Raw genomic sequence first — 132,719 nt, 5'->3', positions numbered from 1 at the left:
GAGATTGTCTCCATGTTTGTGTCACTACCTCTAAAATACACGTATGTGTTAAATACATACATATACTATACATATAGATATAGATAGACAGTCGTTGGATATACTATAGATACAGCCTAGCAGTTAAGACACTGATTAAGGTGCTCATGCAATTGGAGTGCGCCAGTTCAATATGCAGGTCCAGCTCCCAACTCCAGCCTCCTGTTAGTGCAGACCCTGAGAAGCAGCTGATGGCTCAAGTAATTGGCTTCCTGCCACCCTTTTGGTGCAACGAATATCGGAGTGCCTCACCATATGTGGTGCACTGTGCTGAACAAGACACAAAGCCTTTCCTTAACATTTCTTCATGTTTCAAAACTCAGAGCTCCTCTCCTCTAATTCTTCATAAAATAAAAATGTATTATTGTGAATTATACTCACCCCCAGTGTGCTGTGAAAAACTGGAACTCATTTCTTCTACTATGTTTTGGTACCTATTATACAATATCTCTATATCTACCTCCCACTCCGCTCTTAGCCCCTAGTAATAACTATTCTACCTTGTGATAGACTTCATTTACCTTCCACATATGAGGATGTGGTATGGGTCTTTCTGTATCTGGCTTATTTCATTTAATGTAATTTCTACCAGTTCCATCCATCTTGCTGCAAATGACAGGACTCCATGCTTTTTAAAAATGTTTTAGTCTGGCCGGCGCCATGGCTCACTAGGCTAATCCTCCACCTTGCGGCGCTGGCACACCGGGTTCTAATCCCAGTCAGGGCGCCGGGTACTAGTCCTGGTTGCCCCTCTTCCAGGCCAGCTCTCTGCTGTGGCCCGGGAAGGCAGTGGAGGATGACCCAAGTGCTTGGGCCCTGCACCCCATGGAAGACCAGGAGAAGCACCCGGCTCCTGCCTTCGGATCAGCGCGGTGCGCCGGCCGCAGTGCGTCGGCTGCAGCGACCATTGGAGGGTGAACCAACGGCAAAAAGGAAGACCTTTCTCTCTGTCTCTCTCTCTCTCACTGTCCACTCTGCCCGTCAAAAAAAAATGTTTTAGTGTGTATATATACATTTCTTTATCCATTCATCTGTTGATGGACATCTTGGTTGATTTCATTTCTTGACTACTAGAATAGTGCTTCAATAAATATGGGAGTACAGGTATCTCAGGTATAATAATTTCATATCCTTTGGATATATATACAGTAGTGGGATGCTGGATCATATGTCAGATCTTTTTTTTTTAATGAATCTGTACTGTTTTCTATACAATCCTACCAACAGAGTATAGGTTTCCTTTTCTCTGCATCCTCACTAGCATTTGTTACTTTTTGTCTTTTTTTTATTTTATTTTAGTTTCATCTCATTTGAAAGAGACATACACATAGAGATACATTTTATCTGCTCATTCACTCCCAAGATGCCCACAACAGCCAGGGCTGGGCCAGGAGTCAGGAACTCCATCCAGGTTTCCCACAAGGGTGGCAGAGATCCAGGTACTTGAGCCATCACCTGATTCTATTTGTATGGCTTCTTCTGAGAAATGCCTGTACAGATCATTTGCTCATTCTTAAATTTAGATTGTGTTTTTTTTTGGCTATTGATTTTTTAGGTCCTTATATATTCTGAATATTAATCCCTTGTTGGGTGAATGATGTGTATTCTCTCCCATTCTACTTACTGCCTCCTCACTCTGTTGGCTGTTTCTTCTGCTTCCAAGAATCTTCTTATTCCCATTTGTCTGTTTTTACTTTTGTTGTGTTATCCAAAAAGCTTTGCCTACAATAATGTACTGTATTTCCTTTGTTTTCTTCTATTCATAGCTTTAGGTTGTACATTTAGGTCTTGGATACATTTTGAGTTTATTTTTGTGTATAGTGAGAGGTAATGATCAAACTTCACAATCCAGTTTTGCCAGTACCATTTACTTAAGAGATTATCCTTTCTATAATGTAGTCTCATCACCTTTGTCAAAAATCAGTTGAATGTCTGTCCACGAATGAATTTCTGTATTCTCTATTCTGTTATGTTGGTCTGTGTGTTGGTTTTTATACCAATATCGTACTTTTTGGATACTGTAGCTTTTAATATGTATATTAATATATATATATTTAAGGATTCATTTATTTATTTGAGAGGTGGAGTTACAGAGAGAAAGGTTTTCCACCTGCTGGCTGCAGAGCCATGAGCCAGGAGTTTCTTTCGGGTCTCCCATGCAGCTGCGGGAGCCTAAGCACTTCGGCCATTCTTCTACTGCTTTCCCAGGCCGTAGTAGAGAGCTGGGTCAGAAGTGGAACAGCCAAGACTGGAACCAGTATCCATATAGGATTCCAGCACCACAGGTGGAGGATTAACCTACTACAACATAGCGCCGAACCTTGTAATGTATTTTTAAGTCAGGTATTGTGATGCCTCCAGCTTTTTTGTTTTTAAAGAATTATTATCTTTTATTTGAAAGACATAGTGACAGAGAGGGAAGTGGGAGAGACATAAAGAAAGAGATCTTCTGTCTGCTGGTTCAGTCCCCCAATGGCCACGACAGTCAGTCAGCCAAAGCCAGAAGTCAGAAACAAAGAATTCCATCCAGGTCCCCAACATGGGTGGCAGGGGTGCATGCATTAGCAAGGAGCTGGATCAGAAGTAAAGCAGCTGAAATTCTAACCAGAGTTCAGATATGGGATGCTGGCTGGTCTTCAGTTTTTTGTTTTTGTTTTTGTTTTTTTTTAACTTAGGGTCACTTTGGCTATTTGGGGTCTTTTGTGGTTTCTAAGTGTTTTCTTAAATGCTAGTTCAGTGGTAAAGCAGTGGGTAAAGCCGCTGCCTGCAGAGCCGGCATCCCACATAGGCACCAGTTCAAGTCCCGGCTGCTCCACTTCTAACCCAGCTTTCTGCTATTGCCTGGGAAAGCTGTAGAAGATGGCTCAAGTCCTTGGGCCCTTGTACCCCTATGGGAGACCCAGAAGAAGCTCCAGGCTCCTGGCTTTGGATTGGCCCAGCTCTGGCCATTGCGGCCATCTGGGGAGTATCATCAGATGGAAGACTTCTCTCTCTCTCTCTCTCTCTCTCTCTCTCTCTCTCTGCCTCTTCTCTCTCTGTGTAACTCTGATCCAGCTCCTTGCTAATGCATGCACCCCTGCCACCCATGTTGGGGACCTGGATGGAATTCTTTGTTTCTGACTTCTGGCTTTGGCTGACTGACTGTCGTGGCCATTGGGGGACTGAACCAGCAGACAGAAGATCTCTTTCTTTATGTCTCTCCCACTTCCCTCTCTGTCACTATGTCTTTCAAATAAAAGATAATAATTCTTTAAAAACAAAAAATAAATCTTTTAAAAAATAATTTGGAGAGATCAAGTTAAAGAAGAACTGTTAAATGTCTCCTGTTTAGCTACAAAACAGTAACTGGAGATATTAGTTAGAACAGTTTCAATTGGGTAGTAGGAAATGAAATAACCTTGTAATGCTTAAGAACTAAATAAAGATAGTGGGTGTAGGCCAGCGGTTCTTCATTGGGGTGATTATGCTCTCAAGGAGTATTTGGCAATGTCTGGGGATATTTTGGCAACAGGCATTTTATGGGAAAAGGCTGGGAGTGCAGCTAAACATTCTACAATGGACAGGAAAGTTCCCCATCCCTGTCCCCTTATGACAAAGAATTGCTGTGGCTCACTTGGCTAATCCTCCGCCTGCAGCATCAGCACCCCGGGTTCTAGTCCGGGTTGGGGTGTCAGATTCTGTCCCGGTTGCTCCTCTTCCAGTCCAGCTCTCTGCTGTGGCCCAGGAAGGCAGCGGAGGATGGCCCAAGTGCTTGGGCCCTGCACCCGCATGGGAGACCAGGAGGAGGCACCTGGCTCCTGGCTTTGGATCAGTGCAGCGTGCCAGCCATAGCGGCCATTTGGGGGTGAACCAACGGAAAAGGAAGACCTTTCTCTCTGTCTCTCTCTAACTCTGCCTGTCAAAAAAAAAAAAAAAAGAATTATTTAGCCCCACTGTCAATGATGCCAAGGTTGAGAAACCCTGGGTTAGCCTAATGAAATGTATATGTTTTTGAAGATCATCATTATAATACAATCCCGTGGTATATTTTAGAGGCAGACAGAAGGGCTGAACAAGACATAGAGAATGAGAAGCTCAAGAGCTCAAGAAGCTATTTTACCATTCTTATCTATGTTGTCTTTTACATAGTCCTTCATATATTTTTCTCAGCTCCATTTCTCCATGTACAATCACCATGTATCGCTGAGGCATTTTTAATCCTTCATTGAACATTGATTCCTTCTAGGAACTGTGACAGGAAATACACTCTTAACTCCTGTTAGATTTTTCCTTACAGACAAAAGCAGAATTCAAAAACACTTTTATAACTACTTACAGAAATTGTAGTTCTTATAAATTCACTGTTTCTGTATAGCTTTTCTACATACATGAGACGTTCAGGTCAATACACTATAATATTCAATCATTTGAAAAATAAATTGAGTATTAGGGGATATAAAATAGAGAAAACAGGAATACAATAAAAGAGATGAAGCTGAAGAAAAACAAAACATATAAAGATTTGTCTTCAAAAATTTAGGAAAATGTGGCCGGCGCTGTGGTGTAGTGGGTTAAGCTGCCGCCTGCAGTGCTGGCATCCCATATGGGCGCCGGTTTGAGTCCCGGCTGCCCCACTTCAATCCAGCTCTCTGCTATTGCCTGGGAAAGCAGTAGAAGATGGCCCAAGTTCTTGGGCCCCTGCACCTGTGTGGGAGATCCGGAAGAAGCCCCTGGCTCTTGGCTTTGGATCAGCGCAGCTCCAGCTATTGCAGCCAATTGGGGCGTGAACCAGCGAGTAGAAGACCTCTCTCTCTCTCTCTCTCTCTCTCTCTCTCTCTCTCTGCCTCTCCTTTTCTCTCTAATTCTAGCTTTCAAATAAATAAATAAATCTTTTAAAAAAGTTTATGGAGGCCGGCGCCGTGGCTCAATAGGCTAATCCCCCACCTGCGGCGCCGGCACCCCGGGTTCTAGTCCCAGTCGGGGCGCCGGCTTCTGTCCCAGTTGCTCCTCTTCTAGTCCAGCTCTCTGCTGTGGCCCGGGGAGGGCAGTGGAGGATGGCCCAAGTGCTTGGGCCCTGCGCCCACATGGGAGACCAGGAGGAGGCACCTGGCTCCTGGCTTTGGATTGGTGCAGCGCGCCGGCTGCAGCAGCCATTGGGGGGTGAACCAACAGAAAAGGAAGACATTTCTAGTCCCCAACCAGGACTAGAACCAGGGATGCTGGCACCACAGGCAGAGGATTAGCCAAGTGAGGAGCCATGGCGCCGGCCTAGAATCCAGTATCCTATCAGTTGTATACCCTCTCCAGAGCAGCACTGGTGCCCACAGCTATTTGTCCACTCCAATCTCATCTCCCTCTGGTTCTTTGAAGAAGCCACTGTTTTCCCACCTGAAGCAATATTTTTAACTCAAACTGACAAAAACTGGGCTGCAATTGTAAGGACTGACCATAAGGGGGAAGCAGCAGCTCAATCAGATGTCTCTTAAGAGTAGAACCACCAGGAGTTATTCTTTGAAGTTGTAGGAAACAAAAATATTCCAAGAGACACAGGGGATGAAAGAGGGAGGAAGGGACAGTTTGCAAGGGCCTTAAGGTGACAGATGTTAACTAGAAATCTTCCAAAGAACTTTAGATACTCTTCTCAAAGATGGAATTTTAGACTTGTATTCAGATTCTCAGATCTTAGCAGTTTCTACTAAATATATACTCTCAAGAATTAAAAAGGGATAGTAAGAAGCCAAAAAACATTTTATTTATTTATATATATGTGTTTTATATTTGCATTTATAAACTGTAGTTTGAAATAACCAGAACATGAAGCCTATCTAGTTGTATCAGATAGAAATATATACTCCACAGAATTGGCAATAGAATTGTATACTAGGAATTTATGAATTGTTTTAAAAGGTTCATTTCAGAATGACAATAGCTACAGACTGACTCAGGTCAGTACGTAGAATGCAGTATGTTCACTTTCAAAAACTAAATGTGGGGCTGGTGCTACAGTGTAGTGGGTAAAGCCACTGCCTGCAGTGCCAGCATCCCATATGGGTGCCAGTTTGAGTCCTGGCTCCTTCTCTTCCAATCCAGCTCTCTGCTATGGCCTGGGAAAGCAGTGGAAGATGGCTCAAGTCCTTGGGTCCCTGCATCCATGTAAGAGACCTGGAAGAAGCTCCTGGCTTCGGATCGCCCAGCTCTGGCTGTTGGGGCCATTTGGGGAGTAAACAAGTGATAGAAGACCTGTCTATTTCTGCCTCTGCTTCTGCCTCTCTGTTTCTCTGCCTTTCAAATAAATAAATCTTTAAACAAAAAAAAAAAACCCTAGATATAAGTAGTTATATGGAACTAGAAATTCTAAAGTGCTTTATCCACTTAAACTGAACGACTATATTGTTTTAGCATCTTGAGAATTAAATAGGTTGTAGAGAATGGAAAACCTCTTAACAGAGAAATTACTTTGCCCTGGTGAAATAATTTGGTTGAGAGCTCTTATTAAGAGATCTGTGATGTTGTAATCAGAGAGCTTTGGAAAAGTTGTGGTCTAATGGGAAATTTATGAGTACAGGTATGCTGAAGATTAAAGCATTTTTAATATAATTTATTTAAGTGTTTTCTCTTATTGAGTACTCATTTGTACTTGGTAAATGGCTCAACTAAACTCTTATCCATTCTTTTACACCATTTTAAGGACCTTCTATAGCATATATATAATTACCCATTTATTTATCAGTATTAAAGCTGTAAGCTTGACAGAGAGATCTGTCTTGCTCACCATTATTGCACATGTGCAGAATAATGACAAGGAATGGTAGATGCAAAACAAATAACCAAAATTTCCAAATACAAGCCCTCTTTTGCCTTCTTTTTCAGTAATTTTTTTTGTCTTTGCACAAATTCCCAATTCCTTGACTGTCCAGGTGTGGCCCCTCTGAGTCCATCAGACTGCCCACTTTCAGTCAGTCTCCACCCTCCTGCTTTTAGTTCTCTCAAACACTCTTCCACCATCAGGTTTAGACTCTATATTGAACACCTAAACTCTCCTACATGCAGCCTTGATTTTTTTTAAAAAAAGATTTATTTATTTATTTGAAAGGAAGAGTTACAGAGAGGCAGACGCAGATACAGAGAAGTCTTCCATCTGCTGGTTCATGCCCCAGATGGCCACAATGGCCAGAGCTGTGCTGATCCAAAGCCAGGAGCCAAGAGCTTCTTCCTGGTCTTCCACGTGGGTGTAGAGGCCCAAGGAGTTGGGCCATCTTCTACTGTTTTCCCAGGCCACAGCAGAGAGCTAGATCAGAAGTGGAGGAGCAGGGACTCGAACTGGCACCCATATAGGATGACGGAGCTGCAGGTGGCGGCTTTACCTGCTATGCCACAGTGCTGGCCCCACAGTGTTTATGATTTTTTAGTGTCTGTGAGTCTGTAGTTCTCTACTTTTATTTCTGTTATTGGATATTATATTACTTTTTTTCTTGGTCAGTCTGGCTAGATTTATCAGTTTTACACACACACACACAGAGACACACACACACACACACACACATATACGGTACTTAATCCACACATGCCACTGTCCTTTATACTTACTGACAAGCTCTTATGATTCTATAATGAACCTGTGTAGTACATTCTTCAGCATTTTGGTCTCCCAGAATATTAATACCTGTTTACATTTATGTGGAAAGGACAAAAAACAGATATAGACTGTTTTAATATTATACATAAGTCCCATACACTTCTCATAAATCCTGAAGATCGCTCTTGACAATCTTTCTGAAATTCCCTTAATATAGTTTAGTATGTAGGTGATTGGCTTCTTTCTTCCACATTTCTGGAGAACTCCCAACAGGATACCTTGTATCTATTACAATAGCTAGCTAATAATGGGCACAAAGTATCTAAGGAAAAATTTCAATTCTGTCAGGAAAAGGTAAACCCATGGCATGTTATAATTACTCAGACTCTTAATTGATCCAGACAGGATAAAAGGAATCCTAGTGTTTGCTGTTCCCAACACTAAAGAACAAGAGGATATTCAGGCCTGGCAGGATACTTCCAAAACCGGATTCTACAATTTTCCTCTTTAGCCCAGTCATTATATGAGCTATTACAATAAAATCATCCAGAACACTTAAACTAGAAATCTGAACATACTGAGAATATGGATAATTTTAAGAAGTTTTAACTAGAGCTCTTCCTTTAGGCCATCCAAATTATAACTTGACTTTTCCCTTGTTCATACATGCAAACAAAGGAACAGATTCAGTAGCACAGGGATGATCATAGGCCTATTGGCTACAATAGCAAACAACTAAATGCAGTACATTGCCCTCCTGTTTAAAAGTGGTAACAGCGGGCCGGAGCCATGGCTCACTTGGTTAACCCTCTGCCTGCGGCACTGGCATCCCATGTGGGCGCCAAGTTCTAGTCCCGGTTGCACCTCTCCCAGTCCAGCTCACTGCTGTGGCCTGGGGAGGCAGTGGAGGATGGCCCAAGTGCTTGGGTCCCTGCATCCGCATGGGAGACCAGGAAGAAGCACCTGGCTCCTGGCTTCGGATCGGCGCAGTGCCAGCCATAGCAGCCATTTGGGGAGTGAACCAATGGAAGGAAGACCTTTCTCTCTTTCTCTCAAAGTGGTAACAGCTACTGCTCTCTTTTGCAAAGCCACAAGGATTTTGTAATGAAAAAAAAAACTGTTTGTGTATACTTCACACTCAGTAGAAGGAAGCCCTGCTTAATTCATAGCATACACAGCATTATTTAACTAACCAGCTGACTTCATAGAAAGTCACCATGTTGGCGCCCATCATTACCTCACTCAGATACAATAGGTTGAACTCTGCTACCTTGTTTCCAGAGGAAATTGAGGAAGTGGATTATAATCTCATAACACTTTACCGGTCACATCTGATTTTTCGTAATGATCAATAGATTGCACTTGATAATGCTGATCTTGCTTACATATGGATCCTACCTACAGGAACTAGAAGGGAAATACTGTGCTGTGTTTTCTCTGGTAGAAGTTCTAGAAAGCACTCCTTCAACCAAAACTAAAGTCAGTTCAACAGGCTGAGCATATTGCTCTGAGTCAAAAAGTAAAGATGGCCAACATGTATACTAATATTCAGTGTGCTTTTCAAGTAGCCCATGATTTGAGGATGCTCTGGAAATACTGAGATGTCCTGAACTCCACCTGGCAACTCACTGAGAATGGAAAAACAATGATCACCTTAGTGGAGGCAATATCACTTCCAAAACAATTGATGATAACTAAAGTTCAAGGGCACTCTAGAACTGATATCACAGAAGCCAAAAGAAATCAGTTGGTTGATCAGGCTACTACAAAAGCAGCCCTGCAACCAAGCTAAATACCACTAACCACTCACCTTCTTTATCCTGTTCACTTAACAGAAATTTTTGTTTCAGAAATAAGCAAAAAGAAATAAAATGTAGATTTAAAAAGGAGGAGGATTGGCCGGCGCCGCGGCTCACTAGGCTAATCCTCCACCTGTGGTGCCGGCATCCCATATGGGCCCCAGGTTCTAGTCCTGGTTGCTCCTCTCCCAGTCCAGCTCTCTGCTGTGGCCTGGAAGGGCAGTGGAGGATGGCCCAAGTGCTTGGGCCCCTGCACCCGCATGAGTGCAGGGAGACCAGGAAGAGGTACCTGGCTCCTGGCTTTGGATCGAAGTAGCTCCAGTTGTAGCAGCCATTTGGGGGGTGAACCAATGGAAGGAAGACCTTTCTCTCTGTCTCTCTCTCACTCACTGTCTAACTCTATCTTTCAAAAGAAAAAAAAAAGACCAAATTGGCAAACTTTTCAGATGCTTTTTCTCTACTGTGGCCAAATGCCCTTTCACTGGTATTATGAAAGCTAAAATCTACCCCACTTGGTGGTAAACATCAACTACCTCCTTTTGAGAGCATTACTGAAGGACCTATAAACATGTATGAGAGAATATATGAAGCTTTTTGCTCAAAGGAGACATACTACATTATTACAGACAATTGGCCAAAATACTGAAAGAACAAAGTATTAGTTAGAAACCTATCAGACCAATCTATCAGTAGATTAAGATGTACAGATTTATTACCTCCAACTCGGACTATGTTTGTTAGAAAAGCATTAAATTTAATACTCCTGGGGCCGGCGCTGTGGCATAGCAGGTTAAGCCACCAATTGCAACGCTGGCATCCCATATGGGTACCATTTCGATTCTTGGCTACTCACTTCTAATCCAGTTCTTTGTTAATGTGCCTGGGAAAGCATCAGAGGACAGTTCAAGTGCATGGGCCACTGCACCCACATGGGAGACCCAGAAAAAGCCCATGGCTCCTTTCTTCAGCTTGGCTAGCCCTGGCCATTGCAGCCATTTGGGGAGGAACCAGCAGATGAAAGATGTCTCTTTGTCTCTCTTCCTCTCTCCCTGTTATACTGCCTTTCAAAAAACTAAATTAATTAATCGTTAAAAACAACAACAACAAAAAGCCTTCCTATGGCCTAAATGGAAAGGATCATACCAGGTGCTTATAACCACTGTGTGCAGCTAAACTCAAAGGAATTGACTCTGGGAGTCAGCTTTCTCATTTACAAAGGGTTCAAAACACAAGTAGCCTTCAGAGTAGGAAACTGTTCCTTTGTAGTGTTACAAGGGAATACTACGGGGAGAAAAGCTGTCCATAACAGACTGATCAGTACCAGTGATGTTGTGTGTCCACTGAAATCAGTGATGGTCCTCTAATGAAAAACCCTAGGGATAAGAATAATCCTCTATGGCCCAAGTCCTTGGGCCCTGCACCCGCATGGACAGACCAAGAGAAGCACCTGGCCCCTGGCTTCAGATCAGCGCGGTGCGCCAGCCGCAGCAGCCAGTACGGGGGTGAACCAACGGCAAAGGAAGACCTTTCTCTCTGTCTCTGTCTCTCTCACTGTCCAATCTGCCTGTCAAAAAAAAAAAAAAAAAAAAAAAAAAAGAAGAAGAAGAAGAAGAATCCTCTACTTAAACCATAGGTTTCTTGTCACAGGCAGCCATCTACCTCTAATAGACCACGTCTATCTAAAAATTCAGTTGGAGTGAAATACTGGTCTTCTATAGAGAATAATTCCCCCCAAATTTGTGAGCATTCACTTTGGGAAACCCTCTGATTAAAGCAACTATTTTATATTTGGAGGTTACCAAAACACACTTAAATTTAACCTGCAGCACCCAACGTTTTTGGGTGAACACCTTGTATCCAAATCGAAGTCAAATAATTGTATCACAATGGAACTAATATAGCTGGTGGGTCACCCAAAAGTGGGTAAATAGAGGGAAACAGCATTTTGGGAGGAATTGAGGCTTGGTTAGGAACACCAAGACAAGCATAAGCAGCTTTCAATGATCTCACAGAATTAAGAAAATTAGATGGTTTCTTGTTCGAAGAAGAAGAGAAAGGTTCGAGGCTGCCTGGAAGAAGCTCCTGGCTCTGGCTTCAGTCTGCCCCAGCCCTGGCCGTTGCATCCATTTAGGGAGTAAACCAGTGGATGGACCTCCTTTCTCTCTGTCTCTCCTGCTCTCTCTGCATCTCCATCTTTCAAAAAAATAAATCTTTAAAAAATTTTTGAGTACTGATTTGCACATGAGTAAGACTGATCTTGGAACTAGAGGATATAAAGGAGTAAACAGAAAAATTACCAGCATTCATAAAGGGAATAGTTTGTGATCCCACCATTCAAAATGCACATAACTCATAATACACAAGGCACTGAGTACAATCCTTAGAGGAGTCAGGCTTTGGTAGTGAGGACAAATAACCTAGAGCAAAGTCTTCTCTAGACTTTCCATAGCAAGTGTAATAGTAAGCTTCAAATGGACCAGGCTGATACTCACATCACAATTCTTATTTCTCAAAATTTTTATGACTCTTCTGTTGAATTTAAGGTTCTACACAAATTTTATGGTGATTTTCATCCAATTCCAAAATAAACATAATTAGGATGACAGCTAATTAAAATATTACTTTTGGGGAAGTTCCCATTTTTGCCATTAAGTTTTCCCAACCAATGTGTGCCTTCATATTTCTTAGATCTAATACCCTGGGGCTGGCACTGTGGCGCAGCAAGTAAAGCCACTGCCTACAGTGCCAGCATCCCATATGGGCACTGGTTCAAGTCCTGGCCGCTCCACTTCTGACCCAGCTCTCTGATACGGCCTGGGAAAGCAGTAGAAGATGATCCAGGTCCTTGGGCCCCTGCACCCGCATGGGAGACCTGGAAGAAGCTCCTGGCTCCGGATTGGCGCAGCTTTGGCTGTTGCAGTCATCTGGGGAGTGAACCAGCAGATGAAGACCTCCCTCTCTCTAACTCTTTCAAATAAATAAATCTTTAAAAAAATCTAATTTCCTTATATTATGATTTCCAATAACACTTTAAAAGTTTATTTTCATAGTTTTGACAAATTTTTTGTAAAAATGTAATGATTTTTCCATTATTATGAATGGATTTTTAATTTTTTTATTTCTAGGTTCTTGTTCCCAGAAAACTCTAAAACCTTTGGAATTTAGAATACTGATTTGATAAATTGCTCTAAAAAAAATTACCTGTTCCCTAAAAGTTGTGAATTCATCTGGTACCAGAGCTTTCTCCAAATGGTAGGTTTTTTTTTTTTAAAGATTTATTTTATTTATTTGAAAGACAGAGTTACAGAGAAAGAGAGACAGAGAGAGAAATCTTCCATCCGCTGGTTCACTCCCCAGATGGCTGCAACGGCAAGAGCTGTGCTGATCTGAAGCCAGGAGCCAGGAGTTTGTTTTTAAGCTCAGCTTACTAATTGTCTACGAAGGTTGCCACAACAAAGTATTTCAGACTGAGTGACAACAATTTCTCACAGTTCAGGAGGCTAAGAAGTCTAGGATCAAAACCCTGGGCATTTTGGTTGTTGGTGAGGAACTTTTTCCTGGCTTGCAGATGGTGGCTTCCTCACTGTATCCTCATATAGGGCAGACAGTGAGCTCCGGTGGCTCTTCTCTTATATATCTGCCCTATTGTGAGAAGGTGGGTAGCAAGAGGAAAAGCTGAGGTCTGATAGCTCCTTGCTGACTTTCATGACAGCATGGGTTGATGACTGACATACCTCTAGACAGATAACACCGGGACAACCCTATGCATACCTGTGAGATTGCACCTGTTGGTGACTGACAGCTCTAGCCAAACTCCTGTGACAGTTCCTTGCAGACCTGCATGGGTCAATGATTGACAGCTCCAAGTGATTCACATTTTGACAGCCATGACATCGGACAGATGCAGCCAGTCCACAGGATAGCCTAGCCCTGCCAGCGTGACAAGTCCATCTGTGTACCATCCAAACTCCCTGTCTGTGAACAACCCAAACCTCCCTTTCTGTACCTTGTGCAGGCCCATTCCCATGCACCAGCAAGATGCACCTCTTTCCAAGTAGCAGAAAACTCAAGTTCCACAATATTGAGAACTTGCAATAAGGACTAGCTAGAAATATCCAACATTAAGGTTATTACAAGGCCATTTTAATAAAATTACTGGAGGACGGGGCATGCCCACTCCCATCATTGCACCTGAAGCCTTCTGACTTTCTAAAAAGTTCATGGAAATAGGTGGAGTTTGAGCCCCACCCCAAACTCCTCCCCATTTTCAATATTCAGTTGGGCTCTACCCCATGCCTCTGGAGTACGTAAAAGGAAGGCCTACCTTTTTTGAAGGGGCTTTTGCAGTACTGAATTTTTCCCATGGAGACAGTTCGTTTTCTGTGTTTGGAGCCTTTCTGCATTCTTTGCTGTTTTTTCATGTACTATCTGGGGCTTGAGTTGGCACTTTTGTTTTGCTCTGAGTAAACCCTACTTTCCTTTGGGTCTTTATTCTTTCATGCAGTAACCCTAGCAAGGAGCTATGCAGCCCACAGCACTGAGACTAGAGTGCAGCCTTTACAACTTCATTTAACCTTAATTACTGCCCTTATAGGCCCTATCTCCAAATACAGTCATATTGGGAGTTAGGTTTTCCATGTAAGAATTTCAGGGAGGGGCCAGTGCTGTGGCATTGTGGGTAAAGCTGCTGGTGCCTGCAGTGCTGGAATCCCATGCGGGCCCTGGTTCGAATCCCGGATGCTCCTCTTCTGATCCAGCTCTCTCTTAAGGCCTGGGAAAGCAGTGGAAGATGCCCCCAGTCCTTGGACCCCTGCACCCACGTGGGAGACCCAGAAGAAGCTCCTGGTTCCTGGCTTTGGATCAGCCCAGCTCCACCTGTTGTGGCCACTGGGGGAGCAAACCAGCAGATGGAAGACCTCCCCCCACCCCCCCCCCCTCTCTTCCTCTGCCTCTCTATAATTCTGCCTTTCAAATAAATAAATAAATAAATCTTTTAAAAGAAGAATTTTGGGGAGATACAATTCAGTCCATAGCATTATCCTCCTAACCCTCAATCATTTCTTTTTTCAATGCAGAACACATTCATTCCCCTAACCCCAAAGGTCTTAACTCACTCCAGCATGAATTCTAAAGTGCAAAAACTTATCCAAATACCATCTCAATCAGATATGAGTGAGACTTAAGGTATGATTCATCCTGAGACCAAATTCCTCTCCAGCTATGAACCAACCTGAGAAACCAGACAAGTTATGCACTTGCAAAAATGCAATAGTGGGACAGGCATAGTACAGATGCCCATTCCAGAAGACAGAAACTAGAAAACAAGGATGACTGGTCTCAGAGACGTCCATAACTTAGAAAATCCTACTGGACTTTGTCTTGAGAAAAATCTTTTGTTTGATGCCCTACCTTCCAGATTCATTGGAGCAGCAGTCTCATCTTTCTGACTCAGTAGGGTGGTAGTGTCATCTCATCCTCTGTAGGGATAACTAAATCCTCACCTCTTCCAAGGCCCTGTCCTCACAGTTTCTACCAGGGTTTCTCTCACATGTCTTTCTGTGAGGTCCCCACACTCTGAAATGCAAGAAGAAACACTCTTGCCTCCTGATGTGGCAGGATACCCTGAATACTGCTGGAACACTTTTGGGTTCTTCTGCCCCTTCCTTGAAGAATAGCACGTGCTCACAGTAGAACAGGTCCGTGCGCTTGTCCTATAGAATTCAAGAAGTTTGGGCTGGTGCCATGGCTCACTAGGCTAATTCTCCGCCTGCAGCTCCAGCACCCCAGGTTCTAGTCCCGGTCGGGGCGCCAGATTCTGTCCCGGTTGCTCCTCTTCCAGTCCAGCTCTCTACTGTGGCCCGGGAGTGCAGTGGAGGATGGCTCAAGTGCTTGGGCCCTGCACCTGCATGGGAGACCAGGAAGAGGTACCTGGCTCCTGGCTTCAGATCAGTGCAGCGCCAGCCGTAGCGGCCATTTGGGGGGTGAACCAATGGAAGGAAGACCTTTCTCTCTGTCTCTCTCTCTCACTAAATCATGTCTAAAGACATGCTTTAGCATGTCTGTCTGTCAAAAAAAATTTTTGGCAGCCTTCTTTCATTTTATTCCATCCTTATTCTGTCTAATTTTTTAAAAATGGCAGTATTACTGCTTGTGGAATACCAAAAATGATTTATAAAGTGATAATCCAGCCACACCTTTGGTGCTCTTTTTATAACACACTAGTTGTTTTTTTTTTTTTTTTTTTTTTTTTGCAATACTGACAGGCTTAGAATTTTTCAGATCTTTGTTTTCATTCCTTTATGCTTAAAAATTCCTTCATCAATTCATCTTTCTCCTCCTGCATGTACTTTGAGCATTTAGGAGGAACCAAACCACTCTTTCAACCTGTTGCTTGGAAAGTTCGTCAACTAAACATTCTAATCTCATTGCTGGCAAGTTTTACCTTCCACCAAATACTAAAACAGATCAACCAAGTCCTCTGCCACTTTGAAACAAGGATTGACCATCCTCCAGTTTCCAATATATGCACTTCATTTCCATCTGAGACCTCTCCAGAATGGTCTTTAATGTCCACATTTCTATCAACATTCTGTTCTCTAAGAAGATGAAATTTTCTCTTCCTCTCTCCTCTTTTCTTACAGAGCCTTCACCAGAATCATCTTTAATATCCATATTTTTATGGTAAAGGAGGTTCACGAGTAAGAAATCACAAAGGAGAACTCCCACTGTGTATAGGATAGAAGAGGTCATCACCGTGCCAACCACTAGGCACAGAGGTCTGAACACTTCTTCCCCTCTAGGTTGGGCTGCAGTTTTACCAATTGCCTGAATCTGGTGGGACAGAATACATTCACATGCAATCAGGCATATGAAATGGGTTTGTGACTTGTAGACAGGCAGCAAGGGACAAAGAAGCCTAAGATTTGTTCTTTTTTAAATTTATTTTTATTTTTATTTTTTGATTGATAGAGCAGACAGTGAGAGAGAGAGAGACAGAAAGAAAGGTCTTCCTTTTGCCGTTGGTTCACCTTCCAATGACCGCTGCGGCTGGCGTGCTGCGGCCGGCGCACCGCGCTGATCTGAAGGCAGGAGCCAGGCGCTTCTCCTGGTCTCCCATGTGGGTGCAGGGCCCAAGCACTTGCGCCATCCCCCACTGCACTCCCGGGCCATAGCAGAGAACTGGCCTGGAAGAGGGGCGACTGGGACAGAATCTGGCACCCGACCGAGACTAGAACCCGGTGTGCCAGCGCCGCAAGGTGGAGGATTAGCCTAGTAAGCCACGGCGCCAGCTGGATTTGTTCTTTTATAAATGCTTGCACAATTGTCCACTGGCAGGACAAGACTGGGTCATTCTTGTTGGTGACAAAACAGGGTCTGGTATAGTAAACCCAACACTGTCACATTTCCCATAGTGGCCACAGTTAGGAAAAAAAATAACAAAGGTGTTAGGTTTCCAGGTCTTTGTTGCCATGAGCTTGGAGAAAGAACAGATGGACAGATTATTGTTTCCTTTACCCTCTTTTGGGGTCTTGGATGCTATCTACCTCTCAGACAGGAGTTGGGCCAAATTTGTGTAATGACCAGCTTTGTCTTTGGCCAAAGATTATTACCTGTGCAGGTGCCCACTGGCATTGTTGCTTGACTCAATAGCTCTATTGCTCTACGGATGACAGGATGCATGGAAAGTCCAGCATATTTCCTGGGGGGTGCTCACTGTCATATTATTGGAGCAGGGAAGGATGCTCTTTGGTCAGAATAAAGTCCTAGTGGGTATCCTGTCGCTCCCCATCTTCGTGGAGGAACGACACAGGACCCTGCGTTGTTCTTTCGTCTGCTCGGACCTCCCCGGGTTTGCTGCTGGTTTTTCCCGGGTTGGCTACCGACCCTTCCACCTCCGTGGAAGGGCGGTTCCCCCTGGCCACTTTCCCCACTTCCGCAGGGGAGCGGCACACCGCCGGCCGGCTCTCTCGGGGGCTGCACAGGTGTTCCCCTTAGATGTTCCCTGGTGCATGGTCTCTCTCTCCTCCTTTATAGTCCTCTTCCACCAATCCCAACTCTGCTACCCACACACCGAGTACGCTGCTCTCCTCCAATCAGGAGCAGGTCCTACAGTTTATTGGTTGAACTGGAGGCAGCTGTGTAGAAGCTGTTTCTCCCTTCTCAGCGCCATATTGTGGGAGAGCAGATGCATAGAATAAGTCTTAATTCCAGTAACTTAGTCTAGTCCGGGTTGCTCCCCACAGTATCCAAAAACATGGCATCAGTTACTCTCAAAAGCGGTTATGTGTCCTGTTGTCCACAAGAGCAACGTGTACTTGTCCCTTCCAGGTATCAAGCTGCTGCCATAGTCCTTGTCCCAACACAGCAGATCATTTAGTAGTCCACTTAGTTGCCATTCTCCTGACCAGATGCCTATGGTGTTGTGAGTAGTCCATGACCCAGTAAAAATGTGGCAAGATATGGTGGTTGGGAAGGCCTGCATAGCCATCACCACTGCATGTAATTTGGCCTATTAAATAGAATGTCTGTGTTCAGTCTGTCAAAAGATGGCCATATATTGACCAGATGGCAGCCATGGCCCAGTGGATGCCATCTGCTTGTTGTTTTGCAGTTATTAACAAATGATGAAACCATGTTATGCTTTCAGTGGGCCTATCTCTGAATGGTTCTGGCTGGCTATACAAGGAGATAAAGCATCCCTTATGAGTTGGTCCCTTCTGGTAAGCTAACCATTTGTACATGAAGCCAAGTAGTCCACTGGGTTTCTAGCGGGTACATCTTGAATGTACCATTTCCATTTGATAATTGAGATCTAAGCCTGTACAATTTTATTGGTGGGGTTTGTGAGTGCCCAAGTGAGAATGGGTACTTTAAGGTTACAGTGTCACATGTGGCACCCTGGGCATAGATGCTATCTTTTTCAGGGCCAAATAATAAGCAGAGTTACATTCAACAGAGAACTATTTGGCATCTGCCTTATGTGTCTGCAATCTGAGGGCCTGGCATATCCCATTGGCAGTTTTCTATTCCAAAAGACTGCAGTAAATATTCATGAGGTTGCAAACACCTGTAATTTCATCATGTTAGCAGGTTGTAAAGGATTTAAAAGGCCAAAGCTTGTTGAGAAGTTTCAAAACCTGCTGCTGCAAAGGGTCCCATTCAAAGTTGGCAGCTTTGTTGCTCATCTGGCGGCTTTGCTGATTTAAGAAATGTAAAAGAACACCTTGCTGGGCTAAGTGCTATTTCTAGTACTCAAAGAAGCTCAAGTTGTTGGGGTCTCCTTTTTTTCAATATTTACTTATTTAGTTGAAAGGCAGAGTGTCAGAGCAAAAGCGAGAGCAAGAGAGAGACAGATTTCTGATCCTCTGGTTTACTCTGCAAATGTCTGCAATAGCTAGAGCTGGCTCTGAACTGGCGCCATGGCTCACTTGGTTAATCCTCTGCCTGCGGTGCCGGCATCCCATATGGGCGCCAGATTCTAGTCCCAGTTGCTCCTCTTCCAGTCCAGCTCTCTGCTGTGGCCTGGGAAGGCACTGGAGGACGGCCCAAGTGCTTGGGCCCTGCACCCGCATGGGAGACTCAGAGGAAGCTCCTGGCTTCAGATTGGTGTATTGCTGGCCGTTGCGGCCATTTTGGGGGTGAACCAATGGAAGGAAGACCTTTCTGTCTCTCTCTCTCATTGTCTAACTCTGCCTGTCAAATTAAAAAAAAAAAAAAAGCCAGAAGGCAGGAACTCTATCCAGGTCTCCCACATGGGTGGCAGAGATCCAAAAACTTGGGCCATCAGATGCAGCCTCCCAGAGTATGCATTAACAGAAAACTGGATCTGAAGAATAGGTGAGACTTGATCCCAAGGCACTGCTACATGGAATGTGGGCATCCCAAGTGGTGGCTTAACCTGTTGCACCACAATCTCTGCTCCAGGTCTTCTTTTTTTTTTTTTTAAACAAAACAAAATAAAAGATTTATTATTTTATTTATTGATGTATTTGAAAGGCCGGCACCATGGCTCACTAGGCTAATCCTCTGCCTGCGGCACCAGCACTCCAGGTTCTAGTCCCGGTCAGGGCGCCAGTTCTGTCCTGGTTGCTCCTCTTCCAGTCCAGCTCTCTGCTGTGGCCCAGGAAGGCAGTGGAGGATGGCCCAAGTGCTTGGGCCCTGTACCCACATGGGAGACCAGGAGGAAGTGCCTGGCTCCTGGCTTCGGAATGGCATGGCTCGGCATGCTGGCTGCAGCAGCCATTGGGGGGGTGAACCAACAGAAGGAAGACCTTTCTCTCTGTGTCTCCCTCTGTTTAACTCTGCCTGTCAAAACTACAACAACAACAACAAACAGAAAAGATTTATTATTTTATGTATTTGAAAGGCAGAGGGATAAAGAGATCAAGAGAATGTGTGTGTCTTCCATCCTCTGGTCTCCCCAAAGGCCAGGGCTGGTCCAGGATGAAGCCAGGAGCTTGGAACTTCATCGGAGTCTCTGACATGAGTGGCAGGAGGGACACAAGCACTCAGCTCACTCAGGTCTCCTTTTTATTAGTGGGCACTGCCAGGGTTAAAGCTTTTGCTAGACTGTAACTGGGATACTTTTTTTTTTGTCTTCCTATTCAAGTGGCCTTGGCATTCAGCCTGTGACAATCCATTGCTAACTTCGTGCCCTAGAGGTCTTTTCTACCAAACTGAGTTGAACCAGTTTTGTTGTGTTAAGTTCTGAATTGACTCAGTAATGTGCTGTCGTCTGCTTAGGACTATTTTGTTCAATAGTCCATTGGATCTCAAGTGGTTTAAGCAGCAGGCGGTACTGCGTATGTACTGCTGTCAAGCTCAAATTCGGGTCATCACATTCTCCCCATAGCTCCAAATATAATGTTTAAGTTTTTTCCCTTTTATCTTGACAGACAGACAGGGACACTGCCTTCTGGTGGGGACCTGGAGACCTTGGCTCCATCTCTTTGGGGGCAGAAAAATGTTCTTCCCTGCCTCACCAACTATCCAGGATAGCCGAATAACGCCTATTAGAGGAAAATACGGTTATATAAGAATTTATATCTAACTTTTAAAAATATTTATTTATTTGAAATGCAGAGGTACAGAGAGAGAGGGAGAGATAGAAACAAAGAGACTCGGTCGGCGCTGCTGCTCACTTGGCTAATCCTCCATCTGCGGCACCGACACCCTGGGTTCTAGTCCTGGTTGGGGTGACGGATTCTGTCCCAGTTGCTCCTGTTCCAGTCCAGCTCTCTGCTGTGGCCCGGGAGTGCAGTGGAGGATGGCCCAAGTGCTTGGGCCCTGCACCCGCATGGGAGACCAAGAGGAAGTACCTGGCTCTTGGCTTCGGATCAGCGCAGTGTGCCGGCCGTGGCAACCACTTAGGGGGTGAACCAATGGAAGGAAGACCTTTCTCTCTGTCTCTCTCTCTCACTGTCTAACTCTGCCTGTGAAAAAAGGAAAAGAAAAGAAACAAAGAGACTCTTCCAGCTGCTTGTTCACTCCCCAAAAGGGCTGGGCCAGGAGCCAGGAGCCTGGAACTCTTTCGGAGATAATTTCCACATGTAGCTGGCAGGAGCCCAAGCTCTGGGACCACCTTTTGTTTTCCTAGGTGCATTAGCAGGCAGCTGGATCAGAAATGGAGCAGCCAGGACTCAAACTGGCTCTCATATGGGATGTCACCATCATAAGCAGAGGCTTCACTCACCATGCTATAATGCCGGCCCTTATATAAAACTTTTTAACCAAGCTAATTTATGGTTTAGTCCCATTAGAATTCAATTTAAACATGGATATTTCAGGCATGCACTTCTAATTTTTTTTTTTTTGACAGGCAGAGTTGGACAGTGATAGAGATAGAGAGAAAAGGTCTTCCTTTTCCGTTGGTTCACCCCGCAATGGCTGCTGCGGCCGGCACACCACGCTGATCTGAAGGCAGGAGCCAGGTGCTTCCTCCTGGTCTCCCATGGGGTGCAGGGCCCAAGAACCTGGGACATCCTCTACTGCACTCCCGGGCCACAGCAGAGAGCTGGACTGGAAGAGGAGCAACCGGGACAGAATCCAGCACCTCAACCAGGACTAGAACCCGGGGTGCCGGCGCCACAGGTGAAGGATTAGCCTAGTGAGCCACAGCGCCGGCCCTAGTGTTTTTGCTTTAGAGATTCACTCATCAGAGTATTTAGTATATATAATCTTTAAATTATACTTTTTCATAAATTATGCTTTTTTAAAATTACAAATGTCATTCTTATCCTGTTCAGCGCTTTAAATTCTACCTATTTTTACTTTAATAGTGTCATTTCTATTTTCTTTTCATTTGTGTTTTCCTGGTATCATTTGCCTATTCCCTTGTTAATTTCCCATCCTGATCATATTTCTTTTACATGGCTTTCATCTTTAAATTTAGTGGAATGACTACTGTATCAGTACTAGATCTTCTTCCTTCATATTTAATATATAATGTTTATATTTTATTTTCATATTTAGCTAGTTTGGTCATGTTACTATTTCACTTTCCCCTCTTCTACAGTTCTACTAAAACTTTACATGACGTTTCAAAATCAGGCATATGTTATTCTACAATTGTTTTGAAAACAAAATTCTAGGGGCCAGCATTGTAGCACAGCAGGTTAAGACACTGCCTGCAGCAATGGCACCCCACATGAGCACCAGTTCAAGTCCGCACTGTTCCATTTTCAATCCAGCTCCCTGCTTATGCACCTGGGAAGGCAGCAGAAGATGGCCCACGTGTTTGGGCTCCTGCCATCTACAAGGAGACCTGGATGAAGCTCTTGGCTACCCACTGTGGCCACTTGTGGGGTATACCAGCAGATGGAAGCTCTAACTCTGCCTTTCAAAAAAATAAATAAATCTGTAAAAAATAAGAAAACAAAATACCAAATATTGCTCCCATCTAGATACTATTTCCCCCCACTGAGATTTTCTGTTTCTCCTTTACCTCTTTTTTTTTTTTTGGAATTTAAACATGTGTGCTTTTTTTTTTTTTTTTTTTTTTTAGAAAACTTTTATTTAATAAATATGAATTTCCAAAGTACAACTTTTGGATTATAGCAGTTTTTCATCCCATAACCACCCTCCCACCCACAAACCATCCCATCCCCCATACCCTCTCTCCTCTCATTCTTCATCATGATTTTCAATTATCTTTATACACATAGGATCAACTTAGTATATACTAAGTAAAGATTTCAACAGATTGCACCCACACAGACACACAAAGTGTAAAGTACTGTTTGAGTACTAGTTATGCCATTAATTCACATAGTACAACACATTAAGGACAGAGATCCGCAAAGGGAGTAAGTGCACAGTGACTCCTCCTGTTGATTTAACAACTGACCCTCTTATTTATGACATCAGTAATCACCCGAGGCTCTTGTCATGAGCTGCCAAGGCTATGGAAGCCTCGAGTTCACAAACTCTGACCTTATTTAGACAATGTCATAATCAAAGTGGAAGTTCTCTCCTCCCTTCAGAGAAAGGTACCTCCTTCTTTTATGGCCCATTCTTTCCACTGGGATCTCACTCACAGAGATCTTTCATTTAGGTTTTTTTTTTTTTTTTTTTTTTTTTTTTTTTTTTTTTTTTTTTTTTTTTTGGCACAGTGTCTTGGCTTTCCATGCCTGAGAAACTCTCATGGGCTTTTTAGCCATATCCGAATGCCTTAAGGACTGATTCCAAGGCCAGAGTGCTGTTTAGGGAATTTGCCATTCAATGAGTCTGCTGTGTATCCTGCTTCCCATGCTAGATCATTCTCTCCTTTTTAATTCTTTTATTTTTTTTATTTTTTGACAGGCAGAGTGGACAGTGAGAGAGAGAGACAGAGAGAAAGGTCTTCCTTTGCCGTTGGTTCACCCTCCAGTGGCCGCCGCAGCCAGCGCACCGCGCTGATCCGATGGCAGGAGCCAGGAGCCAGGTGCTTTTCCTGGTCTCCCATGGGGTGCAGGGCCCAAGCACCTGGGCCATCCTCCACTGCACTCCCTGGCCACAGCAGAGAGCTGGCCTGGAAGAGGGGCAACCGGGACAGAATGCGGCGCCCCAACCGGGACTAGAACCCGGTGTGCCGGCGCCGCTAGGCAGAGGATTAACCTAGTGAGCCGCGGCGCCAGCCTCTCCTTTTTAATTCTATCAATTATTATTAGCAGACACTGGTCTTATTTATGTGATCCCTTTAACACTTAATCCTATCTTTATGGCCAATTATGAACTTAAACTGATCAGTTTAACTAGTAAGATGGCATTGGTACATGCCAACTTAATGGGATTTGAAGTCCCATGGCATATTTCTAGCTCTACCATTAGGGGTAAGTCTGAGTGAGCGTGTGCCAAACTGTACATATCCTCACTCTCTTATTCCCACTCTTATTTTTAACAGGGATCAATTTTTAGTTAAATTTAAACACAGTTAAATTTTGTGTGTTAATTAAAGAGTTCAATCAGTGGTATTAAGTAGAAAAAAATACTAAAAAGAATAAAATAGTAAGCTATTCCTCGACAGTCAGGACAAGGGCTGATCAAGACATTGTTTCTCATAGTGTCAGTTTCACTTCTACAGGTTTCCTTTTAGGTGCTCAGTTAGTTGTCACAGATCAGGGAGAACATATATTTGTCCCTTTGGGACTGGCTTTTTTCACTCAACATGATGTTTTGCAGATTCCTCCATTTTGTTGCAAATGACAAGATTTCATTTTTTTTTTTAACCGCGGTGTAGTATTCTATAGAGTACATATCCCATAACTTCCTTATCCAGTCTTATGTTGATGGGCATTTAGGTTGATTCCATGTCTTAGCTATTGTGTCCTCTACCTCTTGTTGTTGTTGTTTGTCTTTTAAAAAATATTTATTTGAAAGGCAGAGAGAGGGGGATAGAAACAGTGAGATATCTTTCATCTACTGGTTCATTTCCCAAATGGCCACAACAGCCAGGACTGGGCCAGGCTGAAGCCAGAAGCCAGGATATCTATCCAGTATTCAACTCAATGCTGCACTATGGGATGCTGGTTTTGCAAGCATCAAATTAATTCTCTGCATCACAACATCAGCCTGTTTCTCTTCTGCTTCTCTCCACCAATGTTAAAATCATTGGAATAAGTCCATTCTCCTCTTCCATCCACTCACTGGGCCTTAGGAACTTTTTCTTTCTTAAAATATTTATTTATTTATTTGAAAGGCAGAGTTACAGAGGAAGAGGCAGAGAGAGAGAGAGAGAGAGAGAGAGAGAGAGAGAGAAATCTTCCATCCACTGGTTCACTTCCCACATGGTCACAACAGCCAGAGCTGGGCTGATCCGAAGCCAAGAGCCAGGAGCTTCTTCCAGTTCTCCCACGTGGGTGCAGGGGCCCAAGGACTTGAGCCATCTTCTACTGAATTCCCAGGCCATTGCATAGAGCTGGATTGAAAATGGAGCAGCCAGGAATTGAACCAGCGCCCATATGGGATGCCGGCTCTGCAGGCCAGGGCTTTAACCTACTGCACCACAGTGCTGGTCCCCTTAGGAACTTTTGATTCCCCTCTTCACCATTCTCTTAGATTTTGAGAGTTCCATACCTTCAGTTCTACACTGTGAGGACTGTTTGTTCTTTTGAGTTTCCTTATATATATTCCATGTGCCCAATTGATACTTATTCCTTAACATATAACTACATATGCATTGGAAAATGTTTTGCTTATTCTGTTTCTTCTATCTTCATTGTTCATTATTTCAAGGTGCTTGGACAGAATTTGTTTTAATATTTTTCTCAGGTGAACCATGTGAGTGACATACCCTCTGAATTATTGCACACTCTCAAAGGTCTTTCTTTCCCAAGACAAATTAATTATATAAGTAACAAATCCTTCCTTCTGTCTCTACAGTTGCCAGTCTTTTAGATGCTTCCAGCATTTAAAGACATGAAGCCCAATGCAAATCTGATGTTTTTCTTGCAACTTGTTCTAAATGGTATCAAACAATAGTTGCTCTTCATTCTTAAAATTCTGGTAGTTTACCTGATTGTGTATATACTTTTTCACATGAATTTACTCTATCATGGAATTCTGGGAGCTCCATTAGTTTACAAAACTAGGTCTTATATCTCTCCTGAAATGTATTTTTCCTACCTAGAATGCTTGTTGTTCATAATGAGATCTCTTGCCTTTTTCCTCCCTATTATTTCCCTCCTATCCTGATGTCCATCTCCTTTTATTCTTTTTTAAAAAATGTATTTATTTGAAAGGCAGAGTTAGAGAGATGGAGAGACAAGAGAGAGAGATGTCTTTCACCCGCTCGTTCACTTCCAAAATGTCTGCAATGGCTGGAGGTGGGCCAGGCAGAGGCCAGGAGCTTCTTATGGGTCTCCCATGTGGCTGGTAGGTGCCCAAGTACTTGGGTCATCCTCTGCTGCTTTCTCAAGCATATTAGCAGGGAGCTGGATCAGCTGAGATTCAAACTGGCCCGTATGGGACGCCAGCACTGCAAGTGGAGACTTAACCTGCTGCGCCACAGAACCGCTGTATCTCCTTGTGTGCTTGAGAAGTTCTTGCTTTATCTTCTAGGCCACTATGGTAAATAATCTCTTTTTAAATTTTTCTACCAAATTATTTGGGGATTATAATGTTTTTACTTTCTGGTAATTTTTCTTTATAGAACCTTGACTGTATTAAGTGGGTTTTTTTTAAAGTGTGATTTTCCCCCCTCTTTTTGAAAGAATAATTTCATTTATGATTTCCTACATACCATCTCAGTGTATCAATGCTCCCCCCCTTTTTTTTAAATTAGGGCTAAGGTCTGGTTTTTGGAGGACCTGAAGTACAAAAAGACCCTCTGCTGGCAATGGAGCAGGCAGGTTGTCACCTTCCTTTTAACTCCATAAACATAAGTTTTGTAATAAAATACATGAGAATTAGGACTTTGGATTTCAAATACCAGCTCTTCTGTTTACTTGGGGTGTGGCCTTGGCAAATTTTGTAACTATCTTAATTTTCTCATCTATCCAATTAAGAAATTAAGAAAATTCTTATGGGGTTATTGTGAGAATTATAATTCAAACTTCGTGAAGTACTGAGAATAGTTCCTGGCAAACACACTGACTGTTTTTAAAAATTCTTCTTTCTATGGATGCATACATGTTGGAATAAAAGCTGTTAAAACTTAGAGCTTTCCAGCTTCCCTTCCTAAGGACCCTCAACTTTGGCTACACACTTGAATCATTGAGAAGCCTTTAGAAATTCTTCTACATTATCTCAGGCAAGTGAGATGAGTCTCTCAATCAAGGGGCCAATGTGGTATGAGTTTACAAAACTTATCAGGAAATTCCACTGTGAAGCCAATGTTGCAAATCACTGCTTTAATCTCTCTTCCAAAGAAAATTCAATGTTTGCCTGTGGATCTACTCTTGTACTAATCACTCCAAATGAGTTTCCTCAGGCCCTTTTGCTTTGTAGAATATGTATCTTACAGAGAGGACTTCAGATTCAAGGCAATCTGGAACATCCTTCAGTGACTTCCCGCTGCCCTGAGACAGAATCCTTGATTTCAATAAGGAAAGGTTTTCTTGGGCTCCCACCACCTTGAATCGCCATTCTCCTTGCCCTGCAGGCTTCAGCCTGGGCAGCCACCTTTTCTCTTCTGTCCTCAGGGCTTTTGTACTGGCTGTCTAGTTCCAGGAATGTTCTACTTTATGCCCTCCTCCACCATCCTTTTTCTGACTACTGCATACTGTCATTTCCTCAGAAAAAAATTCTTTAACTTTCCAATAAAATCAGGTACCCCTAAGTCTCTCTATTGTACTCATTAACCAACACCAAAACTTCCTTCACAACACCTATCACAATGTAAAATTATTTATTCACTTGATTGGCCTAAAGCCTAACTCCTAGCTAGACTGTAACTTTATGTTTACTTTATTCAACTTCTTTATCTTAGTACCTTATGCCTAATTCTATGAGTATGCCAAACAGCTCATGAATAAATACTTATGAATGGAGGGGCCGGCGCTTTGGCGCAGTGGGTTAACGCCCTGGCCTGAAGCACTGGCATCCCATATGAGCGCCGGTTCAAGACCCGGCTGCTCCACTTCCAATCCAGCTCTCTGCCATGGCCTGGGAAAGCAGTAGAAGATGGCCCAAATCCTTGGGCCCCTGCACCCACGTGGGAGACCCAGAAGAAGCTCCTGGCTCCTGGCTTCGGATCGGCGCAGTTCCGGTCATTACAGCCATCTGGGGAGTGAACCAGCGATGGAAGACCTCTCTCTCTCTCTCTCTCTCTGCCTCTCCTCTCTCTGTGTAACTCTGACTCTCAAATAAATAAATAAATCTTAAAAAAAAATACTTAATGAATGGAGAGTTATTAGTTGTTAATCTTGGTCAGTGATTAAACAATTAAAATATAGGCCGGCGCTGCGGCTCACTAGGCTAATCCTCCGCCTAGCGGCGCCGGCACACCGGGTTCTAGTCCCGGTCGGGGCGCCGGATTCTGTCCCGGTTGCCCCTCTTCCAGGCCAGCCCTCTGCTGTGGCCAGGGAGTGCAGTGGAGGATGGCCCAGGTGCTTGGGCCCTGCACCCCATGGGAGACCAGGAAAAGCACCTGGCTCCTGGCTCCTGCCATCGGATCAGCGCGGTGCGCCGGCCGCAGCGCGCCGGCCGCGGCGGCCATTGGAGGGTGAACCAACGGCAAAGGAAGACCTTTCTCTCTGTCTCTCTCTCTCACTGTCCACTCTGCCTGTCAAAAAAAAAAAAAAAAAAACAATTAAAATATAGTCTTTAAAATAATTATTTTTGGATGACTGGATTCAGATTGTTTGATATTGATGTAGAAACTGACCCTTGAGTATTTAAGTAATTTGTCCCAAATCATTCAGCTATTAATTAGTGATAGAATTAGACTGCTAGTTTATTTCTATAGATTTGCTACTGCAGATATAACAGAAGAGGATCAAGAAATTAACTCAGACATATAAAGAATACATAAAATGAATGAAGGTTTAATACAGTCATCATTCAGAAAAGTAGTTTTTACTGCACAGTGATATAAAATGGATGTCAGAAGGAATCAGAAACTGACCTGAAATTCAGTTTTCAATTGAAAAGCTAAATGTTTGGTTTAACTATTGTGAAAGGTTGCTAATCCTCAGTCCCAGTTCCTCAGAAAACTATGCCATGAAGCAATAATAGAGCTACCACTCATTGAATTCCTATATCATGTTGAGTGATTATATACACAAAGCCTAAATCTTTGCAAATTTGCAAGTTGCTATTAACTACTGACAGATGAGAAAATAAGACTTTGTCACACAATTCATCACCCTTAACTTCAGGATTCAAAACCACATTGGTGACTTCCAGTTTATCTGATATGTAAAGAGCTTGAAGTCATCATTATACTTTTTAAAAAGCTGGACAAAATGAAAATCAATAAGTCTTATTAGACCCCTCAAAGGAACTAAGGTCACAAGGCAAACTGCTGCCTACAAAACTGAAGAGAGAAACAGGTAGACAGAGAGAACTGCTGTTTACATGGAGGTGAAGCACATGAATAGAAGCCAGCAGATCGAGCCAATATCAACAGGAACACTGTAACCTACAATTAACAAATCACTGCCAGTTCAGTGTAGACTAGCTTCAAGATTAAAAACCCCTTGAGGGCCCAGAATTAAAGGAGTTCCAAAGGTTACAGAATTTTACTTTCAGAGGTCATTTCAAATTTTCATTGAGAAGATCAGAAAAACAATTCCTCCAAGGGTAGGGGAAAAGCAAACACTTTTCTTTCTTTCTTTTCTTTCCTTTCTTTCCCTTCTTTCCTTCCCTTCCTTCCCTTCCTTCCCTTCCTTCCCTTCCTTCCCTTCCTTCCCTTCCTTCCTTCCTTCCTTCCTTCCTTCCTTCCTTCCTTCCTTCCTTTCTTTCTCTCTCTCTCTCTCTCTCTCTCTCTCTCTCTCTCTTTCTTTCTTTCTTTCTTTCTGATCATTTATGTCTTTGAAAGGGAGAGAGAAAGACACACAGAGATTTTCCATCTGTTGCTTCACTCTCCAAATAGCTGCAATGGCCAAGATTTGGGCCAGGCCAAAGCTAGGAGCCAGGAACTTCATCTGGGTCTCGCATGTGGGTGGCAGGGGCCCCGGCACTTGGGCCATCTTCTGCTGCCTTTCCAGGCACATTAGCAGGAAGCTAGGTCAAAAGTGGAGCAGCCAGGACTAGAACCAGTACCAATATGGGATGCTGGTATCACAGGTGGCAGGCACAATGCTGGCCCTAAGAGTAAACACTTTGAAATAGGCCCACAGCTCTCTGCTCTCCTTGATAAGTCTTTCTCTCAAAATAAATTATTTTACCAGAGTGTAACAGATGGAGTTTTTCTGAAGTCGAACTGACCCAGGAAAAGGAACAGACTTACCTCCAACTGCATCTATCCTTTGAAATGTGGAAAGAGAAATATCCAATTCAGGCTCACTAAGACTCAGACCTAATTACAGGATGATAGAATACTCCTCCTTACCTTACCACCAAATCAGTAAGTCCATGCCTATGGGGCCGGTGCTGTGGCATAGCGGGTAGAGCTGCCACCTGCAGTGCTGGCATCCTATATGGGCACTGGTTCAATACCCAGCTGCTCCACTTCTGATCCAGCTCTTTGCTATGGCCTGGGAAAGCAGTAGAAGATGGCCCATGTTCTTGGGCCCCTGCATCCATGTGGGAGTCCTGGAAGAAGCTCCAGTTTCCTGGTTTCAGATCGGCACAGTTCTGGCCATTGCGGCCATCTGGGGAGTGAACCAGTGGATGGAGGGCCTCTCTCTCTCTCACTCTGCCTCTGCCTCTCTGTTACTCTACCTTTCAAATAAATAAATAAATATTTTTTAAAAATAAAGTAAGTTCATGCTTAATATCACAGAATTACAGCTAAAAGAATTGTGAGCTTTAGGAAACCCAAGACAACAGAGGAGACAGAAACAATACCAGAGGAAATTTTATCCTTTCATATCACATCACAGCAAACAGGAAACACAGCTTAACTCTTAGCCAGTTAACACTTCACACCAAAAGCCTCAATTTCTGTTTTTCAATGCATCAAGCCTGGCTTTTAACAAAAAAATTTTGAGACATACAAATAATTATCAGAACCAGACTTAAATATGGCAGATATTTTAGAACTATAAAACCAAGAATTGAAAATAACAAGGACCGGGGCCAGTGCAAGTGGCGCAGTGGGTTAACGCCCTGGCCTGAAGCGCTGGCATCCCATATGGGCGCCAGTTCTAGTCCCGGCTGCTCCTCTTCTGATCCAGCTCTCTGCTATGGCCTGGGAAAGCAGTAGAAGATGACCCAAGTCCTTGGTCCCCTGCACCCACGCAGGAGACCCCGAAGAAACTCCTGGCTTTGGATCAGCACAGCTCTGGCCATTGTGGCCAATTGGGGAGTAAACCAGCAGATGGAAGACCTCTCTCTCTCTGCCTTTCCTCTTTCTGTGTAACTCTGACTTTCAAATAAATAAATAAATCTTAAAAAAAAAAAAAAAAGAACAAGGACCAATATGCTGAGATCCAATGGAAAACATGGACAAAATGGAAGGATTGGCAGAATAGGCCAAGAGATGGGAACTCTAAAGGATTAACAGGAAATTCCAGCAATAAAAACCACTAATACAAAGAATGCCTCTTATGGGCTCATTAGTAGACTGGATATGGCTGAGCAAACATCACTGACCTTGCAGATATGTGAGGCAAAAATGGATAGATTTGCAAGGAGAAACAGATAAACACAACATTATAGTTGCAGACTTCAATATCTTTCTAACTGCAACTCATATCCAGCAAGCAGACCACTTCCCATCTAATTCTTTGCTATGGCCTGGGAAAGCAGCAGAAGATGGCCCAAGTCCTTGGGCCCCTGCACCCGCACGGAAGACCCAGAAGAAGCTCCTGGTTTCAGATGGGCCCAGTTCCGGCCATTGCGGCCTACTGGGGAGTGAACCAGCAGATGGAAGACTCTCTCTCTCTCTCTACCTCTCCTTCTCTGTATAACTCTTGACTTTCAAATAAATAAATAAATCTTTTTTATTTTATTTTTAATTTTTTTTGACAGGCAGAGTGGACAGTGAGAGAGAGACAGGGAGAAAGGTCTTCCTTTACCGTTGGTTCACCCCCCGAATGGCCACAATGGCCAGCAGTGTGCTGATCCAAAGCCAGGAGACAGGTGCTTCTCCTGGTTTCCCATATGGGTGCAGGGCCCAAGCACTTGGGCCATCCTCCACTGCATTCCCGGGCCACAGTAGAGAGCTGGACTGCAAGAGGAGCAACTGGGACAGAATCCGGTGCCCCGACTGGGACTAGAACCTGGTGTGCCAGCGCCGCAGGCGGAGGATTAGCCTATTGAGCAGTGGCGCCGGCCCAAATAAATAAATAAATCTTAAAAAAAAAAAACACAAAAGAAAAGATATGGATCAGAAGTCTGAATCACTCGGACAACGAGGTGGGTGAGAACTTGAATGATGAGGAGCTGCAGAAAACGAATGAGGAACTTGATGAAGGCAGAGAATTCATGGTCAAGAGTTCGAACAACTTGAACGTGATCAGCCTTTATTAAGATCACCATCTTCTTTTCTACTGCAAGTATATATGTTAGATTTAGTTCTTCTATTCTACAGAATTTAGTTATTCTATTGCAGCATGTATGTTTAGATTTAGCCACTACTGTGAAATCGGCTTTTGAAAACAAACTATTTTTTGCTTCACTGCTCACTTATAGAACTTTAGGGGTAACCTGAATCTATTTTAGACTTTTGGACATGTTCCTTGGTATTAAAATCTTTATAAAATGACCCACTGATTAATTATCCAAAGCAGGAGAATACATTGTAGTGTAGAGTCTTAAAGTTTTGACTATCTGCTACCTTCTTTGCATTTCTCCACTCCTATCATGTTTTCACATAGATGAAAACATACAACAACCTCTTAGACAAGCACACACTGCATACATGTCACCACAATCAATGGTCATTCCTTCAGTGGCTCCAATTTATAGTTTGATCCGCATGCAGTTTTCTTTTTCATAAAACCCACTGAACTCTGTTCTTTGGACGTGTATCAGTATTACATGTTTTACCTTAAAAATAAAACCTTTATTAGTTTGAAAAAATACTTTTAGAAATATAAGTGGCAAATATTAAGGAATCAATGATATTTAGTGTTTCTGGGGTTGCTGTGAGATGAGTACTCTCATCCACCAGTGGTAGTTCTAGAAACTGTTAAAATCTTTCCAAAGAACAAAAGCCTTTGACTCAGTAATTTCTTTTTCTTTTTCTTTTTTTCTTTTTTTTTTTTTTGACAGGCAGAGTGGACAGTGAGAGAGACAGAGAGAAAAGTCTTCGCTGATCCAAAGCCAGGAGCCAGGTACTTCTCCTGGTCTCCCATGGGGTGCAGGGCCCAAGCACTTGGGTCATCCTCTACTGCCCTCCCGGGCCACAGCAGAGAGCTGGCCTGGAAGAGGGGCAACCGGGACAGAATCCGGCCCCGACCGGGACTAGAACCTGGGGTGCCGGCGCCGCAGGCGGAGGATTAGCCTAGTGAGCTGCAGCACTGGCCATGACTCAGTAATTTCACAAACCACTCAGACTTTCTTACTATTGAGGGAAAAAATGTAAAAGCCTCAAGTAAGAAATTGGTGCTCTCCAAGCTGGACTGCCTAGTCATTAGAAATGTATTCAAATTGTTTTGAATGGCAGGAAAAAAGGTTATACCACAGGGTTAAGTAATGAAAGCAGATGTAAAACTGTGCATACTAATTACATAGTGTATTCATTATTATTATTTTTTTACAGGCAGAGTGGACAGAGAGAGAGAGAGACAAAGAGAAAGGTCTTCCTTTACCGTTGGTTCACCCTCCAATGGCCACTGCAGCTAACCTTCAGACCTAAGAGAGAAAGAATATATATACTAAAGCATAAACCTTGATTTCTCTCTGGTCTCTGAGTAGCACTATGAATCTTTTTTCCCATTCTACATTCTTCCTATTTCCTATATATAATCAAAGTATTACTTTAAAAATCTGAAAATGGCAGGTATTGTGGTACAGTGGGTTAAGCCATTAGTTGGAATGCCTCTATCCCATATCAGAGTGCCTGGGTTCTCACTACTTCACACTTTGGATTTAGCTTCCTAAATGTGCCTGGGAGACAGCAGATGATGGCCCAAGGTCACCCACTTGGAGACTTTAATGGAGTTCCTGGCTTTTAGCTTTGGCTTGGCTTAGTCCTGACTGTTGCAGGCATTTAGGGAGTAAACAGCAGATAAAAGCTCTCTCTCTCTCAGGGTCGGCACCATGCTGTAGTTTAATTCCCTGCCTGTGGCGCCGGCATCCCATATGGGCACCAGTTCTGGTCCCGGCTGCTCCTTTTCCAATCCAGCCCTCTGCTGTGGCCTGGGAGGGCAGTGGAGGATGGCCCAAGTCCTTGGGCCCCTGCATCCACGTGGGAGACCAGGAAGAAGCACCTGGCTCCTGGCTTCCGATGGGCACAGCTCCAGCTGTTGCAGCCACCTGGGGAGTGAACCAGCAGAAAGAAGACCTTTCTGTCTCTCCCTCTCACTGTCTGTAACTCTCTCTCTCAAATAAATAAATAAAAATCTTAAAAAAAGAAGAAAGATCTCTCTGTGTCTCTCCCTCTCTCTGACACGCTTTCAAACAGATAAAGAGTTTTTTAAAAAATCTGAAAAGATTATCTTAAAATCTATTTCTATGTATGACAAGGCATGCATGGGGTGTGAAATTCAAGAAGCAATTTTTGCCAGTAATTGAAAAAACACACTTGTAAATGGTCAGTATTTGACTATAATTTGGTGCATCATTTTTAGATAAAAAATGAAGTAATTAACCTTGTTAAAAGAGTTCCAGGCATAATGAACAGTGCGTGCAAAGATAAGGAAGCATGAAAGAGAAAAGACTACACTCACTCATAAGATGGTATATGTACTTCTTAGTTTCAAGTCTGGGCAATGGAGTGAGGAGATTACTTAAAGTTCTTTGTTCTAGAATTCTCTGACAATGCATTGAGAATTTTGACATGCAATCAGGTGTTTGCCCTGTACAATTCCAAATGCAAATTACTAAGCAAGGTCAGAAGAATTAGAAATGTAAGCAAAAACTCAGTATCAAACAAGATTCACTACTCAGACATGAAGATATGTGATACTTGTGTGAATTTCTACAATGATCTGAAACTCAAGGTATCAAAAGATTCTCGAGTATCCATTGTCCTTTTCATTATGTTATACTAACACTCCACTTTATCACTATTAAGGTACTTTATAACAAGAAGGACTATCATTTAAAATAATGATGGAGAGGGGCCAGCACTGTGGCGCAGTGGGTAAAGCTGCCGCCTGCAGTGCCAGCATCCCATATGGGTGCCCGTTAGAGACTCGGCTGCTCCACTTGCAATCCAACTCTCTGCTTTGGCCTGGGAAAGCAGTAGAAGATGGTCCAAGTCCTTGGGCCCCTGCACCCATGTGAAAGACCCGAAAGAAGCTACAGGATCCTGGTTTCGGATTGGCCCAGATCCAGCTGTTGCAGTCATCTGGGGAGTGAACCAATGGGTGGAAGACCTCTTTCTCTCTCTCTCTCTCTCTCTCTCCACCCTCACCCTTGCGTCTGCCTCTGTGTAACTCTGTTTCAAATAAATAAATAAATCTTTGAAAAATGTAATGTTGGAGAGAGGTGGATAGGAAAAGAAGAGTAATTCTCAGAAATTATTTTAATTACTTTGAGCATTTCTTATTCACAGAAGAAATATTTGTAGACATTTTAGAATATTTAAAATTAACTATATATTTTAATGTTTATTGAGAAATAATTCATACTACTTAAAATACTTAAATTATTTCATTAAAAATTGAAAACATTAACATTCTGGTGTGTATCCCTCTTTTTCTTAGATATAAGCAACTAACTTGAAGCAACAAGAATATAATATTAATAATAAAAATTTCATTGATTTAGAAAAATGTGCATTAAAACATACTCAAAACACAGGAGGGTACTAGGGTACAGTGTGTTAACCTGCAGTTTGTCATGCCCTTATCTCATACTGGAATATCTGGTCGAGTTCCAGCTACTCCATGCTTCTGATACAGATACAGCTTTCTGCTAATGTGTCTGGGAGGCAGCAGATGATGACCCAAGTCAAGCAGTTAGGTTCCTGGCAGCCATGGAGGAGACTGGTTTTGGTCTGGCCCAGACCTGGCTGTTGTGATGAAAGAGCTGTCTCACTACCTTTCAAATAAATGAATATATCTTTTTATACACACACACACACACACACACTCAAAACAAATACTATGTAAAAAGTATCCCAAATTTCTTTCAGTACCTATCTTTTAGAATATAAGAAGGGGTCAGGGTTATTGAGTGGCAATGAGGGGAAAAGAATAATTTAGCTTTCATCTGTAATATTATAAATTAAAATTATTACTTAAAAGCTTTACAAATTTGAGAGGCAGAGAAAGAGAGAGGAATAGAGAGAGAAAGTGAGCATTCCCATCTGCTGTTTCACTCCCCAAATACCCACAAACACCAAGGGTGAATCATGGCAAAACCAGGAGTCAGGAACTCAACCCTGATCTCCCCCAGAGGTAGCAGGAACCCAATTATCTGAGCTATTATTGCTGCCTCCCAGAGTCTGCACTGGAAGAAGCTGGACTCAGGAGGCAGATCCAGGAATTGAACCTAAGTACATGAATATGTGACGTAGGTGTCTTAACCACTAGGAGAAACAGTAACTCCCTTCAATGTTCTAATTATTAAAAAGAATCGACTCCATGAATTACTTAAGTAATTAAACATTTTAATAAAATGGAAAAACCCAAACATAAAAAAATTGCCACATTGCAAAACACATTTTTAAGTGCAGTTAATGATAAACAGAAGAGAACTGATGCTTAGTCTTGAAGGGAAAATAATTTCAGGGACTATTCCTTCTACCATAATTTCCTGACTCAATTTATTCCAAAACCATTAATATTGTTTCACATGACTGAGAAAAGTTGTAATCATCACAGTCCTCAGAAAGGTAGGTAGCCAAATTGTTTTTTTGTTTCTTTGTTTCCCTTCAGGAATATGCTCCAGATTATTAACTTTTGGAGACTTGTAAGGGAAATCCTGATTAGAGTTGAACAACTTAATTCAACAAACATGTATTGAACACATTTAAAAAGCAAACTCATGACAGCATGGAATTACAGCTACAAATACTCCATAGAAGATTAAATAATTCAGTTGCATTACTTGCCTTGCATTTTTAACGCACACACAATTCACCTGGGTTTGGTGGCTAGTATAGTTCATTCTCATTGTGATGGCACTGGGAACATCAGCTGAAACTTCAGGAAGTTGAATGGGCCCTCACCTAAGTGCTGGGCCAAAAAGGCAGGAGCTGTTCATACTGCAGGCATGTACTAAAGACTAAAACTTCTCATTCCACATGATTTTTCTCTATACTAGGTCTTTATGAAATTGAGGTGAAGTTGGCATTGCTGTGGCCAGCATCCTACATACATAGCAACTAGGAATCAATACCTAGGCTCTACCCAAGATCAAATAAATCAAAATTTTGGAGTGTAAAGCCCAGATACAAATTTTTTTAAAAACCTGTCCAGGTGCTTCCAACATATATCCAAAATTCAAAAGCAATGGTTGTGATCCAACACAGACTGGCTTAAAGATTAAGGGTGTGAACTGTTTTTTCTTCTTGAACCAATTCAGCTCTAGATTATGAACTGCTTGGTGGTGCCTTATTCATGGAATCCTTTCCAAATCTCTTAAGAACACAGAAAGTATTGGGGGCAGGGGGAAGGAAGGTATGGAGAAAGAAACATTTTAAAGTATGTTTAGCAGAAAAATCTGTACCATGTCAAAACTCGTTTAGCACACAGGAAATCAGTGAAGAACAAAACAGAAAAGCAGAATTCACCTTAGTTGAGGTTATAACATAAAGGAGAGCATACTGTAGACGAGGTATAACAAAATCATAGTATTTTCCCACAACTTACAGAACAGTAAATAAAAAAAATTAAAGTAATTTTCCAGTGACTTTCAACTGTTTAGGATGCCAATGCTATACCAGATTCCTACACATTCTTAAAAGAAAGCAAAAAATAATGAACTCAAGATAGTTTCTATTCAGAAAACTGCAATTTATAATAAGGTGCACATTTTTAGAGATAAATTTTTAAATTTCTAGTCAAAAATAATTTTTATGCTTCCTAATGGTCATATGAAAAAGATATTTACTTTTTTTAAAAAAAATCACTTACCCTGAGAAAGGAAAAAAAATGTGCAGTAGGCCACATAATTCATAATCTCCACACTTTTCACAATTGTGAATGGCAAGGTAATAGAAGTCTGGTATACTACACTTACTGAGGTTTCCATACATTACCTTGAATCATTTAAAACAGGTATTGCACTGGACTAGTGGCATTTCTCCGCTACAACTGAAAATAGTTTAAAAATATCATCATTTTTAGTTCTTATACTCATTTACACAAGCAAAATAAAACTTACATTGACTTTGTAGGATCTTTGAGTTCAATTTACAGCAATATATAGGGTAAATATACTCTATTGTTGAAGAAGTTCCATTCAGCAGAAAAAAAAATGTGAAAATTCTCTGCATTCTTCTCGTTAGCTGTGACAAGATACTTGATGAAAGGAAAATGCGGAATTCCATCACAATGGAATATGGAAGGAGCTAGCATTTCCAATCTCTTCCATTACAATTACTCTTTGGATGAAATTTGGAATTACAAGGTTAGCTGAACTCACTAGTGGAAATGAAATGAAGTTCATTCCCTGGGCCAAAAACCCCAAGCAACTGTTGGGAGCAAGAGGGCAATAAGTACAGAAGAAAACAGGTTCACTGCATTGTTATCAAGAATAGGTTTTCCTGATATGTGCTTTGCCTCATTCGTTGGGCTGTTGACCACCATGCCAGTGGTTTCATCCAAACCTGGAGTGGAAAAGAAGCAAGAGAAGTAGAAAACCCAAATGACTTGATTTTAAAAAATTAGTTTTCCTCTCAAAGAGACAATCTTTGAAAAATTCTCAGTGACTTATAAAATGACTTTAGTGGATAATTTATATGATAGGGGACTGTTGATTATAAGAGGTCCCTCTGAACAAATAAGTTTGAACACATTCTCGCGCTATTCTCTCAATGTCTCTGAATTTGCTTCAGAAGTAGAATGGAACACATGGAAAGCAGGGATGGCTTGAAACAGGCAGGCTAGGCCCTCCTACTGGTTTCCCTCCAGGATCAACTACAAGGCCTCTTAGAGTAGGCATTATGTCTGAGCCTTCAGCACTGGATTCAAAGGGTCCAGCATAGTGTTGGCATAAAGGAAGCTCCCATGGTTTGAAAGTTTGTGTCTCTCCAGAATTCATGCAGGAATGTAAGGCCCAACAGAGCCCTCTGGGGAAGTGATTAAATCAAGAGAGCAGAGCCCTCATGAATGATAATGCCTTTAAATAAAAGGATTTAGAGAGCTGCCTTGGCCTCTGCCTTCCTGCCCTGTGAGGATGCAGAGACAAGGTGCTATCTTGGAAGCAGACAATGTGCCTTCAGGAGAACTCATCCTGCTGGTGCCTGGATCTTGGGCTTCTCAGCCTCCAGAACTGAGAGAAATAAATTTCTACTCTTTACAGCAGCATAAATGGCCTAAGATAGTGGCACACAAAGATTCACTAAATGAATTCACTGAATGAATTAATTTCTTCCACTGCCCACTTTTTTTTTTTCAATGCACTGAGTGTGAATACAAAGTTCCCTAGCTGGACTCCAACTTAGAATAAAACTCCTTAAAAAACACAAAACACTGTATGTGTATGTGTAGTCATTAATCCGTTAATGTGAATTAAAATCAGATTACTTCCTCCTTAGCAGCTAGATGACATTAATGAAACTTAGGTGACAAACATTCTGATTGGTGGGCAGGGTAGCGAAAGGGCAAGTGGATTAGCTTGGAGCATGAAGAGCACTGGGAGGACTGTCCTTAAGAGACCTTTCCCTAGCCTCTTCATTATGTCAATCAAAGGAGAAAACAAAGTTGGTGAGAGTGTGGGGCAAAGACACCTAACATAATATGTCAGGAGAGCCTCAGAAATAAAGCAGAGATAATTCTGAAAAAATGTGAGTTGGCTTGAGTGGGGTTAAATACTCAAGGGGCAAGAACAGCAAGTGAGATTATCACAGAAGGAGAAAAAGATGTGTGTATATGGTCAGATTAGTATAATAACTATCTCCCCAAATGCCTTAAAAAAACAAATGGATGGAAGGAGATATATTAAAATGACCCAATCCCAAATGCCCTGTTTTCCTGGGATGACTTGCTGGCAAAGCATCTGTTCCCTGTGCTATCATAGCCTTCCCACACAGCTTCTAATTATTGCTCCACAGGGTTAATTCTCTTTCACTTACTGTAATACAAAAGAATAAGCAGCCAGCGCCGTGGCTCAATAGGCTAATCCTCCACCTTGCGGCGCCGGCACACCGGGTTCTAGTCCCGGTCGGGGCGCCGGATTCTGTCCCGGTTGCCCCTCTTCCAGGCCAGCTCTCTGCTATGGCCAGGGAGTGCAGTGGAGGATGGCCCAGGTGCTTGGGCCCTGCACCCCATGGGAGACCAGGAAAAGCACCTGGCTCCTGGCTCCTGCCATCGGATCAGCGCGGTGCGCCGGCTGCAGCGGCGGCCATTGGAGGGTGAACCAACGGCAAAGGAAGACCTTTCTCTCTCTGTCTCTCTCTCTCACTGTCCACTCTGCCTGTCAAAAAAAAAAAAAAAAAAAAAAAAAAAAAAGAATAAGCAAACAAAACTGTCGAAGAAACTTTGGCCTATCATTTCTGCTTTCTCAACATGTGTCTTTGGGTTTGTTTCATTATCAGAACTTTTTCCCCCTTTCCTGTATTTCCCCATTTCTTTAAAAAACCAGAAAGTGCTCTTACCAGAAAACTGCATTGTCGCTCCTAAATACGAGTCCACAATTGATCCTAGTAACCCAGCTATACCCCCAAATGCAATAATTGGCCACTGGGGAGCAGATAAGTCTAAATCATTCACAAAAATCAACTGTGTGAGAAAGTATGCAAGGCCCACAAAGGTACCACCAAGGAGACTGGAAGCAAGGCCCACCATGGTGACTCCTCCATTTGTCCCTATGGAAGAAACAAGCATAAAATCAACCGGCTAACAATCAGTAAACACACAAAGTCAAGAAAAGCAACAAAATTTGGAGCTAGGGAAAGGATTCCCTTTAATGCAATCTGCAGACAACAGACTATTGAGAAAATGGTCTTTTCTGCTCAGTAATTCCTATGTCTAAGTCTGGGGAACCTTTTCTTCTGCCAAGGACCATTTGGGTATTCATAAAATCATTCGTGGGGCAGACACAATTATTAACTTAAAAGTTAGCCTCGGCTGGCGTTGCGGCTAACTTGGCTAATCCTCTGCCTGCGGCACTGGCTACCCGGGTTCTAGTCCCCGTTGGGGCGCCGGATTCTGTCCCAGTTGCCCCTCTTCCAGGCCAGCTCTCTGCTGTGGCCCGGGAGTGCAGTGGAGGATGGCCCAAGTGCTTGGGCCCTGCACCCACATGGGAGACCAGGAGAAGCACCTGGCTCCTGCCTTTGGATTGGCGTAGCGCAGCGTCTGCAGCGTGGTGGCCGTAGTGGTCATTTGGGGGGTGAACCAACGGAAGGAAGACCTTTCTCTCTTCTCTCTCTCATTGTCTAACTCTGTCTGTCAAAAAAAGTTACTCTGCTATAGATTTACTAAATTTTACTTCTCACCTGCAGTTGCCTTGGCCAGGCCAGACCAAATGATTTTGCGAGCCAGATGTTTCCCATTCAACTCTTGTTATCTCTTGTGATGAAATAAATGATAAACTAAACCGCTACTCAAGTTAGTTCTCAAATAAAATGAACGTTTTGACAGTTGAAACAACAGATTTTCATTAAAAGCTTTTGGTAGGATGAAACAAAATTTCCATTTGGAGCATTATAGGCTATTTTTTTTTGACAGGCAGAGTGGACAGTGAGAGAGAGAGAGACAGAGAGAAAGGTCTTCCTTTTTCCGTTGGTTCACCCTCCAATGGCCGCTGTAGCCGCTGCGGCCGGTGCACCGCACTGATCTGAAGCCAGGAGTCAGGTGCCTCTCCTGGTCTCCCATGCAGGTGCAGGGCCCAAGCACTTGGGCCATCCTCCACTGCACTCCCAGGCCACATCAGAGAGCTGGACTGGAAGAGGAGCAACCAGGGCAGAATCCGGCGCCCCGACCGGGACTAGAACCCGGTGTGCCAGCGCTGCAGGTGAAGGATTAGCCTATTGAGCCCAGGAGCATTATAGGCTATTAAGTATTTTATTGTTCCCTTTCATTTACTTTCCCACTGATATGTTTGTGAGTCATTCTCTATATTCCTGTATTGTTTATCTAGGTCTGGCTCACATTTCTTGCAAATATTATTTATGATTACCAATTTCATAGTCAAATGCAATTTGCCAATTAAGGAGGCAGAATTCTTAAAAAGATTCTTACATAAGAAAAGCTTAATATTAAGAGGTTTTGTTTTTGCTTTCTGAAGAAACTCAGACTCACCAACAGGAACTTTCTTCCAGGTTGTTATCAGCCTTGGCGGGCTTTTACTCAGAACCGGGCCAACCTCGGAAGCCCAGGTGTCTCCAGCAGAGCAGGCCAGTGCAGCCAAGAGAGACAAACACATCCAGGAAGCAGTGTACTGCTTGGAGAAATCAATTGGGATTTCCCCGGGGCCATTTTCTATCATGAACAGTAGGGCCAGCTCTGTAGGCACGGCTCCATTACAGAACACCTGAACCCAATTCCTTTGCCCTCCTAGAAACAAAGAGATGAAAAGGACATGCATTCTCTTCAGAAGAAAAATCATATACTTACATTTGAAAGTTTAAAAAAAGAAAAAACATGACAAAAAGTATTAAGAAAAATAAAAGTGGTATGGCACTTTTGCCCACATTCTAAATTGTTATTAATAAATCTAGAATAATTAAGGATAGATTCTAGTACTTCTATAATTCTGCTGTTACTTCCTCTTGTGATGAAATAAATGATAAACTAAATTGGGCTACTCAAGTTAGTTCTCACATAACATGAATGTTTTGACAGTCAAAACAACAGATTTTCATTAAAAGCTTTTGATAGGATGAAACAAAATTTCCATTTTGAGTAATGTCATAGATAATTCATTTACCTTCCTTATATTCTGAATCTAGACGCTTCTTTGTTTCTCCTTTCCATTTGGTGAGTTTCGAAGAAGAAAGGAAAAACATCAGCAAAGAGGTAAAGAAACTGTAATTTGCAATGGTTAAGATAAATCCAACCACTAGCCCTGGAAGAAACACACATAAACACAGAATTATACTCATACTTAACCCATATATTAACACTGTTAAAAAATTAATTTTTCCATTTATTTTATCACTATAACCGGAAATGTAAATTTCGAATATATTTGCATTTTTATTAAATCATTACCAAGCAGGAAAGTGAATGACATTTTAACCAAATGGATACTTTTAAGTCATATTTTGATCTTTCAAACAATGCTATATGAATGTAGGAAATTACTTTAGACACACTTTTTATCATCAAGTTACAGAACAGAATAGTAGTGATTTCATTATTACTGAACAACATGTATTCTATATATAATTATACAGTTTTAGTAAAACATTTGATTTCCAAACTAACTGTGGCTCCGACAAGATTATAGAGTTTATCATGTTTATATCTTTTACCTTCTCCTCACAGCTTATTTTTTTTTCCTACTTTATAAAGAAATTCAAAAGAAGATCATGTATTCATGCATGTCAAAAAACTTTCACATGCTTTATTATTGAGTCTCACACACCATGGTGAGGGAGTAGATAGTTTGTCATAGCTAAGTTTTTCTGTACATTCATTAAAATAATTTTAAAACTAATGTGACACTAAAAATGGGGTACGTTGTGTTAATTCTGTACATTCAGAGTTTTACCTCATTAGATTTTGTTCATATTAACAAAAAAGAAAGAAGCAGGTATTTGTTTTTTGATTAATGACCAAAAAACCTACATTTCAATCAGGAAAACAAAGGAAGCTCACATTTCATGAACAGAAGAGAATAAAAAGCAAAGGAAAGATGTGCTGCTGGTATCACAGCAAGGTAGAAAAGGGCTGTTGAAATCAACTGCTAAATTAGTTGAACATGCTTGAGAAAGAACTTTCTGCATGGACTGTGCAAGCAGGGAATTATAATGCCTCTCTCTAGGTAATTTCATAGGCAAAGAACAAATACATGCTGAAATAAGCTTTTTGAAATTCTCAGATAATCCTAAAAAGGTCTTTTGTTAACAAAATTTGAAAAGGTTCTTGTGAAGAAAACTTGGTGGTAAAGGGAGCAAAGAAGTACATCCATCTTTATTACAACAATGATAACTTAATCCCATGAAAATGAATTAAGAATTGAAGTCTAGGGGTTGGTGTTATGGCACAGTGGTAAAGTCATCACCTGTGAAGCTAACATCCCATATGGGCGCCAGTTCAATTCCTGGCTGCTCCACTTCGAATACAGCTCCCTGTTAATGCGCTGTTAAGCAGCTGAAGATGGCCCAACTCCTTGGGTCCTGTACCCACATGGAAGAACCAGAAGCAGCTCCTGGCATCAGAGCAGCCCAGCTCCAGCTGTGGTAGCCATTTGTGGAGTGAACCAGCAGATGGAAGACCTCTATCTCCTTCTCTGTAAACTCTGTCTTTCAAATAAATAAATAAACCTTTTAAAAAGAATCAAAGTCTAGCTAGTGAAACCAGCCATCTATAAAAATGACAGAAAACAGAAGATAAGTGTTTGACTACAAAAATACAAAAAATTCAATCCAAGAATTCAGATCTTTTAGTGTAGACTATTTTTAGAAGAATTTTGTTTTCCTTTATGACATAGTCCTTTTTGGAAATATAGTCACCCATTTTTAAAAACAGGATGGTTGAGGCCAACAATGTGGCACAGCAGGTAAAGCCACCACCTGCACTGATGGCATCCCATATGGCCATCGGTTCGAGTCCTGGCTGCTCCACTTCTGATCCAGCTCTCTGCTATGGCCTGGGAAAGCAGTAGAAGATGGCCCAAGTGCTTGGGTCCCTGAACCCAAGTGGGAGACCCAGAAGAAGCTCCTGGCTCCTGGCTTCAGATCAGCCCAGCTGTTGTTGGCGGCCATTTGGAGAGTGAACCAGTGAATGGAAGATCTTTCTCTCTGTCTGCCTCTGCCTCTCTGTAACTCTGCTTTTCAAATAAATAAATAAATCTTTAAAAAAAAAAAAAAACAGGATGCTTTTCACCTTGATGTTTCATAATTAGAATCAGGACAGACATGCTGGACCCTGACACCACATGGGTGATGTTCCATCCTTCTCAGGATGTCACATCTGGAGGCAAGCCTGTTTGCACTGCTGAAATTAATTCTGCTCAGTCACGCTACACGCTACTGTACAATCCCCCAGGATTTGATTAACTTCATTTCATTTAGAGTACGATATGTGTAGAAATCTTAAAACCACGCAAATTTTCTGCCCTCATCAAAGTTGCACCCAATTTAGCCACTTATTTATTTTTGCCTAATATAATCTTTACAGTGATGGTTGCACTCTGATTTTCAACTCCACATTTTCCAGTCAGCTTTTGACATTCTAAAATAAGCAAGATCAGTCTTTCCTTACTGTAACAATCAAGTAAACAAAAATTATTCATTATGTGTATGGACTCAGGAATTCATATATTTTTAAGTATTTATTTATTTGGAAGGCAGAGTTACAGAGAAAAGGAGAGGCAGAGACAGAGAGAGAGGTCTTCCATCCACTGGTTCACTCCCCAGATGGCCGCAATGGCCAAAGCTGTGCTGATCCAAAGCCAGGAGCCAGAAGCTTCTACTGGGTCTCCTACAAGGGTGCAGTGGCCCAAGGACCTGGGCCATCTTCTACTGCTTTCCCAGGCCACAGCAGAGAGTTGGATCAGAAGTGGAGCAGCTGGGACTCGAACCAGCACCCATATGGGATGCCGGCACTGCAAGCAGAGGCTTTACCCTCTATGCCACAGTGCTGGCTCCCTTTTTTTTTTTTTCTTTTTTTTTCGTAATAGCCTATGTTATTGTACTTAGTTGTTAGCACTTAAATTGTCCCAGATCTCGACAAAGGAGTGGGAAACCCAGAAGCAGCTCCCGGCTTCAGATCATCCCAGCTCCAGCTATTGTAGCTATTTGGGGAGTGAACCAGCAGATGGAAGACCTCTCTCTCTGCATCTGCCTCTCCATAACTCTTTCAAATAAATAAATCTTTATATGTATACATAAAAAAACCTAGCTTTTCTGCCCTTGTGACACAACCCTACCACTTTCTGGGTGTGTGGGGGAGCATTTCCTTTCTGTGTCACTGTCCACATTGCCTGCTGTTATCCTTAGTTTTTTTTTTTTTTTTTTTAAAGACTTATTTATTTTACTCAAAAGTCAGAGTTACAGAGAGAGAGAAGGAGAGGCAGAAAGACAGAGGCCTTCCATGTGTTGGTTCACTCCCCAATTGGCTGCAATGGCCGGAACTGTGCCAATCTGAAGCTAGGAGCCAGGAGCTACTTCCAGGTCTCCCATGTGGGTGCAGAGGCCCAAGGACTTGGGCCATCCTCCACTGCTTTACCAGGCCACAACAGAGAACTGGATCGGAAGTGGAGCCGCTGGAATGGGAACCAGTGCCCACATGGGATGACAGCACTGCAGGTGTTGGCTTTACCCACTATGCCACAGTGCTGGCCCCAGTTTTTCTCTTTTACTTACTACTACAAGCTATTTCACCTGACTTACTACTATGTGGTTGACAATTTTTCTCTGTTAATTCTCAACATATATATATATTCTGTTCTGCTAAATAATTTCATTAAATAAGAATCTTTTAAATAAAAATTGATATTATAATATAATCAATATTAAATAATGGTTTATTTCAGACAGTTTAAAAAAATCTTGGATTTTCTGGCTATCTCAGCTATGTCTAAAGTTTTAGATTAGTAACTGCTATTTCCTGTTCATATCTATTCTATCTCTCCACTCTGCCCTGTGAACCTCTAATGATCATTGATAAGAGGTTCAAATATAAGAAATAGGTGCTCCCAAAAGCCTAGAACAGGTAAATTCCATCCCACACAGATGTGATCTGGTGAGAAAAATACAATTCATAAATGTCTGATAGTAAAAGATGAGTTATACCCTAAATTCCAACTAAGGTCTCCTTAGTAATCTCTGGGAGTCAACAAAGAGGAAGGTAGGGATAGAATTTCATATTAATAAACAAATCTATGTTTCACACATAACAAAACTACAAAAAAACTATGGGAATAAAAAGAAGGCTGGTTAGCCCAAAATGTAGACAGTGAAGGCCAAGAGAACCAGAGGCTGAAAGACATGTTGAACCCTGTCCAAGGGAGGAGACCCTTTGACCTGTGCACTTGCGTTACTGTTTCTCAGACTTTGTACTCAACAAAGCAACATTTCTCAAGTGGCCCGACTACAGGAACAGGGCATGCCCGAAAAGTGAGTTTCTATTCCAGTCTTCCTGGTAGTTCCACATTAAATCAGACTAATAAAGTGCCATCCTGGCTCATACATTAACCTCTTATGACAATGAGCAACACTAAGCCGGTTTTCTTGGCTCTTATCAGCTCTGGGTATCTGAGCAGGTGAGGTTTCTACTTCAGGAGACTAACACCAGATGTGAACTGTGGCGGCTAAAAAGAGGTCAGGCAATCTGTGAGACCCTGAAGAGCCCACCAACCATTGGCCTTTCCTGGCAACACCTTCTTTTCCTAGGCTCCTCTCTTATCCTTACAGCATAGTCTTACAGCCCTTCTGGGGGGATCACATGAATTCACACTTACTTATTATGTCTCCCCTGATTAGAAATATAAGCTCTGGGGCCAGAGCTTTGGCATAGTGGGTAAAGCCACCACCTGCCAGTGCCGGCATCCCATACGGACACCTGTTCGAGCCCCGGCTCCTCCACTTCCCAACCAGCTTTCTGCTATGGCCTGGGAAAGCAGTGAAAGATGGCCCAAGTCCTTGGGCACCTGCACCAGCGTGGGAGACCCAGAAGCTCCTGGCTTCGGATCAGCGCAGCTCCAGCCATTACAGCCAATTGGGGAGTGAACCAGCAGATGGAAGAACTAACTCTCTCTCTCTCTCTCTGCCTCTCCTTCTCTATGTAACTCTTTCAAATAAAATAATTCTTTAAAAAAAAAGAAATATAAGTTCTATCACAGCAAGATTTCCACTGCATTTACTATTAAAATCCTATGTGCACAGGACAGTGCCAGCACACAGGAGACCCTCAGTAAATATGTATTAAAAATGAATGTGGGGCTGGTGTTCTGACATAATTAGTAAAGCCACTACCTGTAATGCTGGCATCCTATATGGACACTGCCTGGTTTGTGGCTGCTCCACTTCATTTTTTTTTTTAAGATTTTATTTACTTATTTGAAAGGCAGAGATAGAGATAGAGAGGGGGAGAGACAGAGAGAAAGGTCTTCCATCCACTGGTTCACTCCCTAAATGGCTGTAACATCCAGAGCTGAAGCCAGGAGCCAGGTCTCCCACAAGAGGGCAGGGGCCTAAGGACTTGGGCCATCTTCTATTGCTTTCCCAGGCCATAGCAAAGAGCTGGGAAAGAAGTGGAGGGTGCTGGGACTCCAATGCACCCATATGGGATGCCAGCACTGCAGGCCAGGGCTTTAACCTACTGCACCACAGCACAGGCCCCCTGCTCCACTTCTAATCCAGCTCCCTTGTGATGGCCTGGGAAAGCAGTGGAGATGATCCAAGTACTTGGGCTCTTGCACCCTTATGGAAGACCTGAATGAAGCTCCTGGCTCCTGGCTCAGCTCTGGCCAGGCAGTTGGTGAGTGAACCAGAGGATAGAAGATGTTCATTCATTCATTTTCCCTCCCTCCCTCCCTCCCTCTCTATAACTCTGACTTGCAAGTAAATAAATCTTATTTAAAAGATAAATGAAAAAAATGGTGAAACAGTAAACCTTTGGGTCTTAGTAAATAAAATTAAATTTAAATTTGCTGGTGACAACTAACCACAAAAAAGGAAACCTGCTGAAATGAAAGGGACACTAAGAGAAACAGTGACTTGATCAGCCCTTGTCCTGACTGTTGATATACAATTTAATACTTTATCCCTTTTAGTATTTTTTTGTTCTAGTTAATAATATTGGTTTAACTCTATAATTAACACACATTTATTCTTAGGTGTTGAAATTTAACTGAAAAGTGATCCCTGTTAATATAAGAGTAGGAGTAAGAGAGAGAAGAGATGTACAATTTGGGACATGCTCAACTGGACTAGCCCCAATGGTGAGGTTAGAAATGTGCCAGGGGATTCCAATACAATCCCATCAAGATTGCATGTACCAATGCCATCTCACCATCAATTTCAGTTCACAACTGATCACACTGATAGGTCTAAGAGTCAAAGGTATCACACAAACAAGACTAGTCTCTGCAAATACTAACTGATAGAATAAAAAAGGGAGAGAATGATCCAACATGGGAAGTGGGATACACAGCAGACTCATAGAATGGCAGATGTCCTAAAGAGCACTCTGGCCTCAGAATCAGCCCTTAAGGCATTCGGATTTGGCTGAAGAGCCCATGAGAGTATTTTAGGCATGGAAAGCCAAGACACTCTGGCAAAAACAAACAAACAAACAAACAAAAACAAAACAACAAAAAAAAAAACCCTAAATGAAAGATCTCTGTAAGTGAGATCCCAGTGGAAAGAACGGGCCATCAGAGAAGGAGGTGCCTTTCTCTGAAGGGAGGAGAGAACTTCCACTTTGACTATGACCTTGTCTAAATAAGATTGGAGTTGGCAAACTCAAAAGGCTTCCATAACTCATGACAACAGCCTCAGGTGATTACTGACGCCATAAACAAGAGTGTCAAATTGTTAAGTCAACAACTGGAGTCACTGTGTATTTACTCCTCATGTGGGATCTCTGTCCTTAATTTGTTGTCCAATGTGAAGTAATGCTATAACTAGTACTGAAACAGTATTTCACACTTTATGTTCTGTGTGGGTGCAAACTGATGAAATCTTTACTTAATATATACTAAATCAATCTTTTGTATATAAAGATAATTGAAAATGAATCTTGATGTGAATGGAATGGGAGAGGGAGTGGGAGATGGGAGGGGTGCGGGTGGGAGGGAAGTTATGGGGGGAAAAAGCCATTGTAATCCATTAACTGTGCTTTGGAAATTATATTTACTAAATAAAAGTTTTTAAAAAAATTTGTCAAGTCAAAAGGTTGATAATGAATTGTGCACATTTAACAGGTTCTCAGGAAAACTTCCAGTGACTAGATAGGACAATGTATTAAATAATGAGGAGACAACATGCCTTGGAATACATTACCTACACAGTACTTCAGTTTATAAGCACTTTGCCCACATACTCCCTTGTGTAACTTCTCCTTATTTTAGGATTATTCTGTCTGCAGGAGACCAGAATCCTCCCTTTTGGGGTATACATTAAGCAATGCTTCATCCCCTCCCCTTTCTTTCAACACAGAAGGAAGTGTTTCTGCAACATGGAGGGCTCTAAACACTCAAAACCAGAAGGAGTTCTGTAACTCTTACCTCTCTTCACAATCCAAAACCAAGATGTGGGAAACAGTAGGAAAACTACTTTTGACTGTGAGCCGTAGTGAAAGAAAAACATTTATAGTAACTACATTTATAAAATACTTGTTAATATGTGCCAGGCATGGATGACGCCTTAGGGTCTCTCCATTCTAGATTTACACTATTATGCCTTTCCATTTTACTGATGGGAAAAGTACAACATGGAGAGTTGAAACGATTTGCAGTCATACTCTAGGACAGTATTTCCAAGTACAGTGATATACTCTGATATCACTACATGTGCCCTATAATTTTTTTTTTTTTGACAGGCAGAGTGGACAGTGAGAGAGAGAGACAGAGAGAAAGGTCTTCCTTTTGCCATTGGTTCACCCTCCAATGGCCGCTGCGGCCGTCGCACTGCGCTGATCTGATGGCAGGAGCCAGGTACTTATCTGGTCTCCCCATGGGGTGCAGGGCCCAAGCACTTGGGCCATCCTCCACTGCACTCCCTGGCCACAGCAGAGGGCTGGCCTGGAAGAGGGGCAACCAGGACAGAATCCGGCGCCCCGACCGGGACTAGAACCCGTTGTGCCGGTGCCACAAGGCGGAGGATTAGCCTAGTAAGCCACGGCGCTGGCCCACTATAATGTTTTATCTTAAAGGGAAGAAAGTTCTAAACAGCAAGATACTAAGATTTCATAGAATGAAATGATAAGTAGGTGCCATATGGGCACCAGTTCTAGTCCCGGCTGCTCCATTTCTGATCCAGCTCCCTGCTGATGGCCTGGTAAAGCAGTAGAAGATGGCCTGAGTGTTTGGACTTCTGTACCCACATGGGAGACCCAGAAGAATCTCCTGGCTCCTGGCTGCTGGCTTCATATCAGCTCAGCTTCAGCTGCTGAGGCCATTTAGGAAGTGAATCAGCAGATGGAGGACCTCTCTGTCTCTCCCTCTCTGTCTGTAACACTGCCTCTTAAGTAAATAAACAAATATTTAAAAAAAAAAAAAGGGAGGCAAAAGTATAGGATATACTTTGGCCCTCAAGGGGTTTTATAATATAATGGGGGTCCTTTAGTCTCAAGCAAGTCAAGAGGCATATTACAGTATCTGGCTACTTTTGAGATACATGTATAGTTTTTTAAAGATTGATTGATTTAAAAGGCAGAGTTACAGAGAGGCAGAGACTGAGAGAGAGAGAAGTCCTCCATCCACTGGTTCACTCCCTAAATGGCCACAATGGCAAGGGCTGGTCTAGACTGCAGCCAGCAGCCAGGAGCTTCCTCCAGGTCTCCCGCATGGATGCAGGGGCCCAAGAACTTGGGCCATCTTCCACTGCTTTCCCAGGCCATAGCAGAGAGCTGGATCAGAGTGAAGCAGCTGGGACTCCAACCAGCACCCACATGGGATAACGGCACTGCAGGCAGTGGCTTTACCTGCTATCCACAGCACGGGCCCCGAGATACATGTGTTTTTGCTACCTGACTCTAGAACTATCAGTTACTACAGAAAACAGGAAGTTAACAACATACATCTATACACTGCCATTTGATTATGTCCACCTTTTTAGGACTGATTGCAAAGTAATAAGTTTATCAGGTCGAATCATATTCAGTGTGTCTCATTAAGTCCTAAACCACATAATCTTTCTGAGTGGAAATGCTTCATTCAACCTTTTTTTTTTTTTTTTTTTTTGACAGGCAGAGTGGACAGTGAGAGAGAGAGAAAGGTCTTCCTTTGCCGTTGGTTCACCCTCCAATGGTTGCCGCGGCCAGTGCACCGCGCTGATCCGAAGGCAGGAGCCAGGTGCTTTTCCTGGTCTCCCCATGGGGTGCAGGGCCCAAGCACTTGGGCCATCCTCCACTGCTCTCCCTGGCCACAGCAGAGAGCTGGCCTGGAAGAGGGGCAACTGGGACAGAATCCGGCGCCCCGACCGGGACTAGAACCTGGTGTGCTGGCGCCGCTAGGTAGAGGATTAGCCTATTGAGCCATGGCGCTGGCCCAATGATAAACAAATTTGTATGCTACATTAGAAATGTTTCTTAGTTTTTGAAATTTTGAGAGAACACAAATGCGAGGCAATGTACAACTTTATGATTATCTAGTACATATAACATGATTTGTAGTCTCATATATCATAGTCCCCCTCATCCAAGGAGAATATGTTCCAACACTCCCAATGGATTCCTGAAAAGACTGATCATAACAAATCCTACTTTTTTCCCCTATACTTAGGATAAAGTTTAATTTATAAATTAAGTGCAGTGGGAGTGGAAGTTTAGCCTAGGAGTTAAGATGCTCAAATTCCACAATGGAGGATCCGGGTTCAATTCCTGGTTCCAGCTTCTGATTCCAGTTTCCTTCTAATGCAGACATTGGAAGGTAGAGGGGATGTCTCAAATAATTGGGTTCCTGCCACCCACATGAGAGACCTGCATTGAATTCCTGCCTCCCAGCTCTGGCTCCAGCCAAGACTGAATAGCTGCAGGTATTTGGGGAGTGAACTAGTGAATGGAAGCTCTCTCTCTCCCTCACTCTCTCTGTCTCCCTCTTTAATACATTTTAAAAAAAAACAAAACAATTATGTCAATATACTGTAATAAAAGTTGCATGAATGTGGTCTTTCCTCCTCTCTGGAATTTTCCACTTAATATTTTGAAACTGTAAATACAGTTAACAAAGAGTGGGAAAGCATATCTGCGGATTGGGGGCTGGGGGTTTTTACTGCATTCAGAATTTAGAAAGCATGAGTGAAACCTGCACTGTGGCTTTGCAGGTAAAGCCACTGCCTGCAAGAAAACCTGCATAACAAAAATGATTATTTTAGAATCCGGCTGTGGTGCTGTGGCGCTGTGGCATAGTAGGCTAAGCCTCCGCCTGCAGCGCTGGCATCTCATATTGGTGCCAACTAGGGTCCTGGTTGCTCCATTTCCAATCCAACTTCCAACTAACAGGCCTGGAAAAAGCAGCAGAGGATGGCCCAAGTCCCTGGGTCCCTGAACCCATGTGGGATACCTGGATGAAGCTCCTGGCTCCTGGCTTGAGATCGGCCCCGCTCTGGCCATTGCAGCCAATTGGAAAGTGAACCAGTGGATTGAAGATCTCTCTCCCCCGCCTTCCCACCCCCATCTCTAAGTCTGCTTCTCAAATAAATCAATCTTAAAAAAAAAAAAAAAAAGTGTGAGCTTAAATTGTATAAGCAAACATTTATTATACAGCTATTTTAAACATTCAAATGAAAACATACCTCCGAGAGCCCCACTGTGATCCAGACTTTTCTTTTTAATGCCATTAGAGACGATCAGAACAGGAACAACAACAGAAAACAGCCAACGCCAAGGAGAAATAGGTCGCAAATTACCTGAAGGATTAGAAAGGTGGAGCACAAATTGTGTGAAGTCTGGATAGATTAGTCCTAGCAGTAGGCTTTGATAACTGCTTTTTGGATTAAAATAGTACCATAAATATGGAAACCAAGATTAGTCACCACAGTCAAATACTGAGGCTGAGATGTATATTTTCAGAAGGGGCAATCTTACTGAGAAACAGTAACATAATATATGTTACTGTTTTAAGTTTTAAGAACTGGGGATGAGAGAAGATTCTTGCTGGTGTCAGTATTAACTTGAACTACACAGAATAAGCCAGTAAGCTGAAATGTGCCCCTGGGGCCAGGCCCCTGATACAAAAGAATGCAGGGGATACAGTGTGCTATGGCGCTGAAGGTAAAGCCACCGCCTGCAGTGCCGGCATTCCACATGCACGTGGGTTTGAGTCCTGGCTGCTCCACTTCTGATCCAGCTCTCTGCTATGTCCTAGGAAAGCAGTGGAAAATGGCCCAAGTGCTTGGCACCCTGCACCCGCGTGGGAGACCTGGAAGAAGCCCCTGGCTCCTGGGTTCGGATCGGCGCAGCTCCAGCCGTTGCAGCCAATTGGGGAGTGAACCAGTGAATGGAAGACCTCTCTCTCTGCCTCTTCCTCTCTCGGTGTAATTCTGACTTTCAAATAAATAAATAAACCTTTAAAAAAAAAAAGAACAATTTACAGCTAATTATAATGATGGGTATTTCAAACTTGGGTATTTGGAGATTTTAAATGAACCCGTGCTTCTTCCTTTCCCGGAAAGGAGGCACATATTAAGTTTCAAGGACTACAGCGAACAAACTCGTTTCTTAAGAGAATCTAATTACTGTATTTCTGTCAGATAGGCTTTTCTAAATCAAGTAAGATGTCTCGATACACACCTCATTCAATGGTTAGAAGCAGGTTTTTTTCAATGGTTCTATCTAACTCACAGATGTTTGGTTTGGCTGGCACAGCGTTTCCAAACAATTTAAAGATTAGGCTATTTCATATAAAGATCTAGGCCCTTGGTTTGTTTTAAAAACTGAAAGCTCTGGTAGAACTAACTAAAAGTGAAGAGAGGCCACCTTCTTCAGACTCCACAGCTTTCCTGTTTGAAGTCCCTGCCACTCACAGCAAAGACAAACGTGAACTGCTGCATGTGTCCATGTTTCTATCAAAAACATGAAAACAGCACACAAAAAGGGCCAAATGCCCAATACAAGTGGGAAAAATCCCATTTCTGAGAGTGAAAACCATTGCTGAGTTTCATATGCAAAAACCTGTATCCCCTGCATTCTTTTGTATCAGGGGCATGGCCCCAGGGGCACATTTCAGTTTACTGGCGTATTCTATTTAGTTCAAGTTAATACTGACACCAGCAAGAATCTTCTCATCCCCATGATCCCACCCCTTACTGCAAAGCACTCTGAATGAACAGCCCCGAGGGCTTCTGGAACCTGGAAAACACCAACTGGATTACTCACTCATATGTCTCTCTGCAAAAGGACACAGGTCTGTAAAAAATCACTTCTGAAAGTTTCCTTTTTACCTTTTCCTTTGTTGTGAACTGAAGGGTATTGTTTTCAGAGAGGTACCACAGCAGTGTGCACAGGCTTATGCTCTGAGAACACCCTAAATTTATGCAAAGTGCTTCAGGTTTTAAAAGAAGTCTATTCTTCTGAAGTGACCAAAACACAAGTCATTCAAAGTGCCAAATGTAAACATTATATTGTCTTTTTGTAGTTTTTATAGGATACGTGAAACTGATATATTTTTATTCATAATTAAAATCTCACTGTAATTACTTTACAAAACTGCATTGCACCTCACTTGTTAAAGACATAAAACATTAAGACATCTTGTATAGGTGTAAGTATTCTAACAAAAAAAAATTTATTCAAAGCTTCAAAATGTTCAAGGCACCGTTTCTATGTTACCAAGCTAGGGAAGCCTCATTCAGGTTGTGGAAGTTAACACAACCATTCAGGACAAAATGAGTTTTGGATTTTACAGTCATACCATTTCAAATTCCACCAGATTACAGAAAAACACAGAACATTCACACTTACCATAGTAGGTGCTTGCCGTCATTGACATAATCCAGAAAGCCAAAGAAATGCAAATGATCAGGCTCAATATAACTATATTTGTTATCATCTTGACGTATCTTTCGCATATATTGTCGTCAAGATCTGTCATGGAAAACAAGACACGAGCACCTGAGGGATGAAACAGACGGCGTTTCTGAAAAAAAGAGTCATTGGAGTTGCTGGCGAAACACTCGTTTAGAAGCAAACACAGACGCCGTCTTCCACCGACCAAACACGAAGAGAACAGTATCAGGTTAAACTCGGCTGGCGGTGGTTAAGGCATCGCCGGAAAAGCAGAGCGCATCCCGCGCGAAGCCCGAGGCCGGCTCCCGGCTGCCGAGCTCTCCACACCTGAACCTCGAGACCAGGAAGCAGACAGGAGAAGCCGCGGCAGCCAATCGGTGCGCCCGAGGCCCGCGGGCTCCGCCCCCAGCGGCCCCGGTCTGCCCGCCCCACCCCAGCTACCGGTCGGGCCTCCCCAGAGCTCCACGCGCTGACGGGCCGCGTGGGCCTTCGAACCTGGGCAAGTCTCGGGAGACTGCCCGCCTGGCCGAGCGTGGTCCCGCCCGGAGAGCCACCCCCGGGCCCGGGGCTGAGACCCCCTGGAGCCCAGTGCGCGTCCCGCAGCACCGCCACCGCTCGCGCGCATGCGCCGCGGCCGCCCGCGCTCCCGGCGCAGCTTACGTGAGCATTTAAAGGGCAAGCTGGCGATGCTGGGTCCACCGCGGGACTGCGGGCACGCGGGTGTGCGGCGCTGGCAGTAATGCTCTCCGTAGTCCAGGCTTCTGGAAACCTAGGTCCTTGCGGTTGTGGGACGTCCTAAGTGCCAAGAAATGAAACCACCACCAGGGTAGTAACAGGATAACGAAATGAAGTGAGTTTAGACCCAGTTAAGTCCGTTACATGCATATTTGAATACTTTTTAATCTATGAGGGGTTCATACCAAATGTTACGGATTTGGGGAGGAATGTAGGGGATAAATTGTAATTTAAAACATCTTAGTACCTATAATGGGCCAGATTTTGCTGGCTGCTGGAAAACAAAAAAGATAAAGCTAAATATAGTTACTGCTACGGAGCCCTCACATAATTGTCACTTGTCCATCTCTTACATCGCAGATATCTGTCGCCACATCCCTCATGTTTAAAGTCTATGCATTCAATTAATTGAGTTAGAAAGCCAAACGTCTTGTTACCGTTAACAGTCCAAGCATTGTGACTGCATGCTTTATTTGAATTTTGTGCGCTTGATTAACAGTAAATAAACGATATTATCTTGTATTTCTGGAAATTTTCAGTCAATTGCTGACAGCGTTAAGTGTTTCAGGGGCCCACGCTGTGGGTAAAGCCGCAGCCTGCAGTGCCGGCATCCTATATGGACGCGGGTTCCAGTCCCGGCTGCTTCACTTCCGATCCAGCTCTCTGCTATGGTCTGGGAAAGCAGGGGAAGATGCCCAAGTCCTTGGGCCCCTGCCACAGCATGGGAGACCGTGAAGAAGCTCCTGGCTCCTGACTTTGGAAGGGCTGGATTCCAGCTGTGGCGGCCATCTGGGAAGTGATCCAGTGGATCGAAGACCTCTCTCTCTGCCTCTGCGTCTCTGTAACTCTGCCTTTCCAAATAAATCAACCAACCAACCAACCAACCGGGTTCTAGTCTTGGTTGGGGCGCCGGTTCTGTCCTGGTTGCTCCTCTTCCAGTCCAGCTCTCTGCTGTGGCCCGAGAGTACAGTGTTGGATGGCCCAGGACTATTTGTCCTTAACAATTGCAAAAAGCATTTACTGTTTACTAGAAAAAATTATCAGTTGGGGCAGGCGCTGTGGCGCAGCAGGTTAATGCCCTGGCCTGAAGCACTGGCATCCCATATGGGCGCGGGTTGGAGACCTGGCTGCTCTACTTCCAATCCAGCTCTCTGCTATGGCCTGGGCAGTACAAGATGGCCCAAAGTCCTTGGGCCCCTGCACCCACGTGGGAGACCTGGAAGAAGCTCCTGGTTCCTGGATTTGGATCGGCACAGCTCTGGCTGTTGTGGCCATCTGGGGAGTGAACCATTGGATGGAAGACCTCTCTCTCTCTCTCTCTCTCTCTCTCTGCCTCTCCTCTCTGTGTGTAACTCTTTCAAATAAATAAATAAATCTTTAAAAAAATTTATCAGTGGATTCTATGTACAGTGCTTCTGAATCTAACCCAAAGTTTACATCTCCTGAAATCTGCTAATGAATTTCATACATAGTTCACCCCCGAGGCTAAAAAAAAAAAAAAATCACAACACACAGTCTTTCTCTTGGAGAAATAAAGAGCATGGACAGTTACATTCTAATAAGACGACTTTAGCCATGTTACACATCAAAAAGGACGCAGGAGAAACGCACTTCTGTCATGGTAGTATGTTTAGGGGTCACACAAGGAGATTGCTAAGTGACCAACCTAAGGGAAGCACATTTGTAAAGATTTGGTTGTAGAAGAGCAGTACAACAGAAATTTTAAGTTAAAGATGACAAAGTTTAGAATAATTGCTAAAGTTTCTAAAACTGACCACCAGAAGTAGGTACATACCTCCCTGTGTTCTTGACATTAAACCCAAAGATTTTATTTATTTATAATTTTGGAGCATAAATTTTGAACAGCTAAGTAGCAATTTGAAGACTGAGTTGTTCTCTCAATTCATACTGAAGGGCATTAGGGAGCAAGCGGAAAACAGTGAGGGCAGTAGTTTTTCCCATACCCTTAAGGATAAGGACCATGTTTGTTGTGTTCATTTTGGTTTGCCCAATGTTTCTTAGTAAATGTTAAGATAGTATTTCTTGAATTATTAAAAACACTATTTTAATAACCAGAAAAAATCACATTCTCACTTCCTGTTTGCTATTAAAATAATGCTTTGATAATCACATCTAAATTTTTGTGTGAGCCTCAAATTACTCTCAGGAAAGACTATTACAGAGAGTCTTTATAGCCCCTCGTATCCAGTCTAGACTGCATAACCTGTATTTAAGACAGTGAAAATAAACAGTAATTCTCATTTAGATATAACTTGAGCAATAAAAGTAAAAATACTTCCCCTTCAAGGCTTTCATTATATTTACTTGGTTTACAATTTGCTTCATTTTAGGGAGGAGTCCTTGTAGAAGTCTTTTTGGGAGTTATTTAGCAGGAAGGACTCCCACAGAAATTTTTGTGCAGTTTTTTGAAATAACAGACATGACAGTAATTTCCTAGGAGAAAAGTTTTTAATATCAACATTCTTGGAATACATTTTTAAGAATACAATATGTAACTTTAATATACACTACAAAATCCTTAATTTTAGAAATTTCCAACTAAATACCAAAAGAATCCCACATGAACCATTTTCTTCTATTTTACCAAAATTAATATTAACCCATATTCTAACATTGAGAAGAGATAAAAATACCAACATTATGAAGTCCACCTAGAAAATATCAACAGTGACCTCAGATGTTACCTTTATGTATTCTATCTTGTTTTTTGGGACACATGATTTGTCCTATTTTTAAAACATGATCCATATGTTAAATGGAGGGTTAACTATAGAGGGCAGAGATTTGGAGACAGACCCGTGTTCAGTTCAGAACTTTCTAGATCACAAGCTATTTCTACCCTTGTGCAAGTAGGTATATAATTAATAAATTACAAATAAATTTATTACAAAAATTTCTTCCTGTGTAAGTCAGAAATAATACCACACAGAATGTTTGTAAGAAAGAGAAGAATGAGTGGGTGCCAAAATGTTTTCTAAGACTGCGTTAAATTATTTTTAAAAATCTGCATTAATAGGGTTTGTTATGTATAAAATATCAAATTTTAAATAAACTCTAGTATTTGGCCTTGATGTATTATTTTATTAATAGGCATGTTTTCCTTTTAACAGATACCAGTAATAAAGTTCTTCGTTTTTTTTTTTAAGGATAAAAATATACTGTGACTTATTAAAGATAATACTAGTTCACATCAAACACCAATGCCCTATTTCCTTTGGTAAATCATTGTAAGACATCTATTTTTAAAAAATCATTTGATTTTAAAAATTTCTGAAGTTTCTGTGTTCTGAGTTCTAATTCAACAGGATTTACCAAAGCATAGCTTGCACTTATTTCTTTTATAGTATTTATCATATTGCATTGTTTCTCTCAGGACACTTTGAGCAGAAAATCATGTCTCCATTCATTTTTGTTCTTAGCCTTTGACTTGTTTGTAAGAAGTCATGACATAGGATGAAAGCATCTGTGTTGTGTCCAGCAGAGGAAAAACTGTACTTTTGATTAGCTTTATGGTATTTGGTTAGAATGATAAGGAATCTATTGTGAAACTGAAGATTTTAAGAGACCCCTGTTAGGTTTTTCTCTGAAAATGAAATTAATCTTTATGGCAGACAAATAAATGTGAATAGAGTGATCTGATGTTAGTGGGGAGGATTTGGAGTATGCTGTCAGGATACTAACAATGAAAATGACAAAGAGAAAGCACACAGAAGATTGGCTCTAAAACTGAGTGGCAGTTTATTCAATGGTGTCAAATAATAATGAAAACAGTAATTTTGCCAAAAGCTTCCGTATTTTATGCCTTAATGGTTTAAAAATATTATACAACATAATTATTATAAATGGGAATTGGGCTACATTAATAAAATAGTGTTTGTTTTGTATTTGGAGTAGGAGGTAAGCCACATGAGTGTCCTGGAAAACACAGTTTATGCTAAAATGATTATTGCCCCAACTTAAATTTTGCCTATATTATAAAGCAGATGCAGTTAGTATTTGCTGATGAATTTATACCACTGAAAAGGTATTTGAAACCATACTAAAATACATATAATGACAATTTCAAGGAACTACATCCAGTACTTATGACAAAGATAAAACAACTTAAGAAATACCACCCACGGAAGGATTTTCAGAAAATATTTGCTGTAAATACCTCATGAGAACTAAGAAAATTTCTTCCTACCTTTGCATTTGCTTGAGACATTCCTTATTAAAACAGTGCTAACATTGTCAAAAGATTGTTACCAGGATCCAAGCAAATATCATTTTAAAAAAGGGGTAGGGGAACCCAAATTGCTGACCAAAGTTTCTTTTTATCAAAGTAGCCATTACTTTACAGGAAAGATTTATACCAATTTATGATCAGCTATATGCTTTCATATGGTAGCATCACAAGTTTGAATTAGGATTAAATAACTTGATGATATACTAATATGTTTTTACATGATTGGAACAAAGCTGTTTGAAGGAAATAATTTTTATTAAATATTTGGTGAAATAAGGCAAATACTTTAATAGTCATGTGGCAACCACAAAAGAGTTGTTTTATAAAATAATCAGCATTTGCACAGCTTTATCAAAAACATATAAGAACTACATTTCATTTCCCAATTGCACTACGGTTGCTCTATTTGACTTACTGAAAAAGGAAATAAAAAGCAAGCTTATGTGTAAGATAGATCCTATTTTTGGTTATGAATTATTTAGATGTAATACTCTAAGTGCTGCTGGTTTATGAAAAGGGAGGGGAAAAAGTCTACTATGCAGATATGCTATTTCTGAGATACAGAATGTATTTAGAAAGTTAAAAAGAAGAAAAAAAAAAAAAGCTTGAGTTTTAGTATCAACACTTATAGGAGCAGAAGTACCTAATACAGAATTTGCTAACACATGTGCTTACTAATACATCAATTTTGAAGATGTAAATATAGTATTTTTATTATAAGAAGAGTCATATGTGTTTCTCTATTGTTTAATTAAGGTAAAGCTAGATCCTGAAACATGTATATTACATGTTTGTAAAGTCAATATAGTCAGCTACGGATTTTTATCAGTCTGAGGTACTTGAGGCCTTATCAAATTTGGATGATTCAAGGATACTACACATTCCAAAATATTTTACAGTTTTTTTTTTTTTATTTGACAGGTAGAGTTAGACAGCGAGGGAGAGAGATAAGAGAGAAAGGTCTTCCTTCTATTGGTTCACCCCCCAAATGGCCACCACAGCCGGAGCTACGCCGATCCAAAGCCAGGAGCCAGGTACTTCTTCCAGATCTCCCACACGGGTGCAGGCGCCCAAGCACTTGGGCCATCCCCCACTGCCTTCCCGGGCCACAGCAGAGAGCTGGACCGGAACAGGAGCAAATGGACAAGAACCCAGTGCCCATATGGGATGCCGGCTCTGCAGGCAGAGGATTAACCAAGTGAGCCACGGCTCCGGCCCAAACCCCAACAGTTTTAAGATCACTATTTAATGTTGGTTAGCTACTACTTAGCATCTTATTTAGAATTTAATTTTCCAACTTTGGAACTGGACAAGGATTCTTTTTCTAATATAAATTACACATATTATGTGTTACATGCTGTTCTTTAACAGTAGCTTAAATAAATACAAAACATCTCGCAAACATAGTAATTTCCTAGCAAAAATTTTAAGAATGTAATTCTAACGTAAGGCACTTCGAATAATTTTCAAATAAAAGCCTCATAAAATTTTTTTTGTAATCAAGTCTTTATAAGTTATACAGTAATGGTACTTCAAGTAAAGCTTTATTAATAATCAACTTCAGCATAATTACCATAAATATCTTTGCCTCCAAAAAGAATGAAGATTGGACATCAAGTTCTGTGCAAGCTAAACTTCAGTGAAGGTGCCCTTCATCTGTGTTAGATTTAGGTAACTGCCAGTGTTTTATCTTGTTGCTTTCCTTCAAGAATCTTAAAATCCTCCAAAGGAAGACTACTTAAGGCAGTTGGTAAAATGTGTTCTGATGTGCCCTTAGGTAATATGTTATTTGCTTCTAAATTCTTCACCAAGCACGTGGCTTGGATCCATCTACGAGTTGCTCTACGTTCTTTCTGTAGGCAGGTCTTCATTTTTCTTTTCAAGCTTGCGATTTCTTTTTCCAGCTTAATTATCCTCCTCTTTGCCTCCATTGGATTCCTAAAGGCATAACTGTGTTCAAGTAGTACTTGTTGAGTATTTAGGTTTGATTTTAAATTAGACGGTCCAGATGGAGCACAACTGTTGTTTTTCTTCAAAAGATTCTTTGACTTGAGTTTCTGATCCAAATAAAATTAAAGGATTAAACATAAATTATGGATGATACAAATAACTACATACTGTCGTTTTAGATAAAATTGCTTTTAAAAGTCTGATGGGAAGCAACAGCAGTCCATCTCATATAAGCATTCATTAAGTTTCTCATATAGCTGAATACACTCTAGTCACCTATTTCTTTTTGTCATCTCTGGAGAGGTTGAAAAATGGATTTAGAAACAAACAGGGGACTTACGGGTCCAGCACTGTGGTGTAGCGGGTAAAGCCACCGCCTGCAGTGCCAGCATCCCATATAGGCGCTGGTTCAAGTCCTGGCTGCTCCACTTCTGATCCAGCTCTCTGCTATGGCCTGGGAAAGCAGTAGAGAATGGCCCAAGTGCTTGGACCCCTGCACCCACATGGGAAACCTGGAGGAAGCTCCTGGATCCAGATGGGCCCAGCTTTGGCCATTATGGCCATATGAGGAATGAACCAGCAGATGGAGGACCTCTCTCTGCCGCTCTGTAACTCTGCTTTTCAAATAAATAAATAAATCTTTAAAAAAGGAAGGAAGGAAGGAAGGGAGGAAAGGAGGGAGGGAGGGAGGGAGAAACAGTGGCCTTCTAAGGTCTCTCCAAAGTACTGAGTGTAAGTCTCTCTGGAGATTAAACAATCGCAATTCTCTTACCAAGGCCAGTTTAGAATGTGTGTTAACCTTTCTTTGTGATACAGGTTTAATACTCTTTTTACTTAAATACTATTCTCTCAATTTGATGAATATTTCAGATCTAGGGCCCTACTTAATAAAAATTTAAGAATCTATAGAAACATATTTTCAAATATCAAGCTTGATTTATCTATTAATTGCTCACAGTAACATCCTCAAGAATTTAAAATCTCAGGGCTGGTGTTGTGGGTAACAAGTTAAGCTGCCCCTGCAAAGCTGACATCCATATGGGCACTGGTTCAAGTCCCGGCTGCTCCACTGCCAATCCAGCTCCCTGCTAATAATGTGCCTGGGAAAGCAGCTGAAGATGACACAAGTCCTTAGGCTCCTCCAACCATATGCAAGACCCAGAAGAAGCATTAAAATCTGGCTAGGAACTTTTTGTCCAAATCAGAAATCTAAGGACTCTTTTTTCTTTTGTTATCTTTCATGCAAACAGTCATGAAGTCCTATTATTTCTAAATATTTCTATCATGAATCCTTTCCATTATTCTTCATGCATCAGGCCTATATCCTATCTAGCTCCTGACTGATTTCTCCCCCTTATTTTGATTCTCACTAACCTCTATTCTGCCACCAGAATAAGTTTTTCTGCAGATTTGACCTTCCTTTGCTGGTTCAAATCTTCCTTGCCTACCTATTACCTATGCATAGCATATTATACTATTGAGGATCTTGCCCTATTTTGTCATTCACTGTCTTGATTGCACTCTAGCAATACTAAACCACTTATAATTACCAGATTATATCATATTCTCTTAAATTTGTGTTTTTCATTCATTAAATAAACATTTATTGAAACATAATATGCATTCCTGCAGACATGATGGTAAACAAATAAGACAAATATGGTATCTGTTTTTGTGAGTGAACTCTTGGTTCCTCTGCATAAGGAATTGGCAGGGACTCTATATTTTTTTGAAAAGCAGATACACAGAGATCTTCGATCTGCTGGTCTACCCCTCAAATGCCCACAACAGCCAGAGCTAGGCCAGGCTGAAGTCAGGAACCTGGAACTCAATTTGGGGTCTCCCTCATGTGTGCTACAGACCCAAATACTTAGGCCATCATCTGCTGCCTCTCAGAGTGCACATTAGGAGGCAGCTGGAATCAGAATCAGAGCCAGGACTCAAACCCTGGCACTCCAATTTGGAAGAAGAAATTCAACATAGCAAATTAACTACTATACTAAATGCCCACTCCAAGGACTCTTGATCTTTATATCCCCAGCATCTGACTTAAATCCTAGCATAATGTTAAGTTTGGTATTTGATGGATGATTAAATGATCAAAATGTCAAAAATGAGGCACATTTCAAATTCAATAAATATCGGAGGGCATACTATGTGCTAGGCACTCTTAAGAAATGTTGAGGAGTCAGAAGTGAGGAACAGGAGCAGGCATTGTGGTTTAACAGGTTAAGCTACCGCCTGCAATGCTGCCATCCCATATGGGTCCTGGGTCATATCCCATCCGCTCCAATTCTGATCCAGCTCCCTGCTAATGTGCCTAGGAAAAAAAGCAGTGGATGGTCCAAGTTCTTGGGCCCCTGCCACCCAAATGGGAGACCCAGATGGAGTTCTCAGCTCCTGGCTTTGGCCTGGCCTAGCCCTGGCTGTTTCAACCATCTGGGGATGAAACAGTAGACAGAAGATCTCACTCTCTGTCTCTCTCCTTCTCGCTCTGTAACTGCATTTTAAAGCAATAAATAATCTTTCTCAAAAAAATGAAAAAGTTCTCTCCTGGAGCTTTTCTAATACCTGTGGAAACCTTTTTATTTCAGCCTCCTTTCACATTTAGACATTAATACAGGTACATTTGCAAATTTAACTCACACTTAAGAAAAGCAGTGGTTTTTCTTCTTTCAGAGGAAACTGTCCTCCTTTTCAAAGTTAAACTCTATTTGTGTTCATTCTATTCCTTCTTACCTTTTGGCATCCCTCTCTTTCTTAGCTTAGCTCTTCCTCACTGACCAGGTCTTCTCTAACCAGGTAAAACAGTCTGAATTCATTCTGTACCTTTCCTATTTCCTTTCAGTTGCTAACATTTGATTATTTTCAACTCATACTTCAACCCATAGGCATTTATTCTACTCATGAAACTGCAATTGTTTTGTGCAAGGTCAAGAACCCTCTCACAAGTTTGTCCTAACTGCTGGAGTTCTATGAACTTTTCTGTTATGCCTCACTCTGAACTTATATCCTTTGAGGTAACTCTGGGTGTGCTGCTCTTAAAGTACTTGTTATTTGCCTATCATCTTGAAATCAGAGCAGAGTGATACCAAAGGTTTCATTATTCCTATTTCTCAAATCACACCAATGGTACATTGATCAATAAAAACTGGTAGCAATGTAAAACTCCAATACAGTAAAACAGTTCGGATTCAGGAAAGACAATTGGAGTCAACAGACTGAGTTCTAATTCTAGCCTGAACCTTTATGGCATAAGAGCACAGACTGCAATTTTCTCGTGGCATATCGATATATATATGAATTTTAGTGTACTCTAAGTTGTTGTATAAACAAAAAGAAACAGGTTCTAAAAATGGTACAAAGGAGAGCAACATTACCTACCACAGACTTTATATGGGTACAAAAATCAAAAATGGTTGGAACAGCATCCATTTTAAGCCGTCGAGTTTGTCCTGTTAGGTCAAAACAGGAGGCTTCAAAGTGCTTTGAACAAAGAAAGGTATGTTTTCCTGGCACAAAATTTTTGCGCCTAACCAGGCGAATCCATTCCTTTCTTCTTTTAGGATCCAAAGGAAACCTTTAAAAAAAAAAAAAAGGCAATTCAAATTCTATCCTACTTGTGTGACTGTACCTGAATGGTAAAACAAATTAAAAAAGTAATGGTTTAAAGTATTTCCCATTTATATAAAAAATTTAAAACAACATCCAGACACTGGAACAAAATTCATGCTAATTTTTGTAAGTTTGAAAAAATTAGCAAAAATTTATTTGAGTGCTTTTATTTTTCAGGACTTTCCCAACAGACATGCCTTCTTACTCTATTCCTTAACATGGGCAGTAAAAGAAAAATGACTGAATTGGCCTAGATGAAGTTTATTTAAACTATTATAAGCAGGAGTAATTTCAAATGCTTTGATTTACTAATATAAATGGTCAAGAGAAATCATGTATCTAAAGATGGAATTTTATCAAGAAAAGCTGAGGCAGATCATAATTCTCCTATCTCTGTGTTCTGTTTTTATGACACCTAACATTGTTACATTTTAATAAGGTTCCAGTGAAATACAAAAGTTTCCTCAAGACAGGTATTATATCTTTTCATCTATTTAACACTTAACACATTGCATGCAAGCAGTAGAGACTCAAGATACATTTGCTGAATTAATACAAATATCAAATATTTGAACTAGTAATTCACTGAATTTCTTCCATATATTACATATTAAAAAACTATATATATTAAAAAACCTGTTATGTAGTAGAGCAAAAAAGCTTAGTTATAAAAATAGTAAAAAGCTTTGTAGCAACGTTTTCCTTTAATATTTATTCCAAACACAAAATATATGAATACGCCTTCAGTGTTACCTGTTAAAGATGAGGTGAATACAAGGGGTTGTCTCTAAAAACTCTACTGGTAACTATGTTGACTGGCTTGGAAACGTAAGAATCAACATTCTAAAGTTCAATGCTTTAGACTACCTTATCCTATAACTATTAATTGTTTAGAAAGAATCATAAATCCATGTTAGAAGATTATGAAGCCCCCAATGCAAGTCTTACAAGGCAAAAATCTTTGACTCTATCTCATATATAGCTGTCCCTTGGTTTCCATGGGAGTTTGGTTCCAGGAACCCCATGGATACCAAAATCTGTCGATGTTCAAGTCCCTTATAAAAATTGGCTCATTTGCATAACCTATACATATATCCTGTTATATACTTTAAATCATCCCTAAATTACTTTTAATACCTAATAAAATATAAATGATATGTAAATATTTGTTATTTGTAGTACTCAGAGAATATGACCCCAAAAAAGTCCGTACGTGTTCAGTATAGATGCAATTTCATTTTCAAATATTTTTGACCCTCGGTTGGTTAAATTTATGGAACCCTGGTTACAGAGGGTTGACTGTACTAGGTTTGCTCACATTCCCAGCAATGAGAGGCACAAAAGATCAAAGTCCAAATTCACAGTAAACAGTTTCCATCTCCTGTCCCCTGAACTCCAAACATACCCTGAGTTGAAGATCCTTAATTATGAAACCAATGCCTCAAACTGAACCTTAACTTGATCAAATTCTACTTCCTTCTTTTCAGACTTTAGGAATCCCCTCTAAGAAAGTGTTTCATGATCAGAAGACTACATTAGATGTTGCTATATCACATATCATTAATATCACAGTTCTTTTAAAAATTGTTTTGTTCTTATTCATTTTTTACTTAAAAGATAGAGAGACAGACAGACAGAGAGAAGTCTTCCATCCTCTGGTTCACTCCTCAAATGCTCACAACAACTAAAGCTGAGCTAAGCTGAAGCCAAGAGATCAGGACTCAAGCCAGGTCTTTTACACGGATGGCAGAGATACAACTTCTTTATTATTATTATTATTATTACGTATTTTACAGGTAGAGTTACAGACAGTGAGAGAGAGACAGACAGACAGACAGACAGAAAGGTTTTCCTTCCATTGGTTCACTCCCCAAATGGCCACCACAGCTGGCACTGCGCTGATCCAAAGTCAGGAGCCAGGTGCTTCCTCCTGGTCTCCCATGCGGGTGCAGGGGCCCAAGCACCTGGGCCATCCTCCACTGCATTCTTGGGCCACAGCAGAGAGCTGGACTGGAAGAGGCACAACTGGGACTAGAACCGGGTACCCATATGGGTTGCTGGCGTCGCAGGCGGAGGATTATCCAAGTGAGCCATGGCGCTGGCCCAGAAATACAACTTCTTGGGCTTAACCATTATTGTGTCTGCTAGGGTACACAGCAGCAGAAACCTGGAATTGGAAATGAAACCAGTACTGGAACCCAGGAACTCTCATGGAGCATGTGGGTGTCCCAAATACCCTCCTGAACATCACTTTGTTTTAATTGCTTACTTTTCTGTCTCCCCCACTAAATTCCAAGATAGGAGCTTTTTTTCATTACTCTATCCCTAGGTCTAGCATAGTATCTAGGGTAGTACATGTTATTTAAATAATAGTCCTATATGACCCAATGAATACTTGAACTAATGGGGTTAATTTGGCATTGCTAAGTCATCTTTAGATTACCTATGCAGAAACAGTTTTATATTTGTTTTTTGTTTTTATATGGCATTAACCTTAATCATGTTTTGAATGTACTGCTTAGATTTTTCTCAGTACCTTCAAAGGGTGAGAGATGTAGCCCATAAGCTGAATTTAAGTAATAAAAGATCACTGGGGTAGGTATATGACCAAGCAGGTAAGATACCACTTGAGGCCCGCATTCCATGTTGGAGTGTCTGGGCTTGAGTCCTGGCTCTTCTCCTGACTCTACTTCCCTGCTAATCTGCATTCTGGGAGGCAGCAGGTCACTGCCACCCATGTGGAAAACCTGGATTGAACTCCAGCTCCTGGATTTGGCCTGGAAACATTCCAGCTATTGCACATATTTGGTGGAGTGAAGCAGCAAATCAAAGTTCTCTCTTTCTCTCAAATAAGTAAAAAATTTTTTTAAACATTACTTATTTATTTGAAAGACAATGTGACAGAGAGGCAGAAGAGAGCTCTTCCATCTGCTGGTTCACTTCCAAAAGGCCACAACAGCCCAGGTTGAACTGGGCTGAAGTCAGGAGCCAGGAACTCCATCCTGGTCACCTACATGGGTGCCAGGGGCCAAGTACTTGGACCATCTTCTACTGTCTTTCCAGATAGATTAGCAGGATTGGAAGCGGTTTGGGACTCAAAGCAGTGCTCTGAATATGAGATATCTACATCACAGGCAGCAACTTAGCAGCTGTGCCACAACATTGGCCCCAGTAAAAAACTTTTTTTAAAAGAAAAGGAAAACTTTGGTCAAAAGGGTATATTTAAAAAACACATCCTATACATATTTAAAAAATATGCTAGTACCAGATGGATATACCAAGCTCTCGAAACATCAAAAATTACTTAGTCTCTTAAATAATGCTATTTTGCTTGTGTCTTTAACAATTCAATGCCTTACTTTTTTTTTTTTTTTTTTTTGACAGGCAGAGTGGACAGTGAGAGAGAGAGACAGAGAGAAAGGTCTTCCTTTGCCGTTGGTTCACCCTCCAATGGCCGGCGCACCGCGCTGATCCAAAGGCAGGAGCCAGGTGCTTCTCCTGGTCTCCCATGGGGTGCAGGGCCCAAGCACTTGGGCCATCCTCCACTGCACTCTCGAACCACAGCAGAGAGCTGGCCTGGAAGAGGGGCAACCGGGACAGAATCCGGTGCCCGACCAGGACTAGATTTTCCATTCACTGGTTCACTCCCCGAATGCCTACAACAACCAGGGCAGGGTCAGGCTGAAATCAAGAGAACCTAGAGCCGGCGCCGCGGCTCACTAGGCTAATCCTCCGCCTGCGGCACCGGCACACCGGGTTCTAGTTCCAGTCGGGGCGCTGGATTCTGTCCCGGTTGTCCCTCTTCCAGGCCAGCTTTCTGCTGTGGCCAGGGAGTGCAGTGGAGGATGGCCCAAGTGCTTGGGCCCTGCACCCCATGGGAGACCAGGAGAAGCACCTGGCTCCTGGCTCTGTATCAGCCGGCCGCAGCGGCCGGGTGAACCAACGGCAAAATGAAGACCTTTCTCTCTGTCTCTCTCTCTCACTGTCCACTCTGCCTGTCAAAAAAAAAAAAAAAAAAAAAAAAAAAAAAAAAAAAAAAGTGAAGAGAACCTAGAACTCAATAGGTGGCAGGGATCCAACTATTTCAACCATCACCTGCTGCCTCTCAAATGGTGCATTGTCAGGAAGCTAGAACTGAGAGAGAGGAGCTGGGAAACCCAAGCACTCCAATATGGGATGCAGTAGTTACAACCCCGTCTTAACTGTGCCAAATACCTGCCCCAGGTCTCCTTTTTTATCGTCCATAAAGTGGAAGTAGGAATGGTTCTAAGGATTAAATGAGAAAATGTTAGTAAATGCTTGGCCTCATTTACAGTATGTGGTAAATTATTAATGGTTACTTCTTATTATAAAATAATTATAAGTCTCATGAGTCTTTATAAACAGGTAAGTACAGGGTTGCATTGAGCCATAAAACAGGAAGGACCAATCGAGTCAGGAGCTTAAGAGCAGGAATTAGAAAAGCTAGAGTGAGAGTACTGAAGAGTGTTAAGAGTATCCTGGGGACAAGGAAGAGTGGTAAGACTAGAAATAATGCTGGAGGGCCTTCAACTTCATCAAAAATGGCACTGATAAGTAATTAAAGGGCTGAATTTCAAGAGCTGACTGTTAACAGAATATTTTTGAACTGCTTATTAAACATAGCCTTTATTAAAAATATAAATTTACATTTAAATAAAACCAAAATACTCAAAAACCCTTACTTTCCTGATGATTTTTACAACTATCTTCACTTAAAAAAATTTATTCACTTCAAAGTCAGAGTACACAGAGTCAGAGTTCTTCCATATACTGGTTCACTCCCCAGATGGTGACAAAGGCTGGGCAAGGCTGAAGCCAGGAGCCAGAAGCTTCTTCCAGTCTCCAATGTGAGTGGCAGAGGTCCAGGGCCCAAGTACTTGGACTATCATCTGCTGCTTTCCCCAGGACATTAGCAGGGAGCTGGATCCAAAGCAGAGCAGACGGGACACGAACTAGAACCCAGATGGGAGGCTGGTGTTGCAGGAGGTGGCTCTACCTACCATGCCACAACATTAGCCCCTACTATCTACACTCTTAAGGTTATTTATGTCTGTTGTGCCTGTATGGTGGAAGTACTGCAGAACAGTGTAGTACTGCACATCTTTTCCTAATTCCATGATCAGTGATGTATTAGTAACTTGAAATAAGCCTTGGTAGAGTATTTATAATCATAGAAATTAGGCAAACTCGATGTTAAATCAGGGCTTTTTCCCTTCCCCGGAGAGATGGTTGTTAAACATTTAGCAACACACCACTGATAACAGTAGACTGGTTAGAAGAGCCCGAATGGATGCAGTCAACCAGTTAAGAGGCTGTTGTAATAACCTGCTGAAGGAGTGGTAAGAAGTCAAGGAAGAATGACTTTGAAGTTTCTGGATGGATGGTGTTTCCATTTACTGAGAGAAGGAAGAAAGGAAGTGGAGTCCATTTGGGGGAATGGCAGTTCATCAGTACCGATGATGAATCTGAGGAACCAGATAGAAACCAGTAACTAAGTAGACAGATATGGACAGGAGACACTGATATGAGAATGAGCAGTGGATATTCACGAGACCACAGGCATAGCTGAAATTATCCTGACAACAGTGTGAAGACCTTGGTTAGGGCATAGGAGAGAAGGGCTGCTGAGGAGATTGAAGACGGGCCAAGAAAGAGGAAAATCACAAAATCAATGTTAAATAATTCAAAAGCAGAGACTATCTCAAGGAGGAAATGGTCACATGCCATGACAAATCAATCTAGAGATATGGAAATGTTAGCCAAGGGCAGTTTCAGATTACTGGGTAGACCCAAAGATGGAATGGGCTGAATAAGAGGTAAGAAAAATGGAGATAGTTTAGGTAACACAGGGATGAAAAAGTCAACTAGTGTCATAAAGAGGAGTCAGTTAATGAAATATTTTTTAAGATAGATGTATTTTTATAATTAATGCTGTTTTAAGATCCAACTTTGAGTTTATACATGAATGTGTTAAATTCATAGCTAGCAAATTGTATGCATGTCATTGTACCACCATGCATCTCTCCAACATTGTTATTGGTGCCTGGACTTATCTTTCTCATCTTCCAAATCAAATTACCAAATCTAGAAGTTTCAAGTATTTTTAAAATCTGTCCACTTTTCTCCATCAATACCTCTGCAGCATAGGTCCCTAGGTGACCTGTCCAGATCTTACTACAGCTTCCTAACAACTTTTCCTTATTAACTCTCCTCTCCCTTAATCCAGTGCTGACATCAACTAAGCAGGACAGTGTTTAGTTCAGCTGACATTTTGATGGGATTCTTCTGTGAAGGAAACTGTGGGTAAATTAACATTCTGTAAAAATTTTTCTCAACAAATTCATCTCTGATGACACTTGCCCAGTACTTTCAGTAACAACGTAATTCTCCACACTACAGCCACAGGGCTTTTTAAGATGCTAATCTAATCAGGCCATTCTTTTTAAACCCTCCATGGCTTAAGGATCTTTCCAATGAAACAGAGAATACTTAAGTAGATAGAGGACCGGGTCTGTCATTCTTTGGTCTCATCTGAAACATAGCATCTTTTGAGAAGCGTTCTTTGACTTTCCAAGGCCATTAGGTCTCTCTGTCTTTTCTGTGGCAATTAACTGTTATTACATATCTTTCTCTTCCCGTTAAATGCTAAACTCCAGAAAGGTTAAGATGTTTGTGAAGTCTTGGTAGAATGTCAGGCATTTAGGATCTCACCTGTATGTTTGATGGGTGAATGAACAATAGAACTATCTTTTTAATGAAGTAGTTTAAAAATAGAAGCATTGCAAGATTTTTTTTTTTTCTAAATGGACACTTTGGATAGGGACCACATTGAGTAATAGGTAGGGTAAACATCAAGAATATAAATTCCTACATTCTAACACCATCTAACTTGTGAGGTATACAAAAATCAGAACTGTTTTCACATGACTTCAATATTTCTTTTGTTAGGCACCTGCCAGCAACTTACAAAGAAGGGAAACATTTAGTGAGTAACTGTTCAAGATAGTGTTCAAAGTGCTTTCAGAAATTCTGATTTGACAGAATTAAAGAATTTTGAACGCTCTTCCAACAAATGAAGGCAAAATAAAACCTACGTTCTTTCTACTACTCTGACTAGTAAGAACACTCTTCAAACAAACGAAGGAAAAATAAAATCAGGGTTTTTATTATTGTAATAAGAGGTTTATCTTTTGCACTTTGATTAACATCGTTTAATCCAAGGCTATCAATGAGGACTCAATTCCTCAGAGTTACTGTGTGTGGCTATTAAACATCTAAATACTTCCCATGTGAATTCAGGTAGTGAGAAGTTCCTAATTTTAATGGGAACACAGCAGGCTTCACAGGTGATTGATTGCTCGCTGTGATGGGGACGATCTTTCACCCTGAGGGCGCCTTTATGTCAAAACCTGATCTAATCTATAGGAGTAGAAGTAGCAACTCAAGCTCTCCTCCTGTGCCTTTTTCTCTAAGAGGCCCTCACCATCCAGCACTTGCATTCCTTTCAGAGAAGTGAACCTTCCCTGAAAGGAGAAAAAAACCTGGACAGATTTCAGGATTCACACACAATGGTCCAAATGATGATTCCTAGCAACTCGCTGGGAAAGCTACTCCTTTTCTTCCACGAAAGCAACTGCCAGCCTCGAACTCCCATTTCCGGTCCCACTCCTCTCCGCCCAGGTTACCTGTGGAAGCTGATGTTAATGTGCTTGTTGTAGGTGGTAGCACAGCCCGCGGCGGCGCAATTGGTCGGCATTTCCCTTGCCCCCTCATTCGGCGCTGTTCTAAGCCTGTTCTGAGGCGCCGGCTGCTAAGCTTGCTTCCGGCCCAGGTTAGACAATCGAGGCAGACCAAGGACCTACTGCGCTTAGCCTCGAAAGTGGGGGTGGGAAGAAGGGCTTGTGTGTGGGGGCGAAGAGGGGGTCAACCTCCCCGTTCTCTTTATTAATATGGCGGGTTAGAACCCACGGAGCCAACCATCCAGGAGCCGCAGTCGCCTTCGTCTGCCTTCACCAACATGGCTGACAAATCCCGCTCTGCTCCCTCCCTCAAAAGGGAGTAGATCTACTCCGTTTCTTTGGCAGCAGTCCTCGGAGCAATTAAAGGAAAAGGCGCTTCCCCCTCCAAGTCCTAAGAATCTCTCAAAGCTGTGGCTAACAGGAGCCCGCCCATCCCGGCACGCACCCAGCTGACCCAGTCCCGAGCGGGCGGTAGGTGTGAGCCACAGGCCGGAAGGACGAAGCCGCTGAGACTCGCGCACCAACCTCTGAAATCGCGTCACCTGCTTTGTTATCGCGTGAGTTGGGAGGCCCGTTTCCTGCGAGGCGCAGGAAGTGACGTCTCGGGCACGGCCGCTGCTAGAGCCCCTTTCTCGCGAGGCGGAAGAACCTCAGCCGCGGAAGAGCAAGGGGGCGCTAGGCGAGGGAACGGGGTAGCGACGGTCCGGCGAGGAGGAGCTGGGGTGCGGGGAAGTTGGGGAGCAGAGCCCGCTAGGTGTCCGACTGCGGGAAGGCCGCACCGACCGGGTCCGTTAGGAAAGAAGAGGGCCGAGGAGGAAGGCAATTGTCGGGCGGATCCCCGGACGGAGGGCTAAGTGGTGCGGGAGCCGCAGCTGCCCGGATGGCGACCGCGGACACTCCGGCCCCGGCCTCCAGCGGCCTCTCGCCGAAGGAAGAAGGGGAGCTTGAAGATGGGGAGATCAGCGACGACGACAACAACAGCCAGATCCGGAGCCGGAGCAGCAGCAGCAGCAGCGGCGGCGGGCTGTTGCCGTACCCGCGGCGAAGGCCTCCTCACCCGGCCCGGGGCGGCGGATCCGGCGGAGGCGCTGGCTCCTCCTCGTCATCGTCCTCTTCTCGGCAGCAGCTGAGGAATTTCTCACGCTCGCGGCACGCGTCGGAGCGCGGCCACCTCAGGGGACCCAGCAGCTACCGGCCCAAAGAACCGTTCCGGTCTCACCCGCCCTCGGTGCGGATGCCTTCGAGCTCGCTGTCCGAAAGCAGCCCCCGGCCGTCTTTCTGGGAGCGGAGCCACCTCGCCTTGGACCGTTTCCGCTTTCGAGGCAGGCCTTACAGGGGTGGGAGTCGCTGGAGTCGGGGGCGCGGAGGGGGCGAGCGAGGAGGCAAGCCCGGGGGCAGACCTCTGGGAGGAGGCGCGGGATCCGGATTCGGCAGCGGCCAGAGCTGGCGAGAGCCCTCTCCCCCGCGGAAGAGCTGTATCCTTAACGTGGCGGTCTGCCCTGGGTGTGTCCCTGAAGTTCCTTTTAGCGTCAGTGCTAGGTCTGTGAGATGAGTGGAACTTTTCTGAACCTGCAGAACCGCTTATTTGGCCCCGTGTCAGTGTGCTCTTATAAAGGAAGCTCTGTGCTAATTGTCATGTGTCAAACGACGGCGATGTGTCTTTAGAATTGCTTGATTGGGTATGTCGCTCTTTAACGTATTGCGGGTCGGGGTTAGCTGGTAGGCTCTAAGACTGTCAAATCGGATTTGTCATGGTACACCAACCAGACGTCCAACTTTCGTTGGCTTTTTTTTTTTTTTTTTTTTTTTTTTTGCTGGTTCAGGAACTTCATGTGAAGTTGACTTCGATTTTAAGAGAGAAAAAATAGTAAATATTTTGAGAAATACTGTTTATTGATTATGTCATGTTGCACTTTGGATTGTAAAGTTTCGTTCCTCATAATTCTGTTCTTGTGATTCTGTTTTTACCCTTTCTTGATATATTTTTTCTCATGCTGCCTTTTAAAGTGGGGTGGGAGAGGGAGGGTGAGGGCAGCAGGAAGAGAGACCCAGTGTTTTTACCAGCCATGTTAATTCAGAGATTTTAAATTCGTACATTGTTTTTAAAAGTTTTAACTCCTCTATTTCCTCCGTTCACTTTTGGATATTTTGTAACTATTAATGTTGACTAGATGTGGGCTAGCCAGAGAAAGATAAATTTAACAGCGTTTTAATAATTAGAGGGGAGAATGTGTAAGTATGGTGGAGATTATGGACAAGTTGAGAAGGAAAACAAAATATTTTTGCTCTCACTTTTCAGTTATCTTTTAGCATTACTGAGTTTTCTTAAGATTTATGCTGAGGAACCAGTCATCAGTTTGTTTCCTGTTTCATCATGGGTTTATAGACCATGCCTGACTCTGCAATAATTGCATGAAGTAGTTTACTGAGGACTTTCATTACTAGTTGTAATTTCCATTGTGTGGTAATTTTTTATTATATTCATTACATATGAAGTGTATATATAATGACGTTTGTTTGGAAGACTCTCAAAATTATTTTTATAGAATACTTAAGGCAAGAATGGTCTTTCCCAGATGTCACGCTATATGGGGTACAAAGAATGTACATTTAGGTAGGAAGTAGCTTTTGGTGCTAGGGCGCTAAAAAGCTTGACTTATGTGATAAAAATTGAGTTAGGAGCATTTAAGGATTCTTTCAGACAAAATTATGTGTATATTTCACTTTGTGAAGACAGTAAGCATTCTCTTGAGGTTAGGAAACCACTGCCCAAGGTATTTTTCTTCTCCGTGGATTTTTTTTTGTTGTTCTTCATTCTGAATTAAACAGAAAACCTATTAAAACATATGTATTACAGTTTAGTATAAAATGCTCAAATCAAGATAAGTAAAAGATAACTATGCACATTCAGCAAGCTTTTTCTGAATTTGTTTTATGTTACAGAAAGAGGAGGCAAATGTGCTGGCCTTTCTCTGCCTCTTCATTGCCAGTTTGAGCCTCTGCTGTGTGCTTTCATTAATTTTTATGCTTATGCTTTTTTTTTTATTAATGAACAGGCATATGATATTGCAAAAAAATTATAGGACAATAACCAGTTTGCCTGTGTGATTTTGGCTTCTGTAGTAACTTGTCAGAAATGAGCCATCTTGCTCTTTTTCTTTTCACAGATGCTGCACTTAAGAAAAGGATGCTTGTTTTGACCCTCTGCTCATTGTTTTCCTCCTGAAGTATCACTAATCTATTCTAGAAGTGTTCTTTCTAAGAATTTGAGAAGGAAAACGTTGTTCCCAGTCTCTTGTGTAACATGAGCAAACAAAATTTGTAACAAAAGTTTTATTAATTTGGATTTCTTTGTCAAAATTATACTGAGTTTAATTCATATTTCTACTATGTGATTTGAAGATGACTTTTATTTTAAATGTATAAAGAGTGAGGGTCATTCTGTGGCTCATTTGCATAATCTAGAAATGAAGTAGCTCAAGTAGAGGATTTGGTTTTAGCTTATTTTTTTTCTTTTTTTTTGCAATAATTTATTTTTCTGTAATAATTAAGATATGCTAATTGTTACTTTAAAAATAGAATAAACCAAATTCTGTTGTATTTATTATTTTCATTGTTCATTTTAACTTTTTTCTTAATGATAGACACTTCATTGGTCTATCTTAAGTCTCCCTAGAATACTGTTTTAAACTTTCAAATCTGATGAGAGTTAGCATAATTAGGCCAGTGTTTCTCATCAGTAAAAAGTCATTTCATTTTCACTTAGAGCTCTTGTTTTGTTTTGAATCAGATTTCAGTTAGAACTTGAATCTTGACAAGCTTAAAACTAAATCTAGTGTGTGATTCCAGCTATCCTTAAAAATAGTGGTAGGAGATTTCATTTAGCCTTGAAAATTAGTCATAGGTCATAATTGCTTTTCTTTTATGTTCTTGCATTGTTTTAATTTTTGTTAATGTATTGAATCTTTTTCCTTTGTGCATGTTCCTAAGGTCTTTATTAGTCTTTAGTTTTACTGACTTCAGTTATACCTTCAGATGTTTCTGTTGAAAACTCGGATGTAAGTGTAGATAGTTACTGAATTTATGTACAAAGAGTGCATAACGAGAGGGGAGAGCAAGTAACTTTGGCTGCCCTGGAGAGGTGACTTAAATTTGTGTCAAACTGAAGAAAAGAAACCTACACTCAAAGCTATGTGTAAATTGTGATGAGCAGGGGAAAGGAAAGATTAGAAAGGTAAGCACATGTCAGATCATAAAGAACTTAAAATCATTCTGAGATTTTGGACTGTAGATGAGATTTACACAAGGAATGATCTGGTCGGATTTGTATTCTGGAAAGATTACCCTGGCAGCAGTTTGGAGGGTGGCTTGTGGGAAACAGAGAACCCAAAATATCTTGAAACCAGGCCAGACTTTCCTCCTGTGTTACGTGAAACTATTGGAGTGCTTAAGAACTCTCAGAATGAAAAAAGAGGCTAAGTAGAGCTTACTGAAGAGTACTGTTATTTCAGGAGTTGGAAAGAAAGAAGTCAGGAAGAGAAGGTAGGGAGACAAGGCATTGGCAGTTAAGGATATCAAAACAGTGGTTTACAGTATCAAGTGCTACAAGTAAAATAAGGTTTGAAAACACTGATGGGTGAACTCCCAGACAGATTCTGTTAATGAATAGGATTAGAAGCTAGATTGCTTTCAGTTGAGAAGCAAGCGGTCTTCCATAAAGAGGCTCTGTAGAGGTCAGAGATCTAAAGATCTATAAGAAAGTTTTGCTGCAGAAGAGAGAGGATTTCAATTGTAGTGCTTAGTTTCTCAAATACTTGGTTGTGAATTTTCATTCTTGACTTGGCCATCAAGGGAATTTTAAAATCTTTGCTGGCTGCTTGCATTCGGTTAAATGAAAGGACCATATTTAGGACCCATAATGTTAGATACTAGCCAGTAAGTTCAAAATGATCCGTAAATGATATATTGTATAAATCCACTAGAGGTACTTATCTTTTTCACTTGTTAATTTCCAGGCTGGAAAAGTTAAGTGTAGCAATTCTCATATGCCTTCCTGTTTTAAATAAAAATTACAGTTTGGAACTTTGTAGCCATTTTTAATGAAGAAATTAAGTTCTAAGTATCATGTTAGACAAGAAAATAAAAGTAATTGCCTTAGATAGCCTTGTCTTTAAGGCAAAGTAGTTTAAAAGATACATCTTAAGAACTATTCAAAGGTGTTTTTTTTTTTAAGGTTATGTAACTGCCATAATTATTTTAGTAGTACATCTGTTGGATATTAGTATATAGAGCTCTATGCCTGTATGTATCAGATTTCTTTAAGAAGTCTCATAAATTAGTCTTTTTTTTTTTTTAAGACAGAAAGAGAGACACCCCCCAAATGGCCGGTGCGCTGTGCCGAGCCGAAGCCAAGAGCCAGGTGCTTTTCCTGGTCTTCCACGCAGGTGCAGGTACCCAAGCACTTGGGCCATCCTTTACTGCCTTCCTGGGCCACAGCAGAGAGATGGACTAGAAGAGGCACAACTGGGACTAGAAACGGGCACCCATATGGGATGCCGGCGCCGCAGGCGGAGGATTAACCAAGTGAGCCACGGCGCTGGCCATAAATTTGTCTTATACCTACCTAGCCATTATCAATGTTCATCTTTTATCTCTAATTTGTTCACAATTTGAGAAATGAAACTAAAGAGAAGAAACATTTCCTCCTGATTAGCTGAAATGTAAATTATCCACACCTGTGACAAACCATTGTTTCTTCTTCAGAAAAGGATTTTTAACATTTAGCACGTTTTGGGCTTTACTGATACCTACAGAAGGAGGGATGCCACAAAACTAGGTAGACTACGTGTGGATACTACTGGTAATTGCTGACACTAATGATTTCTGTAAGTGGACTATTTATGTGAATCCTTACTAAGTTGAAATATGGGTACAGAGTGAAAGTGGGTGTTATCTATTAATGGAACTTAGTAAATTTACCAAATTTTTCTTGAAAGATTAAGAGAAAATTCATCTGTAACTTAGATTCTTTTTGGTTAAATTTAACTGGACAATTTTTGGCCACTGATTTCCTTAATATGCTGTTCAGCCAAAAGTTTTGGGAGATCTCCATCAAGAAAACAGAATTATTCATCAAAAAGTGAAAGCTGTGGGGAAGAAACTTTTGAAGATTTACTTTTAAAGTATAAACAGATACAGTTGGAACTAGAATGCATCAATAAGGATGAAAAACTAGCTTTGAGTAGCAAAGAAGAAAATGTGCAGGAAGATCCTAAAACATTGACTCTTGAGGACCAAACAAGCACTGATGATGTCAGTATTACAAAGGACTCAAATAAAGAAGAAGCTCCTGAGGAGAAAACACAGGTCAAAACTTTTCAGGCATTTGAATTAAAACCACTCAGGCAAAAATTGACTTTACCAGGAGATAAGAACCGATTGAAAAAAGTTAAAGATGGAGCAAAGCAGCTTTCCCTGAAATCTGACACTACTGAAGCTAATCAAGGTAATGGAAAAATACTTTAATTAGTAATAGTACATCATTCTGTAAGGGAGTTAACTTCATTGATAGGGTTATAATTATTTGTAAATATTTTTGTGTTTCTTCATCATCATTCAATAATGACAAGTTTTGTTTCCATTCTGATCCTTAGTTTATTTATTTTTTGGCCTGAAATGCTTGCCAGCACTTACTAACACAATGGTGAATATAAGTAATAATAGCACCTTTGTTTCCTTATTTATAGGACATTTACCAGTAACTTGTGTTAGGTTCTTTGTAGCAATCTTTGATGAGGTAAAGGAAGCTTTTTTCCTCTTTTTGGTTTGAGATTTTCAAGCATGAATGGATGTTGAAATTTATAAAGTCTTTTATTTTTTAAAAGATTATATTTGTTTTACTTGAAAGAATCACAGAGAGAGACAGAGGCAGAGAGAGAGAGAGGTCTTCCATCTGCTGGTTCACTCCCCAAATGGCTGCATTGGCTGGAGCTGCACCTATCTGAAGCCAGGAGCCAGGAGCTTCTTCTGGGTCTCCCACACAGGTGCAGGGGACCAAGGTCTTGGGCCATCTTCCACTGCTTTCCCAGGCCATAGCAGAGAGCTGGATTGCAAGTGGAACAGCTGGGACTCGAACTGGTGCCCATATGGGATGCTAGCGCTGCAGGTGGCGGCTTTACCCACTACACCACAGCGCCGGCCCCTCAAATCTTTTTTAAGATCATCAAGAACATCATCTAATTTGTCTCCCTTATTAGTCTAATGAAATATATGAATTTATAGTGTTTTTAAAATTTTTTTTGAAGATTTTATTTATTTAAAAGTTACAAAGTGGTAGAACTGGAGAGGTCTTCCATCTGCTGGTTTACTCCCCAGATGGCTGCAACGGCTGCAGCTGCACTGATCTGAAGCCAGGAGCTCCTTCCGGGTCTCCCCCACGGGTGGCAGGGGCCTAAGGAATTGGGCCATCTTCTGCTTTCCCAGGCCATAGCAGAGATCTGGATCGGAAGAGGAGCAGCCAGGACTAGAACCAATGCCCATATGTGGTGTTGGAGCCTCAGGCTATGTGCCACAGCGCCGGCCCCTGTAGTGTTAAAACACCCTTGTATGTCAGGTCAAATAGTTCATGATGTTTCAATTTTAAATCCTGGTTTTGGGTTGTTAATTTTACAACTTTTGTACAGTAAAATTCACTCTTTTATGTGTATACTCCTCAGGTTTGGACTAATGCAGGTAGTTGGATAACCATCACCAGTCAACACAATAAATATACAAGAATAGTTGCCATCAACCTCTACCAGTAGAGGAGTCTCCCACTTGGGCCCCTGCACCCACGTAGAGACCTGGATGGAGTGCAGGCTCCTGCTGCCATGTAGGGAGTGAACTAGTGGATGGCTGTGTGTGTGTCTGCCTTTCAAATAAATTAACTTTAAAAAAATAAAATGCCACCAAAGCACAAAAAAAAAAAAAAAAAAACCCTCTAACAGCTCCCTTCTGCTCCTTTCTAGTTAACATCTCCTGCTACACTTTATCCACCTGATAATTACTGATCTGTCCCTTTTGATTCTAGCTTTTTTCTACCTAGTGTGGTGTATTTGAAACTCATACTTGTAGTTGTATAAGTAATATGTTTTTTTGTTGCTGAGTAGTTTTTCATTGTACAGCTATACTGTATTCATTTACCAGTTAAGGGATAGTTGGGTTTTTCCAATTGTGGGTTATTCTCAATGAAGATTTGTTAATTTTTAGGATTTTTCATCCATGTTCATATGATGTGATTTCTCCCCTTCCTTGCCATTTTTAAAAATTTATTTATTTCCACAAAAACATTATTTATTTGAAAGAGTGACAGACGGAGCGAGACCTTCCATCCACTGGTTCTCTCCCTATATAGCTGCAACAGCCAGGTACAAACCAGGTGAGGCTAGGAGCCAAACACTCCATCCTGGTCAGTAACATGGGTGGCAGAGGCCCAAGCAGTTGGGCCATCTTCACTGCCTTCCCAGGTGCATTAGCAGGAAGCTGGATTGGAAGTGGAGCACCAAGGATTCAAACTACTCCAATATGGAATGATGGCATCACAAGCAGTGGTTTAGCCCACTGCACTACAGACCTGGCCCCAAGATAATATTTTTGAACTTCATTGTTTATTAAATATTGATTTTAGATTTCTTTTTACTTACAGTTGTTAGGTTTCCTGACTCTGGATTGGATCTTTTACTGGATCTGAAAAATATATCACTGTCTCTCAAAATCTTGCTCCATTTTCTCTCTTCTCTGCAATTCTGTTTAGATTAATGTATTTTAAGTCCACTTGCTTTATCATTCACATTAACATCTCTGAGTTCCTATTTCGTTGTAGCTGTTGCTGAATTTTGGAAAATTTCCTCATGTATCTTAATTTTTGTCTTTTTGGCTGTGTCTGATCTGCCTTAAGACCACCTATTGTCTTAAATTTCACTTTTTTTTAGTATTTTAGCTGTGTTTTTTTCAGATCACTTTGATTCTTTTATGTTTTCTTCTCCCTGTTTATATTTTCAAATTTATTTCTTTAAACAAGTTTAACCATAGATGTATTTTGTCTTCTGTCCCTGGAATAGTTCCACTATCTTGGGTTTTGTTGTGCCTGGTTTCTGATGGGTTTTGCTTCTGCTGGTTTTCATTTTTGGCACTTTGTTTTCTTAATGATTTTCATTTATTATTTGGCAGAAATTGTTTAAGGCCTAGGAAGAACATGGAATCCTCAGAGAGAAATTACGTTTGTACTTGCCGGGCACATGAGTAGACTTCTGCTCTGGGGTCACACTATAACTGAAGTGTTCCAAACTACTCATATGGTATATGTTTGGTTTTAAACCAGAATGCAGACTATTTCTGGTTATACGTTGTCGGAGAGATACTCTTTGTCTCTTCAGTTTAGGACCACAATTTCAGACAGGCAGTTTCCAAAGGGATAGAAAAGACATAGAAATAACCATCTTACGGTATAATAAGAATTATTTGTGAAAGCTTGTGGTAACTTAGAGGAATGATAAATATCCCCACCAGGATTTGAAGAGTTTTCAGAAATGTTGATATGCATCTTGAAAAATCAGTCCTTTTCTACTTGGGAAGTTAGAAGGAACCAAGTGAGTAGAAAAGGAGACAGAGGACTTTTTAAGATTAATTAAATATGGATCAATATGGAATATATATGGTGTATTTTAGAGAGTAGTTGGGAATAATTTATAAAAGGATGGCTAGTAGTTGGATTGGGAAGGGCCCTGAATATCTTGAAGTTTTTTTCTTTAATGTTGAGCAGGCTTTCAAATTTATTTGAAAGGCAAAATGACAAGAGAGTGAGGGAGAGAGAGATCTTCCATCAGCTGGTTCACTCCCCAAATGACCACAGCAGCTGGGTCTGGGCCATGCAGAAGTGAAGAGCCAGGAACTTTATCTAGGTCTCACACATGGGTAACAATCACCCAAGTACTTGGATCATCTTCAGCTGCTTTCCTAGGTGCATTAGTAGGGAGCTAGATTAGAAATAGAGCAGCTGATTCTTGAACCAACACCCAGAGGTATATAAACATGTCAGAGGCTGTGGCTTAGCCCGCTACACTGTGATGCCAGTCCCTAGATCCAAATTTGAAGGTGAGAGAATAACAAATGAATCTGGGAAAAGAGACTCCTAGACGAAGAAAATAGCTACAGTGGTGATTTGCAGAGTCTGGTCTCTGGGGACCATATTATCTGGAAATTTGACAGAAATGCAGATTTTCGGGCCCTCCGCAGAACGACTGAATTGTGAGCTCTGGGATGGACCCAGCATTAAACAGCCCTCTTCTTGATTCTGATACTTGTGAAATTTTGAGAATCACTGAACTATAGTAAGGACTGTCATGTAGAATGATGCCTGGCGTATTTGAGGAATAACAATCAGGCTGGTGCTACTAAATAAGAGAGTAAGGGGGATGAATAACAGAGAGCAGAAATTGGAGATGGCAGGTAGGCAGATCATGTAGCACCTTGTGAGAATTCTGGTTTATTCTGAGGGAAATGGGAAGCTTTTATAAGGTCTTAAGCTGAGGACTGACAATCTAGTGTTTTTCAAAGAATCACTCCCAACTGCAGAGTTGAATACTCTTTAAGGGGTGGACATCTCTACTCATCTCTACTATATTCACTAATTGCTTCCTTACTTTAAAATTTTAGGGTTTCTATAATACTATATCTTGGATTTTCTTGTAACTTTCTAATTTTCCTTTTTTGTATTTTTAAAAAATAAACTTTTATCTGTGTAACTTCTTTTTCATGTCTTTATTGTCCTGTTTTCTTAGGATAATCTCATTATTGTGGTTTATCAGATGGGGAACATTTTTTCTGCCAAGGGCCATTGGGATATTTATAACATCATTTGAAATCCATACAAAATTATTAACTTAAAAATTAGCCTGCTGTGGATTTACTGAATTTCGAGTCCTGCCTTGGCAGGGCCAGACGAAATGATATGAGCCTTAACGGCCCGCAGGCCAGATGTTCTCCACCCATGATCTATTTGCTGATGTTTCTGTCTTGCAGCTCACTTGAGAATTCTAGTTAATTTTCTAAATACTTATGAGTGCCCTAGACTCATTTTCATTTTGGAAGTTTTGAGTACAAATTGAAGAAATACAGGGCTGGCACTGTGGTACAGCAGGTTAACGCGCTGGCCTGAAGCGCCAGCATCCCATTTGAGTGCCGGTTCTAGTCGTGGCTGCTCCTCTTCCAATCCAGCTCTCTGCTATGGCCTGGGATAGCAGTAGAAGATGGCCCAAGTCCTTGGGTCCTTGCACCTGCATGGGAGACCCGGAAGAAGCTCCTGGCTTCAGATCAGTGCAGCTCTGGCCATTGTGGCCATCTGGGGAGTGAACCAGTGGATGGAAGACCTCTCTCTCTCTTTCTAACGCTGTCTTTCAAATAATTAAAATAAATCTTTTAAAAAATTTTGAAGAAATAAAAATTTTATTGTACACATCCATGGCATTAGTATGATAGTACCTAATAACACATGTAAGAGAAAAATTGAGTGCCTTCTATATTTATTATTGGAAAGCTGTTTTTATTTTTAATAATTATTTGTATTTTGGTTTTCCTTGAAGTAAAATCTTCTTACAATGGGATATACATATTTCTAAAACTTACCATGCTGCAAAATTACAATAAAACCACAAGAGTGTATGATGAATATAGTGTTAGAGGAACAATTCACAAAAATTTTGTCAGTGGCACGTAAAAATGATAAGAATTGAGGAAAAATTATGGCACATCTTTATACATTGAATGGATTAAAAATGCTTAAGATATTATAACAAATAAGTCACTATACCTTGAAATAGGTCTAAAGCGTGCTTGTGGAAATGGAAGATTTGAAGTTTCCGTGAGGTAATATTATCTGAAATCAGTAAGTTGTAACACCAGATGTGAATGTGTATGGCAGTAACAACACAAGAGGAACTGAGGTAGCTGATAGATATTGGAAGCATCTATGGTTTATGTGTTCCTACATGGTTCAGATCACTTGGGTGCAGTTTTCTGTATCCTCTTTTTTTTTTTTTTTTTTTTTTTTATTTGATAGGCAGAGTTAGACAGTGAGAGAGACGAGAAAGGGCTTCCTTCTGTTGGTTCACCACCCAGATGGCTGCTATGGCTGGCATGCTGCGCCGATCCGGAGCCAGGAGCCAGGTGCTTCCTCCTGGTCTCCCATGCGGGTGCAGGGGCCCAAGCACTTGGGCCATCCTCTCCTGCCTTCCCGGGCCACAGCAGAGAGCTGGACTGGAAGAGGAGCAACCAGGACTAGGACCTGGTGCCCATATGGGATGCTGGCGCCGCAGGCAGAGGATTAACCAAGTGAGCCGAGGCTCCGGTCCTGGTATTCTGTATCCTCTCAGTGTTTATTTGAAACAAATCACAAATAGATAGGAAAATTGTTATGTTCTAATTATTTTCTAATATAGCAATCATTGCAACAAATTCACATTTCTAGAATAAGCCTTGTGGCATAACCTCATACCTTAGAATTTGATTACCTACTTTGTGTAGGGTGATCATTTATTTATTGAATAAGTTGCTTATCCTTTCACCAATAGGCCTGCTTTAGCGATCAGATTAGGGTGCTGGGAAACTCGACAGGTCTGGTGTTAGGGGAAAAGCACTAGGCTTGGTGGGGTTTAAATAGTTAAAGTGCTAGCTTAGCAACTTCAGTTGTGTCATTTTGTTGAAAGGTTTCCAAGTTTTTAACTTCATCTCTGTTAACTATAAATGAATGTATTGCAATACTTTTTTTTAATAGACTATAGCTTTCTTAAATGATTTGTAAAGCTCTTGTGGATTAGATAATGTTTAAATATAGGTTTATTATAAATTGGGGCCCAGGGCTAGAATTCTGAGAAATTGGGTTGATGCACTTATTTTTGTTAAGTGTCCCCACTATTGCCAATTGCTAATATATAGAGGACCAATTCTTTAGTGGCGAATATGCAGTACAGTATCTCATTGTTGAACCCATCTAGGATTGAATTAGTTTAATCATGTAATCTATCAGTGTGGATTCTATTTAGTAATGAAGATTTGCTTGTTGTTTATCTACTCTGCAAATTCTGTTCTTATTTGAAATTATTTCTAGTTCATTTTATCAAAACATAGTTTTAATTTATTTAGTACTTTTTGAGTTATTTTGCCTCAAAACTTTCAGAAATGACTAATAGAAGACGTTAGGTTAGGTTTTCATTTTCTTTCATCATACTCTTCCCTTTTGTTTGAAAGTGAGAAAATGAAGTCCTTTAATGACACTCTTAAAAGTAATTACTACTAAATATTATTTAACATTTTGTTTTAGATTGGTTGTGGCTAACTTTTAGAGTATTCAAAAGATGTTACTTTATTTTAAAGGATTAGAAGATAAAGAACAAAATTTAACAAGAAGAGTTAGTGCCTCAGATATTCTGTCTGAAAAGGTAAGATACTGCTTTGTTGGATTGAATATCCATTGCTTTAGCTTGTCCTTTTGAAAGGGGAAATTCTTTCTTGCTTTTCATTTATTTCCTTTTGTCATTGCTATAGCCTTGTTTGTGAAAGAGGCTTAACAATTCTACAGAGATGTCTTGGGAGCCTCTTTCTACTAGATCTTCAGATTTTATTTAATTGAAATACTATACACATATATAGTAGAAATACTATACATATCCATAAATGATCTTTATGCTTATTTTTTTTTTGAAGCTTTTAATTTTGATCCACAGATTTTCTATTTTTATGGATTATCCTCTGTGAGAAAGCTTTGGCATTAGATAGACCTTGACCTGGTCTCAAATGTAGCTTCTCTTAGTAGCTATGTAACCTTGTAAAGCTGTTGAGCTTTTGCTTGCCTTTGTTTTCTTCTGAGGGTATTTTTTATTTTTTTAAATTTTTTAAAAATGTATTTAAAAGGCAGAGTTAGAGAAAAAGAGGGAGAGAGAGAAGTCTTCCATCTGCTGGTTTACTCCCCAAATGGCCACAGTGGCTGGAGCTGTGCCGATCTGAAGCCAGGAGCCACAAGCTGCTTCTGGTTCTCCTGTGTGGGTGCAGGGGCCCAGGGACTTGGGCCATCCTCTACTGCTTTCCCAGGCCATAACAAAGAGGTGGGTCGGAGGTAGAGCAGCTAGGACTTGAACTGGCACCGTATGGGATGTTGGCACTACAGGCTGCAGCCTTACCCTCTATGGCACAGCCCTGGCCTCTTCTTGAGGTTGTGGAAAGGCTTAATAGAATAAACGGAAGCATCAAGCACTGTGTTTGACATGTAATGGGCATTCAGTAGCCCAAGTCTTCTCTTTGTTGAATTACAGATAAGAAATATCTGCAGTTTGGTCTGCTTAGTTTTCAATTTGTTTTTATAAGTAAAGTGAAATGATTCAAAGACCCTAAAGGCTTTAGGGAAAAAAATGGTCCTGAATTATAGGAATGATACTGTTACAGACACAAATGCCTGTTTTAATATGCTCACTTTAGCCCTATAAATAGGTTTATATTATGTATGTTTTATAGATAAGGTAAGAGTCAGATGGGTAGATTAAGTAACTTGCCTAAAATTATTTGGGAATTAAGTGTCCTAGCAAGAAGTTGAATGAGATTCTCTGATTCCTAGTGCAGTGCTGTTGGTGTTCAAGTAGGTGCTTCAGGTGCATGTAGTTGTGTGATAGAATCAGTAGTTTTCTTTAATTCTTGAAGGAGTTGTTGCAAAAAATTAATGAGATTTTTTTAAGTGTCAGTGGAATAGAATGGTAGCTTTATTTTAGTTAAATTGTATAGATCATATTGTCCAATAGAATTTTATACAGATAATTGAAATATTCTTCAGTTGCAATCTCTAGTATGGTAGCTGTTAAACACATGTGACTACTAGGAACTTGATTAATATGGTTTGGGTGCAAATTTTTAAATTCCATTTTGGTGGAAAATTTAAATAGTCAGATGTGGCTCATTGCTACTATACTAGACAGCACAGCTCTAGGATTTCAATATCAAACTATAGAATTTGTTGTGTTTGAAGGACTAAGTTAAGAGAAATCATGATCATTTCAAAATGTATTTACATATATTTCCCAACAGTGGAAAAGGTAACTATTTCCCATTTGGTTAAACTGAAGTACTGAAGTGCATATGATGGTAGTTCAGTTAGGGATTTATGTAAGGTTATTTTGAATTGAAACTATTAAATAGGACCCACTATTTTCTTCATACATAAGAACAGAAATAATTGAACTGAATTTCAGAAGAATATATTTCCAATTCATCTATAAGAAAAAATTATAAAGAAGATTTTTACCTTTTTTTATTAGACTCTTTTTTTGTTGCCTCCTTAGGCCTTTATATACATACATAAAGGCAAAATACACAATTTGGTATTAAATTCAGGGTGGGGAGGGCAGAGGGCCCCACCTACCAGTCTCACCATCCCAAGCCAGTGGACTCTAATTAAGAACCTTTGGTTAGGTAACCTGATGTTTTCAATTGCATTTTAATAAACAAAAGGGAATAGATTTTTTAAAAATTATCTCAAAAAAGAAAGAATAATTACAAGGCTATTTCAACTGGAAAAAAGCAAACTACTTTTTTTTTCACAGATTTTATTTATTACTTATTTGAGAGGTAGAGTTACAGACAGTGAAAAGGGGGAGAGAGGCCGGCGCCGCGGCTCAGTAGGCTAATCCTCCGCCTAGTGGCGCCGACACACCGGGTTCTAGTCCCGGTTGGGGCGCTGGATTCTGTCCCGGTTGCCCCTCTTCCAGGCCAGCTCTCTGCTGTGGCCAGGGAGTGCAGTGGAGGATGGCCAAAGTGCTTGGGCCCTGCACCCCATGGGAGACCAGGAGAAGCACCTGGCTCCTGCCATCGGATCAGCGCGGTTGCCGGCTGCGGCGGCCATTGGAGGGTGAACCAACGGCAAAGGAAGACCTTTCTCTCTGTCTCTCTCACTGTCCACTCTGCCTGTCAAAAAATAAAAAAAAAAAAAAAAGAAAAAAAAGAAAAGGGGGCAGAGAGAGAAAGAGAGAGGTCTTCCATCCGCTGGTTCACTCCCCAAATGGCCGCAATGACTGGAGCTGGGCCGATCCAAAGCCAGGAGCCAGAAAGCTTCTTCTGGATCTCCCACAGGAGTACAGGGGCCTGAGGACTTGGGCCATCTTCTACTGCTTTCCCAGGCCAAATAGCAGAGAGCTGGAATAGAAGAGGAGCAACTGGGACATGAACCAGCGCTCATATGGGATGCTGGCACTGCAGGCAGGGGATTAACCTACTGCGCCACAGCACTGGCCCTGCACATCTACTTTTCAGCTTCCCTGAAGAAAAGTTTTAAGTGTTTAAAATATTTTAAATTTTCAGATATTATCTATGGGTTTAGAACACATAATTTTCAAATATAGGCAAATTTCTACATTTTGTTCTTCAATAATTTAAAGAATTAAAAAATACAAAGTTTTTAAATTTGAATCTTGATATTTACTTTATCTCTTTTCTGTAATACTCATTAGACTAGTGAATCACATGATTATGGAACCACTTCATTCTAAATTTCTCATCTTTCCTTTTTTTTTTTTTTTTTTTTTTAATCTTATTTGAAAGAGTTACACAGAGAAGGAGAGAGAGAGAGGGAGGGAGGGAGGGAGGGAGGGGTCTTTCATCTGCTGATTCACTCCTCAATTGGCCACAACAACCGGAGCTGTGCTGATCCGAAGCCAGGAACTTCTTCCTGGTCTCCCACACAGGCACAGGGGACCAAGCACTTGGGCCATCTTCTACTGTTTGCCCAGGCCCTAGCAGAGAGCTGGATTGGAAGTGGAGCATCCGGGTCTTGAACTGACACCCATATGGGATGCCGGCACTGCAGGTGGCAGCTTTACCTGCTATTCCACAGTGCCAGCCCCATCTTTCCTTGATTCTAATTTCTCCTTGTATTCCCTGCCATTAGATTACTATTCTTTCAATTTTGGGAACCCAGATAAATGCTGGTCTCTAAGTCTTAAAGTTTCCTTTATTTAAATCATCCTATCAATTTATCCTCCCCTTCCAGCCCTATACGTTCATAAATGTACACGTATCCTATACAGATTGGTCTTCTGTTTGAATTATAGGTGTTAAATTAGGGGCTTAGACTAGGGTGAGTAAAAACAGTTTCCTTATTTTATCTGTATTTTCCTTTCGAATATTTGCCTTAAAATTAACTGTAAATTCTAGTCTTATGAAAGATTTGACTTGTGGAAATATTTAAGGTTAAATAGAATTTAAAAATTCTGTCTCTTTTTTTTTTTTTTTTTAAAGAAACTTGGTGAAGATGAAGAAGAGCTTTCTGAATTACAACTTCGTCTTTTGGCTCTTCAGTCAGCTAGTAAAAAATGGCAACAGAAAGAACAGCAGGTGATGAAAGAAAGCAAAGAAAAGTTGACTAAAACAAAAACTGTACAGCAAAAAGTTAAAACCAGTACAAAAACACACTCAGCCAAAAAAGTTAGCACTACAGGTAATGATTTCTGTTAAATTCTTGTAACTGGATGAAGCCTGTTGAGCCACAGCGCCGGCTGAGAAAGTCATTCTTAAAGCTATTTTAAAGCTAATTTTTATTTTATGTGCTGTAAAACTCTTTAACAGAGGTATGTTTCTGTGTTTTTCATCGAAAGCTAAACAAGCATTGAGGAAGCAGCAAACAAAGGCATGGAAGAAACTACAACAACAAAAAGAACAGGAAAGGCAGAAAGAAGAGGATCAGAGGAAGCAAGCTGAAGAAGAAGAGAGAAGGAAAAGAGAAGAGGAAATCAGAAAAATTCGAGATCTTTCAAATCAGGAGGAGCAGTATAATCGATTCATGAAATTGGTTGGTGGAAAGAGGAGATCAAGAAGTAAAGTAAGAAATGCAAAATATAAAACATTATTCGAATCTAAGTGTCTTTGTATTCCCATTTCATAGATTCAGTAAACTAAGCAAAACTAGTTAAGTAAACTAAGAAAAACTAGATATCTTGTGTTTGGTAGAGCTTATTGTATAAATAATTCTTGGGGGAAAAGGAAGATATAATTCCGAGTGAAAAAGGAGACCAAAATTATGATTCGCAGAGATTGCTTTTTAGCTTTTTTTTTTTTTTGGTACCATTTTCTATTTAGAAGAAAATAGGATTACAAAATTGTGGTAAGGACATATTCTGAAAATGGCTGGTTTCTTAGGTACAAGGGCAGAATTTCATTAGTTTTTCATTTTTAAATTTAACCTAAAAGGATGTCACAAACGACATGGATTTTTTTTAAAGATTTATTTATTTATTTCAAAGTCAGAGTTACTCAGAGGAGAGATGGGGGTGGGGGGGTGGGGGGGTGGTCTTCCATCTGATAGTTCACTCCCCAATAGGCCGTAAAGGCCAGAACTGTGCTGATCTGAAGCCAGGAGCCAGGAGCTTCTTCTGGGTCTCCCGCTTGGGTGCAGGGGCCCAAGGACTTGGGCCATCTTCTGCTTTCCCAGGCCATAGCAGAGAGCTGGATCAGAAGTGGAGCAGCCGGGTCTTGAACCAGTGCCCTTATGCGGTGCTGGCACTTCAGGCCAGGGTGTTAACCCGCTGCACCACAGCGCTGGCCCCAACATGGATTATTTTAAAGATTGCTATATCATCATGCAGTAATAAATTTAGTGCATATTTTGTATTTAGTCATCAACTGTTCCGCAAGTCAGTGACATTCACAGTTAGTATGAGGAAGTCAGCTAGAGAGTTAATACTGATCTAATGCTATTATCAATGACAGTTATTTTTTATATTTTTGAACTTTAAGGATACACTTGTGAATGTGCTACCGAAGAGTTGAGAATATTAAAGATTTAATTATTTAATTGAAGAGAGTCAGGAGTTAGGTTTACCAAAATAAGAACTTTGAACTTTTACAACATATCTTGTAGAATTTTTTTAGTGATAAGTATTATATTTAAATGTTATTTTCATTTGGATGACTTTCTAGGTTTTAGTACGTTAAAAACATTGTGAATGAAACATTAGTAAAAAAAAAAAAAAGGCAAAAAAAATCATATAAGCACTTCAACCCAGAATTATATTTTTCAGGTATCATTAATTTACTAATATTTAAATTTCATTGGATTTCTTGGGTAAATATTCTTAGTCTTAATGACATTAAACTTGCATTTATTCTAATTTCATACAGAAATCATAAATATTGAAAAACGGTATAATTTTCTAGTGGAATAGCTGATTGCTTACTGGCTTAGCTTACTAATTGTAGGGAATTTCATGTGTATAGATGGTACTTTCTAGACACTTTTCTGTCTAGTGCTGCAGTTGTAAAATGTCATCCATAGCGTACTTATCGTAAATTGAGTTTTCGAAACCCGATGTGACAGGCAGATCTTAGTATCATAATTTTTTATAGTGTGCCGTAGAAAATGATTGTCAGTTCTTTTGTGATATGTAGGCAAAATGCTTTGAAACTAAATAATGTGTTGTGTACTCAGTCTTCAGATCCTGACCTGAGGCGATCCTTAGATAAGCAACCCACTGATAGTGGAGGAGGCATTTATCAATATGATAACTATGAAGAAGTTGCTATGGATACAGATAGTGAAACCAATTCTCCAGGTATGAGTCAAAACTTGAAATATTTGCATATTCACAGAAACTAGGTAGAGAATTATCATTGAACTACTCAAACCTTGAAAAACTATATAAAGCGATTTGTTGATGGATTATCCATAGATAGTATTTGGTATTGTAAATATTTAGAGATTAAATCTTAAATATCTGTTATTCACCATTATTTCCAAATGTTTCTAGATAGGCTTTAAATAAAGTTTTTTTTTACAACTTTATTAACTATTCATTTGATCTAAAAAGTGAAGATTGTAGGAAAGATGAGAACACTGCTGTTTTAAAAAGGATGAATCTGTGATCCTTACATCCAAGATTCTATCTGCCTTACTCAAAAAGAGAAAGACTTCTTTGTGGTGTTGGGGGCAGAGAGGGTTCTTTTTGACTCTATCTCTGTCTCCTTTCAGTGGTGACACTTTGTAGGAATTTGGAGATGGAAAGTGATACCAGTAGTATCTCAGGGAAAGGCTGGTTAGAGCTGGTCAGGGTTCTAAAGTTGCATAACCTAGAATCTTGCTTATCTTTAGAGGCCATAGATTTGCTTTTGTTGTTGTTCAGGGATGATAGACCTTTTCTGTCACTAATTTAAAACACAAGACAGAAGCCAATAACAGAATGTAATTGGCATTTCAGAAACTAGAGTACTTGAAAGACCACATTCTTCCTATGTTCATATTATGAGAACATGTGTAAGCTAGAATCCTACTTTGGTGTATCTAGGATAGAAACAAAGCAAAATTCCTATGATTTGGATACTGTTAACCAAAACTGTTTATTTTCAGGTTATTGTTTTAGGTTGGTGTTTGATTATCTTATGTTTTTATTTCATAGTTTAACCTGCATGTACTTTTTTTTTTTTTTATCTTTTATTTAATGAATATAAATTTCCAAAGTATGACTCATGTGTTACAATGGCTTCCCCCCCCCATACCGTCCCTCCCACCCACAACCCTCCCCTTTCCCACTCCCTCTCCCCTTCCATTCACATCAAGATTCATTTTCGATTATCTTAATATACAGAAGATCAGCTTAGTATACCTTAAGTAAGTATTTCAACAGTTTGCTCCCACACAGAAACATAAAGTGAAAAATAATAGATGATTTTTTTAAATGATGATGAAATCAGATCAGACCTATTGTCATGTTTAATCCCAGTGAGAGTCACGTTGGGAATTGATAATTTCTTTCTTTCTTTTTTTTTTTTTTTTTTTATTTATTTATTTTTATTTATTTTTTATTTATTTATTTATTTTTTTTTTTGACAGGCAGAGTGGACAGTGAGAGAGAGAGACAGAGAGAAAGGTCTTCCTTTGCCGTTGGTTCACCCTCCAATGGCCGCCGCGGCCGGCGCACCGCGCTGATCCGATGGCAGGAGCCAGGAGCCAGGTGCTTTTCCTGGTCTCCCATGGGGTGCAGGGCCCAAGCACCTGGGCCATCCTCCACTGCACTCCCTGGCCACAGCAGAGGGCTGGCCTGGAAGAGGGGCAACCGGGACAGAATCCGGCGCCCCGACCGGGACTAGAACCCGGTGTGCCGGCGCCGCTAGGCGGAGGATTAGCCTAGTGAGCCGCGGCGCCGGCCTTTTTTTTTTTTTTTTTTACAGAAGATCAGTTTAGTGTACATTAAGTAAAGATTTCAGTCGTTTGCACCCCCATAGAAACACAAAGTGAAATATACTGTTTGAGTACTCGTTATAGCATTAAGCCTCAGTGTACAGCACGTTAAGGACAGAGATCCTACATGAGGAGTAAGTGCCCAGTGACTCCTGTTGTTGACTTTACAAATTGACACTCCTGTTTATGGCATCAGTAATCTCCCTATGCACCAGTTATGAGTTTCCAAGGCTATGGAAGCCCCTTAACCTGCATGTACTGTTGAGTTTCTTGTTTTCAGGTTCTTGGGGGTGATTCATTGTAGTTCTCAAGTATTGACAATATTGTTAATACTCTGAATTTTTATTTTTTTTTTTAACTTAACAAATATTTATTCTCACAATTCTAGAAATTAGAAATCAGAGATCAAGATATCAGCAGGATCCATGCTCACCTTGAGGTTCTGGCAGAACCTTTCTTTCTCCCTTCCTATCTTACGGTAGCAGTTAATCCTTGACATTGTTTGACTTGTAGATGAATAACCAGTTTCTCCCTCTATTACCAAATGTTCTCCCTGCATCTGTTTGCCCTCTTCTTGCAAAGATACTTGTCCTGATGGATTAGGGGACTCCCCTACTCCAGTATGACCTCGTCTTCGCTAATCACGTATACAATGACTATATTTCTGAATAAGTTCACATTCTGAGTACTCCAAATTTTTATCAAATAACTTTGTGCTTTTTAAATAGTATTATAAAAAATTATACACGGGCCAGCACTATGGTGAAGCAGGTTAAAGCCCCAGTGTATAGCACCCGGCATCCCCTATGGGTGCTCGTTTGAGTCCTGGTTGCTCCACTTCCAATCCAGCTCCCTGCTAATGCACCTGGGAAAGCAGTGGAAGATGGCCTAAGTCCTTGGGCCCCTGCATCCACGTGGGAGACCCACAAGAAGTTCCTGGCTCAGTTCTGGCTATTGCGACCATTTGGGGAGTGAACCTGCATGTGAAAGACCTGCCTCTCTCTGTAACTCTGTCAATTAAATAAAAATAAATCTTTAAAAAAAATTATACAGAAAACATGCTTTCTACTCAGCTTTGTCAAATTTTTAACTTTTTGCTATACTAGCTATAGATTTACATTTTTTAAGAGTTCGTCTTATTTTTCCAAGGTTCTGTTAACTGTTTTTATTTTTTATTCTGATTTTTTTCAGAGCATGTATCTATTTTTAAGTTTATTGTTATTATTATTTGTTTGAAAGGCAGAGCTTCAAAGAGAGGAGAGACATAGAGGTCTTCCATCTTCTGGTTCAATGGCTGCAAAAGCTGGGGCTGGGCCAGGCTGGAGCTAGAAGCCAGAAGCTGCTTCTGGGTCTCCCATATGGGTGCAGGGGTCTGGGGACTTAGGCCATCCTCCGCTGCTTTCCCAGACACATTAGCAGGGAGCTGGATTGGAACTGGCGCAGCCAGGTATCAAACCAGTGCCCAAAAAGAATGCTGATATCGCACATGGAGGCTTAGCCTACTCCACCACAATGCCAGCACTGATATTTATGCTTTTAAGAAGTAAAATGTTCTAAAAATCTATGTATGGCACATTATCTTTTAATCCCAGTTTTCCATAAACCTTTTGAAGCCCCGTCAATGTTATACATTTAATATATTCCAGGAAGTGTTTCTGCTATTAAACTCTTACCACAATTTTTTAACAGCTCCTTCACCATTGCAACAACCATTCTTCTCTGAATGTTCATTGGGGTATTTTTCTCCAGCACCATCTGTTTCTCTGCCTCTGCCTCCTCAGGTTTCTGTAAGTCAGAATTGATAAGATTTTTAAGAAAATTATTATGTTGCCTTGTGTCTTTTTAAAGTTTGTTTGGAAAAAAAAATGGCATATAATTAAGGAATGATTAGATGTGAAGGGGGCTTAAAAGATCAGAATTGCTTATTAGAATTAATAGTTGTGAAATATACAGAATAAAAGTTGATCATTTACTGGCAAACTATCCATTTGGTAGAAATTTCTAGTGACTAATTTTTAATTTTGATCAACTTTCTTTCAGTAACTAGCATGTTTCCCTCTTTTATTTTTTTTCTTCTCAGCTAGTAGCTACTCAGAAAGTATATCCCAAAACAGAATAACAGTTATCTAGTGTTTTAGATTAGCTCTCTTTTTTTGGAAGTGAGATTTATTTGCATTAAGATGCTTCCATGACTCTGAATAAATCTTGCTGTTTAAAATCTCATTTTAATAAAAAAGATGCTTCCAAAAATTATCTCCTCTTTTGGTGAATACTGTTATTTTTAACTTGCAAAATTAGCAAAAAAAAAAAAGCATTGCCTTTGGAAGTTAATTTCTTTTTCTCTGTCTTGAAAGAACTACCATTCTCCCATTTTACAAAAGAGAGGGAGGGGAAGGAAGTGGGTGAAATCACAAAGTAAAATGTTCTGAAGTTATTTCTAGATTGAGAGGACCTAGTAATCAAAGTAAATATCTTTTTAATTTCCAATAAAAATCAAACAAGATTAATATTTTATAAACTATTTCTTTGAGTGCTAGAGGCAGTAAATAAAGAATGAATTATAATATTATGATGACGAAGCAGAGGAATGACATTTGAAATCTCATATTTTATGAGTTCTTAAAGAAAGTAAAAAACGTGTTTGTGACATGACAGTATCCTTTAGAGAGAATGGTCTAATAACGATGAAAATCAGCCGGCGCCGTGGCTCAATAGGCTAATCCTCTGCCTTGTGGCGCCGGCACACCGGGTTCTAGTCCTGGTCAGGGCGCCGGATTCTGTCCCGGTTGCCCCTCTTCCATGCCAGCTCTCTGCTATGGCCTGGGAGTGCAGTAGAGGATGGCCCAGGTCCTTGGGCCCTACACCCGCATGGTAGACCAGGAGAAGCTCCTGGCTCCTGGCTTTGGATCAGCACGCTGTGCACTGGCCGCAGCGGCCATTGGAGGGTGAACCAACGGCAAAAGGAAGACCTTTCTCTCTGTCTCTCTTCTCACTGTCCACTCTGCCTGTCAAAAAAAAAAAAAAAAAAAAAAACGATGAAAAGGAATCAGTGAGGCATGTTGGAAATGCAGAAAAGATTAGGGTGGCTAGAGGGCTAGAGCAAGGAGGCTTCCACTGGGGACCCTGAGGAGGGAGGGTTTGGCTTTCATAGTAAGAGAGAACCCTTCCATTTCACATTTCCTAGGTAGATATCTGATACTTTCCAGGAAGCTTATGGTAAAGGAATGGTAGAGTAGAGAGTGAGAAAGAAGATGACATTTTTTTCTTTCTTCCTTGAAATGTTTTTTTTCGGGAAATGAAAAATGAATGAGCTAACTGCCAAGCGGAATACTAGAAGGACTTTGAAGCAAAAATGTATCCAAACTCAGGAATTGTGTTAAAATTAGTTTCCTTTATTGATAATCTCTTAGAAGCTATTTTACCAGGAATTAAAGAGAGTAGTGGTGATTCTTCTTGATACTTAAGGTGCTCTGAAATATTATTCCCAGAATCCCTTTGGTTCTTGATTTGTATTTTTTATTTAAATTTATATGGTTTTGGTTTTAGTGTATCTACTTGCTTCAGGTGTAATTTGATTCCTAGATCTTCTAGAATGGTTAATGGAGAGAAAATAATGGGAACAGAAAAGTTTGTATAACTACCTTGAAATACATAAATGTTTTAAATACTGATTGGTTGAATATGAAAATCAATTAGTTTTAAGATTTACAGCATACTAGCAGCTAGAATAATAACCTGCTTACCTTTTTCTAATTTAATATACCTTCAGAAATAAACATGTGGAGTTGATAAAATTTGCCTTGAAATTGTTTTTTTTTCTTTCTAAAAAATAGTCTATGCCTCCTTTGAGCCAGCCTTATGTGGAAGGCTTGTGTGTTTCTCTTGAACCTCTACCTCCTCTACCACCTTTACCACCTCTCCCACCTGAAGATCCAGAACAACCTCCAAAACCACCTTTTGCAGATGAGGAAGAGGAGGAAGAAATGTTGCTTCGAGAAGAGCTACTAAAATCATTAGCGAATAAAAGAGCTTTTAAGCCTGAGGTAATTTAGATACTTTAACCTCTAGGTGGTGCTCTTGAGCTAAGTTTTAGGTTGGTCCTATTTTTTCCAGTCATTTTGAAATTCATTGGGTTTTCCAGAAAAGTAGGAGTTTATTCTAATATTTTGTTTGAGTTTTTTTCAAAGGTGACAGAAATTTCTTCTTATGTTTTATATCTGTCTCTTCCTTATTTAGGAAACATCCAGTAATAGTGACCCACCTTCACCTCCAGTTCTGAACAGTTCACAACCTGTGCCAAGAAGCAATTTATCAATTGTCAGTATTAATACAGTATCTCAGCCTAGGATACAGAATCCAAAGTTTCACAGAGGACCTCGTCTTCCACGAACTGTGATCTCGGTAAAAACAAAAATATTACTTTTATTCAAATAGCTTATGAAGCTTTTGTTTGAAATTCTGCTTTTTTCCCTACCCATTATTTATGTATATGCATATATTCACAAAAATGCAATTGAAATTTTTTATTCATAATGAAAGCAACATCTTTAGTAGAAAACTGGTTAGAATTTGATGATAATGTGGTTGGGGAAGTATTATTCTCAGAGTGGCATACAGCCATTTCTTCAGCCCCCCTCCCTTTCTTTTAATAGAAATTGATTCATTCAGATTTTACGTCTTTCCTGAAATCAGTTATAACAAATTTCAAATGTTTTTATTTCTTTCTTTTTTTTTTATGCTTTGCTCATATTTTTCAAGCAATGACTATTGTAGTGGAAGAATTTTATTATGCATATTACTTTATATTAAGGAAGTTGAAATGACATTTTCTTTTATTTATTTGAGAGGCAGTTACAGAGAGAAAGAGAGATCTTCCATCTACTTGTTCACTCCCCAGATGGCTACAATGGCTTGAGCTGAGGCCAGGAGTCTGGAACTCCATCTGGGTCTCCCACGTGTATGGCAGGGGCCCAACTATTTGGGCCATCTTCTGCTGCTTTCCCAGGTGCATTAGCAAAGGAGCTGGCTTAGAAGAGCAGTCAGGACTAAAACTGGCACACATATAAGATGGTGGCCTCACCCACTGTAGCAGCCCCTCTACCTTTTTTTGACTGACTTCAAAGTAAAAGAAGTAGAGCAAAGCCAAGTTGAAATCTTGCCTTTGTTAAGTAAGCCAACTTCAGCTACTTATGTTCTGTATGTAAGCACATAAAATTGCAAAGTTTTGTTAATATTATGTAGAATTATTAAAATCATTTTTTCTTTTGTTTTTAAAAGAGTTAATTTAGATGGCGATTTGGTTCTTTATGAAAAGCTAGATAAAACAGATTATTGAGGAAGATAATTGTGATAATGTCTGGAAAGACTTTAAGAAAATAGAATATTTTATGTTTTTGGCTGTGACCATTATTGGTGGAATGGAACACAATTATGTAATATGGATCAGAAGGGAGCCATAGATTACTTACCTCAGGCTTCTGCCTCCATTTTCTTTATGAAACTCAAAAGTGGTTAAAACAGTATAGTCAAAAAAGGAATAGACATTCTTTTGTTATTTAGAGTAACAAACATGTTGTCTTTGTAGCTTCCAAAGCATAAATCAGTGGTTGTAACACTAAATGATTCAGATGATAGTGAATCTGATGGAGAGGCTTCCAAGTCAACAAATAGTGTTTTTGGTGGATTAGAGTCCATGATTAAAGAAGCAAGACGAACTGCTGAGGTAAGTGTAGTAATGAAATATTAAAAGTTTATTTTTTCTTGAAGATTAGATCTTAGAATTAGAATTTCTAATATATTGATTTTGGAAAATATTTGTGTGCTATTTATATGTGTTATAAAAAGCACATTAAATTCAGATAGATTTTATTATTGTTCAGTTGATTAATCCCTTCTTTAGATCAATAAAATTGAGTGCATAATTGTTCTGTATACTGAAGAATTTTTGTTAAGGTTTATTTGAAAGTCAGAGTTACAGAGAGAGAGAGGAGAGGCAGAGAGAGAGTGAGAGAGAGAGAGATCTTCCATCCGATGGTTCACTCCCCAATTGGCCACATGGCTGGAGCCGTGCCGATCTGAAGCCAGGAGCCAGGAGCTTTTTCCAGGTCTCCCACGTGGGTGCAGGGACCCAAGGCCTTGGGCCATCTTCTACTGCTTTCCCAAGCCATAGCAGAGAGCTGGATCGGAAGTGGAGCAGCTGGGTCTCGAACTGACATCCATGTGGGATGCCAGGGCATTAGCCCACTGCACCGCTACAGCGCTGGTCCCCTGAAGAATTTTATTATTATGTTGTGACTGTTATCTTACCAGAAAAGTTTTTATTAAAGTGTATAATCTAACTTTTATTCCTGTTGTACCAGTTATTTAGATACAGTTTAGTTCAATGATATGTCTCCCATAGGTTTTATTTATTTATTTATTTGAATGTCAGGGTTACAGAGAGAGAGGGAGAGACAAAGAAATCTTCCATCAGCTGGTTCATTCCCCAGATAGCTGCAATGGCCAGGGTTAGGCGAGGCCAGAACCAGGAACTAGGAACTTCATCCAGTTCTTCCACATGGGTGTCAAGGACTCAAACACTTGGGCCATCTTCCGCTGCTCTTACCAGGCCATTAGCAGGGAGTTGGATGGAAAATGGAGCAGCCGGGACATGAACTGGTGCCCATAAGGGACGCCAGCATCACAGGTGGTAGCTTTAACCACTGTGCCACAGTGCCAACCCCAACCTGTGATTATTGACTACCTGATGTAACAATCAGTTTTTGTTTTTTTTTTTAAGATGTATTTTATTTATTTGAGAAGGCTATTCCACCTGCTGGTTCAGTCCCCAAATGGCCAGGGTTGGTCTAGGCTGGAGCCAGGAGCTTCTTTCCTGTCTCCCACATGGTTTCAGGGGCCCAAGGACTTGGGCAATCCTCTGCTGCTCTTACCAGGTGCACTAGCAGGGAGCTGGATCGGGAGTGGAGCCACCAGGACTCAAACCGGCAGCCATAAGGGATGCTGGCATTGCAAGCTGCGGCCTAACCCATTACACCACAAAGCCAGCTCCCAATATTTTTTTTTTTTTAAGTGAATAGAAAATACTGAAGCTATTTTGTTGTTTGTAAATCTATCAGTATACACTTGGTTGCAGTGTAAAATAAAAATTTGGAACTTTTGAAAGCTATTGATGTGATTAACTTCATGTTTGTTTTTAGCAAGCTTCGAAACCAAAAGTACCTCCAAAATCTGAAAAAGAAAATGATCCTTTGCGAACACCTGAAGCTTTGCCTGAAGAAAAAAAGATTGAATATAGATTGTTAAAGGAAGAGATTGCCAAGTAAGTGACATGTTAAGTAATTCACTTTAAAGGTATATACTGTTTACAAAACTTCGCGTCGTCTCTAAAGTTTATTGATACTGGAAATGAATGATGATGGCTTTATTCTAGATGCAAAGTTAGCATTTTTATAACAGAGAGGAGGAAGCCAGCTGATCATCCAGAGACTTGAATACAATGATGTGTTGAGAGATATAATCAGCTTTGAAAAAGATAAAAAACACTCAGAAGAACTATGTTAGTGCCAACTTGGTTCACAACGTATTGGTCATCATTATAACTGTTGTGTTGGTTAATATTTTTATTTTATGACAACGAATGTAGTTTTCATTCATTCCTTAGTGTAATGCATCTATCTTCATTATTTTAGTCGCGAGAAACAGCGTTTGATTAAATCTGATCAGCTGAGGACAAGTTCATCATCCCCAGCAAACTCTGATGTGGAAATTGATGGGATTGGCAGAATAGCAATGGTTACTAAACAGGTTACAGATGCAGAAGCAAAACTTAAAAAACACAGGTGAGCCTCGTTATACTTCATATATCTAATTGTTGCTATCCCAAAGGGATGTATTTTGTGGTGTGTGTCATTAATAACTGACAAGAATTTTGAATTCATTCCTTGATAGAATCATAGAAACTTATCATTTTCTTATACTGAACATTTTTTTAAGATTTTATATAAATCAGGAGCCGGTGCTATGGCATAGTGGGTAAAGCTGCCACCTGCTGTGTCAGCATCGCATAGGGGGCCAGTTTGAGTGCCGGCTGCTTCACTTCCAATCCAGCTCTCTGCTATAGTCTGGGAGGTCAATGGGGATGGCCCAGGTGCTTGGGCCCCTGTACCTGCCTGGGAGACCCAGAGAAGCTCCTGGCACCTGGCTTCAGATGGGCCCAGCTCCGGCCGTGGCAGCCATTTGGGGAGTGAACCAGCGGATGGAAGACCTCTCTCTGTCTCTGCCTCTGTAACTCCGCCTTTCAGATAAATGTGTAACCTTAAGTGTTCTTAATTGCTTCTGTTTACATTGGAAGCATTATAAAGCTAAAGGTAAAAACTTACTGAGGATTCAAAGAGGATGAGATTCAGTCAACACTGAGCATTTTATATAAGCTTTTCAACTGTAATATTGACTCATTAATTTTTTTAAAGAAAAGATTAGACCCATACTTGTTTTCATAAGAAATAGTGTCTGTTTGAATACTTATGTGGTTGACGAATAGGAAAATACTCATTTTTTAAAGTCTCACCTTCATGCAATAGATCATTTTTTTAAGTGTGCTGTTGAAAAAAACATGTGTTCTAGTGGTATCGGTCCACTAGTTTGGAAAACAATAAGAAATCTTGTTATTTCCCACTTAGGATTCTCCTGATGAAAGATGAGTCTGTTTTAAGGAATCTAGTGCAGCAAGAAGCAAAGAAGAAAGAATCTGTTCGAAATGCTGAAACAAAGATTACAAAACTTACAGAACAACTTCAAGCAACTGAGAAAATTCTTAATGTCAACAGGGTGTTTTTGAGGAAACTTCAGGAACAAGTAAATTTATTTTATTAAAATATTATAGTCTTGGCCGGCGCCGCGGCTCACTAGGCTAATCCTCCGCCTAGCGGCGCCGGCACACCGGGTTCTAGTCCCGGTCGGGGCGCCGGATTCTGTCCCGGTTGCCCCTCTTCCAGGCCAGCCCTCTGCTGTGGCTAGGGAGTGCAGTGGAGGATGGCCCAGGTGCTTGGGCCCTGCACCCCATGGGAGACCAGGAAAAGCACCTGGCTCCTGGCTCCTGCCATCGGATCAGCGCGGTGCGCCGGCCGCAGCGCGCCGGCCGCGGCGGCCATTGGAGGGTGAACCAACGGCAAAAGGAAGACCTTTCTCTCTGTCTCTCTCTCTCACTGTCCACTCTGCCTGTCAAAAATAAAAAAAAAAATAAATAAAAAATAAAAATAAAAATAAAATATTATAGTCTTGTGTTAACCACACATTTTTATAAGCTAGATTTTCTTTAAGAAGAAAAATGTTTAAGCTAAAGCCATCAAAATATATATAACCTGTAGTTTTTCACTAGACATATATTGGAATATTTTCATCTTCAAATGAATACCTTAATGCTTTTGAGTTTTAAAGGAAAATATTCCTTCTCAAGAGATTTTCATTTACATTTTCAGAAAATTTTCCCATATTTTTCAGATTCACAGGGTTCAACAACGTGTTACAATTAAGAAAGCTTTGACTCTAAAATATGGAGAAGAGCTTGCTCGGGCAAAGGCAGTGGCTAGTAAAGAAATAGGAAAACGTAAACTGGAACAAGATCGTCTTGGAGTAAGTTGTTTGTAGAAAATGTACTTTTGGAAAGCAAAAGTTTTTTATGAACTTTTGAGAGTAAGAGATGTATAAAATAGCTAAGACTTTTCCTTTAAATTCAGAGAAGCTAAGATTAAATCTTTATTTTTTTGAAAAATAAGAGAAGCAGGGCTGGCACTGTGGCATAGTAGGTTAAGAATCTGCCTGTAGTGCCGGCCTCTCACATGGGTGCCATTTTGAGTCCCAGCTCATTCCTAATGGCATGAGAAAGCAGTAGAAGGTGGCCTAAGTGCTTGGGCCCTGTATCAGTGTGAAAGACCCTGAAGAAGCTCCTGGTTTCAGATTGGCCTAGCTCCAGCTGTTGTGGCCATTTGGGGAGTGAACCAGCCTATGGAAGACTTCTCAAGTAAATAAATCTTTTTAAAAAAATTGAGAGGCCTATACAGAGACAGATACACACACAGAGTTTCCGTTTGCTTATCTGCTCCCCAACTTGGCTCAGGAAACCAAAGGCAGGATTCAGGGAACCCAAGTACTTGACCCATCACTGCTGCCTTCTCCCATGGTCTGCATTAGCAGAAATCTGGACTCAGGAGCCCAGGTCAGAAATTGAAGCTAGGTACTTAGTTGTGGAACATGGGCACATTAACTGGTGTTTAAAACACTAGGCTAAATGTGCCCTCAAAATGCATACCTGTGGATGATTAGTATTTTTTATTTTGATTTGACCTTGGTTTTTTTAGGTGGCTAGCAGAGCTGTTGGAGACTTGTGTTAAACTCTGTTTTATTCTTTTTATTGATTCAGTTTTGTAATGTTGCCATTATATTGCTAGAGTAGCACAATTATCTTACCAAAAACTGTTTACAGAATCACAGTGATATATAATATTTGCATTATTTTCTTCCCCTAGCCAAACAAAATAATGAGACTGGACAATTCTCCAATATCAAGTCCAAGAAAGCATTCAGCAGAACTAATTGCTATGGAAAAAAGACGATTACAAAGGCTAGAATATGAATATGCCCTGAAAATTCAAAAATTGAAAGAAGCCCGAGCCCTTAAAGCCAAGGAACAACAAAACATCGCTCCAGTTGTGGAAGAGGAACCTGAGTATTCTTTACCTCAACCTTCACTTCATGATCTGACTCAAGATAAATTAACACTGGATACTGAAGAAAATGATGTTGATGATGAAATTTTGTCTGGTTCAAACAGAGAACGAAGAAGATCCTTCTTAGAATCTAACTCTTTTACTAAACCTAATCTTAAGCACACTGATACACCCAACAAAGAATGTATAAACAAACTTACTAAAAGTACTGTAGAAAAACCAGAACTTTTTCTAGGGTTAAAAATTGGTGAATTGCAAAAACTGTATTCAAAAGCTGACAGCTTAAAACAACTGATATTAAAAACCACTACAGGCAATACAGAAAATGTCTTGTGTGGTCAGGTAACTAGACATTTTATAATCTTTATAAAATCAAGAATTCACCCCAGCTTTACTTTTTTAAAGAGTTATATTGTCTTTTGCAGGAGATTTCTGTGGATGTGGACTTTGTAACAGCCCAGAGTAAAACAACAGAAGTGAAGCCATGTCCTTTTAGACCTTACCATAGTCCTCTTCTAGTTTTTAAGTCTTACAGGTAAAAAGAAAAATTCATGAAGTTTGAATTTCAGGATTACTCTTTGGTTTTGTTTTGTTTTTTCTCTTTAGAAAGATTCCTTTATTCGTTTGAAAGGCAGAATTAGATCCACTGTTTCACTCCCCAAACAGTCACAACAACCAGAGCTGCCTTGGTCCAAAGTCAGGAGCTTTTTCCAGGTTTCCCATGTGGGTGCAGGGGCCCAAGCACTTGTGCTATCCTCTGCTGCTTTCCAAGCACATTTTCAGGGAGCTGGATCAGTAGTAGAGCAGCCAGGGCTCCAACTAGCACCTGTATAGGATGCCAACGTTGCAAGCATAGTTTTACTTACTATGCCATGATGCCAGCCCCACTCCTTGGTTCTTAGTATTTTATATTGAATATTTAATGCAGATGAACATCACAGAAAAATGCACTTGTGCCTTTAGGGAAGGCAAAAATTGAGTGTCTTATGGGGCTTGTATCATATAAGGAAATGAGGCTTATCTCACTCTTAGGTTTATTAATAAGATTCTAATTTCTGGTTGCCTGTGGTAATGTGGAGAATTCCAGATTTCTGTCAGAAGTGTTAGAAAAAATAGTCTTGAGAGGATTATTACATTAGTACATTATCCAGCTTCATAAATTAAACATTCTCAATTGATTAACTGTGTCCCACAAAGCTTTTAGATTTGTAGAAGCTGTGAGACTATATTTTAAATGGATATGATTTCACTGTAAAATTGTAAAGCTATTACAAGTAGTTTTTTTTCCTAGTTTTTTTTGTTGTTGTTGTTGGCTGTTAATCTGTACAAGAAATACCAGTATTAAATAGCATTGCACCATGTAGTTTAAAAAAAAAACTACTTTGAGAATACAGGGTATTTTGTTTTCTATTTTAAATCTTTTGTGTCTCAGTACAAACAGTATGAGAGTGTTTCTATCACTTGATATTCTGACTTTTCAAGAGTTAATTTTTGTATTACCTGGATAAATAATAAGCTCAAAGTATAGTAACTTTGAGATTAAAAAAAATAAGACTTTCCTAGTTTTCTGAGAAATGTTTATTGAGTGTATGTCTACTATCTTCCTAGATTTAGCCCATACTATCGAACCAAGGAAAAACTTCCGTTAAGCTCTGTGTCGTACAGTAATATGATTGAACCAGATCAGTGTTTTTGCCGTTTTGATTTAACAGGAACATGTAATGATGATGACTGCCAGTGGTGAGTAGTTTTTATTTGTGAACATTTTATAGTTTAAAAGATAGTGTTCATTGGTTAACTTTAATATGTACATGATTATCTTCTCCTTATTTTCATTTTATTTTAGGCAACATACACAAGACTATACGCTTAGCCGAAAACAGCTATTCCAGGACATTCTGTCATATAATCTGTCTTTGATTGGCTGTTCAGAGACAAGCACTGATGAGGAAATTGCTGCAGCAGCAGGTTTTTAGACTTTGTTCTTCCTAAAGTGAAAATTTAAATATTTTATATTAAATTGTTAACATTTTTAAATAGCTACAATAATTCAGTACATTCACCCATGGTGCTTTAGCTCTGTGTGCAATACAGTAGCTACTAATGCCCTGTTGCTGTCTAAATTTAAATGAACCAATGTTATATAGAAGTAAAATTTACTTTCTCAAACTAGCCACATTTCATGTGTTCATTAGCTGTAAGTGGAAAGTGATTACAAATAGTACAGCATGGATTTAAGAGATTTCCATCATTGCTGGAAGTCCTTTGGACAGAGCTCATCTAAATAATTTATTTAGATGAAAATATTAGCCTATTTGTATAGAGATTGTAAGAATGATACTGGCTGGCGCCGCGGCTCAGTAGGCTAATCCTCTACCTAGCGGCGCCGGCACACCGGGTTCTAGTCCCGGTTGGGGCGCCGGATTCTGTCCCGGTTGCCCCTCTTCCAGGCCAGCTCTCTGCTGTGGCCCGGGAAGGCAGTGGAGGATGGCCCAAGTCCTTGGGCCCTGCACCTCATGGGAGACCAGGAGAAGCACCTGGCTCCTGCCTTTGGATCAGCACGGTGCACCGGGTGCAGCGCGCCAGCCATGGCTGCCATTGGAGGGTGAACCAACAGCAAAAGGAAGACCTTTCTCTCTGTCTCTCTCTCACTATCCACTCTGCCTGTCAAAAAAAAAAAAAAAAAAAAAAAAAGAATGATACTAACATAGGTCTCTGTTTAGTGTTATCAAAAATAGAGGAGGGCTAGACATTAATATATCTGTAGCTTCAAAGTTTATAATGAAACAGAACTTCCTAACCACTGTAGAAAGCATAGATTACTATCAGACATTGTGAAAAATGTTATTAAGCTTTTCCCCAGATTTAGGTGTCAGAAAAATGTTTAAAACTACAAACCTTTTGGAATTGAGGGAATTGATATTTACTAAATTTAGTGTTATTACAACCCAGAGTGATTGTAAAGTCACTGAATCTATTTCATCGTTCCTGGTCTGGGACTTTAACATTTACTTTTATCGTTTACTTTGTTTCAAGAAATATTTTTTTTGCCCAGCCTAAATTGGGCCCATGTTTTATTGGGATTTGCCATCATAGTTAGGGTAGGCCTTCTCAAAGGCCATAAGTATTGCTGACTCATAATTAATTCTTAGGCAATCCTTTGCTTCATATCCTTTAATTCATTGATCCATATTGATATTTTTTATGAAGATGATGATGTTCTTGTTCTAGAAAAATATGTTGAGAAGCTTTTTGGAGTCAACAAAGATCGAATGTCGATGGACCAGATGGCTGTTCTCCTAGTTAGCAATGTCAATGAAAGTAAAGGTCATAGTAAGTACTTATGTTGTGTGTATTTAACAAAGAACCTTTTAGTTTTTGTGTACAGCAAATGTTTTGGCATTATGGTCTTAATATAAACTGGGTGTCATTTCTACTTTTTAAATATAGTTTGGATGGCCTCCGAAATAAAATACATTCTGTATCATTAGTAATCTTCTTCTGTCTACTTTAGCACCTCCATTTACAACGTACAAAGATAAAAGAAAGTGGAAGCCAAAGTTTTGGAGAAAACCAGTTTCTGAGAATAGCTTCAGTAGTGATGAGGAACAGTCTACAGGACCAATTAAGTATGGTAAGAAATGTAACTTAAGGTCCAAAATTAATAAAATTGGCCAGTGCCGTGGCTCAATAGGCTAATCCTCTGCCTGCGGTGCCAGCACACCAGTTTCTAGTCCTGGTCGGGGTGCCGGATTCAGTCCTGGTTGCTCCTCTTCCAGTCCAGCTCTCTGCTGTGGCCAGGGAGTGCAGTGGAGGATGGCCCAAGTGCTTGGGCCCTGCACCCCATGGGAGACCAGGAGAAGCACCTGGCTCTTGGCTTTGGATCAGCCTGGTGTGCTGGCCGCAGCGCACTGGCTGCAGTGGCCATTGGGGAGTGAACCAAAGGAAAAGGAAGACCTTTCTCTCTGTCTCTCTCTCTCACTGTCCACTCTGCCTGTCAAAAAAAAAATTAATAAAATTGTGTTGCTTCATCTTTGTCTAAACACTTTGCTAATTTTCTGGTGTATCTACTACCCTTGTTTTATTTTCTTAAATCTGATGCCACTGTTGTTTTGTGCAGCATAGTTACTCTTTGTGCAGGATTGCTTCTCACATTGCAGGGTGTTTTGCATTCATGGTCTCTATCCAGTAAATGCAAAAGCAGTACTTAGGTAAATGTGACTGCTTCAGGTATTTCCAAACATACACTGGAATGGCAAGAACAGTTCTGCTCTCATTTGAGAACCCTGCTTGGCCTGTATCCTCCTCGAGAGGAGATGTTGCTTTCTTTCATGAAGCAGATTCAAAATGAATGATTTGTGTGAATGAACAAAATGTAGGTGTCTTCTTATCAAGCACATCTTACATTCTGATTTAAAGTTTACATAATTTGTTTACTATTTGTGGATTAACAAGTATCCAAGTGATATACCTTTTCTCTAGTTTAGATCTAGTAGGATAAATCATCCTCATTGATTATAAGGTTGACTTAATGTTAAATTAAATGAATGTGTGTTGGGGTCTTAAGCCTGAGGCTGGCACCTGACCAGCAGGGGACAGTACAAGCACTCCCCAAGGCGAACGGGAGAGGTAAGGTTGACAGGTCAAGCACACTGCAGCAAGCACCCTGAGTTCTGTCGAAGCAGGAACTACTTTATTGAGAAAGTGTGCAGGCTTATAAGGCTTACGAAAGACATGCGCAGTAGGGGAGCCAATCAGCGAAAAGGTCATGCAGGCACGGGTGGACCATGCACAGGGCATCTTAAGCAAAGTATAGGGATCACGCACTGCCCACATGTCCGGAACTAACGCGGACTTATCCCTGCCGGTGGTCTGATCTTACGTAGCTTAACCACAGCAGCTGCAAACACACCCCTCGAACATCTGCCAGGCGCCATATTGTAATGGAGATTTCAGGCAATGCCCAACAAATGTGATTTATCAGATAGGAAACTATACTGCTAGTATGCCAATGGAATCTTAATTTCCTGTGTAATTTTTATTTTATTTTTTTAAAGATTTACTTATTTACTTGAAAGAGTTACAGAGAGGCAGAGTTAGAGAGTGAGAAAGAGAGGTCTTCTATCCAATGGCTCACTCCCCAGATGGCTGCAACAGCTGGAGCTGTGCCAATCAGAAGCCAGGAGCTTCTTCCAGATCTCCCACGCAGATGTAGGGGCCCAAGGACTTGGGCCATCTTCTACTGCTTTCCCAGGCCATAGCAGAGAGCTGGATTCAGAGTAGAGCAGCCAGGACTAGAACCGGTGCCCACATGGGATGCCGGCACCACAGGCAGCAACTTTACCCACTACAACACAGCACTGGCCCCATCCTGTGTAATTTTTAATAATACCTCTTTTCACTCTGAGAAGTATCTAGCTTGGATGATAAATTAAGTAATAACTCTATCTTAAAAGTATGAGCAATTGCATATCATCAGAATCCTTAGCTTATTAGATAATTTTAAAGATGAGACTAGTTGTTTTTTCTTGGTTTCGTGCATTAAAGAAATATGAAGCTAATGAAACTTCCTTATAGCCTTTAGGCCAGAAAACCGAATAAATGTTCCAGCATTGGACACAGTTGTTACTCCAGATGATGTCAGATACTTTACAAATGAGACTGATGACATTGCTAATTTAGAAGCCAGTGTGCTTGAAAATCCTTCTCACGTCCAACTTTGGCTCAAGCTTGCATACAAGTACTTGAATCAAAATGAGGGGTAGGCCAATTTCAAATATTTGTGTAAACTTTTGCATGTTTGTATTTTTATGTTTAAGGTTTACTTCACTTGTGATAATCACTTCTTGATGTCAGTGGAGTTTTTGCTTTTCACTATTTATTGAAAGTTATTAGAAAAGTTTAAGATTAGATTTTGATTTTGTATTCATACCTCTGTGTTTGGGTAATAAATTATACTAAGTTTAACTTCAGTAGGCTCTATTTCGAAACAAAAATAGTTAAAAACAATAAAATTAACAGTGACTAGATTAAATTTTATGTTAATTTCCAATGGAGATTTAAAGCTTATCTAAGAACCTCCAAATTCTGATACATTGAGTATTTAAGTAAGGTAAATAATTTGTCTCATAATTGATGGCTCTAGTTGCGTATCACACACTCTGACTACTACTTTTTGGTAGTAGAGATAAGCCAGGAATAATCTTTTTATGATCATTATCTTAAAGTTCCACTTAGATTTATTTCACAAGGTACTTGATATATCTGACTATTGTAAAACTTAGTATAAGATCTTTTAAATAAGGCAGTACTGCATAGTGCTAATAAAACACATGTCTGACTATGGTGCTATTTAACTTTGCTATGTGTCATTTCCATGTTAATGGGGTAAGTTATAGTGTTTTCTTTCTGACTCATTACTGAGTGAAGGCCAAAAGAACTGTACATTATTTTATGAATAGGATCATGAGAGAAAATTATCTTCTCCAAGAGATAGCAAGCCCTTGACCGTTGAAAAGAACTATTATATTGAAAGCTTTGATATTTTGTGCTGGCAGTAGCTGGCCTTGAAGAGAGAGTTGTTTAGCTTTTCCTGTTCTAGAACAGTGTAAATCATAAAAGATCTTGCTGAATATGGACATAAAGCACATTTGAAGTTGATAATGTTAGTGGTTTTATAACACGTTTTTATCTATGGTAAATGCTTACTGAATATCCACTTAAAAAGGAAATCTGGATCTTTTAGGACAGATGTGATTTTAAATCCTAATTTATTACCCTGTTTTTTAAGTCATTCTGACTTCTTAACAGATTCAAACAGAAAATAGAATTTTAAAAATTGAGTCATTAGACTATTTAACTTTTCAAGCACTTTTTAAAGAATGCTTGCTATTTCTTTTAAACATGTAGGCCATGTTCAGAATCCTTAGATTCTGCTTTAAATGTCCTGGCACGAGCATTGGAAAACAACAAAGACAATCCAGAAATTTGGTGCCATTACCTCAGATTATTCTCTAAAAGAGGAACCAAGGAAGAGGTGCAGGAAATGTGTGAAACAGCTGTTGAATATGCTCCCGATTATCAAAGCTTTTGGACTGTGAGTAGAAAAGATAACATAGTTATGTGTGTGTGTGTGTGTGTGTCCCGATAGTTCTTTAGGTGTTCTTAAATATTGATAGTAAATAAGTTGGGATTAATTTAGACTAAGCAAGAAAAAAATATTTAGTGATGAGGTGATGTTTGTTAGTAACTTTATTGGTAAGGAAACAAATACAGTATCATTAAATATTTTGCCCTTACCTGTTCTTACACAGTTTTGATTTGGGTAAAATTAAGTGTACTTTTGCAAAGTAACCAAGAAAATATCTTTTAACTTTTTATATTTTATAAAAATTACAAATTTCAGGTAACATTTTGACTTTTCTTATTACTTTAATGAAAATAATCCTAATCTGAAATTCATACTGTCAACTCTTGCCCAACTGTTCTTACCAAACATAATACTATAATGGTGTTTATGAAATAAAAAAAGTTTTCATTAACAGCCAAACTTTTTCAGCTGAACTCAAGAACTGTTAAATTCTTAAATTTACACATATATTGGTTGCTATCAGTTCTATCATTTATTTGCTAGCTAAAATTGTGAATCAGAGATACCTGGTTAACCTTATGGTGAATGAGCTTAGTGCTTTAACTCCTACTCTATGAAGTCAAATAGTGAATAGATTTGGACAGTGTAAGTGGGATGCTTGATTTTTGACCTGGAGCCAAAGTTAATGCTGTTGTTCATTACAAGATTTTATAGGTTGTGAAATATTTAAAAGATGTAATTTTCCTATAAGTTGTTTGGTCTCTAATGTGTTTTACTTTCTTTTCCTAATATAAATGCTGTCTTAAATTTTTAATAATACAGTCAGACACCTAAGCGACACAAATTCTTTGTGAGCATAAACATGGGAACTTTTGAGTATCCATCATGGTCTTGTTGTGATTACCTACTGACTCGCAGAAAGGAAAAATGAAATTGCTTTAGTGATGCCTCTCAGAGTACATCTGTATTTTCTTTTTAATCTGATTCTACTTTACAACATGTGATAGAAGGAGAAATCTAGGTTATAGTACTGGAAGATGGATTTACACATTTTTATAATTACCCTTTCTGTAGAAAATGAAGACTTGCTATTTGAGACAGTTTCTTAATGAAATGTGAAAATCTGTAGTTTTGGCTCATTTTTCTAAAGCAGGATTAACTATATGAAACCCCTTTGGGTAGTTTCTACACCTAGAAAGTACCTTTGAAGAAAAGGATTATGTTTGTGAGAGAATGGTGGAGTTTCTGATGGGAGCAGCCAAGCGGGAAGCATCAGATATTCTATCCTTTCAGCTTTTAGAGGCTCTTTTGTTTCGAGTTCAGCTACACATATTTACTGGAAGATGTCAAAGTGCACTTGCGATTTTACAGGTAAACATGTATTATAGCACTTAATTGTATTTTGTAGAAAATTCTAAAAGGCCTAAAACAGAGGCTGGATTGCAAGTGGGAGTATGTGTGAATATTTGGTATAGTGCTTAAAACAACTCTTGAGATGCCTACATTCCATTCCTGAGTGCCTAGGTTCAAGTCCCATCTCACTCCCAGTTCCAACTTACTGATAATGTACAACCTGGGAGGCTGCAGGTGATTGCTCAGGTGGTTGGGTTCATGTCACACACATGGAAGACAGATTGAGTTGCTGCCTTCTGGCTTTGGCCTGGCCCTGTTTCAATTATTGAGAGCATTTTGGGAGTAAACCAATAGATGGGAGATTCCCCTCTCTCTGTCTCGCTCTTTGCCTCTCAAATAAATAAACAAAACAAAACAAAAAGCCTACAATATTGTAGGTAGTATTTTTTGCTTAATGGTGAGAGTATAGATTTTGGGTTTAAATTCTTATTTTCCACTTCCCAGTAAGTTACATAACATTGGGTAACTATACTTTTTTCATTTTCTTGGTGATAGTAGTATCTTTAGAGTTCTCATAAGGTTTAAATAAAAATATTATATGTTAAGTACCTCCAAGATAAGTTTTAAGTTTCAAATCATAAGGGGAAAAAATCAGTTAATAATGAAAGTCATCTTCATGGATGTAGGGTTTTTTGTTATTTTACTGTTTTGTCTATCTTACTGGATTTTAAATATTAGGACACTTAAAATACACTCAAAATTTAGTCTTTCATTAATTATGTCATAAACTTTAGTATAATAAAGTTTGAATAACCTAGTATTGACACTTCTAGAGATCTTTAATCAAGAAAATTAGTGACTCAATTCTCAGATATTTAGAACTACTCCAAAGAAATATGTTTTAGTCTTCTTTACATTAGTATTTGAATTTTACTGTGAATAGTAATCTTTAAAAAAAAGTTAAAAAAAATTTTTTGTCTTACCTAGAATGCATTAAAGTCCACTAATGATGAAATAGTAGCTGAATACCTTAAAACAAGTGATCGATGTTTAGCATGGCTGGCCTACATACATCTTATTGAGTTCAACATTCTCCCTTCAAAGTTTTATGATCCTTCTAATGCAAATCCTTCAAGAATTGTTAGCACAGAATTATTTGTGATGCCATGGCAAGTAATTCAAGATGTAAAGACTAATCCTGACATGTTGCTAGCAGTGTTTGAAGGTAAGTATAAGTATTCATAGCATCACCTATTATATAGTATAAATTTTAACATCAATATTTAGAGTAGCAGTTTGCCTATTATTCTTAATTAGGTGGAATAAATTTGTGTCACAAGATGTAATTTCATTTTATTGTGTGAATGTTTATAAGATTAAGGATTGAATTAAAATACAATTGGCATTCATATCTTTGAAAATTAAGAACCGTACTACTCTGTTATCTCATTTACTTTTCTGATTCTGGTAAAAGATAACAGTTAAATATGTAGATAATATGTATCATAGAGGTTTGGTGAGTTGATTGAATCCAGTAAGCAGATACTATTTTTTAGTTCATTAAGTTTAAAAGGACATATGTTCTTTTTATTTAAATGATTTATCTAATTGAAAGGCAGTTACAGAGAAGCAGAGAGAGAGAAAGGTCTGCCATCCCGCTGGTTCACTCTCCAGATGGCCGATCCAAAGCCAGGAGTTTCTTCTGGGTCTCCCACGCGGGTATAGGGGCCCAAGGAGTTGGGCCATCTTCTTTTTGTCTTTTTTTTTTTTAATTTTTTTCTTTTATTTAATAAATATAAATTTCCAAAGTACAGTTTTTAGATTACATTGGCTTTCCCCCCCCATAACCTCCCTCCCACCTGCAACCATCCCATCTCCCACTCCCTCTCCCATTCCATTCACATCAAGATTCATTTTCAATTATCTTTATATACAGAAGATCAATTTAGCATATACTAAATAAAGATTTCAACAGTTTGCACCCACACAGAAACACAAAGTGTAAAGTACTGTTTGAGTACTAGTTATTCCATTAATTCACATAGTATAACACATTAAGGACAGAGATCCTACATGGGGAGTAAGTGCACAGTGACTCCTGTTGTTGATTTAACAATTGACACTCTTGTTTATGGCATCAGTAATCACCCTAGTCTCTTGTCATGAGTTGCCAAGGCTATGGAAGCCTCTTGAGTTCACCAACTCCGATCTTATTTAGACAAGGTCATAGTCAAAGTGGAAGTTCTCTCCTCCCTTCAGAGAAAGGTACCTCCTTCTTTGAGGGCCATCTTTTGCTTTCCCAGGCCATAGCAGAGAGCTGGATCTGAAGTGGAGCAGCTGGGACTTGAACCGGTACCCATCTGGGATGCCAGTACTGCAGGTGGCGGTTTTACCAGCTACACCATAGCACCGGCCCCAGGCCATATGTTTTTAACTCAGCAATACTTTCTCCATCAATGACTTTAATTGCTATTATATACTAAATTGATATATCTGCTGTGGAACACTACAAACTATTGAGTCTGTTCTTCCTGAAAAGAAGTACATAGCCTAGTCAGAAGATAAAATCTATACGTTTGACATAATTATTACTATATAAAGCCATATAACAGTATATTAGTATATGGTTCAAATTGTATGCTACAGAAGAAACAAAGATCTGTGACTTATAGGTTATTTGGTATAAGCTGTGAACTCAAAGGGAAGTGATTATTGTATGTTGGCACTATCAAGTAATTCTTCATAGAAGAATCGAAACTTGGAGTTGAATCTTGAAGCATGGCTGTGATGTGGCATAGTGAATCTACTCAGAGATGGATATTCTTATTTATGTATTTCCCAAAGTTCTATAATGATGTCTGGCAGTGTATTAAGTGCTTAGGAAATGCTTATTGAATAGCCCAATGTAGAGAGGAAGGGAAGAAAAAAGACATTACTGTTAAGGGAACTAAGTAAGTAAAAAGCAACAAATAGGAACTGATGCAATGGGTCTGAACTTGAAAGAAGGAAGAATCCTTATCAAAGAGAGAAGTCTGTGCTGGATAATAGCAGGGAATAAGCTTGGTGGATGGGATGGGATTATTACATTTTTAGGAACTTGAAAAGTGGTAAACCTGATGGCAGTGGAGATGCTTTAAAAATTAGAGCATGGGCCGGCGCCGTGGCTCACTAGGCTAATCCTCCACCTTGCAGCGCCAGCACACCGGGTTCTAGTCCAGGTCGGGGTGCCAGATTCTGTCCCGGTTGCCCGTCTTCCAGGCCAGCTCTCTGCTGTGGCCAGGGAGTGCAGTGGAGGATGGCCCAGGTGCTTGGGCCCTGCACCCCATGGGAGACCAGGAGAAGTACCTGGCTCCTGCCATCGGATCAGCATGGTGCGCTGGCCGCAGCGGCCATTGGAGGGTGAACCAACGGCAAAGGAAGACCTTTCTCTCTGTCTCTCTCTCTCACTGTCCACTCTGCCTGTCAAAAAAAAAAAAAGAAAAAGAAAAAAAAAAGAATTAGAGCATGTGGTTGAAGAGAAATTAGTAGGTAAGAAAGCCAGCAAGAAGATGATGGCCATGGTTGAGGCACAAGAAAAGTAAACTGGAAAACAGAATTTGTTAGGCACTTAGAGAGGTAGGAAACATATTTAACGTCAGGGAAGAAAAAAATGGATAATCCAAGATGATTTTCCGAGTTGGAAATAGAAAGTGTCAGCAGTAGAAAAACTCTTAAATTGGAGGAGCCAGAGCTGTAGCATAGAGGGTAAAGCCGCAGCCTGCAATGCCAGCATCCCATATGGGCACTGGTTCGTGTCCCAGCTCTGCTCCGCTTCTGATCCAGCTCTCTGCTATGGCCTGGGAAAGCAGTAGAACATGGCTCAAAGTCCTAGGGTCCCTGTACCTGCATGGAGCCCTGGAAGAAGTTCCTGGCTCCTGACTTCAGATCAGCGCAGCTCCAGCTGTTGGAGCCATTTAGGGAGTGAACCAGCAGATGGAAGACCTGTTTTTTCTTTCTGTTTCTGCCTCTCTGTAACATTGGCTTTCAAATAAATAAATATTTTTTAAAAAAGAGAGAGAAAACTGTTAAGTTGGAAAGACCAATTTTGTTAATAGTGGTGGTGTTTGAGAATGTCGTTGGTCATCCAAGTGGAAATAATTGTTGGCAGAAGGAAATAAGAAAGTGGACCACAAGTGGACAGTTGTGGATAAAAATAAATGGGTTTAAGAGTTGTTAACATAAAAAAAATAAAAAAATTATAAAAATTACAAAAAACAAACAAAAAAACAAGAAAGAAAAATAAAAAAGATGAATATAAAAAAGAAAAAGGCAAAATAAAAGAAATACAAAAAAATCTAAGAAAAAATATAAACAAAAAAAGAAAAAGAAAAAACTAAAAAAGAAAAAAAATAAGAATACCAAAAAAAAGGTTTGATTAAATATGAATCTTCATCAGTGAACTTCAAGCGCAGTTTTAAGAGTGATGCAAATCTGGGAGGTCATACAGCCATTGAGCAAGGAGAAAATGATGACAGTTGGGTAAAGTAAAACTGGATACGCAGCAAAATCAAATAAAGTGGACGAGTTTGTTTTGAAGGAGTAAGGGATGGCTCTAGCTTGGGGGAGACATTTCAGTGGGTATCAAGCAGTAGAGAGGACTTCCTTTGAAGTTAGTAGGCAGGGAAATATGAAATGGTAATTCATTTTCTGTGATTTTTTTTTGATCAGCTTTAAGATATTTAGGATAATTGCAGAAACGCTTTTTTTTTTTTAAGAGAAAACATTGCTAGATGCAAGTGCTCAGATTATTCTAGTGCTACCAGTAAAATGAAGGCAGGTGATTAAATTTTAGGGGTTTGGAGATACTGGAGTACCGTCTGTATGTAAAATCAAAACTCCAGTAAAGATGATAAGATGATGGGTAAGCAAATAAATAGATCATCTTAGACCTGGAGTAGCATACTCAAGTAATTTATTTCACATTTGAGTCATGTTGTGATGTTTTTGGATAGATGCAGTGAAAGCTTGCACAGATGAGAGCCTTATTGCTGAAGAAAGAATAGAGGTCTGCCTTCCACTTTACACAAACATGATTGCTCTGCACCAGCTCCTGGAGAGGTAAGACTTAATTCACAAGCAGCTAACTTTGTGTTAAAAATTGATAGTGTCCGATGTTTATCAGTTTTTCTCTTGTTAAGGTATGAGACTGCAGTGGAGCTTTGTAAACATTTATTGGAATCCTGTCCCATGAACTGCCAGTTTTTGGAAGCCCTTGCCAATTTATATTTGCAAACAAATCAGAATGACAAAGCCAGAGCAGTGTGGCTTACTGCATTTGAAAAAAATCCACAGAATGCAGAGGTTTTCTATCATATGTGCAAATTCTTCATCTGTCAGGTAAAAAATGACTCATAATTCTTAAATACAACATTTTTGTGTTTCATATTTCTTTAAGGACAAGTTCCATGTCTTAGTCATATTTATTCCCAACACCTATCACATTGCCAAACACATAATAGACAACAGATAATTGGTAAATGGTTTAAGGCGTGGTCATGTTGTATATTAAGCTATTTAATAATTAGTTGAACTTACTTCAAAGATTAGAATATGGAAATTATCTGAACACGTCCCAGAACACATCCACCTAACAAGCACAATATAATTAGTGAGTTTTTAGGGTGTTTTCCTCACTTGAAACTTTTTCCCTTCTTTAAAAAAAATACATTTTTAATGACAGTTTACTGTGCATATTGATGGAGTATAGTGTGACATTTCATTACATGTACGTTGTATAATGATTGTGTCATGTAATTGGCTTATCTGTCATCTCAGACATTTATCATTTCTTTGTATTGAGAACATTCACAGTTTATTATTTTGAAATAGCCAATTATTTTCAACTATAGTTAATCCTACTGTGCTGTACAACACTGCAAGTTGCTCTTTCTCTCCAGCTATACTCCTGTACCCAGTCACCACCCTTTTAAACATTTTAATTAAGTCTTGTTAACCTGGTGAATATTATTCTCCCTCTCTTTTAAATAGAATCAAGGCGATAATCTTCTTCCATTTTTGCGGAAATTTATTGCTTCCTTCTTTAAGCCTGGGTTTGAGAAATACAGTAATTTGGATCTGTTTAGGTAAGTGCTAGAACTCTTGATTTGTATAAAATTAAAGAGAGTACAGTTCAATGGAAAGACTAATTTCTTTATGGATTAATTACATTTTTAACTGATTTATATACTCTAACACAGAGCTGTTAAGGAGTAGTGTAAATGGAGGCAAGAATAAAGAATTTCTACTATGCAAAAGTTAGGCTGGTTTTATCATAGGAACTGTTTCTTTTACTTTGTTATTGTTAATTTTTGCACTTGATATGACAGCAACTTATACTGAGGCAATATCAGTAGTTTTTGAAAACTGGAGTTTTAATTTGACTAATAAAGTAGATGTAAGTAATGCTCAGATGCCTTTTTCTTTCTTTAAATTCTGAAGAAAACTGCTCTAGTTTCTGAACTACTGTTGAGTAAGAAGATCTAGAGGATTCTTTTCTGATTGTCAGTTTCGCCATAACCATATAGAGCTCTGTTATCTACTGTGTGTGTTTGCTTTGCTGAGAGTTCTTACAGAACATAAAGAGTGATAATCTGGGGAGGCTTTTAACTTGTTGGGAGACAGACTGGTCCGCTTACCAAATGGGTTGGAGCAGGAAATTCAATCCAACTCTCCCATGTGAGTACAAGGACTCAATCATTTGACCATTCCAGGGTATGCATTCATGGAAGGCTAGAATCAGGAATGGAGCAAGGACTTGAAACCAGACATTATGCTAATCCATCTGGTTCTCCCACGTGGGTAATAGAAGCCCAATACTTGGGACATCGTCCACTGCTTTCCCAGACCCATTAGCAGGTAGCTAGGTTGGAATTGTAGCAGCCGAGATTTGAACTGGTGCTCATATGAATGCTGGTGTTGCTGGCAGTGGCTTAACCTGCTGTGTCACAATGCTCCAGTGAACATGACAATTTTCCTTGGGATTTAAGGTCACTATTCCTGCCCAGACTTGTATCTTAATGTTTTTCTCGTTTATTGATTCTGTGATTTTGGTGTCATTCCTGAAATTCTGGTCTGTTGCATCCAGATGAATATTTTGCAATTAATTACCAACAAAATAATTTTAAATGCAAGTTAGAAAAGAAACTGTTCTGTAAAGAATTTACAGGCTTTTTAACTTTTTTTCAGATTAGATTTCTTTCTTTCTTTTTTTTTTTTTTTTAAAGAGAGATTTATTTATTTATTTATTTGAAAGGCAGAGAGAAGGGCTCCATCTGCTGGTTCACTCCCGAATGGACCTTAATGGCTAGAGCTGCACCAATTCGAAGTCAGGAGCCAGGAGCTTCTTCTGGGTCTCCCATTTGGGTGCAGAGGCCCAAGGACTTGGGCCATCTGCTATTGCTTTCCCAGGCCATAGCAGAGATGGGAAGAGGAACAGCCGGGCCTTGAACCAGCACCCATATGGGATGCCAGAACTGCAAGAGAAGGCTTTACTCACTATGACACAGCACTAGCCCCTTCTCAACTCAGGCAGAGGACTACTTCAGGTCTGAACAGTCTGTATACGGACTTGCTGGTTCTGGTGTTCCCTTAGGTGTGGAGGTAGTTGGTTTAGCTTCAAAGAATGTGCAGCCAGTTTCTGCCTTGGTAACTCATCAAAGATCCTCAGATATTCTTGATGTCAGATTAATTAAGTAGAATAAATAACAATAAAAATCTGAAGATGGATTGCCTCCAAATTTTCTTGTTTATTTTTAAATCATCTTGTCTTCTTAGATTCTTTTAAATATAGTCAGAATGTATTAGTGAGAGAAATCAGTGCTCTTAATAGGCTCAAGATACTTTTAAAATTTCATTAGTAGAAATTGTAAAACAAAATGCTTAGCACCATAATATTTACCTGGAGTTGAATTCTGACAACTGTGTGTATGGCATTTAATATAAAAATCATAAGCTCTTTTAAAAAAGGTAGGGGGGCTGGTGCTGTGATGTAATGGACTAAGCTTCCACTTCTGGCGCCTGCATTCCCTATGGGAATCCCGGCTGCTCCTCTTCTGATCCAGCTCTGTTTAATGGCCTGGGAGAGAGTGAAAGATGGCTCATGTTCTTGGGCCCCTGCACCCATGTGGAAGACCCGGAAGAAGCTCCTAGCTTCAAATCAGCCCCACTGCAGCTGTTGAGGCCATTTAGAGAGTGAACTGGCAGATGGAAGACCTTTCTCTCTGTCCCTTGCTCTGTAAATCTTCCTCTTTAATAAACAAGTAAAACCTTTAAAAAAAAATCATAAGCCAAAGGGTGGGCACTTTGGTGCAGTGGTTAAGACACTGTTTGTGACACCTGCCTTCCGTATTGAAATGCCTGGTTCAGGTCTTGGCTTCTCTATTTTCTTTCCTGCTTTCTATTGATGTGCAGCTTTGGAGGCAGCAGGTATGACTCAAGTATTTGGATTCTTACCACCAACACGGTAGACCCAGATTGAGTTCAGGGCTCTTGACTTCAGCCTGGCCCAGTTCTGGCTGTTGGGGGCATTTGGGAGTAAACCAGCAGATGGAAGATCTCTCTCTTTCACATAAAATAAGTGTATTTTCTTAAAACATCAGAGGCAGAAAGAATCAGATGAGGTGATTTTCCTGTGTTTTTAGTTACTTTGAAGATTAAATACATAGCCAGAGAAGTTAACTCTTGGGGATTCTATTCCCTTTACCTAAGTTAGCTAAGGATTGTAGTCTTATGTAGATTATATTTGAAGTCATCTCTTTTGACCTGCCTCAATATCAATTCAGAAAACTAAAATTTGTAGAAGTCAGTAATTCGTGCTGAGTTAGCTAGTTATGACAAATTAACTTATTAAATTGACTTTTAGTCCTCCTACTTCTTGTGATTGCCCCCCCCATACAGCTTCTGCAATCCATCAAAACTTTGCCCTTACAATCATTTTCTTTTTAAGATTTACTTTATTTATTTGAAAGAGTTAGAGAGGTAGAGACAGAGAGAGAGGTCTTCCATCTGCTGGTTCACTCCCCAGATGGCCGCAATGGCTGGAGCTGTGCTGATCCGAAGCCAGGAGCTAGGAGATTTCTTCTGGGTCTCCCATGAGGGTGCAGGGGCCCAAGGACCTGGGCCATCTTCTGCTGTTTCTCAGGCTATAGCAGAGAGCTGGATCAGAAGAGGAGCAGCCGGGGCTAGAACCAGAGCCCATAGGGGATGCTGGTGTTTGGTATTTCAGGCCAGGGCTTTAACCTACTGCGCCACAGCACCGGCCCCACTCTTACTATCATTTTAAAATTCAGTTTGTAAATCATTATACTAGATTGTCATTTTTTGAGATCAGTGTATTTCCTTTAAAAATGCTGTTCTTGAAGTTGCTGGTAAATATATACAGATTCAGTTATATTGGGAGGAAAATTATGTTAACCAAACTCAAGTTTCTTTATGGATAGACTTTTTAAAACCTTTAATGTGCTAGTAAATGTTGTAACTTTTCTAAAGTGGGCTATAATTTTTGGTATTTCCTAACCTTATTTGGGCATGGACTTCATTTTGACAACTGGCTTAATAAACCTAAATAAAATACACATGTATGGATTTATATGAAAGATTCTCAGATACCAGTATTTGTAAATCTTAAAATTTTTCATAAGAAAGTGCAGATTTTGTGGAAAATTTTCAGATACTTGATAGTCTTGTTTACCCTTTTCTATTTTTAATTACATGGCTATAGTGGTTTGCCTAATTTTGGAGATAAAATAAAAATTCACTCTTAGGAGAGGAGTTGTTTGAATAGACATAAACCAATGAAATTTTGAAATAAATATGTGATCCTAGAAGTATGATTAAAGAGTTACAGTATACATATGAGAAGGAATTCATTACTTCATAAAAATATTTCATTAAAATTTAAGTTGAAACTCAAGGTTTCTTTTTTCTATTTGTAATCTGTGTGTGCATAGTAACAATTTCAAATAAAATTTGCAATTTTGTTTTGTTTTGTTTTTTCAGGTATCTCTTAAATATCCCAGGACAACTTGACATTCCAGCCTGTTTATTTAAAGGGAATTTTGATGATGACATGTTTAACCACCAAATCCCTTATTTGTGGCTGATTTACTGGTGAGATATTTTCTTAGGTGGAGACAGAAATGTTTCATTTTAAACATGCATTTAGTGTTCATTACTGAATTATACTGTCAAAAGTAATTAGTGTTAAAGTCATTAAAGTAAAATTGAGAAAGGTGCTAAGGTTTAAAACATATTAGAGAAGAAAATTCTAAAGAGTTCCCTTGTAGATCAATATCTATATTACATAGATATATATCTATAATGTATAATATATGTAACATATAATATATAAAATGTGCTTTGTCATTCCTTTCCTTTCCCTAATAGAATTGAACTATAGACATATATTTTCCTTCATTTTTTGAACAGTCTTTGCCATCCTCTTCAATCAAGTATTAAAGAGACAGTGGAGGCATATGAGGCAGCATTAGGGGTGGCCATGAGATGTGATATAGTACAGAAGATTTGGATGGAGTAAGTTTAGTTCCTCTTAATAAGAATGGGATTTTGGAATAAGGGGATATGGTGGGGGGAAGAGGTAATCAGCTTTCTTGGTAAGAGAATTAACTGGCTTAATTATTCTGAATTATTATATTTTTCTTTTTGGCAGTTATCTTGTCTTTGCCAATAATAGAGCTGCTGGATCCAGAAACAAAGTCCAGGAATTCAAATTTTTTACTGATTTAGTGAATAGATGTTTGATTACCGTCCCTGCCCGATACCCCATTCCTTTTAGCAGTGCTGATTACTGGTCCAACTATGAATTTCATAATAGGGTAAGAACTGAAAACTCTTTTTCTTAGATATTTGTAGAAAACATGGGTACTTTTAAAAATGACAGCAAAACTACTGTTTTATATCGAGAGCTTTTCCTAGGCCCACTTTCCCAGCATTCACTGTTACTCTTGACCATAATTTTTACTTATTTCTCCAAAGTCGAGGAATGGAGCCCTTTAAGGCTTATTGTGATGGAGTGTGAATATTATTTATGTTATACTTAAGAAAATTTAGCATGAAAGCAAAATTGAAGTGTTTAATACATACTAAAGTAGAGAGATCAAAGGATTCAAATCCTTTGTTAAAATATTTGTAAATGTTTTACTTGTAATTAAAAATTTTACTGAGTGAAAAATTCCATAGCTTCAAAATAAAAAGAATGAGTTTATATGTTGTAACTGTTTTTTTGTTAAAATTTCATCAACTATAGCTATAAACAGGGTATAAGAAAGCTAAAATTAGGCACCTTTTAGAATTCTATGAGCAGAATCAGATTGATGTTTTTGAAAGAATATCTTATTCTAGATAATAAAGCAGATTTTTTTGTTCCATTTTCAGAGTTCCCTCTGAATGGTGGAATAGGCTAAGAGCTCCTACTAAAATTCAATCTAGTCCAAAAAAATATGTATTTCATTTTTTTGGTGGGGTGGTTTTGTTGCTAATCAGGATAACCAATTACTATGCTTTGTACTTCTATGCCATTCTTTACCCCAGGATCTCAAACCACTTTATGGACATTAAGTCATTTACACACGGGCATTCCATGAGCAAGATGTGGCAGGTATTATTAGCCCTATGACTTGCCCAGCTATACAGCAAGTAAAGGTAGACTCAGGAATGAAAACCCGGACTTCTGGCTTCTTGTCAGTGTTCTGTACATGGCTCTCATCACTAGACCATATTCCCTAATTCATATTTGGAAAGTCACTAATATAATTAATGGTAGGAACTATAACTCACAGCATCATGCATTATTATAATTTACATATTCATGTCTTAAAGACCATTTTGGTTTTCTCATTAAAACATGTAGGATATTGGATTTCACATTTTAGTTGCATTCATTTTTCCCCCCCCTCAACCCTTTACAGGTTATTTTCTTTTATTTGAGCTGTGTTCCAAAGACCCAGCATTCCAAAACCTTGGAACGGTTTTGCTCAATTATGCCAACTAATTCTGGACTTGCACTGAGGTAAGAAAAATTACATTGCTTTTGGTTCTCAGCTCAATAGTATAGACTTCATTTAAAAATATTTTTTAAAACTTAGTAAGAATAGTCTGTTCTTCCACTATTTGCTCATGAATATATACTATGATTTCAGTGTTGTTAAGCAATATTTAACTATTCATACAAAAGTCAGGGTAACGAACTGGTTGCTTCAGAAAACTGCAGGTTATTAAGAGGCAAATCATTCAAGTAAAGGTCATCTGTATTCCCTAAGCACATACCATCTGTCACTAGCATATGCATTTTAAGCAGTAATTATGTTTTACGTGGCAAGGAAATATTACTTAAGAGTTTTCCACAGGTCAGTTGCTCTCAAATATTAGCACATTTTAGATTCTCCTGAGATGTTCACTTAAAATATAGTTTCCTGAACTTGAGCCCTCAAAACATATTGAGAAGCAGTGATCTAAGGACTTCTACATCCAATTAGAATAAGGAGATTTCTGAGCATTTCTTTGGATTCTCTATAAACCCATTTTCATTCTCAAGAACTGTGCTATTTTATTCAAAAAGGCCTCCCAAACAGCTATGCATCTGGATTCCAATTGTGCAGTCATTCCTAATGCATCAGTTTTATCTTGTAATTGATTAAAAGTTTGTTTTATGGATACTAAGATTTATGAAATATTTACCAAATGTTCTCTTATCTTTCAAAATACTTACATTCTACTTTGCATCCATGTAGGGAAAATGATATAAGAGGTTTCTTTTTTTTTTTTTTTTTTTTTTTTTTTAAATTCAAAGACCTCCTATTGTCACAGAAATAACCTTAGTGTGTTATAATTAAATATTTTGGCACATATACTAATCTGTAGAAGCTAATTATAGAAATTTGTATTATAAAATATCACTTTTGAGTATGTGAAATAGAAAATTGGATTTTTTTTTTTGGCTAGTTTCTAATATGCTAAGCGTTTTAGAATATAGATTAAATGTTGATTTTGTGGTAAATCCCCACTTCTGTGTGTTGGTGCTTATTTCCTTGTTGTCATCCCTGTCTTTTTTTCTTTTCAGGAGAATAGAGAACTTAATAATTAGTCATTTATTTACATTTTAGTTCAAGAAACATTCAAGATTGTACTCTGTGAAAGAAAAATATCAGGAAATTGAATTAATACGAGTATATTAAATCATAACTTTAAAATTTAGAGTTGGAGGGAATGTTATTTGGAGAGAATGCTTCAGTGTCCTGTGGGAATACCTGGACCTTATTTTAGTTTGTTGAAAATATACATAAATTTTGATTGGACCTCTTGCTAGTTTCTACATTGCTGTCCCAGAGTATTTTGGAATAGGCATTCTACAAATATTTACTGAATGATCTTGAGGAAATTTAGTGGACCAAAATTGATGTGTCTCTTCAGACATTCTGCTCAAAGAACACATTTGGGATTCCCTGTACTTGTAATGCTTTGTTGATTTTCCTGAATGTACTTTACAGGCTACTTCAACATGAATGGGAAGAAAGCAATGTTCAGATTCTGAAACTTCAAGCCAAGATGTTTACATATAATATTCCAACATGCCTGGCCACCTGGAAAATGTAATGCAACAATCATGTACATGTTTTTGTAGCTATTGCTTTTATTTATAAGGTTTGCTGCAGACAGGTAAATCTGAAATGACATCTATTTTTTTCCTGGACAGATCTCTACTCTAACTTACATTTGTTCTGGGCACTTGCTGAGTCTTAATACCAAGAGTTCAATGGGTGCTTGTTAACAATTGCCTCAAAACCAAAAATGATAGGCTTAATTTACCTTGAAGGAGAACATTTAGATAGCAGTACTGTTAACAAAAACTGTAACAGACATCATAAGACCATCTGTTTTGAAAGGTCAGATTTCCCCTGATACGGTCTGATTTTTTTAACAGATGTTAGAGCCAGGTATTTTTCACTAATTATTATGAGTATTTTCCTCATGAACATTACTTATGTTCAAAACACTGGTCTGCTTTATTCTTGTAAAGTTGATAAAAATTGTTGAATTTTTCTTTTCACTATAGGTTACCCTCCTTGGAAGTATAGCCTGTTACTTTCAGGAAGTTTTGTACTCAGATTCCCACAGTCAGTATTCTGCCAGTGGTGGTGTTTCATTTTGTTCAAAGATATATAAACTTTTCTTTTCCCTTTTCTATATTCCTTTTTTCCCCTTAGAGCCATTGCTGCTGAGATTGTTCTAAAGGGACAAAGAGAGGTGAGCCATGATTGAATATTAGATGAATCACTTTTGTTTTGTTAAAGGTATTCAACCCGTTTTGTTGACTTCTCAACTTAAAAATGTTAGAGAAAAGAAGTTAACATTCCACCAACTGTTAAATGTTTGGGAATTCTAAAGCCAGTACAACCATTTTGTGTTGAAGGTTGTACTGTGAAGTACCATTCTTTAAACAGATAGAATTATGAATGTGTTTTTCATCATGTTTTCTGATGAAGTTGTGTGTGTACTCTATCTTATAGGTCCACCGTTTATATCAGAGAGCCTTACAGAAGTTACCTCTTTGTGCATCACTATGGAAAGATGTAATGCTTTTTATCTTTTATTTTACCTTGATGTTTTCCTATAAATTTTCTGCATGTGCCATATCCATTGATGTGGTAATGCTCAAACTCTAGCTAAGTCTTACTTCTATGCTTCCCTGTCTTTTACAGCAACTCTTGTTTGAAGCATCAGAAGGAGGTAAAACTGATAACCTGAGAAAACTAGTTTCCAAGTGCCAAGAGATTGGAGTCAGCCTAAATGAGCTCTTAAATTTAAACAGTAACAAAACAGAAAGCAAGAATCACTGAACACTGGGTGCAGTCAGTTCTAAGTCCTTATAATAATTGCCAAAATTATTTGAATGATTCTTCAAGATTAGGCTGATCCCTGGCTAAGGTCTGTGTAAGCAGACAAGCATTATTGATCATATCAAGCCCCCTTCAAAATCCTCTCCTCGAAACCAGAAGCAATGAACATGATCCTCTTCGGTTGGATAAATGAACTTCCTGTTTGGCCTGCTTCTAGGCCCTGCCAGATTCTCATAACATCATGTACGTAAGTATAGTTCCTCAAAGTGACTGACATTTATTTTAATTTTACTTTGTTTTTGTTTTTTGTTTTTTTACTTTTCCCCCTTCCTTTATGTTGTGCTATTCCTGATTCACTTGACACTCTCTGATGCCTGAGAGATTCTTGTTTGGGATTTAATTGCCAGGGCTGTGTTTACAGTAAAAAAAAAAAAAAAAAAAAAAAAAAAGCAGGCAGTCCCTTTTAGTTCCTCCTTTTTAAATCTTTTGAGATTCTTCATTTCAGGATTTAAAACTTAAGCAGTCCATCTTAAGGAAAGTGTAACTGCCAAGGCCACAAGTCTGCTAGTTGCACTTGAATGCTCTAACAGGGTTGTTTATTGCCCTTTCTACGCTCTGGACTCCTTGCCGAGACTGTTTAACTTGAAGATTAAAGAAACTATTGCAAATGCCAGTGCATCAGAACCTAAGAGTGATCAAATATTATGTGCAATTTTTTTTGTAAAGAAATTTTAATTTATAATAAAGTTTAACAGTTTAAAGAACAGTTAATATTTGAACTGCTTTGTATTGAAATACTACTTTGTAGTATTAAAAATTGTTTATATACAAAAATATTTTTAATATAAGTTAACTTTGTAAAAAATGGTGCTGTCTTTATTCACTTTTCACACTGTGGGAAAGGGTTTAAAGCAGGGATATGAATATTCATCATAATTATATTAGTACTTTTGTAGTACTGAAATTGCTTTTCCATTGAAGAAAAAATTCCAGTGACTTTTTTTTTTTTTTTTTTTTGACGGAGTGGACAGTGAGAGAGAGACAGAAAGACAGGTCTTCCTTTCCCGTTGGTTCACCCTCCAATGGCTGCCGCAGCCGGCATGCCGCGCTAATCCGAAGGCAGGAGCCAGGTGCTTATCCTGGTCTCCCATGGGGTGCAGGGCCCAAGCACTTGGGCCATCCTCCACTGCACTCCCGGGCCATAGCAGAGAGCTGGCCTGGAAGAGGGGCAACCGGGACAGAATCCGGCGCCCCGACCGGGACTAGAACCTGGTGTGCCTGCGCCACAAGGGGGAGGATTAGCCTGTTGAGCTGCGGCGCCAGCCTATCCAGTGACTTTTTAATCCATGAGAAGTTAGGTCCTGTTCTGAGGACAGTGGTAGGTTTGCAATGCCATTAAATTCTTTGTTGTCAAAACCACAATGTCCGTATGGCGTTGCAGCTCACTAGGCTAATCCTCCGCCTTGCGGCGCCCGCACACTGGGTTCTAGTCCCGGTCGGGACGCCGGATTCTGTCCCAGTTGCCCCTCTTCCAGGCCAGCTCTCTGCTGTGGCCTGGGAGTGCAGTGGAGGATGGCCCAAGTGCTTGGGCCCTGCACCCCATGGGAGACCAGGATAAGTATCTGGCTCCTGCCATCGGATCAGTGTGGTGCGCTGGCCGTGGCGGCCATTGGAGGGTGAACCAACGGCAAAGGAAGACCTTTCTCTCTGTCTCTCTCTCTCACTGTCCACTCTGCCTGTCAAAAAAAACAAAACAAAACAAAAAAAAAAAACACCACAGTGTCAAAATCATCCAGGTCTCCTGCATAGGTGGCAGAGGCACTAGCACTAGGGCCATCCTCTGCTGCTGTCCCCAGGCCATTATCCCAGCTGGATTAGAAGTAGAGCAGCCAGGACACAAATTGGGATGCTGGCATCACAGGGGACAGCTTTTACCTGCCACACCACAATGCCCTACTTGACATACTGTCTTACATTGTCAATATGACCAAATATAAAAGACACTTTGCTTTCTGTTTGCAGTCCATATTGGGTTGTTTCCATGTTGGGCCAAAACTTACTAATGACACAAATGCAGCTACAAATCTGGTCTTATAGCCACATACCATGTAATTTTTGGAGGCAGAGCAGCAGCTCCATGAAGTACAAAGCAAACTTGTACATCTTTTTAAGTTTTTATATTGCCTATTCAAAATAAAACCATATTTTGAGGCCCTGTTTAGTGCCTAGCAGCATATTTGGCTAGTAAGTGCTGTTTGGTGGAGTCAAGCATGGAACCCATAGCATCTCTCATTTAAACAAAAAGAAAGCTGGAATCTTGGTTTTTCTCTAAAACCAAAAATATGTGGATGGAAGATGGTAATCCCAAAGGAGTATTCCTTCTTCAAGTATATACATTTAGCTATTTAACTCTCTCCTGCTCTGATTATTTTAAAAGTGCTAAGTGCTTGGAGAAATAGTTCTAGACTGTTCTCCCATAGCACAACAGTTTTGATGTTAATTGAAGTTGTCAGTTTTTAGGAGATAGTGCTAAGGCTTGAACTTTTGTTGTGTTAACAATTCCATTGGCATTGACTGTCACGCCACTTAGAGTCTTTGGCATTGGTGTATGCAGAGCTCCACTTGTGTGTCCAGTTCCAGGGGTCTCCATTCACATGTTGTGCACAGTTGTGCAGGAAAAGGGCCTCTTTCCTTTCTGATCAGTTGTCACATTGCTGTTTAAAACCATATCTTATAAATATTGCCTTCAGGGTGTCCTCTTATGTCACCTTTTCTTCCTGCCATTTTACAGATCATTATAACCTACACATAAAAATAGTAAACACTGTTTAAGGATGAGGAGGTATAAGTACCTGTTATTCTTCTATATTCAGTTTTACTTGTTTTTTAATGAGGTGCTTTCAACACATAATTTAAACTTTAGGTTAAAGTTGATATAGTTATTGTAGTGACATGAATTTAATGTGTTTAACATATTGTATGACTTAAGTATTTTCTTTGGGCAGAGAAATGTCATACAAAGAAAAAAAGACTAGTCACTGAGAACTACAATCCCTTGCTTCTCCCACACCCACTGTGGGGAAAAAACACACAAAAAAAGGCGTTTTAGGCTATGGGGTTGTGTCTATGTAGGAGGAAAGGGAGTGGTGGGTTAAAGTGTATTTTTATGTGTTTTTCTTCATTTTAAAGAACAGCTTAATATTTCTATTTGCCTTTTAACGGAAAGTGGACCTTGTAACGTTGTTGTCACTGGATTATCTAAGGCGGTTTGCTTTCAATTAAAGGCCATATAAACCTACATCATAAAATAAGCAAGAATTTCCAGGTGCAACATCTAAGAGCCAGAGGCACTAAGCAGACAAGCAAAAGGTGATTAAGACTGACAACAAATGTAGAGGGACTTTATTGAAGATTGTAGTTCAAATATTTATTTTTCAAGGTTGTTGAAAAAGTGGGAACATGTGGCTAGAATACAAAACAGGGTTAATAGTCTCAGTTAAAGCTGTCTCACGTTCATGGATACGTCATTATTTCCTTAAGTTGGCTTTCATATCTGAACATTAGTGTGATGGAAGA

General features: G+C 40.1%; 2 protein-coding genes and 1 long non-coding RNA gene across 6 annotated transcripts; 2 read left to right on the top strand and 1 right to left on the bottom strand.

Moving 5' to 3' along the window:
• Positions 1 to 36,178: 36,178 nt before the first annotated feature.
• FAABTP (fatty acid amide binding transmembrane protein) lies at positions 36,179 to 74,433 on the bottom strand. Of its 3 annotated transcripts, none has more exons than XM_089308726.1 (8): positions 73,791 to 74,433; positions 65,850 to 66,049; positions 55,491 to 55,640; positions 53,324 to 53,437; positions 42,625 to 42,762; positions 41,997 to 42,251; positions 40,352 to 40,561; positions 36,179 to 38,362 (listed from the first exon to the last, which is right to left on the bottom strand). In XM_089308726.1, the coding sequence occupies exons 1-8, from the start codon at positions 73,859 to 73,861 to the stop codon at positions 38,199 to 38,201; spliced, it is 1,302 nt and encodes a 433-aa protein (XP_089164852.1). In that variant the 5' UTR covers positions 73,862 to 74,433; the 3' UTR covers positions 36,179 to 38,198. The 3 variants fall into 3 exon arrangements, with proteins under 3 accessions (XP_089164852.1, XP_069908738.1, XP_002711380.2); XM_070052637.2 differs by lacking the exon at positions 73,791 to 74,433 and adding an exon at positions 56,196 to 56,330 and having other exon boundaries at positions 65,854 to 66,049; XM_002711334.6 differs by lacking the exons at positions 65,850 to 66,049; positions 73,791 to 74,433 and adding an exon at positions 56,031 to 56,186.
• Positions 56,223 to 57,150, top strand: LOC138844396 (uncharacterized). Its single transcript, XR_011380165.2, has 2 exons — positions 56,223 to 56,385; positions 56,839 to 57,150. It is a non-coding gene; the product is annotated as an uncharacterized LOC138844396 (long non-coding RNA).
• Positions 74,434 to 74,500: 67 nt separating the features above from the next.
• ZFC3H1 (zinc finger C3H1-type containing) lies at positions 74,501 to 129,914 on the top strand. 2 transcript variants are annotated; one of them, XR_011380164.2, is made up of 35 exons: positions 74,501 to 75,319; positions 79,933 to 80,349; positions 87,252 to 87,316; positions 91,155 to 91,353; positions 91,511 to 91,734; positions 93,340 to 93,463; positions 96,775 to 96,872; positions 98,919 to 99,128; positions 99,322 to 99,486; positions 100,670 to 100,807; positions 102,282 to 102,403; positions 102,774 to 102,923; positions 103,764 to 103,938; positions 104,584 to 104,715; positions 105,609 to 106,151; positions 106,235 to 106,344; positions 107,418 to 107,549; positions 107,656 to 107,777; positions 109,041 to 109,142; positions 109,324 to 109,443; positions 111,387 to 111,570; positions 112,719 to 112,905; positions 114,082 to 114,270; positions 115,240 to 115,477; positions 119,244 to 119,349; positions 119,430 to 119,628; positions 120,280 to 120,374; positions 124,288 to 124,398; positions 124,675 to 124,821; positions 124,958 to 125,123; positions 126,216 to 126,316; positions 127,794 to 127,895; positions 128,511 to 128,550; positions 128,814 to 128,876; positions 129,006 to 129,914. XR_011380164.2 is itself a non-coding variant. In XM_002711333.6 (35 exons), the coding sequence occupies exons 1-35, from the start codon at positions 74,725 to 74,727 to the stop codon at positions 129,141 to 129,143; spliced, it is 5,967 nt and encodes a 1,988-aa protein (XP_002711379.3). In that variant the 5' UTR covers positions 74,501 to 74,724; the 3' UTR covers positions 129,144 to 129,914. The 2 variants fall into 2 exon arrangements, 1 of the variants encoding a protein (XP_002711379.3); XM_002711333.6 differs by having other exon boundaries at positions 124,717 to 124,821.
• Positions 129,915 to 132,719: the final 2,805 nt, after the last annotated feature.

The sequence above is a fragment of the Oryctolagus cuniculus genome, chromosome 11 (genome assembly GCF_051225735.1).
Source record: "Oryctolagus cuniculus isolate XC-2025 breed Fujian yellow rabbit chromosome 11, ASM5122573v1, whole genome shotgun sequence".
NCBI lineage: Eukaryota > Metazoa > Chordata > Mammalia > Lagomorpha > Leporidae > Oryctolagus > Oryctolagus cuniculus.
This window is presented reverse-complemented; position numbering and strand designations above follow the sequence as displayed.

Bases quoted from the DNA above. Each gene is read 5' to 3' on its own strand.
- FAABTP (XM_089308726.1), bottom strand. From the start codon at position 73,861: ATGCCGACCAATTGCGCCGCCGCGGGCTGTGCTACCACCTACAACAAG. The intron at 53,438-55,490 runs GTAAGTGTGAAT...CTAATCCTTCAG, and splicing joins GACGGCAAGCACCTACTATG to GTAATTTGCGACCTATTTCT. The intron at 42,252-42,624 runs GTAAATGAATTA...CTTTGTTTCTAG, and splicing joins AGATTCAGAATATAAGGAAG to GAGGGCAAAGGAATTGGGTT.
- ZFC3H1 (XM_002711333.6), top strand. From the start codon at position 74,725: ATGGCGACCGCGGACACTCCGGCCCCGGCCTCCAGCGGCCTCTCGCCG. The intron at 120,375-124,287 runs GTAAGTGCTAGA...TTGTTTTTTCAG, and splicing joins AGTAATTTGGATCTGTTTAG to GTATCTCTTAAATATCCCAG. The intron at 124,822-124,957 runs GTAAGTTTAGTT...TCTTTTTGGCAG, and splicing joins GTACAGAAGATTTGGATGGA to TTATCTTGTCTTTGCCAATA.